General features: G+C 42.9%; 1 protein-coding gene, 1 long non-coding RNA gene and 2 pseudogenes across 3 annotated transcripts; 2 read left to right on the plus strand and 2 right to left on the minus strand.

Moving 5' to 3' along the window:
* The first annotated feature begins 22,214 nt into the window (after positions 1 to 22,214).
* On the plus strand, positions 22,215 to 77,320 carry RPIA (ribose 5-phosphate isomerase A). Of its 2 annotated transcripts, XM_008008465.3 has the most exons (10): positions 22,215 to 22,535; positions 28,952 to 29,012; positions 30,480 to 30,535; positions 58,728 to 58,787; positions 60,963 to 61,027; positions 62,080 to 62,148; positions 62,932 to 63,073; positions 64,358 to 64,457; positions 75,742 to 75,803; positions 76,357 to 77,320. In XM_008008465.3, the coding sequence occupies exons 1-10, from the start codon at positions 22,251 to 22,253 to the stop codon at positions 76,426 to 76,428; spliced, it is 972 nt and encodes a 323-aa protein (XP_008006656.2). In that variant the 5' UTR covers positions 22,215 to 22,250; the 3' UTR covers positions 76,429 to 77,320. The 2 variants fall into 2 exon arrangements, with proteins under 2 accessions (XP_008006656.2, XP_008006657.2); XM_008008466.3 differs by lacking the exon at positions 75,742 to 75,803.
* LOC103241347 (peptidyl-prolyl cis-trans isomerase A pseudogene) lies at positions 47,809 to 48,473 on the minus strand (annotated as a pseudogene).
* Positions 77,321 to 117,074: 39,754 nt separating the features above from the next.
* On the plus strand, positions 117,075 to 122,401 carry LOC103241343 (uncharacterized). Its single transcript, XR_500401.3, has 3 exons — positions 117,075 to 117,365; positions 120,519 to 120,621; positions 121,373 to 122,401. It is a non-coding gene; the product is annotated as an uncharacterized lncRNA (long non-coding RNA).
* Positions 122,402 to 122,933: 532 nt separating this feature from the next.
* On the minus strand, positions 122,934 to 124,062 carry LOC103241344 (casein kinase I pseudogene; annotated as a pseudogene).
* Positions 124,063 to 144,179: the final 20,117 nt, after the last annotated feature.

Here is a 144,179-nt window from a genome sequence, read left to right on the forward strand (position 1 = left end):
AAGACTTCATAATCTAAGTATAGGTGGTTACCATTACCTCTGTTGACCAAATTGATGGGTCAATAGGGAGGATGGTCTGCCACCTAATGGTAACTCACAACATTGCTCCCTGGTAAAGCACGATTCATGTGTTGGGTGAATTAATTGGGCATAGAATTATAAGAAGAACTGGAGGTGCCTTAGGTTTTGACTGTATTTTTAACCACTAAAATGAATAAACTTCACAAAAGATGTTTTAAAATTGTTTGTGAATTACTGTACGTGAAAAATCTCACAATGGCGTGAGGGAAAGAGAAAAGAGAACTAAAATCTGCAGAATATTCATGTGAACTAGACATCTACATAGATTTCTCCCACAACCTTGTAACATGGATAATACTATATAAATTTTACAGATGTTAACATGGATACTCAGAGAGGTTAAGGTGTTTCTCTGAGATTAAGCAAGAAAATAAAGGGCACAGTTGATTCAACCTCAGTTCTTTCTGGCACCAAAGTATGATTTCAGGCTGTTACACTGCATTTTGTCACATATTTAACAGATCACTTTATAAGAAATAACTTTGTTGCAGTATAGTTTATATGCAATATGCCTGTATGTTTTAAACTTGTTATGTTGAGATAATTATACGTTCACAGGAAGTGGCAAAAATGGTTACATCTTATAGAACTAGAGTGTAATACCAAAACCGGGCATTGATATTGGCACAGGATATATGTATAGTTCTATGCTATTTTATCACACGGGTAAATCCATATAACCATCACTGTGATCAAGACACAGAACTGGGTCTGGGAGCTGTGGCTTACATCCATAATCTCAGCACTTCAGGAGGCTGAGGCAGCTGGATTGCTTAAATTCAAGAGTTCGAGACCACACTGGGCAGCATAATGAAAACCCTTCTCAACTAAAAATACAAAAATGAGTGCCTGTACTATGCGCCTATAGTCCCAGCTACCTGGAAGGCTGAGGTAGTAGGATCCCCTGAGCCCAGGAGGTCGAGGTTGCCATGAGCCAAGATGACACCACTGCACTCCAGTCTGGACAACAGAGCAAGACCCTGCCTCATAAATAAATAAATCTGTGGTCCATTTTGAGTTAATTTTTGTTTAAAGTGTGAGGTTTAAGTGGTTTTTAAAATTTTTTTTATTTTTTAAAATTTAAAAAAAAATTTTTTTTTTTGAGACAGAGTTTCGCCCTGTCGCCCAGGCTGGAGTGCAGTGGTGCAGTCACTGCTCACTGAAGCCTTGATCTTGACCTCCTGACCTCAAGTGATCCGCCCATCTCAGCTTCCCAAAGTGCTGGAATTATAGGCATGAGCCACCGCACCCAAACTTTTGTTTTGTTTAGTTTTGCCTATACTTATCAACGGCAAGCTGAATAATGGGTACATCCTAATATCTAGAACCTGAGAATGTTACCTTATATGGCAAAGGGACTTTTGCTGGTGTGATTAACTTTAAGATTCTTGAGATGGGGAAGTGATCCTGGATTATCCACGTGGGCTGGGTGTCATCATAAGGACCCTTGTGAGAGGGAACCAAGAGATCAGAGTGAGTAGAAGTGACCGTGGAACCAAGATGTTGGAGTGATGCAGAGAAAGAGCCATGAGCCAAGAAATGCAGGCAACTTCTACCAGTTTGTGACCAAGAGAGGACTAAAAATTGGTTCTTCTAACTCAGTTCTTTATTTTCCATTATCTACTACTATACCATGCACTTTTATACCATTATACTATACAACAATTAAATCATATTTTAATAAACTGTAAGCAATTATACAATTTCTGGATTGTACTGGGATTTTATTTTATTTATTTGTTATTATTTTTTGAGATAGAATCTCACTCCGTTGCCCAGGTTGGAGTGCAGTGGCACGATCTCGGCTCATTGCAACCTTTGCCTCCTGTATTCAAGTGATTCTCGTGCCCCAGCTTCCTGAGCAGCTGGGATTACAGGTATGTACCACCATACTTGGGTAATTTTTGTATTAATATTAAATTTTTTTAGTGGAGACGGGGGTTTCACCATGTTGGCCAGGCTGGTCTCGAACTTATGGTTTCAAGTGATCCGCCTGCCTCAGCCTCCCAAAGCGTTGGGATTACAGGAGTGACCCCCTACGCTGTACTGGGATTTTAAAATGATGATTTCATCTATTCATCATCTGTCCATCCATGCATTAATCCATCCAGTAACCTCATACTGGTGCCAGTGTAAAGCCCTGAGGATGCAGACGTAAAAACCTATAGATGCAGGCTCTGCACTCAAGGAGCTTGCCCTCTAGTGGGCAGAAACAGGCATAGCACTTATTTTTTCCACCTCGTACCCTGGTATAGCAATTACATACATAGATACATACTTAACTTGTCTGACCTAGAAGATGGCTTAGCCAGATGAAGATGAAGACTAGGAGGATGGGGTGGGGGGGAGGGTATAGTGAGGACATTCTGTGTGGAGGCACTGGTTCTTGCAAAGGCATGAAGACATAATAAAACAAGGTACGCTACAGAAACTTTGAGTGGCTGGCTGTAATTGGAGTTTAGGTGGTAAAAGGGGACTGGTGGAGGAGGATGATGCTGAGGGAAAAAGAGGTCAGCTCATGGAAAAGCCCTGCATGCCTTATTAAGAAGCTTGGACTTTAACCTTAAAACAGATGTATTGTAAGGTTTAAACAAGGATAACATGATCAGATTTTTTTTAAAAAAATCGCTTTGATGGCTGAAGAAGGGAGTTGAAATTGGAGGAAAGGAGAAAAATTATGAAGCTGTTGTAATAATCTAGAATTGATGGCTGGGGGTAGTGGCTCACGCCTGTAATCCCAGCACTTTGGGAGGCTGAGATGGGTGGATCCCTTGAGGTCATGAGTTCAAGACCAGACTGGTCAACATGGTGAAACCCTGTCTCTACTAAAAATACAAAAATTAGCCAGACATGGGGGTTGTGCGTGTCTGTAGTCCCAGCTACTTGGAAGGCTGAGGCAGGAGAATCGCTTGAACCCAGGAGGCAGAGGTTGCAGTGAGCCGAGATGTTGCCACTGCATTCCAGCCTAGGCAAAAGAGTGAGACTTCACCTAAAAAAAAAAAAAAAAAAAAAGAAAAACTAATGGATAAAATGCCTGCACTGAGCAGCTGGAGTTGGACATAAATACAAGGTCTGGGTCTGAGTGTTACAAAGGAGGTAGATCATGTAGGCAGAATGTCATTAATGGAAAATAGTGAAAGAGAGGACTATTCCTAGAACCCTGGCTTGGAATTTGTACATTCATTTACTGCAAACAGTTTTTGCTTGTTCATCACCTAAGCCCATCATCTTCAAATAAATACAGATATTTCCAAGGAACGGATGTAGTTTGGGATAGACTTTAACTATAATAACACCATAAATCAGCTTTCATTTGTTTACTGTAAAATACCAGCAGAGGCAGGAGGATCCCTTCCACCCAGGAGTTTGAGGCCAGTCTGGGCAACACATTGAGACCTTGTCTCAAAAAAAAAAATCTTTTTAGTTAAAAAAAAAAGGATTGTCTTGCCCAAAATGTCCGTACTGCTGAGTTTGTGAAATCCTCTAATAGCTTCCTGCAGCTTTGGAGAGATAGGTACATGGGAATCTTGAAGTTGGCATTGTAGGGAAAACTTCATACTTCAGTGGAAAACTTTGCTTTATCTGAACTGTGCAGGACAGCCTTCCAGGTTACCTGATTCCATGAAAGCTATATTTCAGTTTTGTAAATTAGGAACAAATAACAGCAATACAAAGTAATTTTTATCTAAAGACATGTAAAATCTGCTCTGTATGGCAGAGGTTCAATCAAATTCCTTGTCTTATTGTGGAGTGATATGTTTTGGTTCTCTGTCCCCACCCAAATCTCATCTCAAATTGTCCCCACCCAAATCTCATCTCAAATTGTAATTCCCACATGTCGAGGGAGGGAACCTGATGGGAGGTGATTGGATCATGGGGGTGATTTCCCCCATGCTGTTCTCATGATAGTGAGTGAGTTCTCACGAGAGCTGATGATTTTAAAGTGTGGCACTTCCTTGGTCTTTCTCTCTCCTGCCACCTTGTGAGGAAGGTACTTGCTTCTCCTTTGCCTTCCACGTGATTGTAAGTTTCCTGAGGCCTCCCCAGCCATGTGGAACAGTGAGTCAATTAAATCTCTTTTCTTTATATGTTGCCTAGTCTCAGGTAGTATCTTTATAGCAGTGTGGAAACAGACTAATACATGGAGGAAGTTGCTTTGTTTCCGCCATTGGCACATTCATTTCAACATTCCTTTACTCCATATAATTTGTGATTTTTTGGAACTTCTTTAAAATGGTTGTAACACCTCACCAGATTCCTTATTAATGAGCTCAATAAAGTATTAACATGTGTTTATTTTTTATCTGTATGAGAGTTATATTTTATCTTAAAGAAATTCTCTTTCAACAGCATGATCCACCATTGAGGTAGTGAGGGAACAGAATCATTTCCACTGGAAGGTGCCCGGGCCATGACAGCTGAGGCACAGGACTGAATGTGAGCTTTAAAATGGGCTGCATTTGTCTCTGTGGCTCCCTGCTCTATTCCTGGAAACTGGAGCTGCATCTAGCACGTAGTAAGTGCTCCACAAATGCTTGTTGAATGAATAGATGAGCAACTGAATGAAAACCTTCTGCTTAGGCTGTGTAGATTGAGAAGGAAAAGAGAGAGAGAAGACATTGTTCTCTATGGGAACAAGGAAGGGGAGATTTCCTTAAGGAGAGGGAACAATGGACTTCATAATGGGCAGAAACTTGTGTTCAACTTCCAAGGGCCAGCACACTTGGGGCCCTTCCCCTGTTGGTGGGGAAAATCATTTGTTTTCTAAAAAATCATTTGTTTTCTAGAGCATATCATATGAGCCAGCCTAGGCAGTTGAGCATATTTAGAAGAACAGACATTTTTTAGAAGAAAAATGAGGAGGATTACAGAATTGTTTTGAGATAATTATCCTTGGCTACAAGAATCAATAACAACAATGAGGTGGGACAGACAATTGCTAGGCAAATGTCCTCACAGAAGATTTTTTTTGTGTGTGTAAGGTTGCAATGGCCTTTTTGCAAGATTGTGCTTTTTTCAGAGTTATTTTGTGAGAGTTCTTGTCATCTGGCATTTGTATGTAAGAACCCTCCTTTTGTGGCCTTCCCTGGCTCCATGTCTCAGGGTTTTTTAACACAAGTGACCCTATTTTGATTCTGACAACTTTTACAGTGGCAAAAAATAACTAGAATCGGACTGCTATTGAAGATGGTAGCAGGAGCAATAAAGGACATATAGTACAGCCTTTTTTTTTTTGAGCTGGAGTCTTGCTCTGTTGCCCAGGCTGGAGTGCAGCGGCAAGATCTCAGCTCACTGCAACCTCTGCCTCTTGGGGTCAACCAGTTCTCCTGCCTCAGCCTCTTGAGTAACTGGGACTACCGACATACGCCACCACGCCTGGCTAATAGTAGAGCCTCATTTTAACCAGAGTTTAGGTTCTAATTTCAGTGCAGATAATGAAATTCAACTATCAGGAAACTCAATATTGAAAATTCCCCTGAAAACAGCATGCTGGAGAGCCCTGTTGACTCTCTCCTTAGGTCCACAGCAGCCCGTTTTTCTTCCAGGTACTAACACACTGCCAGCACCAAGTGAAGTTGTTGGTTCATGCATTAGGAATCAGGTTGAACACTAGACTCACATTTGGGGCCTCAAAATGTTCAAACAGTGAGTCTCATGGGAATTGAGGCTGGCTGAGAGTGTTGAAAGAATGATAGTGGGATCTCCTACACTATTTCATTTCTTTTCTTTCTTGCAGTGAATAGTCATTGTTACACTTGTATTAGTCTTTTCAGTTTTTAAAAGTCTACTGTATACATTTTTATTCCTGGGTAATATTCAGCAGAATGGGCTGTGGAACCCCATCTGGAGTCCTGCAGATTTTGCAGAATTATGTCACAGGGAAGGAGTCAGTGATGACTTCTTCTGACTGGGGAAAGCAGGATCCCCTGTAGCTCAGAGTTGGGACTTAGGGGTACACTCTGCCTTTACATCTCACCCTATGCTTTATCCTCTGTAAACATGGGTTAAATGGAATGATCTATCAGAAACAGTTGTGTAAAATGTTAATGTTGGAAGTGACCGTAGAGATAATTTACTTCAACTCTCATTCCCCCATACCCCACTCCCCACCACCTCGAACTCTTTGTTTATATGAGTTCAACTCTCAGTTAATAGGAGGAAGGTGAGGTTTAGAGAGATAAAGGGCTTTTGCAAATGTCACAAAGCCAGTCAGTAGCTGTGCTGAAAATAAAAACATCCAGGTCCTCCCTCTTTCTCAGACTTAATTTGTTATTCCTTTTACAACCTAAACCACACTGAAGTACCTCCACCATGTTCTGTGCTCTAACTAAGTATATTGCAACAATCAACTGAGATGGTTAATAAAATGTTCCTCGACCACCTGGCTTCTTTATTCTCCCTGATATTTCCCAAAAGTTAAAAACAGACTCTCCCGAGGCAATAGCATTTTCAAAGGCTCTATCCTTTGACCAAAACCTCACTGAGGCTCCTGGAGTCCTTTTTAACTAGGTTTGACCTTGAGCTTTTTCCTCTGTCCTTATATAATCCAGTTTGAGCAAGAAACTTTCCAAGTCAGTTTAGCAAAAATATCCGCCCTTGGTATCTGACCACACCCAACATCTTATCACCCTACACTGCCTTCAGCAATAATGCTATCAAGGCAGTTTAGCCAGAAACCTTTATCCTTGATGTTTCCCCTTAGTAATTTTCTATCCACTGGCTCCCACCCTGCTCCTCTTTTTTTTTTTTTTTTTTGAGACAGGGTCTCGCTGTCACCCAGGCTGGAGTGCAGTAGCTTGATCACAGCTCATTGCAGCCTCAACCTCCTGGGCTCAAGTGATCCTCTCACCTCAGCCTCCTGAGAAGCTGGGACTACAGGTATGCACCACCACGCTGGGCTAATTTTTTATTTTTTTGTAGAGACAGCATCTCACTATGTTGCCCAGGCTAGTCTTGAACTCCTGGGTTCAAGGGATCCTCCTGCTTTGGCCTTCCAAACTGCTGGGATTGTAAGCATGAGCCACTATGCCCGGGCCCTGCTCCTTGATTACAAATCCCTGCTTGTCCTTTTTGGAGTTGGAATTGAGTCCAATCTCCCTCTCCCACTGCAAGATCCCTTTGCAGTGGTCCCTACACCTATCAGCATGGCTCCTCTTGGATAAGTCTGCCTCACCATTTTTCACAAGTGGCATGAGTAATTTTTTTTCCTTAACAGCATTAAATGCTTAGACACTTAGCCTTATCTTTAACAAATGTTTGGTCATTAAAAAAATGTACGAAGTCATGATGGGAAATTGACATAAAAATTGAAGGCTGAGAGAGCCTGAACTTTCTAAACAACAAAATAAAAACATCCTAAGAAAGTTAGCCATTTGTTTTGCTTTTATCATCCCTGAAATAATAAAAACAGTTTTCATTTCCTGAATCTTCCTTTTCCATGAATAGTACTTTATGTCAGTCCATATCTAAATGGCAGTCAAGACTTGGCCTGCTTTTCCAGTGAAGAGAACAAAGATAGCTGACCTCAGGTCTGTTCCTCTCTAACTTGAACCTGCCTTTGTGTGATGTTGCCCTAGGCCCAGTGGCCTCAGCAGCTCCTTCCCTATAAGCTCTCTTACCCGGCATGATGTTGGGGAGACCAGCAAGAAAACAGTTGCTGTAAAAGATACCAGAAACACTGTATAGAGCACCCAACAGAGCCAATGGTGTGCTTGATAAATGGCAAACTGTTTCAGAAATGCAGAAGGAAAAACATGCTGGATGGAGTTATCTCGGTCCATTTTAAAAAATCATAGTTTCTTGGTAGGATTGTTAAATGTGAAACTGCTTGTGAGCTAAGACGAGTGAGGAATTCCAGGCTGACTGAGGTAGCATAAGGTGGGGAGTTGGAGGATGAAAGAAAGGTGGTGTTAAGGGCTGGCACCCTGTATTCATTCATTCTGCAAATGCTGGGATCCAGCAGTGAATGAGGAAGGTGACTTTTCTGCTTATATTTTAGAAGGGGGGAGTATAGGCAATAAACAAACAAAAGATTACATAATGTCAGCCAGGCATAGTGGCTCACACCTGTAGTCCCAGCATTTTGGGAGGCTGAGGTGGGTGGATCGCTTCTGGATCAGAAGTTTGAGACCAGCCTGGGCATCATGGTAAAGCTCCATCTCTACAAAGAAAATACAAAAATTAGCCAGGCATGGTGGGACACACCTGTAGTGCCAACTACTAGGGAGGCTGAGGTGGAGGATCACTTGAGCCCAGGAGGTAGAGGCTGCCATGAGCCATGATGGTGCCACCACACTCCAGCCTTGGCAACAGAGTGAGACCCTGTGTCAAAAATAAATAAGTAAATAAGTAAAAATATAATGTTGATTTAAAGCAAGAAGGTGAGGCATAAAGTGTCATTTTAAAGAGCTTACTTGAGTCATGAGGAGGACTCAGTCCCAAGTAACTTTGGATGTGAGCTCCATTCAGCCTTTGTTAACAGGCAGGTGTTTATAGACCAAAAGGAGGGACAAGGAGTAGACTGATACAAAGTTGTTTGTCAAGGATTCTCACTGGTTTACAGAAATAATGTTGATTGGTGATTGCCTATATGTTGTTCTTTGGATGAAAAGTTCCAGGAATATGAAGATAATGGGTGAGGGTTACGTTATGAAACTACAGGAAAGGAAAGGAAAAACAAAATGCCTTTAAACAATTGCCTCTGGGAATGGGTGCAGGAGAGATGGGATGACTGAAGTCCCGTGCTCTCTGGGCCTGATACATTTTACACACCTCACATTCCTCAGACAGCTCTGAGCTATTTTTCTTTCTTGATAACAAGACGATGACAGAGCACAATAGGATAATTTGATGGAAGTGAGGGGGAGATGGGAGGGCTGAGGATTGGGGCAGTGGTACTTCATTAGTAAATCAGGGAAGACCTCTGTGGCTAAACCTGAATGAGGTAAGGGAACCAGCCTTGTGAATGGTTTAAGGGCCCAGAGAAAGCTTCCTTTTCACCCTCTGAACGGTCACTGAAAATCAACAGACACAAGGCAGATTAATGGGAGAAAAGGAGTACAAATGTATTTGATCATCATTTTACACGACATGGGAGCCTTCAGAATGAAGACTCAAAAATACAGAGAAAACTGCCCATTTTTATGCTTAGGTTCAAGAACTATGGATAGCCATGTAGAAATATGATCGTATATAAAGGTTATGATCTAATGCTAACAGACCGAGTGGGGAAACCCAGCAAGGCCTGCCTGCTTAGATGGCTCTTGGCTTCTCTGTGGAGCATTCCTTCCTTCTGGGTATGGGGCAGGAACGTCTCTGGAATGGTTATCCCTACATGGTAGGTCAGGCAATTTCTTTATGGCCAATTTTCACACAGAAAGGTTGGGGAATGTTGGAGTAATATTCTTAGGCATTATGGCTTGCTTTCAGGGCAAGGGGTTCTGGTTTCTGTGACCTGCCTTGGGGAAGAAGGATTCTAGTTTCTATGACTATCCTGGGGGAGAATGAGCGGCCAGAGACTGGAGGGCAGGAGAAGGTCAGAGAAAACTTTTGCTTCTGTGACCTTCATCTTGGTGTATCATTTTCTCAGACTCAACAAGGTCCATGGATGTGTGATCCAGTCTTACAAAGTGCCCCTCTGACTTTCCTAGAGAATTTATATACTCACATGGCAGAATAGTTTGTCTTCCTCCTCTCACCTCCTCCTTGAGGTGGGATGCACATCCATTCCCTCTTTTCAGGGCTTGGTAACTGGTAAGTTAGGCTGATGCTCAAGACTGAACAGAGATGGGGCCCTTTGGCAACAGTGCAGGCATCAGGGCTAGAGGTGATTCCTCTGACGGTGTGGAAAGGAATGATTTTTTTTTTTTAATGAATGTCTGCTCCTCACCCCTACCTCAGCAAACTGGCAAAGCTTGGTTTCCTTCATCCTTCTCCTCTTCCTCCCATATGGATCTGAAATTTCTTCCAGTTCCATCCACACAAAACAAATGGATGGAACTAAATGACAACACTGACAAAGAGGTAAGCTCCAGAGAGTGCCTTGGCAAACAAGGAACAGCCAGTGTGGGTGGGGGTACTGGGAGCTAGGGAGTTCCTTGGGGGTAAGATAGGTCTGGAGAAGGTGATCATGTGGGAGTTCTGGGAATGGATGAAACAGGTGAAACAAGCTGCACAAGATAGATGAGGTGTTATAGTGGGTAGCTAGTCAGGCATGAGCGAGGCAAGAGAGGGCTCCCCATAATCCCCACCAAAAACGTCAGGGGATCATCAGGTGACGGTCAGGCAGCTGCTAACTGTTTCTCTAAAATAACTGGCTGCAGCCCATGCCAGGGAAAGGCAGTCTCTCAACAGATAGAAAAAACCTGAAACTGGTGATCAGCAGCTTCATGATAAAATATCAGGAGTTGGGTGACTGGGCTCAAGCACGCACATTGAGGCAAAATGGTGGAGTTGAACTGGTATATGACCTCCTAGGGACATTCGACTGGTAAGGGAAGAATTCCTTGAGTAAGCATGCCTGCAACTCCAGTAAACACACTGTGCACGCTCCCCTCCCAAGTGCTAGCAGGCCACCATGCATGCAGACAGCCCACCCCAAGGGAAGAATCAGGGGAGAATGAACGCAAGACCCTGGAAGCATGCAAACGTATAAAACCCTCAGTCAAAAGGTCAAACCACACACTGATGTTTCAAGTCACCCACTCGGCCCTCTTCCAAGTGGACTTTACTTCCTTTTGTGACTTCTCTAAGGCTTTTAAACAAACTTTCATTCCTGTTCCAAAACTTGCCTTGATGTCTCCTGCCTTCCATCTCCTCAAATTCTTCCTTCTGAGGAGGCAAGAACTGAGGTTGCTGCAGACCTGTAGGAACTCACCACCACTAACATACTTTGGCGCTGTATGACGCGGATAAGCTCCCTAGTGGTAAGAGACCTATATGCCTTGCCTACTTCAGTTGGAGGCATTCAACCCGTTCATGGTTTCCTTCTCCTTTTTGCTCTCCTGCTTACTAACCAACTCCACAAACAATTCCTCTCAGCTACAGTGGCTCTACTCCCCCCAGCTGATCTCTCAGCTCACCCTGATGGGTAGCTCACAGGAGTGGGAAGGACCTTGGGGTCCACACTGAGTAGAACTAATGGCCCTCCTGGGCAGGAGGCTCATGAAAGTGATAGGGCTAAAGTCTAAAAGTGTGCAATGTCTGGGTTTTCCTCTGCTTTTTCAACTAAAATCAGCTTTCCCCCAAGAACCTGCACTGCCTATTCTCCTGTTTTCTCTGTGTGTTCTGAAATGGCCTTGAATGCCCAGCCAGACTATCTGCCTTGGGGGCAAGTCTGGCTCTTTGCTTTCACTTCACATGCCACGTGACTTCTTAAACACACACTCCCTGTTATTCATGTGTCTGTGGCTCTTGCTGAATTTTCATGGCAGAAAAGACACAGCAGATAGCCCCTGAGATTTATACTTGTTTTTATCCTACCAGCTCAGATGACCTCCAACCCTTCCCCGTCTGCTGGCACACTGCCAGGACAGATACTAATTGGAACTCTAGCTCTGCTAGCTCCTTATAACTTACTATATGCTTTTTGTTCCTGTTACACCACAGGGCCAAGTTTTCCAGTGGTGTTTAAAGCAATTTGTCTGCCTGCATAGGACCTCACTCTGGCCCTTTAAGGATCCCACCTACTTGCTTTTTTTTTTTTTTTTTTTTTTTTTTGAGACGGAGTCTCACTCTGTCGCCCAGGCTGGAGTGCAGTGGCCGGATCTCAGCTCACTGCAAGTTCTGCCTCCCGGGTTTACGTCATTCTCCTGCCTCAGCCTCCTGAGTAGCTGGGACTACAGGCGCCTGCCACCTCGCCCGGCTAGTTTTTTGTATTTTTTAGTAGAGACGGGGTTTCACCGAGTTAGCCAGGATGGTTTCAATCTCCTGACCTCGTGATCTGCCCGTCTCGGCCTCCCAAAGTGCTGGGATTACAGGCTTGAGCCACCGTGCCCGGCATTTTTTTTTTTTTTTTGAGTAAGCTCCCATTGGGAGGAAGACAAATTCTTCCTTTATCATTTGCGAGTTCTTACCCCAAGCTCCAAGTCCTCTGAAGTTTACTCCTTTATGTCAAGAGGGCAAATAAATGTTGCCCTCTTGAATCCAAGGGCTGCTGTTTTTGTGCGCACATGAAGGCTTTCCATGAGTATTCCTCTCACTTCCTCCCACTTTCTCCTGTAGCTTCCATTTCTCTAATCACTTCCATGTGCTTCTTAACATACATCAAGACCTTCAAGGTCATATTTGCAGGGAGGGAAGTCTAGCCCCTTGCAGCAGTTAGCTGAAAAACAGGCTTCTCATCTACTTAAAGAATATGGAAATGGGAATACAAGAAAAGAGATAATCATTTTGTTGCTAAAATGCTGAAGTGAGAGTTACTATAGGGTCATGGAGACAAGGATATAGGCTGGTCCAAGGCAGCAGGTGCAAGAGACCCATAGGACAGAGATGAAGTTTGGCCCTGGGCTAACAGATTACCATTAGAATAGAGAAGAAAGCAAGGTTAGGGGTACACAGTAAGACCAGTTCCTTCCAGAACCTCAGGGATGAACAGAGGGCCCACTCTTCACTCCAGTATCTCCTCTGTTTTCAAGTGGGTAATTGTGATGAGACGGACCGGTTTATTCTGGAACCCTAAGGACAATGGGGGATGTCTCATTCAGAATAATAGGAAAGCAGAGGAAAAACTTTTTCCCCTTTTTCTCCTCTGTTTGCCCTTTGCAGATAGGTAACAGCATCTCCATATTAAAGATCATGCCCCTTGGATGCACCCCCTAAAACGGGGAAAAGTCTGATTCCCCCAAATCTTAAAACAAAAAACTAGTTTTCCTTTGTAATACTATTTGGCTTAAGAATGGACTGGGAGGAAATTGCAAAAGTCAGCCTTACAACTCAGTACCCCTGTGCAGGAGGTCCTCAGATTAGCCACCTCAGTCTTTTATAACTGAGAGCAGAATAAGGATGACAAGGCTAAGTAAAAGGAGAAACACAGAGAAAGGAGGTGGGTTCAAGTATTGGCTCCTCTGCAAGCCTACCAGCCTCCTTCAGGTTGCCCTAAGGGCACTGGCATTCATGTGGGAAGCCAGGCCACTGGAAGACAAAGTGCCCTAATGGGATAAATGGGAAAAAGCATCTAATGGCTTGTCTCTCTGCCACAAGCTTGGCCACTGGAAATGAGACTGCCCCGACGGGCCAAAGGGCCCTTGGGACAGAATCCCAACCCCTGATAAGCTTGAGCTGAAGGTGCTCTCTGCTCTAGCTGCCTTCCAAATCACCAACAGGACAAAGCTGAGGGCAACTCTACAGGTGGCAAGTACAATTATAAATTTCCCTTTTGGGTTCAAGAGCTGCCTACTCTGTGCTAATATCATTCTCTGAGGAACTCTCTTCCAAATCCTGTCAGGCAACGGGGGCAAATGGCACCCCCCTCCAAAAGAAAAGATTCACACCCCTTTACATTACTTAAGGGACCAATTACTATTCTCCCATGATTCCCTGGTAATGTCCTCACACCTCTTTGGGGCAAAAATACACTTTCCAAAATGGGTGCTCACTCAATATTTACCCAGCCTCTGAATTCATCTTTCTGTTTGATAGTCCTATCTCTCCCTGCAAAATTACCTAATTCTTTAACCAATAACTTTAACCTGTACAGTCCTACCTCAGGGGTTTATAAATAGCCCACATTTATTCAGAAAAGTTCTAGTGAAAATCTAACTGAGCAAACTCTTGAGCAGGGGATAACTTCTGCAGTATGTCAATAACCCCCTTATCTGCTCCCCCTCCACAGGACTCACATAGCAACATGCAATACAAACCTTAACTTTTTAGCAGAAGGAAAATGACTTTTGTCTAATTCAAAGGTTATAAAGGTAAAGTGGTATTTATGGTAAGGAAGGATATAAAGAAGAGATATTGTAGGACAAAAAAAATCTTGTATGGTAAATTCTTGTCCTAAAGTAAAATGACTGGTGGTTTAAAAAGAGGGATGTTTAGGACAAGTAAAAAAGTCCAAGCATGTTGTAGGTGGTCTAAGTTGTTAAAAAAGATTTGTGAAAGGGAATTTATGAAAGAAATGCTACAATTTTAAAGATTACTATCCCTTCTAAATGCTTCACAAACTGGTCCTATGGTTCTTAACTCTACAAATTCCCTGCTTTAAAGCTAGGTAAGGCCTGGGAACATACAGAATTAGCTATGCCCCCTAGTTATGCTGAAAACAGTCAAACCTTATCTGTACTTCTGTCTGGTGTCCTAGGCTCCAAACCTAGTACATAATTAAAATCACTTACTTACCAGTTTTTTCACCAAAAGTAAAAATTGCTGAGACCTAACAGTGTAACACGTACTTGAGGCCACTGGAAAAATAGTTTTACATGCAAGGTATGTAAGGAAGGTAGAACGTGCTTTTGGGAAAAAGTTATAAGAAGTCATGGGAATATGGATTTTTTTGCCCACTTTAGAGAGTTAAAGGGTTGTTTTAGAAGGCAGTTTATAATCAGCTATGGGAATCTAAAAGGTGCTTTTAAATGCAGGTTTCTGATAACTTTGGAATTGTGACATTATAATAGAGGAAAAAGCTTTCAGGACTCTCATGGAGAGCTAAAATGTTCATGAATACGAAGCAGAACAGGAATTAAACTGCATGGACTGAACCAATAAAAGACTAAAACAATCTTCTTATTACTTTTTGCTTAAAACATTGCTAATCCTTTGTTTTTCAAAGCCTAGAAAGCTTTTCTTTTGAGTTATTTACAATTTTTAACAAATGAGCAAAGTATACCCTTGTAAATAAAATTTGTAGCATATTTCTCTCTTCCAGATTCCAAAGAATTTGGAAACTATTTGTGAGCATTGTTAACTTATGGCAAGATAGTAATTTGCATAAGTGCAATAAGAATCTGTTTTCTTTTGCAAGGACAAAATTGAAGCCACTGGTTATTTTACCAAGGCTTTACCTGTAATGGTGTGCTTTCCTTTAAGGAATCAAATTTGACTTATACAGCCAATAAAGCCCCCCCTAGGAAAACATACCTTATCTACACGGTCCCTGTACAGGGTTCCTGACCTGTAGTAAGTAAAGAATACCAGTTTCTGACAGGCCCAGGAGTCCCAGGTTATCTGGGGACCTCAAGAGGAAAGGAGTTTATTCAATTCACACAGGTATTTGATGGCACCAACCCATGGCTGGGCAAAAGTCTTATTTGAGATTCCTTATGGAACAAAGTTCCATCAAAACCAATTTAAACAGGAGCCTATATGGGAAATAATTATTCTTGCTGTGCTTTATGCAAATAATTAAGCCAAGTATAATAAGACTAAAGTTTATTTTGCAAACAAATTTGTCCTATCATGATTTGTTTTTAATAAAAATGAGAACTGGAGAAAAAAGTTATGTTTATTTCTTATTATTTTTTCTTCTTTTTTTTGAGATGGAGTCCCTCACTCTATTGCCCAGGCTGGAGTGCAGAAGCATGATCTCAACTCACTGCAACCTCTGCCACCTGGGTTCAAGTGATTCTTCTGCCATGGCCTTCCGAGCAGCTGGGATTACAGGTGCCCATCACCACGCTCAGCTAATTTTTGTATTTTTAGTAGAGACGGGGTTTCTTCATGTTGGCCAGGCGGGTCTCAAACTCCTGAACTCAAGTGATCTGCCCACCTTGGCCTCCCAAAGTGCTGGGATTACAGGCATGAGCCACCATGCCTGGCAAATTATGTTTCAAGTACTATGATATACCTGTTCTTAGATTCTAGTCTCATCAGCTGTTTTTGAGTTTTTCTCTGCAATTTAGACTAACCCTCATTCCTGTGAACCAGCTAGTGATCTCTGGCTGCAGCTCAGAAGAAACAAAAGGGATGGATAACGTACAAATCTGGATGAATATTCTAATTCTGGGCATATACTGAAATTGGCTAGCAACTCAATAAACCCAAGTCTTGGCAGGCATGACTATGGCCACCAGTTACATGGGTGTGCCGGCAGAATTGGCATTTTTTGAAGCTGTCTTCACTTCCTTATTTCATTTTAACATTCTACTAAATCTAATAACCCAATTTGTCTATTTTCATCTTTAGGCCATCAAGCTCCAGATAATCCTCAGAGAGGGATACCATCCTCTCAATATTCAAGAGTCACCCTCTTACAGGGGACCCCTAGATGTCCAGCAGGGATACATGATGGAGATAAAATTCTGCCCCTGCCTCCCTTGGACCTGGCTGGATACTGCTTTCATCAACCCATGGAGCCACTCTCTTTCCCTGACAGCTAGCAACAGGCCAACAGTCACAGAACCACCACCACTGCCCCACCATCAGCAGGAGGGATTTATGGAAGACTGATCATCCATTTTTCCCAAAGAATTGAGATCTTGGAATCTTGAGGGGAGAAATGCTACAGTGGGTAGCTAGTTAATCATGAGCAGGGCAGGAGAGCACTCGCCCGAACCCCTACAAAGAATGTCAGGTGACCATCAGGTGATGGTCAGGCAGCTGTTAACTGCCTCTCTAAAATAATAATTGGTTGCCGCCAGTGCCCGGGAAATTCAGTCTCCCAACAGATAGGAAAAACCTGAAACTGGTAGTCAACAGCTTCCCAATAAGATCTCAGGAGTTGCACGAGTGGGCTCAAGCATGTGCATTAAGAGGAAAAATGGCGGAGGTGAACTGGTATATGGCCTCCTAGGGACATTCAACTGGTAAGGGAAGAACGCCTCAAGTGAGCATGTGTACAGCTCCAGTAAACACACCATGCGTAGTCCCCTCCCAAGGGCTAGCAGGCAACTGCACATGCAGACAGCCCACCCCAAAGGAAGAATTAGGGGAGAAAAAAATGCAAGCCCTGGAAGTTTGTCAACATATAAAATCCCAATTCAAAAGGTCAAACCACTCACTTGTCTTTCAAATCGTGTGCTTGACCCTCTTCCAAGTGGACTTTCCTTCATTTTGTTCTTTCTCTAAAGTTTTTAAACAAATTTTTATTCCTGTTCTAAAACTTGCACTGGTCTTTCCTATGGCCTAATGCCTCCTTGAATTCTTTCTTCTGAGGAGGCAAGAATTGAGGTTGCTGCAGACCTGTATGGATTCGCCACTGCTAACAGAACCTCCCATGTAATCCCACCTGAAGATTCTTTAAGGCAGTTTCTCAACGTCAGCACTATTGACACTTTGGCTGGGAAAATTCTTTGCGTATGTGGCTGTCTGTGCACTGAAGGATGTTTAGCAGTATTCTTGGCCCTGACCTATTAGATGCCAGTAGCATTCTCTCAATTGTGTCAGTAAAAAATGTGTCCATACATTGTCAAATATCCCCATGAGGGGAGGGGCAAAAATCATTCCAAGTTGACAATCACTGGTGTAAAGACATCAAAAGGCAGGTAATCCTTAAGCAAGGAATGGTTTTATACAGCAGTAAGGGATTGTTCTATACACATTTTTTCTCAGGACCACATGGTGTTGGTCAACTAGTAAGAAGATTTGGTTTTGGTAAATGGACTGCACTATGCTGTTTTCCAGTGTTACATGCATAGCAAGGTAGTAACACTGATGTATTAACAATGACTTGCTTTGATCATTAGACCACTGTAAATAAGGTCCAATCCTCTTCCAAGGCCCTAGTCAAGATTGCTAGTAGACAATAAACCTGCCCTTGTGAAAAGGGGATGGAGCAAGGCAGGCCAAAAGTTGAAGTTCCAAAGGGTCATTCTAACGGTGTGAGAGTGGAGGGTGTGAAGTTGGGTTGCTATGTCTAAATGAGTGAAGCTGTTGAATGAAAGCAGGGTGAGCCAAACTCTATTCTGAGATAAATCTGAGCCAGCATCTTCAGTCTCTGGCAGGATCCTCAAATCCATTCCAACATCTAGTTTGTAGCTCTGTACAGTCTTCCATGGAAATCATCTTCAAAATGTACAAACTGTGAAGAAAAGTGAGAAAAATGTACAAACTTGAGAAAAGTGAGAAAATGTACAAACTTTGAGAAAAGTGAGAAAATGTACAAACTTTGAGAAAAGTGAGTGAGAAAGGAGAGGAAATGGAAATGAGGAAGTGGAAAGCAAGAGTTTTTCCTGCTTCACTGAAGCCTGGGCAGGCACACAATGATGGCTATGTATCTTCCTGGTGGTGCCTACATCCCAGCTGATATGGTTTGCTCTGTGTCCCCACCCAAATCTCATCTTGTAGCTCCCATAATTCCCACGTATTGTGGGAGGGACCTGGTGGGAGATAATTTAACTGTGGGAGCAGGTATTTCCTGTGCTGTCCTTGTGATAGTAAGTCTCACGAGATCTGATGGTTTAAAAAATGGGACAAGCTCTCTCTCTTTGCCTGCTGCTATCCATGTAAGATGTGACTTGCTTCTCCTTGTCTTCTGCCATGATTGTGAGGCTTCCCTAGGCATGTGGAACTATACGTCCATTAAAGCTCTTTCTTTAGTAAATTGCCCAGTCTCAGCTATGTCTTTACCAGCAGCATGAAAATGGACTAATACAACAGCATTAAGTGAAGTGCCATGGTGCCCATTGCCTCTGTTTCCTCTCAGACTGGACCACACTGGGACTATCACGGGAGCGAATAACTAAAGCCCACGCAGGCACAGGCCCTACCTCTCACCACTATAAATAGAACGGTGGGCTCTGCCCTCTAGGATCCTTCATTCTGGTACTGATAACTCTTTTCCAGCAGTTCCTTGGAATCTCAGCCCAATTTCATTAGGTTTCTTGAAAGAGGGAAGAATAAATCCCATGCGGTTCTTTCTAGTGCAATCTAGTTTAAAAACAAAAAGATTTTTTAGTGCTCGCTTTGGCACTACATATACTAAAACTGGCAAGATACAGAGATCAGCATGGCCCTTGTAATTAAAAAAAGGCTTTTTAGTGGGTTAAGTTATAAAGTAGATTGATCTTACTTTGTTTATCAGACCCTGAATCTGGTCCATCATCCAAAACCTGTGCACTTGCTTTCATTTAGTACTTCCTCATTCATAGTTTTTTTTCTCTCTTAACCATTTTGTCTTAAGATTTACTGCTATTACTTGTGGCTTTAAAGAGAAAAGGCATTACCTGTGTGGTTTATACAAAGTTCATGGCTATATTGGGGGTGGGGTGGGGCAATCAATAAATCCCCATCTAAGTGATTCTATTAGGTCAGGGTTTGGTCCTATAATCACTAGAGGTTCATATCCCAGCTTCACTTACAAGCAGTGTGACCTTGAGTAAGTGAGGACTTTTTTTTTTTTTGAGATAGTCTCACACCCTGTCACCCAGGCTGGAGTGCAATGGTGCAATCTCAGCTCACTGCAACCTCCACCTCCTGGGTTCAACTGACTCTCCTGCCTCAGCCTCTCGAGTAGCTGGGATTACAGGCACCCACCGCCATGCCTAGCTAGTTTTTGTATTTTCAGAAGAGACAGGGTTTCACCATGTTGGCCAGGCTGGCCTCGAACTCCTGACCTTGTGATCTGCCTGCCTTGGTCTCCCAAAGTGAGGACTTCTTTTATACCAACGAGGATAACAGTATCCACTTTTTTTTTTTTTTGAAATGAAGTCTCACTTTGTCTTGCCCAGGCTAGAGTGCAGTGGTGCCATCTTAGCTCACTGCTGCCTCTACCTCCCAAGTTCAAGTGATTCTCCTGTCTCAGCCCCCTGAGTATCTGGGACTACAGGCGTGTGCCACCACACCTGGCTAATTTTATATTTTTAGTAGAGACAGGGTTTCACTATGTTGGCCAGGCTAGTCTCGAACTCGTGACCTCAGGTGATCCACCCACCTTGGCCACCCAATGTGCTAAGATTACAGGTGAGAGCCACTGTGCCTGGCCAGGAGTTAATGGTATCCACTTCTTGAAGTTAGGATTAAATGTGATAAAGTCTGCAAAGTACTTAGCATCGTACCTGGCACTATTATCAATAATTATGCAAATGAAGTGTCATCAGAATGTGATACTCATATTATTTCAAAGATCGGCATAGTCTTCAGCCCTAAGAACCTGGATTTCAGAATGTCCATGAGAATCACTAGGCATGAATAACAACCTAAGGAAAGGATTAAAAGGGGTACAGAAATGGAAAGATGAGTACAACATGGAGAAAAGAGAGAAGGAAAGAGAACACAAACAGGCACAGACAGACCTTGCCACCCCAAAACAGTAATTGAACAAGGCACTGTCCACTTTAAGAGCAACAGTCTCTGCTATCAAGGGACATGTCTTTTGGGTGAGACAGTCAAATGAATAGAGCGAGATGATTATGACAGAGAGGTTACAGGTGATTGGGAGCACTGAAGAACAGCCAACTCAACTAAGAGTAGGGTTTAGAGTTGCAGAGTAACAAGTAACAGAATGAAGTCTTGAAGAATATCTGAGAGTTAGAAGGGTACAGAGTGTATGAAAACACGGAGGTAAGAGCATGGACGCAGGGACTAAAATTCTGTATGGCCGAAGGTGGAGTGTAGGGTTAAAACATGACATCTATTTGTTATTTAAAGTGTTTTAGATATTTGTTGAGGACCATCTACAGGTCAGGCAGTTTTAGGAATGGAGGATTCTGTAGAAAGACACTCAAAGTCTGTCTTCTCAGAATGTTCTTTTCTACAGAGGATATATGATAAACAAGTACAAAATGAAGGAAATGAATGATGGATGGAAGTTCTGTGATGGAAATACAACCATGGGCAAAGTGATAGAGGAGGGGTGGGTAGGAAACCCAATTTAGATGAGGTGGTCACTTAGACTTCTTTGAGAAGGTGGTATTTCAGCTGAGTCAGAAGGGTAGATGGAGCAAGCAGTGCATAGATGGCCAGGCTGGCAGGTAGAGCATTTAAAATGGTTCAAAGGTCCTCAGGCCAGGGGTGACGGGGTAAAGCAGAGACTAGCTACCATTTGCTTCATCAATCTTTTGGTATGGGTGCTGAGGAGCATGAATAAGGTGAAAGACTGCTCCTAAGGAGATACATTAAAGGTGACACATTTGCCTACAGTAGCCTTCAACTTTGCAGACCAACAGTAGTGGGAGTCCAGTCATACGCTTCTGCATGTTAGCCAGAACCTTCTGCTATGTTCTGAATTTGGCCTAAATTGAAGGATTCAAATATCATCTCAACTTTTCCTCCTATAGACAAAGGTGAAGATTCAGGAGCTCACAGCCTCAGGGGGCAAAGCATAGTTAAGAAAATCTAGGTGATAAGCGGCAGTTAACAGTGGCCTATACCAGGGACTTGAGCTCACAGAAGAGTTTTGCAGGCCTGGAATGCGTTTGAAGATGAGTTCATGAGCAGACAGAAAGGATTCCACTAACAGCCGAGAAACACAAAGGTCATGTGTTTTTGGGGACCTCCAAGTGGTCGGTAAGGTTGGGGTCAGTATTAGTTTCTTTGCCTGTAAAATGGGGGCAATAAGAATTCGTCGTCCCTTAAGTATTCCCAACAGCAAGAAACCTTAAAGGTAGAGAAGAAAAGATAAATCTGTTTTCACAGTAAGTCCTTGTTAGTTACCAAGGATTGCAGTATCGCTGCAGGGCACACTCATCTGTGCAGAACCAGTCTCCAAATGGGCGGAGCAAGGTGCAGCTCCACCTGCTCCACCACTAAGTGCAGAAGAATGTCTACAGCAGGGGGTTCTCAACTTGTGACCTTGGGTCTGCGGGGGTCTAGATGGACTTCAGCTGGCGCCCGTGTCGCAGGTGAGTTTCCTGGGTAGTAGTAACCCCAAAAGGGCCGCGTCGTCTACAGAAGTGCCACTACTTGGAATTCTCGTCCATGGCCACGTTCTCACTGCTGGGAGAAACAACAGGGTCAGGTCTAACACTCCTTTCTCGGATGCATGGGCGAACAGAATTATCCCTGGGCTTCACCTAATCGTGGCCTGAGAACACTTCCCCCGGGTAAGCAGTCACCACACTGATATACCCACAGAGCGAAGTGCCGGAGCCCGTCGCCGGTGATTGCGCATCTCGTCACGGGGAGCATTATGGGGTTGGTAGTCCAGACCGAGGCGCAGATAGCCGTCCTCGAAGCCATAGAACCACACTTCCCAGCAAGGCCCGCGCAGCAGGGCACGCAGAGTGTGTGCGTAAGCGACCAGATTTCCGGGGGAGCCGGGGGCGGGACTTCAGCGGAGGCCGGAGCGAGGTGTCGGGATGCAGCGCCCCGGGCCCTTCAGCACCCTCTACGGGCGGGTCTTGGCCCCGCTGCCCGGGAGGGCCGGGGGCGCGGCCTCTGGCGGAGGAGGGAACAGCTGGGACCTCCCGGGTTCCCACGTGCGGCTGCCGGGGCGTGCACAGTCCGGGACCCGTGGCGGTGCTGGCAACACAAGCACCAGCTGCGGGGACTCCAGCAGCATCTGCCCGGCCCCCTCCACGATGTCCAAGGCCGAGGAGGCCAAGAAGCTGGCGGGCCGCGCGGCCGTGGAGAACCACGTGAGGGTAAGCACCTGGGGACGTGGGGCGCGGGAAGCATGTCCTCGGCGTGTTGGGCTCCTGTTGCGTTTTCTGGGTGCTGCCGAGGCGCGCCTACCTCCTGGCAGGGCGGGGGCTGAGTGAGAGGATGGAGAGTGTGCATTTTACCCGAGTTTAGACCCCTCTTCCTTGCTCCTTAAAGACCTTTTAGATGTGGAATCGGTTGGGGGCGAATCTTCTAATATTTGAGCTTTCTAAAGACTCCTTGTCCAGCTGGAACAGTTTGCAAAGTGGAGCCTGGTGTTGTCTCATGTTTGGAATGGGGGCTAGAGGCACTTGCCTTGTGGTCTCCTTATCGATAAATGGAAAATGGTGGGCTTTGGGACTGCGGAGAGGTTTTCATTTCTCTTTACTGACCCGGAAGCCGGCGGAGAGTTGGTTTGTTAGTGCTTTGAAATTTCAGTCGAAGGAGGTTCTGGGCTTGGTGCGCGCCGGCCCCTGAGTGAACTCCTGGAGGGAAGGGAAGACCCGGGGCTTCAAACTTCCTTCTTTCCATAGGGCGGGGTGGACTAAGTCGGGAGGATGCTGGTTTATTTTTTAAGGCGGGGCTGCAGAGATGTTTAGCTGTTATTCAGTCAGGTCGTGGTCCCTACTTGTTTGTTAAGTGGCATGGTGCTGTTAGTGGAGTTTTTTTTTTTTTTTTTTTTAAATCCAGGTGGTTTTGCTGTCAGCAATCAAGTTAATTATCTTATTTGTAATAAGGAAGCCAAGTGGAGTATGTCTGCCCTGTGGGGTAGTTTCCTTGGTCTTACTGGTTTTTTATTTCTCATTTCTACTTATTAGAAAGTGGTATTAGAGTCTCTTTTCTTCTCCGATAATAGTTCTTTCCATTTGTTAATGCTTTACTCAACAAAATTATTTTGCTTAGATGATGTTTGATGAGCTTCACCACAGCGTGTTTGAGTGGGAGTGGACAGTGTGGTAACCTGTGGCTCAGCCAGTTCTGTGGGAGGGATGTTCCAGTGTTCCCTTCTACCCTTTCCACTGCTACCCTGTTCTCGTGTAGCCTGTTGCAAGTCTGATTGGCAATAGGATTTTCTATGGGGATTAACAGAGATAATGTAAAATGTGTTAATTTGGCCCTACCGTTGGGATTCAGTGCCTCAGTTGTAAAAGTGAGACAATAAGCTGAAATTTCAAAATGTCTGCATAAAGTGAATAGCTAATAGTTAAATGTAATCCGCATAAGAATACAATTAGAAAAGCACCATATCTAAGTTGTTCAGTTAATGAATTTATGTTAATATTTGCTGGTACATCTCCCTGACCTTTGTGTTATAGTTATGTATTTGATTAAATAAAAATCTGCAAGCCCTGACCTTAGGCTAGAGCCCCAAAACACTGGATTCTGACCACATTTCATGAAGTTAGGGGATTTTGGGGAGATCTTTTGGGGGCACCTGTTAAAGTCATATATGCCCTTCAGGGTTTGGCTTAAAGTCCATTTCCTCCTTTCAGTTTTTCCTTAGCGTCCTAAGGAGAGGAAGAATTCATTTCCGCGATTCTGTAGCACTTCATGCCTCTTATGTGCTTTATGTTGTATCTTACGTTTTGGTCATCTGTGTGTTCATTTCTTCCAGCCCCTTAAAGGGTAAGCTCCTGGAGAGCAGTTAACTTTCATTTAGCATTGGTCACAATGGGGTCTGCCCAGTACATGTATGTTCAATTGTGTGCAGTGTGGACACACATATGAAAGTGTTGGGGTTATTGGAGGTTCTTTGTGTAGAATCTCTGGCGAGTAGGGCTTCCTGTTCCCTAGTCCATTGGAGTTCCAATATGTCGACCACTTCCATGTCTGGGTGGATGGAAAACATGGAGAGTTCTCAGGTGAATCCTTTGTATAGCCACCCTGGGCCCAGCTCTGTCTGATTCTGGGGGTGTAGCTACCCAGGATGGGCCGCCATTCAGAACTAAGCTCTTCTGAACGTCTGTAGCCTCATCTCTTTGTTCTCTTTGGAGCCTAGGCTTTGTTTTTTGACTGGCTTGGTTGAGGAAGCTGATGGGCGGTGGTTCTAGTTGGTTAGCAGAAGTAGTATTTCCAGAGTTACTCCATTCGACAAGCTGAGGGAAGTTCTGATGTTGCACATACGTGTGGTTTAATATTGCCCATTAGAATGGGGCCACTCCTCTAGCAGGGCCTGCTTGGCAGTCTTCTGCTGTTGGGCCACCTCATAGGCAGCCTTTGGTCACCTCTGGTTGGCTTTGGCAAGGACACTGATTCCTGGGCCAGTCATTTGATTCCAAGGCAGCAGGGATCACATGGTTGAAGAGCTTTAGGCCTGGCAGGGCCTTGCAATTCCTGGTCTCTTCCAAAAGGCAAAGAAGGAACCTTAAACAGAGCTTGTCTGATTCATCCGAATTCACCTCTGTGCCACCTGCCTGCTGGGGACTGTGAGTGACATGAATGTATGGCTAAGCTTGGTAACCAGGAATCTGGTGATTGAATGACTGTAAAGCTAGAGTTCCTAGCTTCAGGTCAAGTGTGAAGGTCAGGCTAAGTCTATCTAGTGTGATATTTTAAACACACACACATACACACAATGTTTTTATCCATGGCTCCTGGTTCATAACACTCATAACTCTTGCTACAGTCTTTTGTTATATTTGGAGTGCTTTAGGACCCAGAGCAGGCCTCAGAAAACAGAATCTTCCTCTCTTACCTTCTGCCCTCCTTCCGCTTGCTCCTTTCTCTCCCCAATGCTTTTCTGTCTTGGAGCTGGCCATAAAGAAATTCTGTGACCTATGTTGTCTGATTGTAAGTCATTAAGATCCCCATTTCAGAAGGGTTCCTCTTCCATAGCCTGGAGGAAGGAATGCTACAGGTGAAGAATCTGAACAGACAGCCCTTGCAGGGTTTCCCCAGTCAGTCTGCCAGTATTGGATCATGCCATTTTTGTCCAGTCACATTTCTAGGCCCTTGTAATTCCTGGTCTTTTCCAAGATCCAATCATATCTATTCGATAAAGTCTCAAAAAAAAAAAAAAAAAAAAGGCTCAAGAGGACAGGGTTTGGAAGCTTCTGGAGAGCAGAACATATGAAGGTCCCTGGAGGATGGTGTGCCTAGAGAGAGCATGGAAGCTCTGTGCTCCTTCTTACATGCCTTTACCTATGCATCTCTTCATCCGTATCCTTCATCATAACCTTTATAATAAATTGGTAAACATGTTTCCCTGAGTTCTGTGAGCCACTCTAGCAAGTTAATCAAACCCAAAGAGAGGGTTGTGGGAACTCCAACTTGAAGCTGGCAAGTCAGAAGTTCTGGAGGCCTGAACTTGCATTTGGTAGGAAGGAGGAGGCAATCTTGGGAGTTGAGCCCTCAACCAGTGGAACCTTATGGTATCTCCAAGTAGAGAGTGTTGAAATTGATTTGGAGGATACCCAGCTGATGTCTGCTGCAGAGTAGATTGCTTGCTTGGGATATGGGGAGAAATCCCCATACATTTGGTTACAGAAGTCTTCTGTGTTGATAATTGTTGTGATGTGAGAGCAGAGGAAAAAGTTTGAATTTTTCCACACTCAGACATAGGACATTTTCTCATTGCTTGAAGATTTTTATATGTGAGATATTTAGCCATTTTGAATGTTTCTGTGCTGTGATGTATCATTTACTTGTCTTGAAGTCCTTGCCTTTGGAGATTGTCCAGGTAGCTAAACAACTGTATTAGACACATTGCCTTCTTGAGAGCATTGACACAGGTGGAATCCTAACCTAGTGCGAGCCGTGTTCTGATAACCCAAGCCCCTGATGTATTCAGTGACTTTGGAACTGTGAGCTGGTAAAAGCAGTTTCCACCAGGTCAGTAACACAAAAGTTGTTGGGTAAAGTCTTCTGTAGGTAGGAGAGGCTATAGAAGCATTTTTAGTGTACATGTATGTGGTTGTGGGGACATTAGTATTTGATTTTTTTTTTTTTTTTTTGGTAACTCTATTTGTTGGTCATTCTTACTAATCTTTTCTAGTTATAGATGTAGTCTAACTGTGAGAAGGACCGTATCTAACGTGAGGCCTATGGGCTGACTTTAAGTATTCCTATGGCCTTTGTCCTGTGGGGAATGAAGGAATTTAGTTGTGACCTTGTTTGTCCTGAAGGCCCTTCAGGACTTTTCTTCTTCCTAAAAAGAAGGTTTTACTATGGGCTTTCCTTTGTCAGATAAATTAATTGTTAATCAGTTGTTGGAAATCTTAAGAAATTTGAAGTAGATTGATGTTTCAGCAAATTGAACTTCCGGAAGTTGCTTATTCGATTGAAATGGCTCATCCTGTAATCCCAGCACTTTAGGAGGCAGAGTTGAGAGAATCACTTGAGGCCAGGAGTTAGAGACTAGCCTGGTTGACAGTGAGACTGTGTCTCTTAAAACAGTTTAAAAATTAGCTGGGCGTGGTGGCATGTTCCTGTAGTACTAGCTATGTGGGAAGCTGAGGCAGTAGGGTTGTATGAGCCCAGGAGTTTGAGGATGAGTTTATATATATGTGTGTGTGTCGGGGGGGGGCATTGATATTATTTATATGTATTGTAAATATATATACAAGATCTATATCTTGTATGTATATTTAAAACAGGTAAAATCACACATATATAAAATGAATATATGTCAAAGATTTTATTTAACTCACTAAATTAGGGAACTGGAAAAGTTATTAGAACCTGTTCATAGGTGTCTTAGTCCATTTTGTGCTGCTATAATAGAATACCTGAGACTGAGTAATTTATAATGAACAAAAATGTTTTGGCTTATACTTCTGAAGGCTACGAAGTCCAGTATCAAGGTGCTGGCATCTGGTGAGAGAGAACAGATGTTGCGGTGCTATGGGTGGGCACCAATCCCACCCATGAGGGTGGAGCCCTCTGACCCAATCACCTCGTAAAGGTCCCACTTCTTAATATTGTTATAATGGCAGTTAACTTTCAACATGAGTTTTGGTGGAGATGTTCAAAGCAAACAGGAGAAGTCAACCAAAGCTCATAAAATCTTAAAATGAGTTTAGAAGATCAGTTAATAATTGTATCTCATAGAACACTATTAATTTGCTTTTCTGTGAACAAAAATTACTTGCTTTGTTAACAGTTTTCTGCAAGTTAAAGTGTATCTCTATAGAGTCCTCATATATCTTAAAGACAAAGGCACATACCTTCTTCAAGTCAGACAATACAATCAGGTTCCAGCATCCCATTGGAAGGATATCCAGTAGTCTCTTTTGCTCATTTCAAAGTCTGAAGTTTTTCCTTACAATATTGAACTCATCTATAAAGTGTTAATAGTGGGTCTCTGGGTCATAAGTGATTGTTGTGAGATTTGACTTTATATTAACATTTATAAGCCTTCTTGGTAGGTGCTTAATGAATGGTAGCTGCCGCTTTGGTGTTCAGTTGACTTTGCCTTGCACCGGCAGGAGATAGATGTCAGGAAGTTGCTTAGGCACTGAACTCCATATTAGTTCCTGACTGTTAGTACCCTGGCCTCGTTTTGCTCTTTGTGGTCTAGTAGACTCAGCTGAGCTTTTACTCTATCTTTGGTCTGTTTGTAGGTACCTTCTTTGTTTCTTAAGGTGGTAGGCTCGGTATTGTGATGTCTGCTTGTACTTTGTACTCAGGAAGTACTCTGCTCTATTACGATCCTTCCTATTGCAGGTGAAGACTATTTTTCATGTTCTTAACTAAGCCTTTGCCCTCTTCCCGTTTTCTCTGAGGCAGGCTCATGCAAAATGAGCACCCCGTGGTGTCACCTAGGCAGATGCTGACATACTTTATTATTTTGAGGTTACTTCAGGCCCTCCCTTTGTATGCTGACTTTGGGAGAGCTCTAGATGGTGGGCCTGATGTGTCTTGTGGTGCTACCAACTTGAAGGTGCCTGTGGAAGGCACTGAAGCCAGAAGCCTTAGCTTTCCTCAGGCTCCAGGCTCTATTTTTTTTTTTTTTTAAAGTGTTTTTCTAATTACCTCCTTGGGGTTGGCCAGGAATCTTTTTCTTTCTTCTTCTTCTTTCTTTTTATTTTTTTTAAACACACTGTTGCTGGCTTGAAATGTTGGGAATCTTTAAGTGTTTATATGTAGGCCATTTCTGTGAGGGTGACGCAAGTTGCTATTCAGTTGCAAGTAATTGCACCAATTATTTGGTAGAATGGAGGGAGGAAGTGGTGGTGTTGACAGTGTCAGAAACGAACATTTCTGACACTGTTGTTGAACGTTTGTCCACCATGCGTTGGTTAAAGTACAGCATTGAGGTTCAGTGCTTATGTTCCTATAAAATAGGCACGGTACCTGTCTTGCACCTGTGTTGATGAATTGCTGTTCATAATAATTTTATAGCTTTAGGAAGTGGGCTGACAAAGGAGTAAAATATGGTATTAATAAGTTTTGTTTTTTCTTCCCCCCTTTTTGGCAGAATAACCAAGTGCTGGGAATTGGAAGCGGTTCGACAATTGTCCACGCTGTGCAGCGAATAGGTATGCTCTCTCACTGTCTGCTGGATGCTTTGTGGGTGATGATGGGGTAGGGAAGTAGAGGAGAGGGAGGAAGTGGCGCACAGGTTTGGCGTTGCCCGTTTGGCTTCAGCAGTACAGAGCTGGAGAGAGGGACTACCTGAGGTCAGTTGAGTGTTTCTGCTCTTTTGTGGAGAGAGGGAATCTTGGGCCTCTTCATCCAACTTTGAAGGGTGTCCTTGCCTTTGTTTACTCTGCTCAGCTGGAGGAGCTGACTTAGCTCGAGGTCCCAATATAATTTTAATCATGTCAGTGGCATTCTACCATTGAGTTCTTTGCGTGATCTCAGACTTCCTCAGGCAGATAATTGAGGCCACAGTGGGTTTGCCCTGTCCATGACCCTGGAGCGGATGTAGGGCTCCTGCCATTGATGGCTGGTTCCTGCAGGTGCTCATTTCACACTGATTAGGGTGTCTCTATGCTTAGGAAAGGCTCAGGGATTATCAGCCCCTGTGGCTGCTCAACAGGTTTTACTGCCCTGCTCTTTGTTTGTAAGAACAAAGCCCAGAGGAGAGGCCTGCCTGAATGCCGAATTCTTCTAGGTGCCAAGGGGCAGAGCCCAGGAGGGAAAGTCCAGGAACACTTTGTTATGAAGGAGTGGTTGTAGTGCTGGTGTGATGGCTTCTGGAAGCCTTCTCATTGGCCAAATAGGAGCTTTTGTGTTATATACCTTTCAATCTTAACCAAGTATCTGGAGAATACTTTCAGGGCACAGGGGTTACTATGGATTTTGTAATAGTGGCACCCAAACCTCCCAAGATGCACTCAGTGATTAAAAAGGCTTGGAATTTAATAAGAGGTTTTTCCTGAAGTCTTTTTTTTTTTTTTTTTTTTTAAAATCAGACTTTCCTGAAAGGTACAAATCCAAATTGAAAAAATAAATCTCCTTTAGCCACTCTCTGGGGCCTACAAATAAGTATATTTTTTTACTAAAATGCAAAAGTAAAGTTCTGGCTTTTTCCTAGCAGAGGCAATATAGGGGAGTTAAGACTGTATGGCTAGACGGCCTGGGATCATGTCCCAGCTGTGCCCCTTATTAGCGGTATAACTACCAAATTACATTACCTCTCTGAACCTCAGTTGCCTTATCTGCAAAATGGGGAAAATAATTTAACTTACCTTTTGGATTGTTCAGATTAAGAGTTCATATCTACAAAGTTCTCAGAATGTTGTCAGGCACGTAACAATAGCAAACACTGACTCTGCTTTCTGTGGTCAGTGCTTACCTCTCCAGGCTTTCTTGTGTCGCTGTCTTCTAGTGTGTGAAGTACAGTCACCAGCTTTCCCACCAAGGAGGGGGACATGGGGTGAAAGGCAGCTATCCTTGGGAAATAGATCTTCCTTTATCTGTTGGATTTGAGCAAACACATATGACAAGAAAAATAAAGTGAGGAGAGTGAAAAACTGCCAATATGGCTTTTGTTTCCACAGCTGAAAGGGTGAAGCAAGAGAATCTGAACCTCGTCTGTATTCCCACTTCCTTCCAGGTATGTCCTGCTTTCCATCTGCATCGTGACAGCTTCTGCTGTATCTTCTGGTTCCCTGAGGTTGTGGACACATGACCTTGTCTTGTACCTCAAGGTTGTTCTAGGTCAGAGAGTCCAGGAATAGGAGAGTTTATTGACCAAGTATTCCTTCTTGGAATTACAGTTTTATGTGCATTTGTTTATTTACTCAGAGAGTGTTTCAGAGCATATTGAGTTTAGGCACTATGGAGTATGCAGAGATGGCCAGGTAGTCTCTCTCCTCAAGGAATATTATTCCTGTTTATAGGTGAAAATCAGGCTAGGCCAGGTGTGGTGGCTCATGCCTGTAATCCCAAGTACTTTGGGAGGCCAAGGTAGGCAGATCCCTTGAGCCCAGGAGTTTAAGACCAGCCTGGGCAATATGGTGAAAGCCTGCCTCTACAAAAAATACAAAAATTCTCTGGGTGTGGTGGCTTGTACCTGTAGTTCCAACTAGGTGGGAGGCTGAGGCGGGAGGATCTCCCTTGAGCCCAGGGAGGTCCAGGCTGCAGTGAGCTGTGATTGTGCCAGTGCACTCCAGCCTTGGCGACAGAGTGAGACCCTGTCTCAAGAAGAAAAAAAAGAATCAGGCTAAAAGGAATTAAGCAATATGTTAGTAATACAAGTACATCATAAATTAGTAGGAGCTGATAGAGGAAAGCAGTGGAGCCAGTTAAATATAGGGAGAGATAAGGAAAGAGCAGGTTTTGGAAGTAGAAGGGAAGAGAGTTGCTCAGATGGAGCCAACTCTTATCCCTCATCTGGCCATTGCAGGGAGGAGTATGTGTATAATCTCTCATTGGATTAGTCAAGGTGATACTATGCACTGGGGTAGGAGGTGAGATTTATGAGTGACTGATGCTTCCGGGACTTTATGGGCTTAGGCTTGGACAGCTGGGTTTCTTAGGAAACCCTCCCAATCCTGGAGGCACAGAATGCTGGTAGCCTGCAGCCAGCTCTGGTGAAGGGAGAGAGTTTAAGGTTCCTTCTAAACCAGACTGGCCTCAGCTTAACAGTAGGGAGCAAGGCAGAGATTCCAGGTAGACAGGTTAGGGAATTGGATAGTGCATACTGTTGGAGTTTCCTTGATGTTAAATCTCTTGGAGACCTTAAACAAGGTGAATGGCCACCCAGGGGACTGAGGGCAATACCTTAAGTATTTTATATTGCATTTTTTTTTTTTTTTTTAAATTCTGCTGTCTTGAGGAGACACTTTTAAAGCCTCAGTGGCTTGTGGTGGAGTTTTTTAGTCTTTTGGAAAGCTAATTATCTAATTTTTCCAACTGACTTGATCATCAAGAACTTTTATTTCTTAGTTAATAAATTACATTGGTGTTTATTTTTAAAGTTCTATATGCACGTGCATGGAAGAAACAAATAATTGAAGTCTTTTTATTTAAAAGAGATAAAAGCACACTCCCCTCACCTTCCCTGAGATGACCACTACCTAGAAAGCACACTCTTCTCACCTCCCCACCCCTCACCTCCACTATTTCTTGCTCTTTACGTGGACATACTTTCAGCTCTTTTAGGTGATTGGATATTTGCTCCAGTATTTTGAAACTACATGCTTTTCTTGATCTTTTTAAATTTTTCTCAACTAGGTTGACCCAAAATGTTAAAATAACAGCCACTATGGGTTTAAGTCAAAGTTAATTTTATTCTGAGCCAAGTTTGAGGACTATAGACCCAGGGACACAGACTCAGAGCAAACTGGGAGCATGTCCCTTTCTGCTGTAATTCAGTAGGTCAGAATTAGAGGAAAGAGTATGTTGGATAAAACAGACAATAGAAGACCACCTTACATACATTCTGTGGCTGTAGTTCAAATTGATGAGCTAACATAATTTTGGCTGGAGTTTTATTCTTTTGGTAACATTTTTGCAGTATTTATAATATTTGTAACATAGGAATATTAGAAAGACATTTTCCTGTGTTCTGAGCCCTCCAAACTGTTCCCACCTCTGCCTGTTACCCAGTTGCAAAGTCACTTCCATGTTTTCAGGTGTCTTCTCAGCAGCACCCCACTCTGCTGGTACCAATTTATTAGTCCGTTTTCACAATGCTGATAAATACATACATGAGACTGGGCAATTTACAAAAGAAAGAGGTTTAATTGGACTTGCAGTTCCATGTGACTGGGGAAGCCTCACAGTCATGGTGGAAGGCAGGGAGGGGCAAGTCCCATTCTACATGGATGGCAGCAGGCAGAGAGAGAATGAGGAAGACCCAAGAGCAGAAACCCCTGATAAAACCATCAGATCTCATGAGACTTACTACCACGAGAGCAGTATGGAAGAAACAGCTCTCATGATTTAATTATCTCCCACCAGGTCCCTCCCACAACACATGGAAATTATGGGAGTGCAATTTGAGATGAGATTTGGGTGGGGACACAGAGCCAAACCATGTCACCTGTATACCATATATTATTTTCAGCAGGGTATAGAAATTAAGGGTCATCTCTCTCACCACTCCTGTTCAACATAGTATTGGAAACTCTGGCCAGGGCCATCAGGCAAGAGAAAGAAAGGGTATTCACATAGGAAGAGAGGAAGTCAAACTGTCTCTGTTTGTAGGTGACATGATTCTGTATCTAGAAAACCCCATCCTCTCAGCCGAAAAGCTCCTTAAGCTGATGAGCAACTTTAGCAAAGTCTCAGGATACAAAATCAGTGTGCAAAAATCATAAGCATTCCTATACACCAACAATAGACAAACAGAGAGCCACATCATGAATGAACTCTCATTCACAGTTGCTATGAAGAGAATAAAATACCTAGGAACACAGCTAACAAGGGAAGTGAAGACCTCTTCAAGGAGGACTACAAACCACTGCTCAAGGAAATGAGGGCACACAAATGGGAAAACATTGCATACTCATGGATGGGAAGAATCAGTATCATGAAAATGGCCATACTGCCCAAAGTAATTTATAAATTCAATGCTATTTCCCATTAAACTACCATTGACGTTCTTCACATAATTAGAAAAAACTACTCTAAAATTCATATGGAGCCAAAAAAGAACCTGTATAGGCAAGACAATTCTAACCAAAAAGAACAAAGCTGGAGGCATCATGCTACTGGACTTCAAACTATAGTAACCAAATCAGTAACCGAAACAGCATGGTACTGGTACAACAGACACATAGACCAATGGAACAGAATAGAGATCTCAGAAATAAGACTGCACATCTACAACCATCTGATCTTTGGCAAACCTGACAAAAGCAATGGGGAACAAATTCCTTATTTCATAAATGGTGCCAGGAGAACTGGCTAACTATATACAGAAATTGAAACTGTACCTTTTCCTTACAACTTATATGAAAATTAACTCAAGATGGATTAAAGACTTAAATGTAAAACCCTAGAAAATGAAAAACACTATAAAAACCCTAGAAGAAAATACCATTCAGGACATAGGCACTGGCAAACATTTCATGACAACAACATCAAAAGCAATTGCAACAAAAGCCAGTATTGACAAATGGGATCTAATTAAAGAGCTTCTGCACAGCAAAAGAAACTATCATCAGAGTGAACACACAGCCTACAGAATGGGAGAAGATTTTTGCAATCTATTCATCTGACAAAGTTCTAATATCTAGAATCTACAAGGAACTTAAACAAATTTATAAGAAAAAAACCGAACAATCCTATTAAAAAATAGGCAAAGGACATGAACAGACACTTCTCAAAAGAAGACATTTATGTGGCTAGCAAACATGAAAAAAGGCTCAACATCACTAATCATTAGAGACATGCAAATCAAAAGCACAATGAGATACCATCTCATGCTGGTCAGAATGGCAATTATTAATAAGTCAAGAAATGACATGCTGATGAGGCTGTGGAGGCAGGAATGCTTTTATGTTGTTGGTGGGAATGTAAATTAATTCAACCATTGTGGAAGATGGTGTGGCGATTCCTCAGAGACCTAGAGCCAGAAATATCATTTGAATCAGCAATCCCATTACTGAGTATATACCCAAAAGAATATAAATCATTCTGATCTAAAGATACATGCACATGCATATTCATTGCAGCACTATTCATAATGTCAAAGACATAGAATCAACCCAAATGCTGCCAATGATAGACTGGATAAAGAAAATATGGTACATATACACCATAGAATACTATGTAGCCATTAAAAGGAATGAGATCATGTCCTCTGCAGGGACATGGGTAGAGCTGGAAGCCAGTATCCTCAGCAAACTAACATAGGAACAGAAAACCAAACACCACATGTTCTAAGTTGGAGCTGAACAGTGAGAACACATGGACGCAGGGAGGGGAACAACACATACTGGGGCCTGTGTGGGGAGTGCAGGGGGAGGGAGAGCATCAGGATAAATAGCGAATGCGTGCAGAGCTTAATACCTAGGTTATGGATTGATAGATGCAGCAGACCACCGTGGCACACATTTACCTATGTAAAAAACCTGCACATCCTGCACATGTATCCTGGAACTTTAAATTAAATTTAAAAATAAAGAAATTAAGGGTCATATTTATATGATTTCAGGATTCCAAACATTTTGGGGACAGCACAAACTTCCTGAATTTGTTTACAGTGTAGAACTGAAATTGGACTCTTAAGTACTATTTAATATGGCCTATCAGCTCCCCATTGGGAAAATATAAGTATTATTTTTAAAAAATCTCTATTCCTACTAACACTATGTTATATGTCTAGTTATCCATGCGGGGTGCTAATGCTGTAAGAGTACAGTGAATTAAGCTACATATCCTTGGTAGTAATTTTCCAGGAGGAAGAGGGTTCATAATGTTTGTGCATAAATGTATACCTTGTGTTTCTGCATCCAAAATGGTAGGGCACATTTTAGAGGCCACTTCAGTTTCCATTTGGATTAGCATGGTCAGTAAACCTTGTTGAGTTTGGACGCATGCTGTTTTCCATCACTGGGTTTTGACATGGCTCCTTGTTAGTTGAGTAGTTGATTTACCTACTTAACAATAGTGTCATTATCTTTTTGTGTAGCTTCCCAACCCATACCTTCCTTCTGAAAGAATATTTCTTTTAATCTATTTAGACTGGTAAGTATTGACTTTTCTTGTGATTTTTTTTTTTTTTGTCGTTGTTAAATACATTTTTAGCTTGTCCTAATAGCTCAAGTCCTGCCTTTTTTGCACCTAAGGTTCTTTTTGCCTTAGTTGGCTAGTGCTGTTTTATCCACTAAACATGTTGTTGCCATTGAGCATTTATAATGGAAATGCAACGTGAGTACCAGTTACAAACCCAATAATGTTGGGTGCTCCAAGTTAAAGTGAGAGGAGCAGTAGTTAACCCTAGATATATTTTAGTTTGAGTATACTGTAAGGCTTCTTGTATACTTGTAACATTCCCAAGTATCCTCTGGTGGTACTCTTGTCCACCAAGTAACTCTCACTATTTGATTTCCACCTTCATTAGAACGTTGTATAGACCAGTCACAAAAACAAGGTCCCTGACTCCTAGGACAGGAGATACTATGGCGAGGCACATAAACTGCAGCTAAATGTCTTCCGTCGTATCCAGGAGTTTGTATAGTAAGTGATCATCTGTATTCACAGTAACATAGTGATCTATTTGTAAAGTGTTAAAAATTGCCAGACCAGGCGTGGAATTTGGAAGAACTTCCTGGATCTCTTTCCCTAAGTGGGGGCCTCTTGATAGTTTATTACGCCTGAAAAACTGGTGCCATGGGCCATGGGAACATTGGACTGATTCTAAGAAGTTGATGTCAGGGTTCCAGTATCTTTTTGATATTGAAAAAATGTTTGTCCTACTTTCATATCAGTTAAACAATTTCCCAGTAAGAAGAATGGGGATCAAACAAATGAGGGGGTGTTAGTAGAAAGTCATCATGCAGGAAAATACAAAAATAAAAGGTATATGCAGAAGAAATTCATTGTGAGTTCGGGCCTGGCCTGGTAATTTGGGCAATGTTGTCTAGTCAGGTCTTGTCTGCTTCCTGTCCTCAGAGGTGTCAGGAATCTTAGAGATCTTTAATTGGAGGTCTTCAGTGGACTTATAAGTTCATTTAGTTGTTGGAGCTTTCTTTAAATGAGAAATATGGATCCAGGTTCAGCCTTCAAGTTTTGCTGCACAGCAATTAGTTAACAATACCTGATAGAGTCCTTTCCAGTGAGGTTCAAGTGAGTCTTTTAGTTGATGTCGTTTCCAATAAAAAAAGGTCCTTTGGCTAGACATTATGGTATTTAAGATCTTTGTCTCCCAGGAGTACACTGTAAAAAGAATCTTTTATTAATTTCTTTTGGAGAAGGAAGTTTAGTTAAGCCTTGACAATAACTGAGTATAGCACCTTTCAATAAAGTTGGTTCATATATTGTTATCCTGTTTCATAGGTTGACTTGTAATTATCTCGTAATTGATGTTATCCAAGAGAAGTTCCTCTTGGGTTAAGCAAAATCAGTGGAAGAGCCTTTGGCCCAGTATGAAAAGCTTTTGTTAATTTTGCCAGCTGGATCTTTATTATTCCATTTATTTGTTCCACCAATCTAGAAGACTAAGGATGGTATACACAATGAAAATGTTGGAAAATGGACCAGATTTTACAGACTGAGTGGACTATCTTTCTAGTAAAATGAATTCTTCTATCACTATGTAATTTGGAAGGAATTCCCCAAGAAGAAATTATCTGCTTCAATGATATTTTCCTCCTGTGTGTGCCATGACTTCTGCAAGGAAATGTTTCAACTCAGTGAGAGAACATACAAATCATAACCAGGACCTATTTATAATCCTGGGCTGGAGGTAATTGGTTAAAATCCACTTGCTAGATATCAAAAGGTCTGGTGGGCAAAGGAAAATGCCCTTGATATCCATGAAGAGGCTGTCCTGGATTATGTTTAGGACAAACTGCACATTTAACATAAGACTTATGAGTGATTGTGGGTGACTGTTTCCAGTAATACTGTTTTTTCTTAGGCAGTCATTTTCTGAGGTCCCTAGTGAGCGAGCTGACAGAAATGTTGTAATACAGGAAATTGAAATAAATTCCAAAGACAAAACAAGTCTGTTGTTGAGTCCATACTATAATTTGCAAGTGGGGGAAAGGCGTGTCTCCTTTGTTAGCCATATATGCTTTTCCTTCTCTGAACCCTTTTCTTGAGCCACTTGGAGTTCCTTTTCAATGGAGCTCATTAAAAAAAAAATAGCCACCTGTATAGTTTCATCTGCTATTAGTGTTAGAGCAGCCTTTGGCTGCTGCATCAACAAAATACTTTTTCTTGGAAGGGCTGAATTTGGAGTGTCCAAGAATCTTAATAATAGCCTCTTTTTTTTTTTTTTTTCTGGGAATTCCTTAGTAGGGGGCTCTAAGTTCTGCCTTGTCCTGGGGGTCTAAACTACTGAAGGGTCTCCCTTTGGGTCAGGATTTTCTCTAAAAGGTGCTATCAAAACTTCTGTGGGTGGAGGAGGGAATAAGGAACATCTGATCTGGGCAAAGTAGTTCTTTTTTTTTTTTTGAGACAGGGTCTTGCTCTGTCACCCAGGCTGGAGTATAGTGGCATGATCACAGCTCACTGCAGCCTCGGCCTCCTGGGCTCAAGCGATCCTCCTGCCTCAGCTTCCTGAGTAGCTGGGACTACAGGCACATGCCACCATGCCCAGCTTTTAAAAAATTTTTTGTAGAGACGATGTCTCACTATGTTGTGCAGGCTGGTCTCGAACTCCTGGGCTCAAGTGATCCACCCACCTCAGCCTCCCAAAGTGCTGAGATTACAGGTGTGAGCCACTGTGCCCGGCCAAGGCAGTTCTGAAAGCAAAGAAGAGGGCTGAAGGAGCAGTTGGAGGGGAGGAGGTGAGACAGTGGGAACGTGAGACAATTTTTTCAGTCAAGAACAGTTTCCAGGATCTTGTGGTTCACCTCCTGTATGGAAGCAATTTTATCATTACTTCTTTTAGAAGCATTTAAAAACCATTGTAACTATCCCATTCTTTGTGTTTAATTTTTAAGCCACTCCTTCCAGTTGTGCACATAAATAATTCAATTTTGGGGTCTCGAATGAGCCCCATTTTGGCCAAGTTAAGCTAATTTAATTTTCAGTGATGTTGGTTCAATGAGTCAAAAAATTTATAAGATAAGGTGCCATAATTTTTAGTCACAAGCCTGGCTGGTATCTTGGAAGATGGTAACTCTCCTTCAGTAGCTTCAACTTCAGATGTCTTGTTTTAAATGTCTCTCCTCCCTTCTCTCTTGTCTGCACCAGATTAGGAATGTGTTCAGGGTCAAAAATGTGTTGCTTATGAGCTTCACTCCTCAGGCTCTTACCCCTGTGTTGGTCTGTTCTCTTATGTGTCTCAGGAGAAACTTGCCTGCTGTAGCAGTGAGGTACCCTGAACGCTAAGTGACCAGCCCATTATGAGAGTTCCCTGGAGTAGCTATTACAACTTAAGTGTTTTTCTGTTGATTGTGAAGCCCTTTGGAACCACTGCCTGTTAGGAGGAATCTCCTCTGACCCTTCCACGGGATTGTTTGTCACCTAAAAATACCTGAGATTCGGGCTGGTGGGTGCAAGTATCCTTTATATTCGGAGCAATTTTATCTCTATTGCTCTTATATAGAATGTAAAGGATTGGTGCAGGCAAAGGAGCTTTTGAAAAGAAAAACACTCAGCTAGTCAAAGAAACAACCGCAAGGTGGTCAAGCAATAGCTTGGTTTTATACGCCTTAGGGAAACATAAGACATCAATCAGTACGTGTAACATGTGCTTTGGTTCAGTCTGGAAAGGTGGGGCAACTTGAAGCTTGAGGGCAGAGTTGGGGCTTCCAGGTCATAGCTGCATTCAAAGATTTTCTGACTGGCAGTTGGTTGAAATAATTATTATCTAAAGACCTGGAATCAATAGAAGGGAATGTTTGGGTGAAGATAATGGGTTATGGAGACCAAGATTCTTACTTACGCAGATGAAGCTTTTAGGTAGCAGGTGTCAGAATAGATTGTAAATGTTTCGTATCAGACTTAAAAAGTGCCAGACTCTTAATTAATTCTCCCCTGTGTCAAGGAAAAGACCTGGAAAGGGAAGGGGATTCTTTACAGAATGTAGATTTTTTTCCCCTACAGGAGACAGCTTTACTGGGCTATTTCAAAATATGTCAAAGAAATACATTTTAGGGTAAAATACAGTTTCTTTCAGGACCTGCTGTCATGTGATTCTATACTAGAATCAGATTGGAATTTGGTGTCTTATTGCTACAAATAGTTTGTTTTGTTCATCTTAACATCTGTTTTAGCTGGGAGTGGTGAGGTGTGAGGATTGTTTGAGCTCAGTTTGAGACCAGCCTGGGCAACATAGTGAGACTCTATTTCTAAAAAAAGATTAAGAACAAAAATCTGTTTTAATGCTAATGGTTGTCAGTTGTGCCTGAATTCCAAAGGGAAGATGGTATAATGAGGCATATCTGACTCCCCTTTCCCATCATGACCTGAACTTGATTTTCAGGTTTTCTTTGGAACTCCCCTGACTGAGAGTAGGGGTCCATCAGTCAGTTGGGAGGCATAGAATTTTGTTTTTGGTGTTTACAATATATATAGGGTAAAAAGTTACCCAGTATGCAGGTGTCTTAGGATCTGGAGAGAAATGATTGATTCTCTCCTGCATTTATGCTTCATCTGATAGGCAAGAAGGTTACAGTCAGTGAATGTTAGTGAAATGTTTGACAAATTCCAGCCTTGCAAGTGAGAGTTCATCTTTAATTTATAGGCCTGGTTTCTTTTACCTGTGTGTTCAACCTGCAGCCATCTTGAGCTGCTTTTAAAATTCTTTCAGATTTTCTTTTTCTGACAACTTCAGGTAATTGTAATTCTGAATGGATAAATGGAAGATGAACATTTGCTTATTCTTTACCTTGCTCTCACAGTTCATCCTCCCTCTCCTCTCCTAATTGTCCCAGTACAGTTACATTTTAGTTAGATTTTACTTGTTTTTTTACAGAATTGTAACTGTAAGAACCACACAGTGTTTTATGTATGATTACTTTTCCTTGACTGCCCAATATTTTGTTTTCCCCAAAGTGGTGAAATCTGTTTTATCCAGCACAGTGGGCATCCCACTCCAATTTCATCTGCTTTGTGAAGGCTCTCTGTGTAATCCGGGATGGTCAACTGCAAGCTGCTCTACTTGGCTGCACTCTTGGGGTCTCCCTTCACAGTCAGGAAGAGAATTTCCTTCTCTTTTGTCTTGTTTTGGATTGCCCTTGCTGCTGCTGCTGCTGCTGCTACTACTGCTGCTGCTTTTTTTTTTTTTTGAGACGGAGTCTTACTCTGTCGTCAGGCTGGAGTGCAGTGGTGCAATTTCGGCTCACTGCAACCTCCACTTCCCGGGTTTCAAGTGATTCTGTGCCTCAGCCTCCCAAGTAGCTGGAGCTACAGGCGCCCGCCACCATGCCCAGCTAATATTTTATTTTTAGTAGAGACAGGGTTTCACCATGTTGGCCAGGATAGTCTCGATCTCCTGACCTCGTGATCCACCCGCCTCGGCCTCCGAAAGTGCTGGGATTACAGGCGTGAGCCACTGTGCCTAACCCTTCTTTCTTCTTCTTCCTTCTTCTTCTTCCTCCTCCTTCCTCCTTCTCCCTTCTTCTTCTTTCTTCTTTCTTGTTCTTTCTTCTTCTTCTTTCTTCTTTGTTCTTTCTTTTTTTTTTAAGATGGTGTCTTGCTCTTGTCACCCAGGCTGGAGTGCAATGGCGTGATCTCAGTTCACTGCAACCTCCGCCTCCCAGGTTCAAGCGATTCTCCTGCCTTAGCCTCCCTAGTAGCTGGGAGTACAGGTGCCTGCCACAATACCCAGCTGATTTTTTTGTATTTTTAGTAGAGGTGAGGTTTCACTATGTTGGCCATGACATTTTGGATGTCTGAAAATATATATATATAATTTTTTTTTTTTTCAAGCTATGAGTAGGACTTTTTTTTTTTTTTTTCCCCCGAGACAGTGTCTTCTCACTGTCACCTGTGCTGGAGTGCAGTGGTGCAATCTCGGTTCACTGCATCCTTGACCCCTTGGCCTCTAGCCATCCTCCCACCTCAGCCTCCTGAGTAGCTGGAATACAAATGTGTGCCTCCACACCTGGCTAAGAAAATATCTTTATGCGACTTTTCCTCAGTCAGTCATTTGACTCTGTAGAACACTACGTTAAATACTTTCTTAGGAATTTTGTAGGCATTTCTCTGTTGTCTTCTGGTTTTTAATTTGCTGTTGAGGAGGTAGATACCCTTCTGATTTGTGATCCTTTGTGTGAAATCTGTTTTTAATTCTCAAAGGATTCACATAACCTTTTGTTATGTTTTTCTCCACCATGATGTGTGTCTTGGTGTGGATCTATTTTCATCCAGTGTGCTGGGCACTTGGTGGGACAGCTCATCATCTCTGCAGTTTTGGGAATATTTTCCCTATTATTTATTTTATTTTTCTTCCCTCTGTTTTTTTCTGGTTCATCTTTCTGGTATCTTCTTGTGACTTTGGTGTTTGTGGACAGTCTTATTTTGTCCCTTTGCTTCACTTTTAGCTTTGTCTTTTTCTGACCCTTTTACTGAGCTTTCTTTGTTCTCATGTGTTCAGTTTTTAACTGCTTTTTTTTGTTTTCTGAAAATTTTTCTTAGTAGGACCTTGTTTTTGTTTTATGGTTCATTTTTTTTTTTCTTTAATTTCTTCTTTGAGGATGTTAATGATTTTTGTTTAAGGGACTTCTTCTTGTACAAGTTTCCTCAGTTGTTTTTTCCAGTTCATGGGAGGTACACTTCACAGTAAAATTCACTCCTTTTAAATATAATTTTTAGTTTTGACAAGCACAGTCATGTAACAACCAACACAATGAAAATATTGTTGGATTGTTTGGTCTTTTGTTCCCTATCTGCTCATTTCTTGTTTTTGTTTTGGTTTTTTTGTTTTTGTTTTTGTTTTTTTTAGATGGAGTCTCATTCTGACGTCCAGGATGGAGTGCAGTGGTACGATCTGGGCTTACTGCAACCTCCACCTCCTGGATTCAAGTGATTCTCTTGTCTCAGCCTCCAAGTAGATGGGAATACAGGCGCCTGCCACCATACCTGGCTAATTTTTTTGTATTTTTAGTAGAGACAGGGTTTCACCATGTTGGCCAGGCTGGTCCCAAACTCCTGGCCTCATCTGATCTGCCCGCCTTGGCCTCCCAAAGTGCTGGGATTACAGGTGTGAGCCACTGTACCTGGCCCCTGTCTGCTCCTTTGAAGAGTGCTGGGCTACCTGATTGTCAGCCAGCTCTCAGGATGAGGATTGTCTGTCAGGTCATTACCTTGGGGAACTCCTGATATCAGATCATTTGTGTTTCCTCTGGCTGGTCAGATGTCCTAGAGAAGGCTGCCCCATTTCTTTTTGGGAGGGATATGCATGGCTACCCATGGCCTGGGAGTCCAGTAGGTAAAGAGGACGAGAAGATGTCTGTCAGTATTCTGGATGTAAACTTGCTTTTAATTCTCTTGTTTTCAATACAATACCTGTGGTAGATGAGAGAAAGTGCCTGCAACATTTCGCAGCATCTCCTGAACCTGGGCATGAACATGTGACTTGTTTGTCAGCCACCAAGTTCTGGATAGCTGCTGTGCAGCAGTAGCTCACCGATAGGGTACCCTTGTCCTCAAATGTGCTTGGCCACCCAGTCCTAAGACCAACGTTTGACCTTCTCTAGAGAATCAGCATGCTGTTTTGGGAGTATAGAGGGAGGATTAGAGGTATAACAAGTTTTAGATTAGCCTTTCAACCAGTCTTCTCTTTTTTTTACTCCTACTGTAACCACAATAGGTTCGTCACTTAATGCACACAGCAAGTCAATACACAGAGACACTGGGTTGTAGCAGAGAAAGATTTAACCGTAGGGCCACCAATCAGGGAGACAAGAGGAATCCTCAAATCCATCTCCCTGAGTAGTTGGGGGCTGGGGATTTTAAGGGTTTTGGAATGGGTTAAAGTGTGGAGATGATTGGAAAGAGTGCAGGTTGAAGTCAAGGGACAGGAGATGAAGAAACAGTATTCTCATGCTGATTTTGTTCCCCTTAGGGGGGAAGAGGAGCTTCAAACTGGTTGATGTCAACTATTCAGCTGGAATTCAGGATCTGAAAAAATCATAAGCAATTCTTAAAAGCCTTATGATTCTAATTAATGTCAGAGATCCCAGCTATAAGAACACTGGGGGATGCAATTAATTCTTAAAAGCCCATGACTCTAATGTCAGAAATTCTATCTATAGGAACAGTGAAGATACAAGTGATCAGTATCTAGAGCTACATGACTTTTGGTTACAAGGAAGTGGGCCAAAGTGCAGCCTGATTAATGCTTAATTATAACTATATTTTTGTTCAGAATTCATGTTAACCCTGTGAGGTTGGCTTCACATCCTGAAGTTGAAAATATCACTGCTTCCTGAAACTTTTGGGAGGTTCTGTGGTATTTTTAGTTACTTCTTAGCTTTCTTTAGTACTGGCCTCGGTTTTTTGTTTCTTATTCCTGCATTTACCGTTGTCCATCAGTGTTCCAGCTTTTAAAATTTGTTGCTATTTTCTCCTCTTTGGTGAGGTTTATGCCTTTAAGAAAAAATCCTTTATTGTAGTTTCAGAGAGGTTTTGAGAAGGAGCTGTGAAAGAAAAATAAATCTCGGGCCCCCAAATCACTAAGCCAAGGGAAATGTCAAGCTGGGAACTATGTCAGGCAAACCTGCCTCCCATTTGCTTTCTAAATAAGATAGCTACAAAATTAAAAAGGTACATACCTCCCTCAAAATTTGCCTACAAGGAGATTCCTTGTGGACAAAAGACAGAACTCAAAGTAATCCCTCTGAGACTCACCTGAGACAAATCCATATCTGATTGCTTCCTCTACCGTATTGTTTATGTAAAAATGCAGATATTGAGCTAGACTAAATTGTGTATTCAGTGGATGGCGGCTGGAGAACTCAAAAGAATGCAGTCTTTTGTCTATTATCTACTTGTGACCCAGAAGACCCCTTCACCACCTCAAGTTGTCCTGCCTTATCAGACTGAACCTAGGTACATCTGATACATATTGATTGATGTCTCATGTCTCCCTAAAATGTGTAAAAGCAAGCTGTACCCTGACCACCTTGAGGCACATGTTAGGACCTCCTGAGTTTCTGTCATAGGCACATCCTTAACCTTGGCAAAATAAACTTTCTACATTGATTGCGACCTGTCTCAGATACCTTTTGGTTTACAGAGCTGAGCTAAATGCAGGTGTTCAAACTGCCATCTTTACCTGGAAGTTTGATCCTGTGTTTTTAAGACAGCACTCTTCACCCAACTGTGTTTTATGGTGACAATTGATAACAGTGTATACAGACTGGAAAATGCTGGCCCATTCCAGTTAATTGGGTGAAGGAGTCATTGAGAATTCACAGGGCCTTTTAAAATTAACTTGTTCAGGTTACTTTTTGTCCCACTCAAACATAAACTTATTTTTGTGTTAAGTTTAGCCAGATACAGTCTCCGGAAATGGTTGAAAGGAAGTCAGAATATTTTGTGGGGGCCAAGAGAAAACTTCCCCTTTGCCCTCTGAAGATTCACTAAAAATTACTGACAAAAGGCATACAAGTGTGTTTGATCATTGTTTTAATGTGGCACAAGTGCCTTCAGCATGAAGATCCAAAGATCAGAGGAAACTCTTCATTTTTATGCTTAGGTTCATCAAAGTATGAACAGCCGTGTAGAGATACGATTGGACAAAAAGGATATGATTTAATGCTAGTAGATACCAGCTGAGTTGAGAAACCCAGCAAGACCCTCGGTTTAGATCCTTCCCAATCTCTGCAGCACTCCTTCCTTCTTGGTATGGGGCAGGACCGTCTTTGGAATGGGGGTCTTAAGACCTACAGTCATACAAAAATAGGTGAGATAATTTCTTTATGTCCAGTTTTGGCATAGAAAGATGAGGGAGGGAGGAGGTTAGAGTAATATTGTTAAATTTTGTGAACCCCCAAAATGTGAGATAAGTCTCAGATAATTTAGAAGGTTTATATTGCCAAAGTTTAGGACACATGCCTGTGATATACTTCTGGAGGTCCTGATGACATGTGCCCAAGGTGGTCAGAGCACAGTTTGGTTTTATACATTTTAGGGAGACATGAGCCATCAGTCAGCATATGCAAGATGAACATTGGTTTGGTCTGGAAAGGCAGGACAACTCGAAGCAAAGGTGGGAAGACTTGAAGCAGGGAGGGAGCTTCCAGGTCATAGGTAGGTAAGAGACAAATGGTTGCATTCTTTTGAGTTTCTGATTAGCCTCTCCAAAAGAAGCAATCACATATGCATTTATCTCAGTGAGCAGAGGGGTGACTGAATCGAATGAGAGGCAGGTTTGCCCTAAGCAGTTCCCAGCTTGAGTGACTTTGGGGCCCCAGATTTATTTTCCTTTCACATTTCCCCACTTTCTTTTAAAAAATCTTTTGGAGAAAGCATTTTAGAAGAAAATGAGTTTCTAGTTTCAGGTTTCTTCTGATCTCTCTTGGCTGGGATTGTTTATTCCTAGACAGGTAAGTCCTGAGTTTTTAGGAAAGTTCGTTTTTAGCGGGTCGTGAAGTCTCATGTCCTATGAAGAGTAAATACGGGGAGGAAGGGAGAAAAGCAACAACAAACAAAAGAACAATCCTGGAAAACTGATGTAGGCCACATTGCTCTAAAGTCCATACGTTAGTAGACAGATATGAAAGTGGCTTATGTATGTAAATAGGTTGCTGTTGTTTTCTTCTAAAGTTTAAGTTGTCTAGCTTCAGTTTGCAGGGCTTTATGAAAGCACAGTTCAGTTTTCAGTGACTCCAAATTTGGAACAGTGGGGAAAAAAGGGGGAAAAAAAAAAGCCTGAAGACATTATTTTGTAGGGTTGTAGCCAAGAAAAATTAGAATTTGGTTCAAGTTGTAGAAAATAGTAAAATTGACAAAATGTAGGCAAGACTGGAATGTAACAACAGGTGTGCTATAGTTTTTGAAACAATTTTTCTCTAATTTCCCATTTTTACTAAAGACAAATCATGGTAGGACTGATTTGCATTATTTTACTTGGCCTTATTATTTGTATATAGTGCAGCAAGAATGATAATTACTTTTTTTACATAGGCTTTTAAATTGGCTTTAATGGAACTTTGTTCCATAGAAGGAATCTCAGATAAGACTCCTTTTTTTGAGCCGAGCCCATCCATTGTGGATTTGTACCATCAAATACCTATGAGCTGGGTGAATTCCTTTCCTCTTGAGGTTCCAAGATAAACTTGGGCCTCCTGGGCCTGTCAGAAAGTGACATTCTTTACTTACCACAGGTCAGGAACCCTGTACTGGGACTGTGTAGACAAAGGTATAAGGTCAGTTTTTCCAAGGGCCTTTTATTGGCTCCATAAGTCAGTTTGATTTCTTTATGGAAGACACACCATTCAGGTTAAAGTGTTGGTAAAATAACCAGTTTATTTAATCGTGCCCCATTACAAATACAGATTCTTATTGCACTTATGCAAATAACTGTATTGTCATAAGGTAAGAGTAGTCACAAATACTCCCCAAATTTTGTAGAAATCAGGTAGAGAAAAACAGGTATGCCCCAAATTTGGTTCATAACAGTATACTTTACTAAATTGTTAAAAGCTATAAATAGCTTAAAAGAAGTTTTTTTGACTCTGAAAAATAAAAGAAAGGATCGGCAACATCTTAAGCAAAACGTTAAAAAGATTATTTCAGACTTCTATTACTTTAGTCCATGCAGTTAATTCCTGTTCTGCTTGATATTCATGAATATTTCAGCTCTCTGAGTCCTGAAAGTTTTTTCTTTATTCTGATGTTACAATCTCCAAAGTTATGAGAAACTTGTATTCAAGAGCACCTGTTAGAGTTTTACAGCTCATTATAAAACCACCTTCTAAAGAGGACTAAACAAGACAACAGTTGTCATAGATGACAAAAAGTTTTAGGGCAGCCATAGTCAAAGACACAATTGAGAAGGAAATTTGTTACCTCTGTGGCACATAGTAATTTAACATAACAATTATAATTATTACTGATAACATACATTAAGTCATATCAGAATTATAGGAGTTTCCCATAATTTTGGAACACATACTAATAACATTTATACAAATACAGCCCAGAGAAAAGCAAACACTATTTCATAAATGACCATGCTTCCTGTATAATTTTTTGTTGTTGTTATTTAGTTTTTATTTCATAATCGTAAACTTAACTCTGCAATCCAGCTGGGCATGGGAGAGAACAAGGAAAACATGGAACCCAAAGGGAACTGCAGCGAGAGCACAAAGATTCTAGGATACTGCGAGCAAATGGGGTGGAGGGGTGCTCTCCTGAGCTGCAGAAGGAATGGTCTGGTGGTTAAGATAAAACACAAGTCAAACTTATTCGAGTTGTCCACAGTCAGCAATGGTGATCTTCTTGCTGGTCTTGCCATTCCTGGACCCAAAGTGCTCCATGGCCTCCACAATATTCATGCCTTCTTTCACTTTGCCAAAGACCACATGCTTGCCATCCAGCCACTCAGTCTTGGCAGTGCAGATGAAAAACTGGGAACCATTTGTGTTGGGTCCAGCATTTGCCATGGACAAGATGCCAGGACCTGTATGCTTTAGGATGAAGTTCTCATCTTCAAATTTCTCCCCATAGATGGACTTGCCACCAGTGCCATTATGGCGTGTGAAGTCACCACCCTGACACATAAACCCTGGAATAATTCTGTGAAAGCAGGAACCCTTATAACCAAATCCTTTCTCTCCAGTGCTCAGAGCATGAAAATTTTCTGCTGTCTTTGGAACCTTGTCTGCAAACAGCTCGAAGGAGACGCGGCCCAAGGGCTCGCCGTCGACGGCAATGTTGAAGAACATGGTAGGGTTGACCATGGCTAGTAGTACAGGACTTTCCTCGGCAGCAGCGTCTGCAAAGCGGCCGCTTCCTGTATAATTTTTATACCAAATAAGCCAAATTATGTCATTGGATTTTAGGGAACCTGGTATCTTAAAGATTTAATTAGGTCAGAAAAAGACATAATTTATAATTTGATTTTGGAAATATTGTCAAATATCAAAGGTTTAAAACACTTGATATCACAAAAGAGGATCACAGGTCATTGTAAAATAAGTCATTCATTTAACCAAAGTGATAACCTAAGGATTTAAAAAAAAAAAAAAAAGTCAAAAACCTTTGTTTTTTGAGAGAGGAAACTTAATTTTCCAAACAATAAGCCCTAATAAAAACATGAAGCTAAGTAAATTTGTTTTGTAAAATTTATAAACAATTTATAACATTTTAATCGTGAACATAAGATATAACTTCCATAAGCCTTTTATAAACTTTATAACCTTTATTAAGGAGTCAGTTAATGCCTCAAGATAACCTTGCTAATCTGACACAGCTGCCCATATGCTGGTCTTGCATCAGTGTGCTTTTGACATTAATGATTTATTTATAGTGAAACTGAACTTATTTTATCTCTCAAAATTGGCCCTGACAATCTCACACACCTACCTATTCCATGATAGTCCCTTGGCCTTGAGGAGTTGAATAGCTTTAATTTCTGGCCTGTGTCTCAGTAATGCAGTTTATTTTGATTGACATCTTATATGGGATCTGATGATGAGGCTTTAATTGCTGTCAGTATTTAAGATTTCACAAGACTTGGTATCCTTTTCAGATTGAAGAGTCAAAGCCCTGTAACTTACTGTTACAAGAACTTTAAAAGCACATACAAAAAGATACATGAATGGAATAACGTTAATTAAAAAAAAATTCAGTCTCAGTTTTTTTCCTAAGCAAACCAAAACTTAATGCCATAGAAATTATTTCCATAAAACGTAAAATCTGTTAGGCCAGTTACAGAATATTATGTTGGAAGAAAACATTTCCTTTAGACCTTTAAGAAATTATTGTTAGCATCAGGCCACAACAAATAGAACTTGAGGGGAAAAAAACTTATATGAGCTGAAAATGAGTTGGAGAGCATTACTTTGCTCCTTTTAAAAGGGGAGAGAAAACTGAAAATGGTGAGATGCCATAAATGTCAAACTTCTAAAACAAAATTTAAAAAATTGAAATTATTTTAAAATACATTATTAAATATATTTTAAATATATTATTTAAATATATAGAAATATATTTAATAGTTATGAGATACCATCTCACACTGGTTAGAATGGCTATCATTAAAAAGTCAGGAAACAACAGATGCTGGAGAGGATGTGGAGAAATAGGAATGCTTTTACATTGTTGGTGGGAGTGTGAATTAGTTCAACCATTGTGGAAGACAGTGTGGCAATTCCTCAAGGATCTAGAACCAGAAATACCATTTCACCCAGCAATCCCATTACTGGGAATATACCCCAAGGATTATAAATCATTGTACTATAAAGACACATGCATATGTATGTTTATTGCAGCACTATTCACAGTAGCAAAGATTTGGAACCAACCCAAATGCCCATCAATGATAGACTGGATGAAGAAAATGTGGCACATATACACCATGGAATACTATGCAGCCATAAAAAAGGATGAGTTCATGTCCTTTGCACGGACATGAATGAAGCTGGAAACCATCATTCTTAGCAAACTAACACAAGAACAGAAAACCAAACACTGCTTGTTCTCACTTGTCAGTGGGAGTTGAACAATGAAAACACATGGACACAGGGAGGAGAACATCACACACTGGGGCCTGTCAGCGGGTGAGGGGCTAGGAGAGGAATAGCATTAGGAGAAATAGCCGATGTAGATGATGGGTTGATGGGTGCAGCAAACCACCATGCCATGTATATACCTATGTAACAAACCTGCATGTTCTGCACATGTATTCCAGAGCTTTAAGTATAATACAAAAAGAAAAACATTTAATAATTATACTTTAATATACATAAATAATTATATTAATGTAATTATATTTTATAAATATGTTAATTATATTAATATAATTGTATTTTAATATAATTAGTATAACATATATAATACAACATTAGTATATTTTATTACTATAATTAATATGTTAATATATAATAGATATATTTTTTATATTGTAAAAAATAAGTTCAGTTTCACTGTACTTATTTTATTTTATCATTTTATTTTCACAAAATAAAATAAGTTCACTTTCACTATAAATAAATCATTAATGTCAAAAGCACACTGATGCAAGACCAGCATATGGGCACCTGTGTCAGATTAGCAAGGTTATCTTGAGGCATTAACCGACTCCTTAATAAAGGTTATAAAGTTTATAAAAGGCTTATGGAAGTTATATCTTATGTTCAAGATTAATATATTAATTTGTATAAAAGATTATATATTAAAAATATATAAAATATATATTTTTATAATAAAAAAATATATCTATTATATACACACACACACACACACACACATATGCACATGTATGTTTATTGCAGCACTATTCACAATAGCAAAGACTTGGAACCAGCCCATCGGTGATAGACTGGATAAAGGAAATGTGGCGCATATACACCATGGGATGCAGCCATAAGAAAGGATGAGTTCATATAATATATATTATGTAATTATAATTATGTATTGAAACATGATTATGTATTAATAACATTAAATATATCTTTACATATATTTATTTTAAAGCATAATTAAAATCTCTAATTATTAAGAAATCAATTCCTTACTGTTCTAATAAATTCTTTAGTATATAAATGGCTTTTTTAAATAGCAAACTCAATCTCCAGAAAGACCATTATCATTTCCCTTTAATTATAGACAGCTTGATCATGTAAAAATTTTTTTTTAAATCCTTTTATTGTGCCTTAGACTCCTCATGACATGCTTGGACTTTCTGGTTTGTCCTGAACATACCTCTTTCTTAAACAACCAATCATTTTATTCTAGGTCCAAATTAACCATACAAGATTTTTTCTCATATAAAATTATTTCTCTTTAAGCTTTTTCACCAAAAAAAAATCCTTTATTTCTATAGCTTTCTTTACATCTCTCTTATTTTGCAGTTCCTTTTACCTTGTTTTGTACATAACCTTTAAAAAAGCTTTGAATCAGACAAAAAGTGTTCACCTTTTTAAGGACACTTTTTTTTAGAAAGAATGTTTTCCTACAATATATTTTTATTGGAAAATATCCAAATAATGAAATATCTATAATATAACTTTTGATTCTAAATTATGACAAGTTTGTCTACAAGTATTTGTTGCATTACATTGACTTAATTGTTTATCTAGATTATGAAAAGTTTGGTAGTCATTATTTAAAGTTATGAAACTCTCCATTGCAAAATTCTGAGACAGTGAAGAAGATAGGACCTAACTGACTATCTTGCTTCTACCTTTATGCTGTCCTTGTTCATTACTGGTCTTTGGGAGGAATTTAGTTTGTAATTTAGCTTTGAAACAAAGACGATAACAGTCCTTTGTCTCGTCTGCCATTATACAAGCCATGGTCAAATCCTCTCTGAACTGTACAAGGTAATCTCTGGTACCCCACAGCCAGAGTTCAGGTCACGCAATACGGGAAAACAGAGCTTTAGACCTAAGAAGAATCTGCTCATGACTCTTGAAATTCCACAGAGAAAACAGAACACCCTAACTGTGGTGAGTGGCACCTTTGTTCTGAATTCTTTAAAGGGGTTCAAGTCATTATAAACATCTAGACTTTTTTTGGTACTGCAGATGGCAAAGGGGGAAGGAGAAGTATAGGGTGGAAGAAAAGTCAACGAAAGAACCTTTTATTATTATTATTTTTTTAAAGACAGGAAGCAAACACAGAAACCAAGTGCATAGTTTTTTTGTTTGTTTGTTTTTCCCTCTTTTGCAGCTGCAAGGAACTTTAGCCAAAGTAGAAAGGGTTTGTTACTCATAATTTGGAATTCTTACTTGGATTTGATCAAGTCAGGTAGAGTTGGTCAAATCTGTTGGGAGAAAGACTGCAACAAACAACAAAAACGCTGGCAGTATGAACACTGAGTGCTCTAATGGTAAGGAGAAATTAAAACCAACTGGTTGTTAAACTTTAGACAAGATAAAACTTCAACTACTTACCTAGGGATGGGTTTCAGGCTAAAGACTGCCTTCTACCGCCCTAGAAGCAGGAGGAAAAAAACCAAAAAAACTTGCACTCATATTCCCTGCTGGGAGCGAGGTCAAACTCCATAAAGGAGTCACCTGCCTTCCATCATCATGGAAACAGGAAATCTTGCCTGCCTTGCCTTCCTTGCTGGAAGCAAGTAAAACTCCAAAAGAAAAAAAAAAAAAATGGTGAGTTGTACAGCAAAATAAACTTCAGATTTTGACCAGATTTGGGGAGATCAGGGATTCTCAGGAGGGTGTACTCCCAGACCTCAGCAAATTGTCCTGTTGGTTTGAGCCATAAAATTAGCTCATGCTGGTCCCAGGCACTGATAGGAGATTCGTCAAAGGTCAGGGGCACCTCTACTCAGAATCCTCTGTAGTTACCAAAATGTCAACCCTGAAAATCTGAGACAGGTTTCAGTTAATTTTAGAAAGTTTATATTGCCAAAGTTGAGGGCACGTGGTTGTGACACGCCTCAGGAGGTCCTGATGATATGTGCCCAAGGTGGTCAGAGCACAGTTTGGTTTTGTATATTTTAGGGAGACATGAGGTGTTAATCAGTATATGCAAGATGAACATTGGTTTGGTCTGGAAAGGTGGGACAACTCAAGCAAAGGCGGGAAGACTTGAAGCTGGAAGGGGGCTTCCAGGTCATACGTATGTAAGAGACAAATGGTTGCATTCTTTTGAGCATCTAATTAGCCTTTCCAAAGGAGGCAATCAGATATGCATTTATCACAGTGAGCAGAGGGATGACTTTGAATAGAATGGGAGGCAGGTTTGCCCTAAGCAGTTCCCAGCTGGAGTGGTTATGGGGCCTCAAGATTTATTTTCCTTTCAGTTTTATGTCTGGCTTTGGGGAAAGGGAAAAGGAAGATGGTTGTGGTTTCTGTGACCTGCCTTGGGGAGGAGGAATTCTAGTTTCTATGGCTATCCTCAGGGGAGCATGAGGGGCCAGAGTCAGGAGGGCAGAATAAATTGAAAGGAACTTTTGCTTCTGAAGATATTTATTTCTTTTTTTTTTTTTTTTTTCCTTTTCTTTCTTTTTTTGAAACAGAGTTTCACTCTGTCACCCAGGCTGGAGTGCAGTGGTGTGATCTTGGCTCACTTCAACCTCCACCTCCCAGGTTCAAGTGATTCTTATGCTTCAGCCTCCCTAGTAGATGAGATTACAAACATACGGCACTACACCCAGCTAATTTTTTTGTATTTTTAGTAGAGATGGGGTTTCACCATGTTGGCCAGGCTGATCTCGAACTCCCAACCTCAGGTGATCCACCCACCTGGGCCTCCCAAAGTGCTGGGATTATAGGAGTGAACCACCATGCCCAGCAGCTCCTGAGGATGTTTCTGAGGCTTTTATTTTGGGGTATCCTGAGCCCCAACAGTTTCATGCCCTACTTTTTAAATAAGTAAACCTGTAGGGATTTAAATGATTTTGGTGGATTTGGTGGGTTAAAATTAAAGGCCTTTAATTTTAAAGATAGAAGGTAAAGAAGAAGGTAAAGCACTTGAAAGCCAGAACTGCTTTAAACCAAAAACAGCATTTATTGCTCACTCTGCCTTCAGTTCTACCTTGATTGGGTAGTAGAAGGGAAAATGTTTACGCTTCTACTATGTAAGCGCCACAAAACCTGAAAACCACATTTTGTGAAATAATAGAACTACATTTTCAGGTTTTATTGTCAAATTAAGGGAAAACAGAAGTACTGTTAGCCTACCAAGTGCCACTGTCCCTAATCACAAGAGACATTTAGAGGTACCAGCTGTGGGGTTTGCTTCTTGCCTTTCTCCAGAATCACAAGCTAATCATTAGCTTTCCTGCTCCTTGCACTTTCCAGAACTCTGGCCAGAAGATGCAGGCAGAGGTGTTTACTCTACATACTCTGGAGACCCTTTTGCTTCCTCTTAGAAGCTTCTGGTGTCTAGCAGCTGCAGGTTTCAGTGGAGCACCAGAGGCTGCATATGCTCACTGAGCCAGTGGTGGGTCAAAACCCTCATGCTGTTTGTTGAACTCCATGCATCAGTTTGCCAAGGCTTCCATAACAGGGTTCCACAGACTGAGTAGCTTAAAAAAAACCGGAAATGTATTGTCTCAGAGTTCTGGAGGCTAGAACTCCCAGATAAAGGTGTTGGCAGAATTGGTTCTCTGAGACTGTGAAGGAGAATCTGTTCTGTGCCTTCTTCCTAACTCTCTCGGTGGGTTGTTGATATCCTTTGGTGTTCCTTGGCTTGTAGGTCCATCCCCCTGATCTCTGCCTGCATGTTCACATGTTCTCCCTGTGGGCCTATTTGTTTCTGTGTCAAAATTTCCGCTTTTAATAAGGACACCAGTTACAATGATTTAGAGCTTACTCTAATGGCCTCATTTGAATTTGATTACCTCTCTAAAGACCTTGTCTCCATAAAACGTCCCATTCTGAAGTACTGAGGCTTAGAACTCCAATAGATCTTTTTTTGGGGGGAACACAATTCAACCTAACATTCAGGAAAGATGAGGCTCACACTTTTTATAATCAACTTCTCTGTAGAGCTGCTGGACCATTCCTGCAGGGAGGCAAATCACAGATGGGGAGAAGGGAGAGTTGGAGAGCTTGCTGATGGGAACAGGCTTAACGTGTTCTGTCTTAGTGCGATCTTTAAGTCATTGCACAGGGGCCCAGACTTCAATTGTCCATTTTAACAAACTGGCAGAATTTCTGAGACCCATGTTGTGAATTGGGGCACAGAACTGTTTTAAGGGAGTACAGATGTTCCTCTTGTGTTGTTGCTTATTGTCTGTTGGGGAAAATGGGAGAGTCTCAGGGCTTGCAGAGGTTGAGGGTGGAGTGTGGGGGTAGGCAGGGGAATCATAGAGGGCCTCCCAGCTGCAGAAACAGACAGTGCTTACCGACCAGGCCGTTTTCATGTGCCAGGCTTTGGTCAGGTACTAGACTGGGTGGCCAGTGGTTGTGGTGAGGAGGTGTAGCTCAGTTGTTTGTGGTGATCATTTAAGGCAAGCTTGTCCAACCTGTGGCCCAAGATGGCTTTGAATGTGGTCCAACACAAGTTTATAAACTTTCTTAAACATTGAGTTTTTTTTTTAAGCTCACCAGCTATTGGTAGTGTTAGTGTATTTTATGTGTGGCCCAAGACAATTCTTCCAATGTGATCCAGGGAAACCAAAAGGCTGGACACTCCTGATTTAAGGTATATACATTTATATAAGAATATAGAGGCCCTTGTGCATGGAGAGTGTGTGTTACTATCTTCAGTGTCTGGTGTGGTGCCTGGCACTCCACAAATGTTCAAAGAATTAATGCTACATTCACGTATGCAATATTTTATAAGTATATGGTAGAGAAGAAGTGGAGATAATGTGCCTTTTAGGGGAAGAGAGCCAACTCCTTGTCTAGGACACGACACCTATTTTTAAAATGTCCTTATCAGTTAGCAGTGTGGTTTTTGTTTGTTTTGTTTTTGAGACAGAGTATTGCTCTGTCGCCCAGGCTGGAGTGCAGTGGCACTATCTCGGCTCACTGCCACCCTCCACCTCCTGGTCTCAGGTGATGCTCCTGCCTCAGCCTCCTGAGTAGCTGGGATTACAGGTACACACCATGATGCCCAGCTAATTTTTGTATTTTTAGTAGAGACATGGTTTCACCATGTTGGTCAGGCTGGTCTTGAACTCCTGGCCTCAACTGATCCACCTACCTTGGCCTCCGAAGGTGCTGGGATTACGGGCATGAGCCACCGTGCATGGCTGTTAGTGAAGCGATGTGTTAATGATTGGTTTAATACCCCGTGTGTGTGTGTGTGTGTGTGTGTGCACGCACATGTGCATGCGTGTGTGTGTGTATGTATGCGCGCTTGCGTGCATGTGTGTGTGTGTGAGAGAGAGAGAGGAGCATGCCACTCTGCAGCCTTACCCCTGCCCTCCTGCTACATTCTTTATAAACCAATTTCAGAGGTGTCATGTCATCACCTCCGCTTTGTGCCATTGGTCACTCACACAGACCAGTTCTGGGACAGTGGGAAGTGATGACCCAAAGGGATGAATATCAGGAGGTGAGGATTATTGGGGCCATGTAAGAGGTCACTTTCCAATGTTTTTATAGTCTGAGATCTGAAGTTAGGATGGTTTCCCTAATACTACTTTTACTTTTTTAAACTTTGAAGTTCAGGGGTACATGTGCAGGTTTGTTATATAGGTAAACTCTTGTCGTGGGGGTTTGTTGTACAGATTATTTTGTCACCGAGGTATTAAGCCTAGTACCCATTAGTTATTTTCCCTGATCCTCTCCTTCCTCCCACCCTCCACCCTCTTCCTTCAGTCAGCCCCAGTGTGTATTGTTGCCCTCTATTAGCTCCCACTTACAAGTGAGAACATGTGGTATTTGGTTTTCTGTTCCTGTGCTAGTTTGCTAAGGATAATGCCCTCTGGCTTTTATTGGCTCCATCTATGTTCCTGAAAAGGACATGATCTCTCTTTGTTTTTGTTTTTAATGACTGCATAGTTCTAATAGTACTTTTGGAGAGATCTAAGAATTAAGAAATAATCTAGCAATACTATTTTTGCTGTTTCCCTTTACAGTATATATTTCTCTTTAATAAGTACAAAATCATAAGTTTTTTTTGAACTTGCTTATTCAGCCGGTGTTTTATTTTAGCTTTTCATTATGGAAAGTTTCAAAGTTTAGAAAGGAGAGAGAACTATAAAATTAACTTCCATGTACTCAGCACCCAGTTTCAATAATTATCAATTCACAGCCAATCCTGTTTCATCCATACCTAAATATCCCCCTGACTCTTGTTATTTAGAAACAAATTCCAGGCATAATATCATTTCATTGTATATATTTCATATGTCTCTCTGAAAAATAGGGAGTCTTTTAAACATCACAATACTAAAAAAAAAAAGCAATAATTTCTAATAACATCAGTACTTTTTAATAACATCATATCTGGGGTTCAGAGTTTTTTTATTGTCTTATCCTTTAAAAATATATTTTTTAGTTTGTTTGAATTTGGCTCCAACATTACAATTTTCAAGATCTTTATGTTTTAGTCTTAGAGTCTTAGGATTTTAGATTAGAAAGTTGACTTTGGTCATTTCATGTGTCCCTACCTTTTTATAGATGAGAAAAATTGCCAAGGGTCACAGAGCTGGCTCATTTAAGATTAGAACCTGGACCTTCTGATTCTTAATCTCAGGTGCTTTTTGTTTTAAGAAACGTTTGGTTTCTGTGCATTATAAACAATGACATGAACATAAACCCACATCGCTAGGACTTGGGTGTTCAAACATGAAGGTTTGAGGTTCCTTTATTCCAGCTACGAATCCTGCTCAGAGCCATGTGTTGGCTGTAACCAGTGTTCTCCCCTTTTGTCACCTTTTTAAAAAGATTAGCTCTGAAGCATGACTATAAAGTCGATGGTGCTGATTTTTTCACAAACATCCTAAATCTCTCCCAGTCTAGTGTGCTAAATTTGCTGACTTCCTCACTTAGTCTTTTTGGTTTCTGGCATTTTTAAGTGTATATATTCTGTTCCTCATATTTACTTAACAGTGTGGGCTGGAAATCACTCCGTGTCCATTCATAGTGATCTTCCTCAGTCTGTTTTTATACCATTGGATTGTTTTAAAAGCTCTTCTAAAATGTTATGGATTTGGTTCTATGTTAGGAACTTTTTATCGCACTTGTTTTGCCAGAAGCTTTAGGATGCCATGGCATTCTCTTTCGTCACAAGTCACTGATGAGGAGCTCTTAGCTTCGCATTGGAACAGGGTCTTTGCTGCACTGAGGAGGAGCTCTTAGTTTCACATTGGAACAGGGTCTTTGCTGTGCCAAGGAGGAGCTCTTAGCTTCGCATTGGAACAGGGTCTTTGCTGCGCTGTTTGCCTTTGTCCAGCTCCCAGGTTGGATCAGCAGTTAGTTTTGCCATTCATGGGGCTAGATTTCCTACTTCTTGGAGGGCCATGCTGGGCTTTGGGAGCGAGCTTGGGCAGGACTTGGGACACTTAAATCCAGAAGAATTCTGAGAATCCTTGCCATGAACTCAGGTAAATGTTCGTGGTTGCTCTTCCCTGTCCCCCGCAGGCCCGCCAGCTCATCCTGCAGTATGGCTTGACCCTCAGTGACCTGGATCGACACCCAGAGGTAAGATCGCCACTCAGAGGCAAGATCGCCACTCAGAGGCAGACCACTGAGTATTTCTCTCTGCTTTTTTGTGGCTGTCACTTGTTCGTGTGCTCCAGATATCTTGTCAAATGTAGGGAAGATGTCAGTTAGTTTTACCAAGTTTTCTCCTGGGACCTTGAGTATTAATTTTGGCTGAGGTCACAAGTGCCGAGGTGGTTCCTTTCCACCACATTCCTTGTGGTTTAACCCCGAGGGCTTGGTGTGAATGTAGTGAAGGGAAGTGGGCAAGCCCAGGGCTGCATCCAGGGCTTCCTGAGGTCTTTGAGCAGAGATATAAGAATGAGTCAGCTCATGGAGCTTGCCACTAAGTGGAAATAAGGAAGAATCATCTGAGGCAGCCATGGACATTTGAAAACATTAAAATTCAGTTTTGTGGTAAAGACTAACACGGGGCAGTCCAGGGGAGACTGACGTTGATGAGGGTGAGCAGCATCACACACCCTAGCTGGCATTTTTTGAGTCATTATTATGTACCAGCTTTTGTGCTGAGTGCTGTACCTGTATTAAACTGTCATCTCCAGTGTTCGTGAAGATAGGATACCATAATTTTCCCATTTTATAGATGTGAAAAAGGCACAGAGAGGGTAAGTCATATGGCTAATGCCACAGTTTTAAGTGGCAGAATCAGAATTTGAACTCAGGCACATCTATTCTCGACTAATGCTAGTTTGAGTTTTTTGGGAAGAGGTAAAGTTTGAATTGGGCTGTAAAGGCCAGGTGGCAAGGGCAGGAGAGAACATTCCAGAGTATGGTAGATGGGAACCACAGGAACAGCTCCACATGGGCAAATGGACACTGCTCAGACTGGCTGGGGTGATAGAACAGAGTGAGTGTACTGCGTTGGTGCATAGTGGGGAGAGGGAAAGCAAAGCTGGATAGGAAAAGTGGGGTGGTTTTAAGGCACCTGGAAAACCAGGTGGGGGGTTGAGACTTGATGATGATCTAGTAGCCCATGTTTCTGTCATACACATGGGCCTCACAGGGGTTTGTAAGAACTATGGGAAGGACTTGGAGATTTCTGTGGGCAGAGCCAGGGGCACAGGCTGATCATGTGTTCAGCAGCTGTGAAGAGAGTGGTTTGGGCTGAAGGTGGGCCTGGAGCCCAGACAGAAAAAGTTGCCACTTTCCATACCCCTGAGAATTGCCACAGTGCAGCCTGACTCGGGTTAATGCAGGCTTGCGGAGAGCAGTGCTGACTAACTTCAGACAAAGGCTAGAGTCTGTAAAAGCCTGGAAGCAAACATGACCCATATGGAACTATATTTTTTATACCCGTTCCATGCCAGCCATGCCAGGTAACTTAATAACTGCACCGTGAATAGAATTTGTACCCTGCATATTGCTTGCTGTCTTGAAAAATATACTTGGGGTTCCTACATTGTCCATGCGGATACCGTGAGTGATGAGAAATGTGTAACTTTCTTGATTTTGATTTTTGAAAGCTGGATGAACCCATTTGCCCCTCAACCGCTTTAGGGGCTTGTTGTGGAGCTTCCTAATAGAGGGAGCGGGCAAGCCCAGACCAGTGGGGTCTTAGTGGCAATGCCCCAGATAATTTCTAGTTCGGGAACACGTCAACTTTCTTATGTATCTCTTCATTTGATCTTCTTGTCCACTTGAACTTGCCTGTGAGGTTGCTCACAGTACAGAGACTTCTGAATCCATTTTTTTTTTTTTTTTTTGCACTTTCCCACCCCCCGATGGAATTTAGTAGCAGATATTACTGTATTGACCCTTTGGTTAGACAAGACTCATTGTAATGTCTAATATTTTTTATTCCTCCACCAAAAACCAATTTTTGCCTCTTGGGGGAGGTGATAGCACCCACACTGAGAACACATGTTCTAAATAGTGCCAGCTTGTCCACAGAGAAGCCCATCAACCAGAAAAGGGAACATAGTCTTGTGAGTAAGAACTGTACCCCGGTTAGAGTCCCATGTCCTGTGCTGTTTCCCTTTGATCCTAGTGGAGCACCTTAATCTCTTGTAGCTCAATTTCTTGGTTTGTTAAATGGGAGTACTAGAATTAGCTAATAGGGCTGCTGAGTATCTGAGGAGCTATTGCACGCTCGGGCAATTAGCACAGAGCCTCCCCTCAAGTGCTTTTTGTATCTTTACTTTCCCCCCGATACAGATCGACCTTGCCATCGATGGTGCTGATGAAGTAGATGCTGATCTCAATCTCATCAAGGGCGGCGGGTGAGTGTGGTGAGGGCTTCTGTGCTAAAGAGTATCTGCCAGTTAATCCTTAGCAAAGCAAGATGGATACAGAATAAACAAATTGCCACTGTGACGTATGCAAGTTTGGCTTTCTCCTAGGATATTAATAGCATCTGGCCTTGGACCCAACTCAGCATTTCTGGTCATTAGCAGCAATTTAGTGACGAGTAACCTGGGCCTCTTTAGTGAGATCATTCATCGTAATGGATTCCCTGTGGATCTGTGTTCTTTTGTTGATTCAGACTTTAAAAACGTAAGGCCAAATCAAAATAATATTGGCTAGATTATTAAGTCTGTGAGCACCAGTGTGTGACTTTTGCTTTAAAGCTATGCTTACCTCTGTGAGCAGTTAGGGATATTATTTGTTCCTTTGGAAAACATTAATTGGGTATTTCTTAAGTGCTGATTTGGGGAGTGGTAGGAATGGTGAGTTGAAAAAGGTGAAATCCTGTTCTGCTGGCTCTTATAATCAAGCAGCCTATTGAGTGATGCGCCATTGTTTAAAATCACACTTTACTGTTTATTAGATTTCCTTATGTGTTATTTAATCATGTCAACTGCAGATGTGAGATAATTTAGCTGCTAAACCATAGAGGTAGACCTGGACCCAAATCTGCTGATTCAGTGCTCTGGGCTGTCTCCACTTCATCATCCTCGTTGGCAGATAGTCAATTGGGCAGGTTGTTCAAAGCATGCCCTCAGCTTCTAGACCCTCCCATTCATGCCATGTCCAGATGACGTCTCCCTGTACACAATGCTTCCTCTCAGATGCATTTGGATGGAATTACGCCTGGCCTGAATGGGAACCTTGTCTGCTTTCTAGGTTTCTTCCAGACACAGGGTAATGTTTCTAGAGTCCATTTACTAGGAGCAGCATGATGGGACTGGGGATGTCCCTTTGAAAATTAAAAGTTAAGTTCCTCTTTAAGTGCCAGGATTGAGTGGATTTGGGATTCCTGTATGTGACCTTAGTTCCCAAACTGAGATTTTTGTCTTACTCCTGTGTTCCTTTGCTTCCTTCCTATCTGCAGAGGCTGCCTGACCCAGGAGAAGATTGTGGCTGGCTATGCTAGTCGCTTCATCGTGATCGCTGATTTCAGGTAGTTTCTGGTGTCTGAACTGCCAACTGAGGAGGTAGATTGGAGCCCCAAGCCTGATCCTCATTTTTGTGAAGGAGGAAATGGAGAGCTGCAGGGAATCTCTGACTTTCTGAGACTGATTGCTAGGACTTAGTACAGTGTCTAGGAGACCTTATGTTCTGCTTCTAGGCTGAAGGTAGATGTTGCTAATCACACCACTGTTATCTGCAGCCAGGATCTCTGGCATTGTTTCACGGGTTCAGTGGAACGGGGAAACAGCTTTTCACCCTGTTAGCAGAGCATGCTCTCATGTGTCATGTCACTCACTGGATCCTCCCAGGGAGCCTCAGGGTGTGCCCTGCCCATGGGCAGTGACTCAGCATGCCCTGCTTCTTCTCAGGTCAGGGTTTGCCGCAGGTGACTGGTGTCATTGATAGTCTTTGGGCAGGCTCTCAGATGAGCATCTGAGAGGAATCTGGTCAAGAGCACTGTGCTGAGCATGTTAATTTTAAATATGTGTATGTGTGTATTTGTGAAATATAGCCACAGGATGACCATAAATATTAAACACCTACATACCTACAAGCCAGCAATATCAGATTTTAACATTTTTGTCATATGTATTTCAAATAGCTCTTTTCCTATATAGTGAAACAGCTAATTCATTTGAAGCCCTGTGTATACTGCCTCTGATCACTTTCCTTGCCTTCCTACCATCTAATTAACCCCATTCCTGAATTTGGTGTTTGCCTGTACTGTTGAGCTTATTTACTTTTATTGCACTTTTTGACTCCTGCTTTCCAGGAAAGATTCGAAGAATCTCGGGGATCAGTGGCACAAGGGAATCCCCATCGAGGTCATCCCAATGGCCTATGTCCCAGTGAGCCGAGCTGTGAGCCAGAAGTTTGGGGGCGTGGTTGAACTTCGAATGGCTGTCAGCAAGGCTGTGAGTGGCCTGGTTGGGCCGGGGGTGTCCTGGGTGCACTCAGGTTTTCAGTGTGGTGTATTCCCTTCTGTTCCAGTTAGGTCCCCTGTGCTTCCACCAGGCAATTGGCTTTTATTTATTTTTAATTGATGTATTTGTTTAATTTCAGAGAGTTGGCTCTGTTAGTTTCTGCATTCAAACTCTTGTAGACAAGACCACACTTAATACAGTGCATCTCCTTTGTACAGATAGGGGAATGATTCTTTCTCTGTGCCTCACGTTCTGACATCCCACAGATGATCTGACCTTTGTGCCTGAGGCCTGGAACACCCTGATTGGCAGCTGTGAAACACTGGCTTTGGGAACCCGTTTGAAGCAGAAAGTTTTTTAGGTTCCATGATGTAACTTCTTTTCTCCCTCTTCTTTCCTCTCATTCTGTAGTTAAATGTGACAAGAAGTAGAATTTCCTGGGTTGTGTGAACTCTTCCCCAGGAACACACTCCAGATGGTCCAGATTTTTCATGTTTCTCTTTAGCTTCTAAAGTGGATTGCACAGAACTTTTCCCTCTTTTTTTACTTAAATAAGCAAGCAAAGAGCAATCCAGAAGCTAACCACAGTTACATGTGTAACTACATAAACAGTTTGGAGGATAGCGAAAAGATCTGTCACCCTACCCTGATACATTTTTATTTTAATATACTTTGTCCCCGGTGTTTCTGTGACTTTTAAAAAAAACCGTAGTTCTATTTCTAGTGGTTGTACAGTGCTCTGACTGACGTTCATATTGTCGGCGCATGAAAGAAATGCAGCACGAAATGGAGAAGTCGTTCGACCTTGACCCTGTCAGAGTTCTTATTTGAAAGCCACGTTGCTGCTAGTGTTCTTATTGTCTTTTGGACTCTGTTTCTTGCCCTTTTTCTTATTAGCCCAGTAGTAACTTAAGGAAGCAGATAAGAACAATAAATTTTGGACTAAGGGAAATAAGAACAATGAACCAGAAATCAGATAGGAATGTGGTGATAATTGTGACATGTTCACATAGTCATAGTGGGAGCTCATGTGAGTAAAAATAGCTTGATACATTTGTTAAGAGGCTTATATTCTCTCTCTACAAAGACTACAATCTAAGTCTTTCTGATTTCAAAGCTCCTGCTTATTACCACTTCACAGCGCACCTTCTAAGAAAGCATAAAGTGGGAGCTGGTTAAAATGCATACTTGTCTTTTGTTGTCCCCTCTACTTTCCTGTCCTTCTCTGCCTACCTGTATCTGTATCCTTGGTCATTGTGGAAAATTATCTTCTAGGGTCCTGTGGTGACAGATAATGGGAATTTTATCTTGGACTGGAAGTTTGACCGGGTACACAAATGGAGTGAAGTGAACACAGCTATCAAAATGATCCCAGGTAACATGAGTGGCATTCAACAGGCATGTACACACCCATGCCCTTCATAACTGGCCCCTACATCTGGCTAAGGAAGGCACAATGGACATGGGCTTTGTAAGGCTTGGTTGGAAAGAAGAATTCCCTTTATACCATGTTTGGGTTTTTAACTTCACCTCCTTTGCCGTATTCCCTTCCCCCAACAATTGTTGCTTACCTAGCAGCTTTGTTGCTTGTGCATTTCACAGCCTGTTTGAGTTGGGATAGTCCTGAAGGTGATGGAAGTTCAGAGGGGACTTGCCTTGAAATAAGGCCATCATCTCTGGGTAGAACCTTTCCTTCCAGGAGCTGGACTGCAGCCTCTTTTTGTGGACTCTCTTAAGCAGGGGGAAAATGACTCAGTTAATCCACATTCATTGGATGCATGCCAAAGGCAAGATGTTGTGCTGTGCATTACAGGGGATACTTCAATTTGGAGGACTTGTAATCTGTCCTTAAGGAGAATTGATGTAAACCTGCGGAAATCTGTGTGTATGTGTAGAAGCCATGCCTACAAATAAGATAGAATGTGCTAAATTCTACTAGAGGAATACCAAGAGTCTAGAGTGCACAAAAAGGTTCCTTTTGGCAGAATGCGAGGATGTTTTAAGGTGTAGAGGTGGTTTTTCAGCCGTGCCTTGGCATAGCATAAGTTAGACATGGTGCTAAGTGTCTCAAAATGTTTCCTTTGGTTCCTACTTTGATGAGGTAGTTATAGAGGAGGACACTGGCTGAGGAAGGTTAAGCTGAGGAAGGTTAAGGTTAAGCTGTTTGCCCAAAGACAAGGATGGGCACCCTAAGTTGTCTGCCACTAGACCCCGAATGTTTAATGCTTGCTGAAGCACCAGGTGAGGAGAGTCTATGTGAAATGAACATTTAGAGCCTTGGGGAGCCTCTAATGCAGCTGTGCCAAGGAATGATGGAACAAGAGCCAGGATGGGGCCCTGCGTGAAGGATGGGTGGTCAGTGTAGAGATGAGTTATGAGGCTGGAGCCCTAGTCCAGGCTAGAGGAGGTATCAAGGACTCGTACAAGGGGATTAAAAGGAAGAGGCAGTCTTGAGAGGTATCAGCTTCTTAGGATATTGCGAGACTAAGAGGCTAACAGGGAATATTTCCTATCATGGAATATTCTTGGGCCGAAACTGGCTGACAGGACCTTTCAGACCAGTTTAGTGGAGCAGACTCTTCTGGATAAGGATCCTAACCCGGCTGTGCTCTGGCGTGTTACCTTTTAGCAGTTAGTTAACATCTCTGTGCCTGAGTTTCTTCCTATGTAGAAGGGGCTAGTTAATTCTAGTACCTACCTTATAAGGTTATTGGGTGGATTAAATGAGTTAAAACAGTGCCCATTGCAGAAGGGAAAGTGTTTGTTGAATGAATAAATTCCTTGAAAGAAAGGTACTATTGTTATTATTAATTAAATATACTAAGATTCTAAGATACACCTGTGTTAGTTGGGATTTAAAATAGTGTGAATATAAGGTGTGTAATGAAAAGCTAGTTCTTCCAGTTCTACTTTATTTATTTATTGTTTGAGACAGGGTCTCGCTTTGTCACCCAGAAAGGAGTGCAGTGGTGTGATCATGGCTTACTGCAGCATTGACCTGGGCTCAAACAATTGTCCTGTTTCAGCGTCCCCAGTAGGTGGGACTACAGACGCACACCACCACGACTGGCTAAGTTTTGAATTTTTTACAGAAACAGGATTTCACAATGTTGCCTAGGCTGGTCTTGAACTGGGCTCAGTGTCTGCCTTAGCCTCCCAAAGTGCCAGGATCACAGGTGTGAGCTGCTGTGCCTGATGCCAATTCTACTTTAGTCTGTTACTTTATTTTAGTTTTTTATTGACAGTCTTTTACCACGTTAAGTCAAAAAGATGAGTTGGCTTATACTCATTTTCTTGGTTAGTGTTCTCTTTTTAATGGAAGAACTAAACAGCCAAGAAGGTAGGAGGAAGAGAAGATTTGCAGATCACTGTTAGTAAAGTGGGAGAACTTGCCCTTGGTGATAATGCAGACAAACCCAGGGCCCCAGGAGGAAAGGGCTCACCCATGTGGGTGCCGTGTAGGTGGATTTCTTGCAGTGCCCACTAGATGTCACTCTTGCTCCTGGTTAGACCTTTCTTGGCTTCTTAAGATTCTGAGATGACCTTTGTAAGGAAATTTCCCTCATGTGTGATTCTTCAAACAAAAATATGTAGAAATTGCATCCTAAAGACGTTCAGAGTTTTGTTAGGAACTTAGAGTGAGGCAAATGATAAAAGAAGCTAGCTATTAAATCATATAATGCGGTATCTACAGGACAATCAGAGTGGTTTGCTGTATCTTTTCTCATTTTTTCTTTTCCTGATTGAGTCTATTAGATTCATGGCTCAACCAATATCAGGAGAAGAGAAGCGGGGCGAGTTTCCCTGTTTATCTCTGTTACCATGTGTATTCATACGCAGTATGTGAGGACGCTTGGAGAACAGCTCCCTTTGATGTTTGTTGTGTTCCACCCAGAGCAGAGTGACTCTGAATGGAAGGACCGGGCTACTGGAGTTCTTTCCCCTAGGTTCACATTTAGCATCCTGTGCTCTTTCCACTATATTTGATCGGGGAGTTGGGGGAGGTCAGTCACACCCAGCATCTCAGTAATTGAAAGAGAAGTTGCTCTAAAGTCTTACCTTAGACTGCTGCCCATTCATCTCTGCTGTTTCTTTAAAGTCTTTTCTGAACCTGGTTTAACTGTCTTTTGGATCAGTGGAAGCTTTCTCCTTATATTGCAGACATTTTGAAAAGAACGGATCTTGAGTGGCTCCTTTGCTCATCTTTGGAAGGATCCAGTTGCACAGGCACAGTTTGGTGCCAGGGACCTTTATTTGTGTTCAGCACCTCTTTGCTCTGCCTGTTGGCTTTTCGTCACTGGATCATTGCTCCATTGTATTTGTTTATTGGGAGCTGTCTTTGGGAGTTTTTTTTTTTTTAAATTTTTAAAATTATTTCAGTAGTTGTTGGGAAGCATGTGATGTTTGGCTACATGGATAAGTTCTTTAGTGGTGATTTCTGAGATTTTGTTGTACCCATTACCCGAGCAACATACACTGTACCCAATGCGTAGTCTTTTCTCCCTCATCCCACTCCCACCCTTTCTCCCGAGTCCCCAGAGTCCATTGTATCATTCTTACACCTTTGTGTCCTCATAGCTTAAGCTCCCAGTTTTAAGTAAGAACATACGATGTTTGGGTTTCCATCTCTGAGTTACTTCACTTAGAATAATAGTCTCCAACTCCATCCAGGTTGCTGTGAATGCCATTATTTCATTCCTTTTTATGGCTGAGTAATATTCCATGCTGTGTGTGTGTGTGTGTGTGTGTGTGTGTGTGTGTGTGTATCTATGTCACATTTTCTTTATCCACTTGTTGGTTGATAGACATTTAGGCTGGTTCCATATTGTTGCAATTGCAAGTTGTGCTGTTATCAACATGTGTGTACAAATGTCCTTTTCATATAATGACTTCTTTTCCCCTGGGTAGATACCCAGTAGTGGGATTGCTGGATCAGATGGTAGTTCTACTTTTGAGTTTTTTAAGGAATCTTCACACTGTTTTCCATAGTGGTTGTACTAGTTTACAGTCCCACCAGCAGTGTGGAAGTATTCCCTTTTCACTGCATCCACGCCAACATCTATTATTTTTTGATTCTTGCGGGAGTAAGGTGGTATCACATCGTGGTTTTGATTTGCATTTCCCTGATCATTAGTAATGTTGAGCATTTTTTCATATGTTTGTTGGCCATTTGTATATCTTCTTTTGAGAATTGTCTGTTCATGTCCTTGGCCCACTTTTTGATGGGATTTTTTTTCTTGCTAATTTGAGTTCCTTATACTAGATATTAGTCCTTTTTCAGATGTATAGATTGTGGAAATTTTCTCCCACTCTGTGGATTGTCTGTTTACTCTGCTTGACTGTTCCTTTTGCTGTGCAGAAGCTCCCTATTTTAATTAAGTCCCACCTATTTATCTTTGTTTTTGTTCCATTTGCTTTTGGGTTCTTCGTCATGAAATCTTTGCCTAAGCCAGTATCTAGAAGGGTTTTGTCAATGTTGTCCTCTGGAGTTTTTATAGTTTCAAGTCTTCAATTTAAGTCTTTGATCCATTTTGATTTGATTTTTTGTGTAAGAGATGACAATCCAGTTTCATTCTTCTACATGTGGCTTGCCAGTTATCCCAGCACCATTTGTTGAATGGGAAAGGGTGTCCTTTCCCCCTTGATGTTTTTGTTTGCTTTGTTGAAGAACAGTTGGCTGTAAGTATTTGGCTTTATTTCTGGCTTCTCTATTCTATTCCATTGGTCTATATGCCTGTTTTTATACCAGTACCATGCTGTTTGGTGACTATGACCTTCTCGTGTAGTTTGAAGTCAGGTAATCTAATGCCTCCAGATGTGTTCTTTTTGCTTAGTCTTGCTTTGGCTATGTGGGCTCTTTGTTGTTTCCATATGAATTTTAGGATTGTTTTTTCTAGTTCTGTGTGGAATGATGGTGGTATTTTGATGGGAATGGCACTGAATTTGTAGATTGCTTTTGGCAGTATATGGTCATTTTCACAATGTTGATTCTACCCATCCATGAGTATGGGATGTGTCCCATTTGTTTGTGTTGTCTGTGGTTTTTTTCAGCAGTGTTTTGTAGTTTTCCTTGTAGAGATTTTTCACCTCCTTGATTGGGTATACTCCTAAGTATTTTATTTTTTTTTTGCAGCTGTCATAAAAGGGGTTGAGTTCTTGATTTGATTCTCTACTTGGTTGCTGTTGGTGTATAGCAGTGCCACTGATTTGTGCACATTGAGTTTGTATCCTGAAACTTTACTGAATTCATTTATCAGTTCTAAGAGCTTTTTGGATGAGTCCTGAGGGTTTTCTAGGTATATGATCTTATTATTAGTGAAGAGCAACCTTTTGACTTCCTCTTTACTGATTTGGATGCCCTTTCTTCATCTTATCCGATTGCTCAGGCTAGGACTTCAGTAGTGTGTTGAATGGAAGTGATGAAAGTGGATATCCTTGTCTTGTTCCAGTTCTCAGGGGGAATGCTTTCGACTTTTCCCCTTTCAGTATAATACTGGCTGTAGGTTTGTCATAGGTGGCTTTTATTTCCTTTAGGTATGTCCCCTCTATGTTGATTTTGCTGAGGGTTTTAATAATAAAGGGATGCTAGATTTTAACAGATGCTTTTTCTGCATCTATTGAGACGATCATATGATTTTTGTTTTTAATTGTTTATGTGTTGTATCACATTTGTTGACTTGCATATGTTAAACCATCCCTGCATCCCTGGTATGAAACCCACTCGATTATGGTGTATTATCTTTTTGATATGCTGTTAGATTTGGTTAGCTAGTATTTTGTTGAGAATTTTTGCATCTATGTCCATCAGGGATATTGGTCTGTAGTTTTCTTTTTTTGTTATGATCTTTCCTGGTTTTGGTATTAGGGTAATACTGGCTTCATAGAATGATTTAGAGAGGATTCCCTTTTTTTTCCATCTTTTGAAATAGTTTCAATAGGATTGCTATCAATTCTTTGAATGTCTGATAGAATTCAGCTGTGAATCCATTTGGTTCTGGACTGATTTTTTGTTGGCGGTTTTTAAAATTACTGTTTCAGTGTCGCCGCTTGTTATTGATTTGTTCGTAGTTTCTGTTTCTTCCTGCTTTAATCTAAGAGGCTTGTATTTTTCCAGATTTTCTAGTTCATGCACATACAGGTGTTCATAGTAGCCTTGAATGCTCTTTTGTATTTCTGTGGTATTGGTTGTAATATCTCCCATTTCATTTGTAATTGAGCTTATTTGGATGTTCTCTCTTCTTTTCTTGGTTAATCTCACTATTGGTCTATCAATGTTATCTTTTCAAAGAACCAGCTTTTTGTTTTATTTATCTTTTTTGTATTTTTTGTTTCAATGTCCTTTAGTTCTGCTCTTAGTTATTTCTTTTCTTCTGCTGGATTTGAGTGTGGTCTGTTCTTGTTTCTCTAGTTCCTTGAAGTGTGACCTCAGATTATCTATTTGTACTCTTTCAGAGTTTTTGGTTTAGGCATTTAAGGCTATGAGCTTTCCTCTTAGCACTGCTTTTGCTGTATCCCAGAGGTTTTGATAGGTTGTATCTATATTATTATTCAGTTCAAATAATTTTTAAATTTCCATCTTGATTGCATTGTTGACCCAGAGATCATTCAGGAGCAGATTATTTAATTTCCATGTATTTTTGTAGTTTTGAGGGTTCCTTTTGGAGTTGATTTCCAGTTTTATTCCACTGTGGTCTGCGAGAGTACTTGATATAATTTAGATTTTTAAAAAATTTATTGAGACTTGTTTTGTAGCCTGTCATGTTGGAGAATGTTCATGCTGATGAAAAGAACATACATTCTGTACTTGTTAGGTGGAATGTTCTGTAGATATCTGTTAAGTCCATTTGCTCCAGGGTATAGTTTAAGTCCATTGTTTCTTTGTTGACTTTCTGTCTTGATGACCTGTCTAGTGCTGTCAGTGGAGTACTGAAGTCCCCCACTATTATTGTATTGCCATCTATCTCATTTTTTAGGTCTAGTAGTAACAGTTTTATAAATTTGCAAGCTCTAGTGTTAGATGCATATATATTTAGGATTGTGATATTTTCCTGTTGGACTAATCTTTGTATCATTATATAATGTTCCTCTTTGTTTTTTCTAACTTGTGTTTTAAAGTCTGTTTTGTCTGATAGAAGAATAGCTCCTCCTGCTTGCTTTTGGTTTCTATTTGCATGGAATATTTTTTCCCACCCCTTTACAGTAAGTTTATGTGAATCCTTAGGTGAGTCTCTTGAAGACAACAAATGCTTGGTTGGTAGATTTTTATGCATTCTGCCATTGTGTATCTTTTTATTTTTTTGAGGCAGAGTTTCACTCTTGTTGCCCAGGCTGGAGTGCGATGGCATATTCTTGACTCGCTGCAACCTTTGCCTCTCAGGTTCAAGCGATTCTCCTGCCTCACCCTCCCCAGTAGCTGGGATTACAGGCGCCCGCCACCAAGCCTGGCTAATTTTTTTGTATTTTTAGTAGAGACAGGGTTTCACCATGTTGGCCAGGCTGGTCTCAAACTCCTGACTTCAGGTGATCCACCTGCCTTGGCCTCCCACCGAGCCCGGCCCATTGTGTACCTTTTAAGTAGAGCATTTAGGCAGTTTACATTCAGCATTAATATTGAGATGTGAGGTACTGTTTTATTCATCATGGTAGTTGTCTCCTGGATACTTTGTTTGTTTTGCACTGTGCTATTGTTTCATAGGCCCTGTGAAATTTATGCTTTAAGGAGGTTCTATTTAGGTTTATTGTGAGTTTTGTATCAAGATTTAGAACTCATTTTAGCATTTCTTGTAGGGCTAGCTTGGTAGTGACGAATTCTCTCAGCATTTGTTTGTCTGAAAATGACTGTATCTCTCCTTCATTTATGAAATGTAGTTTTGCTGGATATTGGCTGATAATTAGTTTAAGGAGACTAAAGATAAGAACCCAATCCCTTCTGGCTTGTAGGGCTTCTGCTGAGAAATCTGCTGTTAATTTGATAGGCTTTCTTTTATAGGTTACCTAATGCTTTTGCCTGACAGCTTTTGAGATTCTTTCCTTTGTCTTACTTTAGATGACCCGATGACTATATGCCTAGGTGGTGATCTTTTTGCAGTGAATTTCCTGAGTGTTCTTCAGGCTTCTTTATTTGGATATCTAGATTTCTAGCAACACCAGGAAAGTTTTCCTCAGTTATTCCCTCAAATAAGCTTTCCAAACTTTTTGATTTCTCTCCTTCCTCAGGAACATCAGTTATTCTTACGTTTGGTTGTTTAACATAATCCCAAATTTCTTGGAGGCTTTGTTCATTTTTTTGATTTTTTTTTCTTTGTTTTTCTTGAATTAGGTTAATTTGAAAGCCTTGTCTTCGAGCTCTGAAGTTCTTTTTTTCTACTCATTCTAGTCTGTTGAAATTTCCTAGTGTATTTTGCATTTCTCAAGTGTGTCTTTCATTTCCAGAAGTTTGATTGTCTTTTCTTTATGACATCTGTTTCTCTGGAGTCTTTTAAAATTTTCTTTAAGTTGGTTTTCACCTTTCTCTGGTACCTCCTTGAGTAGCTTAATAACTTCTGAATTCTTTATCTGGCAATTTAGAGATTTCTTCTTGGTATGGATCTGTTGCTGGAGAGCTAGTGTGATCTTTTGGAGGTGCTGTAGAGCCTTGTTTTGTCATATTACCAGAATTTGTTTTCTAGTTCCTTCTCATTTGAGTAGACTGTTTCATTGGAAAGATCTGGAACCCAAGGGCTACTGTTCAGATTCTTTTGTCCAATGGGGTGATCTCTTGATGGGGTGCTCTTCGCCTTCCCCTAAGGATGAGGATTCTTGAGAGCTGGACTGCAGTGGTTGTGCCCTTCTGGGTGTAGCCACCCAGTGGGGTTACCAGGCTCCAGGCTGGTACTGGGGAATGTCTGCAGAAAGTCCTGTGATGTGATCTGTCTTTAGGTCTCCGAGCTGTGGATACCAGCACCTGCTTTGGTGGAGGTAGCAGGAGAGTGAAGTGGACTCTGTGGGAGTCCCTGGTTGTATTTTTGTTTAGTACACTGATTTTCTTGAATGCTGATTTATACTAGCAATGAAGTCATGTGGACAGACTCAGGATTTCTGGTTAGCCAGGATGTTGCAGGCAGTGGAATGGGCTGTTGTTTTCCCATTTTTGGAGCAGGGTTGTTCTGTTACGAGTTTCTGTAGTGGCTTGAGTTGGTTGGCCTTCAGCCAGGAGGTGGTGCTTTCAAGAAAGCATCAGCTGCGGTAGTATGGGGGGATACAAGCTTGTCTGTGTTGGCCAGGATAAATATTTTGGTTTCTTAGGTAATGGGCAGGGCCATAGAACTCCCAAGAGTTGATGTCTTTTGTCTTTGGCTACCACGGCAGGTAGAGAAAAACCATCAGGTTAGGGCAGAGTTAGGTGGGTCTGAGTCAGACTTCCCTTGGGCGGAGCTTGCTGTGGCCACTGGGGAGGGGGTTGGAGGGTAGTTCTCAGGTCAATGGAGTTATGTTCCCAGGGGGATTATGGCTGCCTCTTCTGCGTCATACAGGCTGCCAGGGAAGTAGGAGAAAGGCAGCAGTGACAGACCCCACCCAGCTGCCACACAGCCAGCAAGGCCAGTTTCACTCCCGCCATGCCCCACCATGGTGAGCAGGGCTGAGATCTTGCCCAGGCTACAGGCCTCCCTACTGAGAAAGCAAGCAGGCCTCTCAGGCCTCGCCCATCCCTGCCTGCCTGCACCTTCGGCTGTGGCTTCTTCATTTGTATCTGCACTTCCCATTTGTCCCCTACCGGATTCTTCTCGGGAAAATTTGTGCTCAGTTGAAATTATTACAAAGTTCAGCTAGAAGCTTCCTTCACCCTGTGGCCGCTCCCCAGTTCCGCTGGCTGCGTTTTCTTCCCCAAGGACCCCTGTGAGATAAAGCCAGGGATGGCTTCCCTGGGCTCAAGCTGGGAACTGGGAGTGTCTACATGGCTCTTCCTGCTGCTGTTTCTACTTTTATAGCTTGCTCAGCTCTCTAAATCCATTTCAGCTCTAGGTAGGGTTAAATCCGGCTTCTGTGATCTAGATTTTTCAGGTTCCCCAGTGGGGATGTATGTTCAGAGGCTGACTTTAACCCCCCGTCACACTTTGGGATCTCACAGTTTTTTGGCTGTCTTGTGGAGTTTACAGCAGCAAGCCACTTCTTTCAAAGGGTCTGTGAATTATTTTGGTTTTCCTGGTATGTTCCTATGGCGGTTGTTGGAGCACAAGTTAACAACGTGCATCCCCACGCACTGTTTTGTCTGTCCAAGTGGGCGCTGCACATTAGTCCTGTCTCCTGTCCGCCATTTTCCTGCAAGCTTTCATTGTGTTTATCATTTTGAATTTGTGTAGCTTAAAATTATGAGTTAAAGAATGGCAAGTGCTCTTTGCCACTTTTCCAACCAACTAGTTACCCTACCTGGAGGCAGCCAGTGTTACCAAAATTGGGTGGCCTTTGAGATAGACTTTCATAAACACACAAATTGAAACTCCTCCTGCGCCACCCCTTTTTACACTAGTGGTAGCCTGCTTTATACATGTTCTGTTTCCTGCTTTGCCTCTCTTGGAGATTATTACACATTGGCTTATAAAAGAGCTTCTTTGTTCCTTTTTTTTTTTTTTCTTAATAACTGAATGTATTCCACTTTAGCTATGTAACATTATTACTGAACTCTATCACCACTAGTGATCATTTACGTTTGCAGATTTTTGCTAGCAGGGAATCACTGGATGAAAGGATTAATGTGTCTGTGATTTTTGTTAGATGGTACCAAATTGCTGTCTGTAGCTTGTATTCACTTACTCTTCTACCAGCAGTGTATGCAGGTGTCTGTTTCCATGCATACCTGCTTCATTATACCTTTTCTCTTACAGTTAAAGTGTTATATCATTGAAGTATGTGTGTGTATATGTGAATATTCTTGGTAAAGGTTGTGTGTAGTTGTTAATTTTCACTGCTGAATCATATTCCATCATCTGTATGTGTGTGAAAAAAAGTTTATATCTATTCTACTCTTTTAGTTTTTTCTCTTTCTTTATTTTGGAGACAGGATCTTGCTCTGTCACCCAGGCTGGAGTATGGTGTCATAATCATGGCTCACTGCACCCTCTGCTCCTGGGCTCAGACGATCCTCCCACCTCAGCCTCCCGAGTAGCTGGGACTACAGGCGTGTGCCAGCATGCTTGGGTAATTTTTGTATTTTTTTTGTAGAGCTGCCATCTCTATGTTATGTTGCCCAGACTGGTCTCAAACTCCTGGGCTCCATCAGCTCCATCTGGAGCTCCACTGAACTCCTGGGCTTCATTCTCAAAGTGCTGGGATTATAGGCATGAGCCACCATACCCAGCCTCTATTCTACTCTTGATGGACATTTGGGTATTATCAGTTTTTAGCTAACAGGAAAAGCGCCACTATGAACATCTTACACATGTCTTTTGATGACCATATGTATGCCTAACAGTGGTATACCTAGGAGTAGAATTGCTGAGTGGTTAGGTATGAATACGTTCAGCTTTGGAAGATGTATTCACAACATTTCCAAAGTGCTTTTGCCAGCTCAGCTTTCACCATCAATGTGTATGAGTGTCTTTGCATCCCAGCAAAATTTCATTACACTCACTCCAGTGTGTGTGTAGTGATATCTTGTAATATTAATTTGTATTTCCTTTCAGTGAATGAATTTGAGCATCTTTTAAAATGTTTATTGGCCATTTTGGATAGCTGCTTTTATGAGGTACTTGTTCAGTCTTTTGCCCATTTTTCTACGGGGATTCTGTCTTTTTCTTGATGATTTGTAAATTGTTTATATTTTTGATATGAGTCCTTCGTCAGGTATGTGCTTTGCCAATATCTCCTCCCATTCCGAGGAAATCTTTCAGGGCTGGTGGTGTGATTGAAAATAACTAGAAGTGGGGCTCCTTGGTTGGAGTAGTCGTGGAGGGTCTCTAGAGGATGACTTGCCATCTGATACGTCTGAAGGACAGAGACGAGCCAGCCCCTTGAAGTGCTTGACAATGACTGGCCCAGGCAGAGGGAACAGCATGAACAAAGGCCTCAGGGCAGGACAAAGCTTAGAAAGAAGGCCAAAGTGGGAGGGGAGAAAGAGGTGGCAAGAAAAAATGAAGATAATCAGAATCTCTTTTTCATTGCTGTGTGGGAGAGAAAAGCTTTAGATTTGTCATTCGTCCAATGCTGTGTATGACAGTTGCTTCTAGTGGCCCTGCAGTCTTTGATTTTGCTTTGGGAGACTGAAACGTTAATGTTTCTTTCTGTCCTTTGTCCTGCAGGTGTGGTGGACACAGGCCTATTCATCAACATGGCTGAGAGAGTCTACTTTGGGATGCAGGATGGCTCAGTGAACATGAGGGAGAAGCCTTTCTGTTGACCCTGCAAGGAGTAGAGTGTGTTCACCTTGAGTCTCCAGCCCACAGCCAAGGTGAACGTACTTCTCCAGGAGCCTTTGCCTTAATGTATCTCTGCCAGGGTGGACAACTGGTAGCAGGGGGGTGGGGAGGGAGAGTGGGAGGGGGAGTTAAATCGGTCTTATGAAGTATTGTTATTAAATGTCTTTTTAAAAAGAGAAATATAAACATATATTTTTACTATTAAAATATTCAGTTTTTTTAAATAAAGTAGAACTTGATTTCATGTTTTATATGAAATATTTACCAAAAAAAAAAAAAAAAAGGGAGAGCTGAACTGTATTTAAAACCTTTGACTTGAGTCTGCTGGTAAAGCTTCTGAATATTGGGTTTGCTGAGAAATAAAAATCAAAACTTCTTTAAGCTGGTAAAGTGAGGGGCCCAGCCAGCAGTGATCTCCTGATGCCTTACTGGAAACTTTGTTTACTTGTCTGCTACCCTCTGTTTTGTTTTTAGTTAGTGTTCATTGTGAGCACACATAATACCTAGTTACATCTTAAGATCAGGTTTATAAAACTGTGGAGTGGAGCTATATGGTATGGAATGACTTGGAATGTAAGCTATCAGGGAGAAAATGTGGTTATACTTTTGCTAAGATCTGGGGGCTTCTTCATATCCCTGCTGTTGGAAGCAGTTGACCAGAAATGTTTGCCAGTACTGCCAAAGCACTGCTGTGAAATGTGAAGTACTTTGTTTTTTTATTTTTAATGATTTTCTTTTTGTTGTTAATATTTTTTTCTGTTCTTTTGTTATTACTTGCATGGTTTGGCGTCAGAAGTCCTTACCTCTTTATATTGTTTGCAGGTTTAAATAAAACAGTGTGGTGCCATTTTGACTCTTTTGTCTTTATTGTAGAATTTAAATGTAAATGGCCACAGAAGGAAAGCCAAGATGGGAGGGGAATCAGTTTTGCCCACCCAGCGTACATCAGATCTGTGATAAGGGATGGAATTCACTTAAGAAATCTTGAACCAAAGAATAGGTAACTACTTTCATTATTTCTGGGAGAACTGTCTTCCAGATATGTCAGTTATCTAAGGAAATACGCTGTAGCCTTTTGTCAGGCAAGGTATTAATTTTCTTCGTGCATGAAGGGTAACACAGATGAACAAAAGTCACAAATTATCTCCACATTTTATATTAGTCAAACCTTCTTTAGTCATGGAAGCTGATATGCAGCAAAACAGGTAACCTGAATTTCCTCATTAGCTCCCCCAACTCTGTAATCTACAGACAGTCTGCTTAATAAACAGCTCTCCAGAAAAGAGCCTCATAGACAGGGAAAGGAAAGGCCTGACCAGCTCAGTGAGCATTCTAGACAAGGCTCAAAGGAATCCATCCCGCTGTTAAAGGGTGTTGATGCTGAGAGCCCTGATTTCCCCTTGCTAACTTTGCACGATACTTGAAACAGTCATTTCCCTCATTTTACCCTCTATTTTGATGCTTGGGTAATAATGATTAGACATGTTAGCATCTAAATTCTTGCTAAATCAAGTTGTAAAATAGAAGTTAATCAGGAGAGAAGGCATTAAAGATGCTTATTTCAGAATTCCCTCTTCACTTGCAAGATGCTCTTTAAAAATAGTTGCCTCACATATTGTTAGGAAACGTATTGTCAGAAGTGCTTTATTTTCTTTTAATTTGGGTTATAATTTTTGCACAAAACGGGCACTACAACTTAGCTGAGATTTTGATAGAACTAATTTTTGAAATAATCCTTTAAAGCTCTTGTGGCATGGATTAAATTTAGGAATAAAGATAAACAACAAAGTTAAGCCGAATTTCTGAAAAACACCTGCATGCACCACATCACATGTAAATGTTCTGTGGGTTTCACAGGCGTTTGCACCTGTGATGGATCTGAAGTTCCTTTGAATGTTGATGTTAGGTTTTCTTCTCTTGAAGAAAACAAAACACTTGCTCTGCCTTACACATGCAGCAAGGTACATTTTGACTAAAGATTCTTCATTAAAACTCATTAAATGCAATCTTTCTGGGGAGTTAGATGGAATAAGTTAGATGGAAAAAACAATTTTTTTCATGTGACCCACATGCCAGTACATGTGATTAATGATGAATCTCATTGACAAGGGTGAGCTGCAAGTTTGGTTTTTGAGAAATGGTTATAACCAAGGTAAGCAGTCACACTTCTGGAAGGTATTAAAGGAGCAAAATCACTCTGATTTGAGTAAAATCTATTCAATTTGGTTTCAGCTACAACCTCTCATTAAGTTTTTATATTCTTCATTGATCAGACTGTTTGAACTCCCATCATGGGCCAATTCCTAGTGGGCACTAGTGGGAGGGAGAGGATGGGACACAGATGAGCACAGATCCTCCTGTGCTCCAGGGGCTTCCAGCCTGGTGAGCCTCACAGGCACCTTGACAGAGGAATGATGTAGTGGAGGAACACAGTGGGCAGGTGGGCAGGAGGTGAGTCATGTATGGGGAAAGTGGCTGACAGATGACTCTGGTGACAGCTTCCTACGTGGAGTCTTTGCCGGCTTTGACTCCATTAAAGCACTTCTAATTAAATAAGCCATCAGTTGACGGCAGAGAAAGAGGCCTGAATAGGATAAGTCACTTGTCACAGACAGAGCTAGTTAGTGACTGAGCCAGCCCTGGAACCCCTGGTCTTCAGGTTGAGGGTTTTGTAGTGTCTGGGAGGATACTCTTATGTTGATCTCAAGAAGTACCAGGGATGGTGTGTTGCAACTTTTTATGGGAAAATTCTAATGGAGACAGGCAAGTTCCACAGAAAAGCTAAGTTTGGAGTAATCATTCCAAGAAGCTATCTTTTATTTCAGGGACAGGGCTTTGCTTTGATGTACTATTTTAATTGAACTGTTACATTTCAGTAGTTTCAAATTTTATCCTAAAGTGGTAAGGAGGGGAAGCAGGGAGCTATCATATTTGAACTTGAATGTGTGCCAGGCACTATTTGGGGTTTTGCCCTGTTAGTTCACAACATCTTTATGGTGTTTTTGTTCTTATAATCTGCTGAGTGAGAAACTGATGCTTAGTTTAAGTAACTTGTTCAGGTCACCCACTGGAAAGCAGAGCAGACTTCTCTGGCTCTAGGCCTTATTCCTACTTCAAGGTAGTTATAGGGCTTGGAATAGTTTGTGTTCCTTAATTGTGTCCATAAGTTGTAACTTGAGTGACAAGTAATTTGTTAAAGCACTGGAGTTAGTGAATGGTTGGGTCGTGTGTGTAGCTCATGGTTAATCCTATAATAATCCATTTCTGTCTTCTGATGTGCTTTCTTTGGTAGGAGGAAGGAGGAGAACATTGCACATAGCGTTGCGTGGGCCACAGGAAAGTGCCCTTTGTAGAAGTCGCCTTTCTTTGTCACTCTGGAATGGAACTTGACAACCATTGGTTTCTCTCTCTCGTCTGTTTCCTTTCTTCCTCCTTTCTCCCTGTGATGTAGGCACAGTGGCTACCAGAGGCATTGCTAGCCTGCGAAGGGGCATTTATGGCTGAGGACTGTTAATTCCTTTTAGCCAAAGACCATTCAGGAAGACACACACAGCTGAACAAAGCTGGAGTCATTTACCCATTGAATAAGGGAAATCACACGCCATGGGAAGCTGCAGTTGTCTCACCGTTAGGGTTTAGGCCCAAGGAAGCAGAGCTTAGCTCTGGATTGGATACCTTCAGGAAGCAGGGCTACTTCTATAACTGGGTATCTTAACAATTCTTACCTAGAAAGTAAGAAGAATGGGGTGAACCTAAAGCTACCATTGGTAAAGAAGGGGCAGTTACTCATTAATGATGGTGGCCAGTTTTTGTGATGTGGACAGTAGGTTTTTGTTTTGTCTTCATCATGGTCACAGAGTGGCCTTGTCTGATGTTGATATTGGTGAAACTGTTCCACACGAGAACATCATGGCCTGGCTGTGGGTGCCAGGCCAGCTTGTAGCAACACTGAGGCCTGACTGATAGAGCCAGGCCAGCTCCCAGCCATCTCGGGCAACATCTCTGTCTCTGAAGATATGGCAGAAGCCCCTAGGATCCAGAGGGCCTGAGCATTCTCTAATCAACTCTTCCATCCTTTGACTAACTGATACTGAGTTTGTCAGTTCCTTTGACTAACTGATATTGAGCAGTTGTGTGTACCTGGCACTGGGGTGCAGGAGTCAGGTCCCACATACCCAGGATGTCACTCCAGCCCTCAGGCTTCTCTGGTGCCATGACAACCATTTTTTGTGACTTGCTTCTCAGATGCCTGACTTTGCTCACTTCCTGTTGCACCTGGTAGCTGAAGCTGCCAGATTTAGGATTGCATCAGCCTTCACTCTCCACTAACCCAGTAATCAGATGAGCTGAGGTTTTAAACATAGGTTCCATGCCTTTGCTTTTTTAGTAACCGTGTTGTATTGCAGGGCAGCAAAACACTCCAATATAACCTAGTATTCAAATGTACCCAAGTTGGCCTCAGCAGATAAACATCTGTAATGGTGTTTGGAGAGGGATGGAAGTGTGACAGTGCACGTGGCCAGTGCAGTGGAGGCAGAATCCAAAGAGGGAAGGAAAAGACTTCCCAGGAAAGGAAAGCCTGGTGTCTGCAGACAATGCATTACGTAGACAGATGAATAAATTCGGTGCTGAAACCCCCTTCTATGATGTCTGATCACTGAGAACCATCTGCTCGGCAGCAAGGTGGGAGAGGAAGCAGCTCGGAACTGAAGTCCTGGCCGGTTGCATCTCTGTCAGCCTCAATGCAGTGGCAATAACATCTCTGAATGCTCCCTGATGGCAGAGAGAACACATTTTGAGAGTTCCCAGGTTTGGGGGTTTTCCAACTTGAGTTTCGAATAGGAGAAGGGCTGCATCCTCATTTATTCCCGAAGCTGTTCTTAGTGGATGGTGAGACCAGTTTCCAGTCACCGATGAGTTCATATGGTTCCAGGGCTTGATTCTCTGGGCTTAGCTGCATCTGGCCTCTTCCTCTGTGCCAGTGATACTGCCGCTGGTCTCCTTGTGAACCCAGGAGAAGCACTCACAAGGCGAGAGCCCACAAGGTGCTAGACCCAGAGCAGCACAGGTGTGAACAGGAACAGCACTGCCTGAGAGAAATGCCAGCCACATAATCTTAAATGTTCTAGTCTCCACACTGGAAAAGTGAAGAGAAACAGGTAAAATTAAGTTTAGTAAAAAATTTTATTTAACACAAAATATCTAAAATACTACTATTTTAACACATGAGGAGTATTTCATATTTTTTCTTTGTATGAAATCTCCAAAATGCCATGTGTACTTAACTTTGGCACATCTCATTGTGAACTGACCGCTTTCCCAGTGCTCCATGGTCACTTGTGAGTGGCTACGGCATCAGAGAGCACAGAGCTACAATTCAAGGGGTACACGCATAGCCCCTGTTCTGGCTTATTTAAGGCTCTGATTTCTTGGAGCAAGTCTGGAGTTCTATAGCCTTAAGATGTTTCTAGAACCCACAGAGTTGAGTCTAGTGGAAAGCTACCCCAGGGAGGTCCACTCAGTACCCTCAGTTTGAACTGAAACCTTCATCTGTGCTTCCAACAGATAAGCCCTTCATTAGGCACCAGGTCTCTTAGTTCTGGTTGATTGCCTGCCTGCTTGGCTCTCCCCAGCGGACCCCCAGTCTATCTATGACCAGACCCTGAAAGGCAGGGACCAGCCCATGTCACCTCCTCTAGGAAGCCACACTTGACTACCAAGCCCCCCAGCCTACCTCCCTTAGGGTCACTCTCCACTTTCATTGTCTCTCTTTGTCTCTTCCCTGCCTCCTGCCGGGACTCTGAGCTCCTGGAGGCAGGACTGTGCCCTGAGGTCTCTGTCCCTGGAGTACAGCATAGAGCCTGGCATAAAGCAAGCGCTTGGTACATGTCACTGATTCATTTGAAAAAGGAGATTGGGGCTGCTGGACACACCACTCACTAGCTGCTCACAGCCTCAGCTTCCTGGGACAGATGCCCATGAAGATGGCACCGCCTGCTGCCTTCTGGGCCTTCCAGTGTGGCCCGGCCACAGACTGGCATTCCTGCCAAGAGCCTGAACCAAATGGGGACAGACGTGTATTTGTTTCATCCTCACCTATTTCCTGCTCCATCACCTCCCAGGCCCCAGAAATTCTCCCAGTAGGGTAGGGAGCAACGTTCCCTCAGGATTCCCCGGGAAGGCTTTTCCCACCACCCTGCCTCCTCCCTCACCCCACCGGCACCCCTCGTCATCCTGAGATGCCCCACCGCCCTGGTACATAGGACAGACCACTAACAATTGTGCTGTCAGAGAGGACGGTGCTCAAATAAATACACCTCCCCCTCCACACCTCCCCCAACGTCCTGGGGCAGAGAGAGAGTCCAGATGGGCAGTGTTGCAGAGAGGTTGGTTGGGGGGATCTGTGAATAGTGCCAAGGTGAAAAAGCAAAGCTCAAAGAATCCAGCCTTCTTTGAAAGAGGTCTGAAGACTGGAGTCCCAGACCCATGATATTTGGTCCCTCTGGATGGGGAACCCACTGAGGCTGTACTCTGGGACCCCACTGTTATCTTCTAGGGACAACTTGTGGCCAGGGGACAGGAAGTGGTGCCACGGGGAGCTAGTGCTGTGGAATGTGGTACAAGGACTGGCCCTGTCCAATGAGGTGGGCCCTGTGTGGGGCCTGAGCAGCCATCCATTCTGGCTGAGATGGGGGAGTCTGACCAGGTAGTGACTGAGGGACAGGCTGGCCTCTTCAGGAGGCAAAGAGGGACCGAGGCTAGGGGCTGGGATGGGAGAGGCAGGGGAGGGGCTGCAGAGGATGGGCGAGGCAGGGGAGGGGCTGGAAAGAGATGAGGGGGCAAAGGCCAGGGTCCTCGAGCTCCTCCCCACTAGGGCCCTTTGCCCTGAATGTTGCCAATCTGGACAACACTCTAGGAGCCTCTCCTGACTCCCACAGGTCTGCCCTGCCTAGGGGAAGGCTCTCCGGGAAGAAAGCTCCTGGGAATGGCGGAGAGAGCCAGCACTTCTACTGGCAAGGCTCCTTATCTGGGGCTCGCCCTGGGTCCAGTGGGTCAGACTACCTGGGCCTCTCTGTTAGGCTCCATGCCAGCAGCCGGTGGCTCCTTCAGGGCAGCCGTCAATTCTGTGGACCCCTCTGGGTGGGCTGGCCTTCTGACAGTGTGCTTGGTTGTCTTGGCCGAGCAGAGAGAGGCCACTGGCTCATGGTCCTGCTGGATGGCCAGGGAAAGACCAGGGCTGGAAGTTCAGACAGGGGCCAGAGTGGCCAGGGATGCGGGGCCCGGCCAGGTGGTTCCCCGCGTCTCTCTGCTGTGTGGTGTGGGCTCCCTCGGTGACTGGGTGTTTGCTAGGTTCTGGCAGGGGAGGACTTAGAGGGAGGCTGGGATGTTAGGAGAGAAGTGGGGGAAAACTTCCTGCTGCCTTTTCCAGGTCTTGCCATTGTCTTTCCAGAATCAGCAGCAGCAGCTGGAGATGAGGGTCCCAATGCCCTTTCTTTCGGGTGAACACTGTCTCCCAGCACCCCCACACTGGTCTGAGCGCTGGCAAGGCAGAGACAGCTTCATCTACAGGTTTGAGCATCGGTGTCACTGCCCTTCTGTCCCTGATTCTGGGGGTGGGCGGCAGCTGCTGTGAGCGCTTATTATTCTCTGGATTGTTCAGTGGCCTCTTTCTGTTCATCCAGCCTTCCAACAACTGTGTCAACAAGTCCCTGTATTGAATACCCTCCATGTGAAGCACCTGTTATGGTTTCTGTTTCTTACTGGATCGTGACAGGCACAGCACCGTTACAGATTTGCTTGGCTGTTCTCCATCGCCCTCATTACGCATCAGGCTCCATAGGCAGGGGCCATGTCTGTCTTGTTTATTTTTGTATCGCCAGTGCTTGGCAGAGAGACAGTAGGTGCTCAGCTTGAATGAGTACTTGGGATTTAATTTTTTGAAATGTTTTCTAGAGATAGGATCTCAGTTTATGGCCTAGGTGGGCCTTAAATGCCTAGCCTCAAGCAGTCCTCCCATCCAAAGTGCTGGGATTACAGGTGTGAGCCACTATGGCTTCAGTTCTTAATGCTGGTTAATAATCCACTAAATGGAGTCACAGTCCATGAAGGAGTCTCACTTACAGTTTGCTAGTCCCAGGGCTGGGACTTTTCATGGTGAAAATGGCCAACATGGTAAAACCCCATCTCTACTAAAAATACAAAAAATTAGCTGGGTGTGGTAGCGGGCACCTGTAATCCCAGCTACTTGAGAGGGTGAAGCCGGAGAATTGCTTGAACACAGGAGACAGAGGTTGCAGTAAGCCAAGATCATGCCATTGCACTCCAGCCTGGGTGACAAGGGCAAAACTCAGTCTCAAAAAAAAAAAAAAAAAAAAAAAAAAATTGCTCAAGTGACACACAGAAAGTGGTATGGTTTGGCTGTGTCCCCACCCAAATCTCATCTTTAATTGTAACTACCACCATTGTCATAGGTCGTGGAGGAACCTGGTGGGAGGTGATTGAATTATGAGGGCAGGTCTTTCCTGCACTGGTCTTGTGATAGTGAATGAGTCTCACGAGATCTGACAGTTTTAAAAATGGGAGTTTGGTTTTCTGTGGACAGTGTGGGGTGGGGAGATGGGGTGACGGTTCAATGGGATAGAGGACTGGGTGTGGAGGTGAATGGGGTGGGGGACAGGGGTGCAGGGGTAAGGGGGGCGAATCCTGTCACCAAAGGGGCTGGACTTTCTTCCCTGGCAGGCTCAGCCGCACTTGGGATGTGGAAACCTTGGTGGGGGCAAGCAGCAAAACAAAAACAAAACTTTAGCTGGTTTCCAATCACTCACCATGCTGCTTCTTTATAAATCATTTTAAAGTGATTTCACTAATAAAATTCAGCATGTACAATGTTTTATTTTTAATGTATACATTTTAAAGCATAATGTTACATACAGTATGGAAAGGTGCATAGTGAAAGAAATCATTTCCATAATATATCAACCTCCTGGCTAAAAATTCTTTGGATAAAATCCAATATTTATTTTATATCAATGGACACCTGTGGTTTTCACTGAGGGACCTTAGAGGGAAACTTTGAAGTGGGAAGGTGGTCTGTGTTCTTGAACAGAAGAACATATTTTTCTGAAGTTCTGAGCTCTTTCTGTGTTTGTAAATTTTACATAATCCAAATAAAGTTATCAGAGTGTTAAAATTACTCTGGCATTAAGAAAACTTTTGAAATGGAGTCAGAAAGACTTGCCTTTCTACATATGAAAATGTGCTTAATTTCCACAAGTTATTTACTAACAGCTGAAACAATGAATCAGTGAATGGAACTGGTTAGAAAATCCAGGAACACCCCAATATGTGTAAGAATTTATTAGGTTGCTGCAAAAGCAATTGCAGTTTTTGCCGCAATTAAAAGTAATGGCAAAACCGCAACTGCTTTTGCACCAATATAATAGAATTCAATAATGGTGACATTTCATATTAGTAGGAAAAGATGAATTACTCATAAATGAAGTGCCTGCTGACTATTTGGAGAAAACTGGCTAGATTTTTATGTCACAGAAATAAGTTCATTATGGAATACAGATTAAAATTTTTAAATGCACAAAATAAGAAAGATAACAGAAAAAACACAAATGCCTACTTATATTGATACATGTTTATATTCCTACAAATATCATAAGCACACATTCTGAAGGTCGATTTAGCAAAATAAAAAATTAAAACCTCCTGTTTATAAGAAAAAAATTAACAAAAGACAGTATGTATATACGCATATTAGATAAAAAAGTGATTTTCATTTTACGGAGAATTGTTCAAATCAACATGAACTCATTTAAAATAGAGCAAACCATTTTTTTTTCAGATATTCAAGCAACCTATGCACATATGAAAAAATATCTAGTGTTCCTGGGAGGAGAAAGTATTTAAGTTAAAAAAGGAGGCCGGGCGTGGTGGCTCACGCCTGTAATCCCAGCACTTTGGGAGGCCGAGGCGGGTGGATCACGAGGTCAGGAGATCAAGACCATCCTGGCTAACACGGTGAAACCCCATCTCTACTAAAAATACAAAAAATTAAAGATCACACCACTGCACTCCAGCCTGGGCAATAGAGCAAGACTTCATCTAAAAAAAAAAAAAAAAAAAAAAAAAGGAAGGAAATACTGAAATACTGTTTCTATCCACAAGTTTGTGAGGGTAAAGAGTAGCAGTACATATACTGCTGTTTAAAGTTTACATTTCTGATGACTTTTCAAATAGAAAATTTGTTGGTAAGTATTACACTTTAAAATAATGTATGTGCCCTTCACCCATCAATTCCATTTTACTAAAATATCCTGGGAAATAGAGATACATGCAATTTGTTTTTCTCAGCACTGCTTAAAATAGCAATGTATTTGGAAAACCTCTTATAATGGATTTTATAAATTTTATAAATTTACCAATAAATTTCAGTGCATCCATAGGATGGGACAATAGTGGACCTTTGCAGGTGTCAGTAGATACAGATGTATGATGAGGTGTGAAGATGTACTTTGATTATACATATACACAGTCTATGGTGTTTGTAAGCCAAATATGTGTACAAAATATAGCATTTCTTCTTTTCTGGAAGGTGTATTGTGATATTTTTTCATCTCTCTGATGTATAAATGATCAGTATGTTTAAAACTTCTAGTAAATGTTTTTTATTAATGAAATTATCCTTGGGAAAAGAAGAAATGTAAATCTTGCACAGAAAAAATAATTGTCACTTTCTATTTTATTTTATTGTTTATTTGTTTGTTTGTTTATTTTTGAGACGGCGTCTCGCCCTGTTGCCAGCCTGGAGTTCAGTGGCATGATCTCAGCTCAGTGCAACCTCTGCCTCCCAGGTTCAAGTGATTCTCCCACCTCAGCCTCCTGAGTAGCTGGGATTACAGGTGTGTGCCACCATGCCTGGCTAATTCTTGTATATTTTAGTGGAGACGGGGTTTCACCATGTTGGCCAGGCTGGTCTCAAACTCCTGACCTCAGGTGATCCCCCTGCCTCTGCCTCCCAAAGTGCTGGGATTACAGGTGTGAGCCACTGTGCCTGGCCTTATTTTTAATTTTTTGTTTATTGGTATCTTCTGTGAACTTTTAGCCTCTTCAAAAGTAGAGGGAATATTTTTATTTGTGTTTGATTATTTTATTATGCATAGATTTTAGTGTACAAATATGTTTTTATTATAGTTTTATTACGTATATGCAAACAATTTTAAATTAATCATTTTAGTTTACCGGTGTCCTCATGAAAATGAAAACGAGCAAATACAAGTGATTATCACTATTCCAAAAGCACCGCTTTAATTTATAGTTTTTTTCATAATAAACATCCCAATTGTATGTATGCATTCTTTCAATCCAGTTACTCATCAAGTATAATCTGAATATCTATTGTGTAGCAGACACATTCTACCATCTCTCAGGACTCTTCCACCCTTAACAACTTCATGTTTAGCTGCCCAGCCTGAGCAAGCTGAGAGATTTAAAATGGAAGCATTAGGACTGAATCCCAATTGGATCCTTTATTCCTTTTTTTTTTTTTTTTTGAAACAAAAGCAATTCTGAAGTTAGAAAATAGTAAAAGATAACCTTTAACTGACCTTTCAAAAACTTACAACAGTCTCAAATACTACTATTAATCATTGCAAATACCTAAGTTACATAACATTCTATAAGTATTGAAAAAAATGAGCCATACCCATTCATTTGAATACTGAGTTTTCTTTGGGTTTTTTTTTTTTTTTTTTTTTAATTGAAGTAAGAATTACTTTGCTTTAAAAATTTGTTGTTTTTATTTTTGCCTTCTTTTTCCACAGTACTTTATTTAGGTGCCACTTATATGAGTAGAACTGCCTGTTCTATGTACTTAATGTAAGGCATCATGGATTGGGTGATGCCACATTATATATCAATCAGATAATGTTTAAAATGTTGCCAGTTATAATTGTAATAAATAATGAATCGTACACAGTATCCCAATGTCAGGAGATGCTACTATATAGGAGAATAGTGAGAAAATGAGCATCTGAGAATGATTGAAATACAATGATACATCTAATCTTTAATAGATACCTCAATGTAGATATGATTGTATCATTTTACTTAATTAAAATGTCTTGGCCGGGCGCGGTGGCTCAAGCTTGTAATCCCAGCACTTTGGGAGGCCGAGACGGGCGGATCTTGAGGTCAGGAGATCGAGACCATCCTGGCTAACACGGTGAAACCCCCTCTCTACTAAAAAATACAAAAAACTAGCCGGGCGAGGTGGCGGGTGCCTGTCGTCCCAGCTACTCGGGAAGCTGAGGCAGGAGAATGGCGTGAACCCGGGAGGCGGAGCTTGCAGTGAGCTGAGATCCAGCCACTGCACCCCAGCCTGGGCGACAGAGCAAGACTCCGTCTAAAAAAAAAAAAAAAAAAAGTCTTTATAAGAAGTAATATCTAAAAATTATTGAGCTGTTATTTGTGTTAGAAAGTATTCTAAATGCTGTACATAGATTCTCATGTAAGCATCACAGCAGTGTTCTGTGGGATAGCTACTATTCTCTTATATATTTTATTGATAAGGAAATTGAAGCAAAGAAAGGCTAAATAATAGCTAAGTGACATTAAACTGAATCCAAAAGTCAAGCTTTTTCTATTAAATAGCCTGCTCTTTCATTAATATGGTGAGTAATAAGCGCTAACAAAGGTTGTACTTTCTTCACAAGAAAATTAAATATTTGTTGTGAAGACAGAGAAATAACATGCTAATTAATGCTTACAGTTACCTGTTTTAAAAAGTCCTGTCACTCTCACAGGACTGCCCTACATTTGGCCTGTGCCACTGGCCAACTGGAAGTCATATCTCTCCGGGTGTCCAGAAGATGTGAGCTTAACCTCTACGACCGTGAATGCAGGACACCTCTGATCAAGGTATACAGTAGCCGACTCTTTGAGCATGAGATGGATTTGGTTTAAGAATAAAATGAACTTATCTCATTGGATACCACTATATAACTAGTTAGTAAATCCTATGGAGTGTTTGTTTTGATTTTTCACTATTTGCATGTTTCTTGGTCTAATACTGACAGGCTGTACAACTGAGGCAGGAGGCTTGTGCAACTATTCTGCTGAAAAATGGTGCCGATCCAAATATTATAGATTTCTATGGAAGGAGTGCTCTACACTATACGGTGTATAATGAAGATACATCCATGATAGAAGAACTTCTTTTACATGGTACAGATATTGAAGAATGCAGCAAGGTATAGATCAACCAACGTTATTTTCAAACTATCTGAAATGCATTTATTTTAACATTGACACATGTAAGAGTCAATTTTTCATATTTGGAAGCTCAAACATTCCTTGAATGAAAATATTTTGAAATGCCTTAACTGTCTAAGATTTTACTTTAAATACTGGAACTTTTAAAGAAGCATTATAGAGTACAACTTTTCTTCATGCACTTATGGTAAATAATTATAAAAACAAATGAATTACAATAAATTTATAATTCATGACAACTGAATTTGGGAAAGGGAATAGTTAAGTGTTTTTCCACTAAATTACTTTTTTTCTAATCAGTGTGAAGTGACACAAGAAAGTAAAATTTGCCCTTCTAAATAGACTTTATTTTAAATTTCAAAGAAAATTAAAGCATTTCACAATAAATGTCCTTCTTGCTGCTGTTGACAAGTATTGTATGTGAAGGTGATTTCATTTGAAAGTGATTCCTCTGTGGAAAGGCTTAAGAGGGAAAAATGAAGAAAAGGAGAGCAATCAGAAATGCACAAGCTAATTTGGAAATCAGGTAATGAGGGAAAATACTGTGGAGAAGATTTTTGTGTGTTTTGTGGTTTGTTTTCTATTTTTATGTTGAGACAAGGATCTCTCCAGTTTTGGGGATAATTATTCTTACTTTGGGCAAGAGTTTGTGAGTTATAAAATTGCCTAGGGATCAGTTTTGGTAGGACTCTGAGGAAACCAGGTTGGCAGTGAATACAGGCGATGAAGTGGCACACAGTTCAGCAGAGAGAAGAACACAGAATTAATGGACATTACTCAATTCTGGCAGAAACAGTCACTTAGATAAGCATCTAAACCTACTCTCAAGTCCAGAATGTCTTGATGGGCAGGTGGGAGATAAGGAGCTTATAAATAGTAAAATCAAGTTGGATTTTGAGTTTACTAGTCTCTTCTCTACCCCTATCCAGGAAAAGTAAATGGAGTTTTCAGTGAACGGCTCTATCTTTTGCTCTTTCCTCTTTTCGGCCAAATCCCAAATGATAAAGGGCATTTGCCATGCGGGTGAGAGATGAGACTGAAGTGATTATCCACTGTGCTAGTCCGCAGTTAGAATTGTGCATGATAGTAACCTGGAGAAATTAAAAGCAAATCTCTAATCTAGGATATCCCCTGATGATTTTAATATAGTAAATCTAATATTTACTATTAAATATTACTGGACATGTATGTTGTAAAATATTTCCTTGAAGCTGGGCATGGTGGTGCCTCTAGCCAGAGCAACAGAATAAGACACTGTCTCTAACAACAACAACAACAACGACAACAACAACAACAACAAATTTCTTGAGACACTGATAGGCTGCTTGTTAAGAACCACTGAATAGATAAGTATATTGTAAATTCCCATATCTCAAAAACATAAAAAATCTCTAGAAGAGTTGGATGATAGGTGCTGCTTCCTTTAAATTTCTCCTTTCCAATGATATTAGCCTGACTTTTATCTGTCTCTACTTCTGTGGTTGGGAAGTTAAAAGGACTATTATTTGCAGTATCCATCAGCTGAAGAATAACATCTTTTCTTTGCCACCATCACTTATTCACTGCCATTCATAGGGTCGTTAGAAATTTACTATTGGGTACTCTTTCAATAAGTAGAGACTGATTCTTTCAGGACTTTGAGTCTCTTTGTTATCATTCTGGTGATTAGGTCAATACATCATTATTAAAAGCAGGGTTCTCTCAATTCCAATATAAAAAATTCTAAACCTTTTTTAAAAGCTGAAGCTCTATTATGGACTGCCTCAGTATGTCAGTTAAGTACACAGAACTACGGCATAATCAGGATAGCAGTTTTAAACACTGAAAACCATGAAGTTAGTAAGAATACGGAGAATACATGTAGGGCATTATTAGAGCTTTAATTGATAAGCCATTGTATTTTTGTTTCTGATTTATATTTTACCTAAAATAAAAAAATTAGGTAACAATATGGAAACTAGAATAGTAATTTAATATTATTTTAATAATATAGTTGCAGCAGTCCTATGAACTAATTATCCATTTGATGAACAGTCTGGGAAAATTAAACATAAATTATAAATGCATGCATGTTGTAAAAGTGCTTAAAGTGGGTATTATGACTCTTAGTAACAATTTTTATTGCATTCTTGGGCCTGTTATGGAAAAAAAAATCTGAAACTAAAGAAAGGAAGTATTTTACATGAAAATACTTGCTTTACATACAATCACTTGGAGACATATCCATAGCAAATATAAAAGTACAAGGTCTATAGTCTAAATGTGTCCCATAGATGTGTTTAGTTTGCCCCTATAAATTGTCTCAACATGGAAGGTTTAGGAGAGTCACGCACAGATCTGGATTCCAGGCTTCTCTTCAAGAATCCTTTCTGGTGTCCCTTGAGCCTATCTCACGTTTAGGATGCTGTGCAGAGGCTGCCCCTTTCTATGAGGCGTGTGGTCTCCATTCTGCTACTGTGCCCACCTAGGTACTTCATGTCCTCAGGTCATCTCTCTTGCCTCTGTAGGGATGACTTTGCAAGCCCTGTTTTATAGTATATTTTAGCAAATATTTCAAGGTTTTCAAGACATTTTATATTTATTTAAATGTAGAGTCTATATTTTACATAAATCCCTTAGTAATGTGGTTGAACTTTTGAATTTAGATGGTGGTGTTTTTATAAACTATTTTTCTTTATATATACCATAAATAATCATCTTCCCATTAGAATGCATGTAAGCTTTTTAAGGTGAATAATGGTATAGTTGCATAGGTTATGCATATTGTAGACAACATTGTATTTTTCTCTTCAGCATTGGCTCCTAAACATGCCAGTAATTGGCCCGGCCCAGTGACTCACGCCTGTAATCCCAGCACTTTAGGAGGCTGAAGCGGGCGGATCACGAGGTCAGGAGATTGAGACCATCCTGGCTAACACGGTGAAACCCTCTCTCTACTAAAAATACAAAAAAATCGGCTGGGTATGGTGGCACATGCCTGTAGTTCCAGCTACTCGGGAGGCTGAGGCAGGAGAATGGCGTGAACCCGGGGGGCAGATTTCTCAGTGAGCAGAGACCCTGCCACTGCACTGCAGCCTGGGCGACAGAGTGAGACTCCATCTCAAAAAATAAATAAATAATAAATAAATAAATAAATAAATAAATAAAAAATAAATACACGATGCAAGTAATTTAGCGGCTTTCATTATGCTATAAATAATTCATATAGGTCATTATTAGAGCTTTAATTGATAAGCCATTGTATTTTTATTTCTGATTTATATTTTACCTAAAATAAAATTTAAGTAAGAATTAATATGGAAACTAGAATACAAATTTTTAAAGGAGTTATGTACCAGGATCCTAAGATTATAATTACATAAATATTTTCACCAGGGTCCTAAGATTGTAATCAAGAATAATATTTCATACAGAGCTTTCTGACAGCTAAGATAAAAATATTGCTAGAAAAAACCCCATGGACTATTTAATAACAAGCAGTGAAAGTTCATTTGAAGCCTATCTCTATTAATTCAGAGCCCAGCTCTCCGAATTGAAAAGAGATAGGCTTCAAATGAACTGTCAATCGTGTCAGATTCTCGGATGACAATGTCAGGTGCTCCTGTTCCAAATGGATCAGGAGGACCTGACATTGTCATCCGAGATTCTGACACCATCGATGGAAGAGAATCAGGCAAGTGTGTGTCACCCAGAGGAAACCTCCACCTTTACTGGTAAGTTCGCACAACTGTATCCCTGAAACTCTCATTTCTCAGATGTTAATCTTCTCCATAATAAGTATTTACAATAGGGGTTAGGTGAAGTTCAAAAGATTTCTCAAATACTGGACACGTAATGCACAGTTTTGTAACATTTTTCAAACATGGGTGATCATGGAGTCTTTCTTTTGGGGTATAGTGTGCAACTTCTGGTAAAGTAAATATCCTTTGGAATATATTAATAGTTTAAGAAACCCTGCTCTATAGGTAATAATTTAGAACATTAATAAAAATACCTGAAACATTTCTTACTATGTCTTAGAGTTTCAGGACATAGAGAAAAAAATACAGCTCCTGCCCTAAAGAAGCTCCTGGCTCAGGTGGGAAACAATGAAATCCTTGAAATGTGCTGTGCTAAATGCTGTGACAGAAGCAAAGATTCTTGGAACTGGTAAATGTTTGAAGTGAGCTTTGGAGATGACCAGAGTTCTTGTGGTGAGGCTGAGAAGATTGTTTCCAGGGGAAGGAGCAGAACCTAGAAAAGCATCGAGGAGTCAAAAGAAAAGGACCACCTCTTATGTCCTTTCATTTGTATATATTCAAGCTCATAGGATCTTACGTAAGGTTTTCAGTTCAGTTGGTAAATATGTAATTTTGTGATTATAAATTGTTGCTGTTGTTTTACAGTATGAATATCAACCACTTTTACTTGCTATGAGTCGAGCAAAACTGAGCATGGTGGAATTTTTATTAAAGAACAATGCAAATGTAAATGCAATTGATTTTCTTAACAGGTACAGACCACAGTCCTTATTATGTTGTTTTTAAACCTGAGTGTCATTTTAGAGTGGTGGCAGTCACTCAAGTCAGAAATATTACATTAATAAGAAGACTAACTTTTAATTATTGGGATATAGTGAGAAATATCAACACGGATTATCACTTAGGTAGAAAAACAATTATTTGAACTGAGTAACATAAAGAACAGTGCATAGCAGGATTCATCTCTCTCTATAGACATCATACACATAAAAGGCTTCTATATATAGAAATCTCTGTATATTAATAGATGTTTGTTATTTGTAATATGATGTGGTGTTATTTATAATGTAATAATGTGATGCTTTTGATTGTGTGATCTTATGTTAGCTAAAGGGGTTTCATGTTAGCTTTTCATTTCTACTGTGTTTTGATGTTGTTTTTAATTGATATGGGGAGAGGGAGGAAAGATAGCTTTAAATGGATAAAACTTTAATGAAGACAAGCTTTAGGTTCACACAGGACTGGGTTTAATCCCCAGCTTTCCCACTTGCTAGATGTGTGACCTTGGTAACATTACTTATCACCAAGCATGTTTTCTTCTGTGAAAAGGAGGGTAATAATATATCCTTCAAGGGTGGTTGTGTGTAAGTAACATTATATATATATAATGTTAGAATGTCCCGCTAACAGAGCAAGGTGCTGATGTTTTGGAAACAATGGCTGAGCATATAAGTATGTGCTCATATATATATACACACACACATTGTAATGTGTATGTAAGTCTATAATGTAAGTAACATCATATATATTATATATTATATACAATATATAATATATTTATAGATAATATATAATATACATATGAATTATATATTTTATAGATAATATATAATATACTATATATTATATATATGTTACTTATACACAACCACCCTTGAAGGATACATTATTATCCTCCATATATATATATATGGTGTTTAATGCCTAGCACATGCTTATAAGCATCATTAACTGAAGCCACGACTACTACTATTAGCATTTCTATTAATATTATTGTTTCAAGCCTGCAGATAGCTCTTACCTGACCCCTTAGCTGATTTTGCATTATAATATATAATATCAGACTAGGGAAGAAATGAATAATTTTTCACTTAAATTTGCCTACTGTAGATAGGTGGCCTGAGCATAGTTTCTTGCCCATCAAAGGACTTTCAGTTAGCAACTTGATGTCACACCACAGTGGGACAAGAGGCTTCCTTTTTGTTCCTTGCTTTTAACCTTTGTGGTAATTTACAAAGATAAACCCTTGAGCACCCAAGATGCTTGTTTCTTAGTACATGTAATTGGGTTAATTCTATATGGACAGGCAACATATTAAGTTGATAAAGTATTTAAACTTAGCTTTTAAAATGTCATTAAAGTTTTTAATTACTTCTCTTATTTTAGATCCCTCATACTTGCTGTTGCTCTTGGAGAAAAAGATATAGTCATTCTTCTTCTGCAGCACAATATTGATGTGTTTTCTTGAGATGCGTATGGAAAGACTGCAGAAGATTATGCAATCGAGACTCAGAATAAAGTGTAAGTCTTTACATAAAAAGGCTAATGAACACTAAATTGAAGCTTAAAATTGCATCTTATATATCGGGTGAGATTTCATAGTTTGGTTTAAGTAGTTTTCAAGTGACAAATTTTCAGGTTTTTAAGTTTTCAAGAGTTGTGTAACTTCGTCAGCCAGAAATCAAGCAGAAGGCTAGATAAGTAGCAGTAGGTGTGGGATTCTTGATATTGAAACTTTTAGGACTCCCATTATTATTGTATGGGAGTCTAAGTCTCTTTATAAGTCTCCAAGGACTTGCTTTATGAATCTGGGTGCTTCTGTATTGGGTGCATATATATTTAGGATAGTTAGCTCTTTCTGATGGATTGATCCCTTTACCATTATGTAATGGCCTTCTTTGTCTCTTTTGATCTTTGATGGTTTAAAGCCTGTTTATCAGAGACTAAGATTGCAACCCCTGCTTTTTTTTGTTTTCCATTTGCTTAGTAGATCTTCCTCCATCCCTTTATTTTGAGCCTGTGTGTATCTCTGCCTGTGAGATGGGTCTCCTGAATACAGCAGACTGATGGGTCTTGACTCTTTATCCAATTTGCCAGTCTTTGTCTTTTAATTGGATCATTTAGTCCATTTACATTTAAGGTTAATATTGTTGTGTGTGAACTTGATCCTATCATTATGATATTAGCTGGTTATTTTGCTCACTAGTTGATGCAGTTTCTTCCTAGCATCAATGGACTTTAGATTTTGGCATGTTTTTGCAATGGCTGGTACCTGTTGTTCCTTTCCATGTTTAGTGCTTCCTTCAGGATCTCTTGTAGGGCAGGCCTGGTGGTGACAAAATCTCTAAGCATTTGCTTGTCTGTAAGGGATTTTATTTCTGCTTCACTTATGAAACTTAGTTTGGCTGGATATGAAATTCTGGGTTGAAAATTCTTTTCTTTAAGAATGCTGAATATTGGCTCCCACTCTCTTCTAGCTTGGAGAGTTTCTGCTGAGAGATCTGTTAGTCTGATGGGCTTCCCTTTGTGTGTAACCCAACCTTTCTCTCTGGCTGCCCTTAACATTTTTTCCTTCATTTCAACTTTGGTGAATCTGACAATTATGTGTCTTGGAGTTGCTCTTCTCGAGGAGTATCTTTGTGGCATTCTCTGTATTTCCTGAATTTGAATGTTGGTCTGCCTTACTAGGTTGGGGAAGTTCTCCTGGATAATATCCTGCAGAGTGTTTTCCAACTTGGTTCCATTTTCCCCCTCACTTTCAGGCACACCAATCAGACGTAGATTTGTTCTTTTCACATAATCCCATATTTCTTGGAGGCTTTGTTCATTTCTTTTTATTCTTTTTTCTCTACACTTCTCACTTCATTTCATTCATTTGATCTTCAATCGATGATACTCTTTCTTCCAGATGATTGAGTCAGTTACTGAAGCTTATGCATTTGTCAAGTAGTTCTCACGTTATGGTTTTCATTTCTATCAGTTCTTTTAAGGACTTCTCTACATTGGTTATTCTAGTTAGCCATTCGTCAAATCTTTTTTCAAGGTTTTTAGTTTCTTTGCGCTGGTTACATAGTTCCTCCTTTAGCTCTGAGAAGTTTGATTGACTGAAGCCTCTCTCGACTCATCAAAGTCATTCTCCGTCCAGCTTTGTTCTGTTGCTGGCAATGAGCTGTGTTCCTTTGGAGGGGGAGATGTGCTCTGATGTTTTGAATTTCCAGGTTTTCTGCACTGCTTTTTCCCCATCTCTGTGGTTTTATCTACCTTTAGTCTTTGATGATGGTGACGTACTGATGGGGTTTTGGTGTGGGTGTCCTTTCTGTTAGTTTTCCTTCTAACAATCAGGACCCTCAGCTGTAGGTCTGTTGGAGTTTGCTTGAGGTCCACTCCAGACCCTGTTTGCCTGGGTATCAGCAGCGGAGGCTGCAGAAGATAGACTATTGCTGAACAGTGAGTGTTGCTGTCTGATTCTTGCTCTGGAAGCTTCATCACAGGGGTGTACCCCGCCGTGTGAGGTGTCAGTCTGCACCTAGTGGGGGATATCTTCCAGTTAGGCTACTCAGGGGTCAGGGACCCACTTGAACAGGCAGTCTGTCCGTTCTCAGATCTCAACCTCCGTGCTGGGAGATCCACTGCTCTCTTCAAAGCTGTCAGATGGGGGCATTTACCTCTGCTGAGGTTTCTGCTGCTTTTTGTTTAGCTATGACCTGTCCCCAGAGGAGGAGTCTACAGAGGCAGGCCAGCCTTCTTGAGCTGTGGTGGACTCTACCCAATTCAAGCTTCCTGGTGGCTTTGTTTACCTACTTAAGCCTCAGCAATGGCAGGCGCCCCTCCCCCAGCCTCACTGCTGCCTTGCAGTTAGATCTTAGACTGCTGTGCTAGCAATGAGGGAGGCTCCGTGGGCATGGGACCCTCTGGGCCAGGTGTGGGATATAATCTCCTGGTGTGCCGTTTGCTAAGACCCTTGGTAAAGTGCAGTATTAGGGTGGGAGTTACCTGATTTTCCAGGTGTTGTGTGTCTCAATTTCCTTTGACTAGGAAAAGGAATTCCCTTCCCCCTTGTGCTTCCCAGGTGAGGCGATGCCTCGCCCTGCTTCAGCTCTCACTGGTCGGGCTGCACCCACGGACCAGCACCAATTGTCCGACACAACCCAGTGAGATGAACCCGGTACCTCAGTTGAAAATGCAGAAATCACCCATCTTCTCTATTGCTCACGCTGGAAGCTGGAGGCTGGATCTGTTCCTATTCGGCCATCTTGGGCACGCCCCGGCATACCCTTTCTCAGTTGGCTGGTGGCCAATCTCAGAATGGTGTGTCCATATGTTATGGATACCCATTTATGAATGGCCTATACCTATAGACAACTGGCCTGATCTTTCCAGGCCCCTTACTAAGAGTATTGTGGAAAACCTTAGAGCTTTTGGAAAATAACTGGACTTTTAGCTAGAAGAAATGAAGAAATTGACCAAAATATCATCAGTTAGAGGTAGTTCTCTGTGCCTAGATTTTCTGACATAATAGCCAGTATGGCTGATCCCAACCCCAAATTTTATGCTCTTGACAGCTTCTGTTCTTCTTCTTCTTCTTCTTCTTTTTTAAATCAATTGTTGCTCTCTGGAATTCCAATGATGAGTTCAACTTCATCTCCTTTCTAAATGTGAGGGTTAAGGAGTTGGCAGTAATTCATATAATAATTCGTTTGAATCAAATTACTTTCCTCTGGAATAAAATAAGTCAGGTCAGCCACTCTGAAAGAAGGTGAGTTTTGGGTTGGAGTCAGAAAGTCCATGCTTTTGGAGGATGAATCCTTTGGGAAAGGGGATAGAGTAAAACCAGTCAAGAGAGATAAGGTGAAGGGTTCAGGCAGCTCCATATGGAGGACAGGGTAGGGACAAGAGATAGTAAGAGGAGAAAGATGAACTTCTGCTTTTTCAAAATATTCCTAGGCACTATCCTAATATTGATACCAATGATACATTCATACCATGGGATATTCTGCAGCCATTAAAGAAGTAAGGTAGATTTATGGGTAAAAAGAAAGTATACCAAGACAAGGATGCCTTCTCTCACCACTCCTATTCAACATAGTATTGGAAGTTCTAGCCAGGACAATCAGGCAAGAGAAATAGATAAAGAGTATTCAAATAGGAAGAGAGGAAGTCAAACTATTCCTGTTTGCAGATGACATGTCCTATATTTAGAAAACCCCATCATCTCAGCCCAAAAGCTTCTTAAGCTGATAAGCAACTTCAGCAAAGTCTCAACTTACAAAATCAATGCGCAAAAATCACTGGCATTCCTTTATGCCAACAACAGGCAAGCAGAGAACCAAACCATAAATGAAGTCCCATTCACAATTGACACACAAAGAATAAAATACCTAGGAATACAGATAACAAGGGAAGTGAAGGGCCTCCTTGAGGAGAACTACAAACCACTGCTCAAAGAAATCAGAGAGGAAACAAATAAATGGAAAAACATTTTATGCTTATAGATAAGAAGAATCAATATCATGAAAATGACCATACTGCACAAAGTAATTTATAGATTCAATGCTATTCCCATTAAATTACCATTGACATTCTTCAAAGAATTATAAAAGACTATTTAAAAATTCATAGAGAACCATAAAAAACAAAAACAAAAAACAAACAAACAAAAAAAACCAGCCCAAATAGTGAAGACAATCCTAACAAAAGTAATAAAGCTGGAGGCATCATGTTACCCAACTCCAAACTATACTACAGAGCCACAGTAACCAAAACAGCATGGTACTGGTATAAAAACAAACACATAGACCAATGAACAGAATAGAGAACTCAGAAATAAGACTGCACACCTACAACCATCTGATCTTCAACAATCCTGACACAAACAAGCAATGGGAAAAGGACTCCCTATTTCATAAATGGTGCTGGGAGAACTGGCTAGCCATATGTGGAAAATTGTAACCCCCTTCCTTAAACCTTATACAAAAATCAACTCAAGATGAATTAAAGACTTAAATGTAAAATCCAAAATTGTAAAAACCCTAGAAGAAAATCTAGGCAATCCCATTTAGGACATAGGCACAGGCAAAGATTTCATGACAAAAATACCAAAAACAATTGCAACAAAAGAAAAAATGGACAAATGGGATCTCATTAAACTTAAGAGCTTCTACACAGCAATAGAAACTATCACCAGAGTGAACAGACAACCTACAGAATGGGGAAACATTTTTGCAATCTTTCTACCTGATGAAGGTCTAATATCCAAGGTCTACAAGGAACCTAAACAAATTTACAAGGAAAAAAAAACATTAAAAATGGGCAAAGGACATGAACAGATACTTCTCAAAAGAAGACATTTTTGCAGCCAACAAATATATGAAGAAAAGCTCAACGTCACTGATCATTTGAGAAATGCAAATAAAAAACCCCAATGAGATACCATCTCATGCCAGTCAGAATGGCAATTATTAAAATGTCCAGAAACAACAGATGTGGGAGAAGTTTCAGAGAAAAAGGAATGCTTTTATATGTGTTAGTGGGAGTATAAATTAGTTTAACCATTGTGGAAGACAGTGTGGCGATTCCTCAAAGATCTGGAAGCAGAACTATCATTTTACCCAGCAATTCCATTACTGGGTATATACCCAAAGCAGCATAAATCATTACAAAGATACGTGCATGTGTACGTTCATTGCAGCACTATTCACAATAGCAAAGACATGGAATCAATCCAAATGCCCATCAATAATAGACTGGATAAAGAAGATGTGGTACATATACTCCATGGAATACTATGCAGCCATAAAAAGGAACAAGATCATGACGTTTGCAGGGACATGGTTGGAGCTGGAACCCATTATCCTCAACAAACTAATTCAGGAACAGAAAACCAAATACCTCATGTTCTCATTTACAAGTGGGAGCTGAACGATGAGAACACAAGGACATATGGGCAGGAAACAACACACAATGGGGCCTGTCACCGGGATAGGGAGGGAGAGCATCAGGAAGAACAACTAATAGATGCTGGGCTTAATGCCTAGGTAATGGGTTGATCTATACAGCAAACCACCATGACACACGTTTACCTATGTAACAAACCTGCACATTCTGCACGTGTACCTCTGAACTTAAAATAAGTTGGAAAAAAAGTGCACAACAGACTTCATGCTTCCATTTCTGCCTGTAGTTTGAAACGTGATATATGCATGCATACGTTTGAGTATATGAAGAGAGTATTTCTGGAAGAAATGTAATAAACAGTGACTTTGTCTCTTTGAATAGAACCTGGGGATATGGGTCTGAGGTGGGATTTTCTTTTCCAGGACCAGATTTTTAATTTGTATGTACTTTACTTATAAATTAAAACAAAAAAACTAGTTAAAGGTGTTCTAGGATTACTCTTACCTCTGAGAGAGATGGTGTAGAGCAGGGGACTTAGAGAGTCTGAGGAGAGAAGAAACAGATAATCTCTTTGTCCTTCTTTCTTCCAAGGAAGCTCAGGGCTTGTGTATCCCCAGACTCCTGTGTTTTTGGCACCTCAGCTGGACTATGGTTCAGTAAGCTCTTCTGGGCCTACCTGGAACTGAACTACCATTTGTAAAGTCTTTCTATGGGGAAAACGCAACAGTGTTCCAGAGAACATACTAAACCAAACTGCCTCCACCCATTCTTTTTCAATTTTTTGTCTATTAGCTTCCCTAAAAAAAGAAAAAAAAAAAAGACTTCAGATTGAACCCAGGAGACCTGAGCCATCCATAATTCTAACTCATTTCCTCAGAAATGACAGAAACACTATGTGCATTTCTGTGCTTGGCTACCTTCTGGATTTTTTGTTTGCTTTATTTCTTTGAGAAGATACTCTCTGTTTTGCACTTTCTTTTCTAACTACTTCTATTTTGAGGTTTTATTTTGAGGAAAGTTATTGCTTTTTCCTTGTTTGCATGCCTGGTAGAGAGCGACAGGCATTTGGTACATCTGTTGTACGGAATTTGGTGGATCTGTTGACTTGGTAAATTAAGGTGTGGACACCAAAGCAGATAGGTTACTATAAGTTGTCACAGGTAAGACTTTGGTCTGAGAAGACACTGTAGAAGAGATTTGAATCTAGCACAGTGCTTCTTAATTGTGGCATTATTGACATGATTCTTTGCTGAGATATTGAGATGATTCTTTGTTGTGGGCCACTGTCCTGTGTATTACAGGCACTTTAGCAGCATCCCTGGCCCCTACCCACTAAGTGCCAATAAGAACCGCCAGTTGTGACAATTTTAAAAAATGTCTCTAGGTGGTGCCAAATGTCCCCTAGGAGCAAAACCATCCTGATTGACAATCACCAGTTTAGAGTGATTTCGGATTTGCTATTCAGGGTCCAGAAATTGGTCTCTATATTGACATAACTCTTCAAATCCTGGAAATGTAGAGGTGTAGCCCAGCTAAATCTTCTGAAAACTTACATAGTGTCTTTGTGAAGAATTGGAAAAGGTACCTGGATGAATTAGAAAAGGGCTAGATAAGGAAGGTTAGGCTGATTTTCTTTCCTATTTCTCCTCTCCTTTTATTCCTGCTGTGGATATGAGGTGCTCTAAGTCTGTTAGCTTCCCTAAAAAAAGAAAAAATAAAGACTTCAGATTGAACCCAGGAGACCTGAGCCATCCATAATTCTAACTTGTTGTGTTGATAGAGACAAGGGTCTTGCTGTGTTGATAGAGAACAGATTCTTGGAGCCAGTAACCCGGTAGAAGGATGAAATGCAGACTTGATGGCTTTACCATTAAATCAGCTGTAGTATGGTCACTTCCAAATAGTGTATCAAGAAAACATTTCTCATTAATATGGATAAGGAAATTGTCCTTGCTAAGAATGCATTCATTTAACAAATGTTTATTGAGGACCTACTATGTACTAGGAGGAAAAATGCTTCCCTCTACCTCTTCATCCCCTTCTTTCTGCCTATTCTATTTCTGTGAGCTTGGTATTATTTATTTTACATTCTTCAGAATGTCTTACTAGCACAAATTCTTCTTTTCCCTCCCCCTTAATGTACTTGATTTCTGAAGGGTCAATTGCAATTAAAAGGAAGAGGACTGATGAGAGGGATGGCTGGAGTTTTCACAATGTCCCTTAGCCACATGTCAGGGCTCCATGAGTGCACACCATGCTGGACTGCATTCTGGAGGCCCTCCTTGGCTCTGACTGTATAAGTTAGCTTACATTGTGCTAGCACATCAGCTGCAAGGCAGTTTGTAGAGTCTGCCTCCCCAGAGGCCTTCAGAAATAGAAAAAGATGCCAATCTCCATGATGGTTTCAGTGCAGTCCTGATGATTAGAAGGAACAGGTTAGATTTTTCTGTAAAGGTTTCATACAGTCTTGAGTGCTCTTAGATGGATGAGTTTGCTTTTTGGTGCAGGAGGGAGGGATGAAAAATGATACCCTATGAACTTACTGGCATATCACTACACACATCCTGGGTATTTATATTTATATAAATACATATTATTAAATTATATTAATTTAATTTATTAAATACATATTATATTTATTATATTTTATATATACACAATTATATATATAACTTATATATATAATTACTTAAATACATATTATATATATGTATTTATTTTGAGATGGAGTCTTTCTCTGTCACTCAGGCTGGAGTGCAGTGGTGCGATCTCAGCTCACTGCAACCTCTGCCTTCCAGGTTCAAGCAATTCTCCTGCCTCAGCCTCCCAAGGAGCTGAAATTATAGAAGCCTGCCACGACACCCAGCTAATTTTTGTATTTTTAGTACAAACAGGGTTTGCCATATTCGCCAGGCTGGTCTTGAACTCCTGACCTCAAGTGATCTGCCCACCTCGGTCTCCCAAAGTGCTGGGATTACAGTTGTGAGCCACTGCTCCTGGCCCATCCTGGATAAATAGAGAGTAAAACATACTGTTTTCATGCTTTTAATGTTTTCAAAGTACTTAGTTGTGCCATGTGAGGGAGGTAGGGCCTTTCTTTAGGTCCCTATGGCACAGAGGAGTCAGCAAGGCACAGCATCATTTAATTATCAGAGTGGCAGCCTGGCTTACACAGAGCAGAGATGGTGTTCCTGGACGTCTGCTCTCCAAGTGCATGCTCTTTTCTCTTGACCCTATTACTTCTTTGTGTTTGTGGGTTTTGCTCTGTTTCATAGAGTTCAGACATTTGATTTGGAGCCATAATATTTTATAGCTATAACAATTTGGGGAACATATTTAGTATAAGTATGTCCCATATAACTTTTATACCAGGCATTCTATATGTTATCTGGCAACCCTGGCCCCAGGGCAACCCTATGTGAGAAACGTATAGGTCCATGTTACATGTGAGGGAACTGAGGCTCAAAGAGGTTAAACAACTTTCCCACGGTAACATCTGAGATGGAACGGCAGGCAGCTGAGTCCAAAGCCCCCCAACATGGCCTTTGCGTGTCTGGGAGATTGCAGCCCTTGTAGGAAAGCAGAAGGAAGAAGGATGATGTTGGAGAAGATCCCTGCCATTTGATTTACTACGACAGTCTGAGGCCTCAGACAGCTCAGAGCAAAGAGACCCTGGAATGCAGCCCCAGATCCCTGGAAGAGACTTTACGGGTGTCACGTTGGAGAGTGGAGAGTGAGGGAGATTATCTCAAAGAACAGGAGCAGAGATTATTAGAGACACTGCAAACTTGAAAATTCAGGATGGGTAGGACTTGGGGAGAAAAAAAAAATCTTACCTTTACAATAGCTTCAAGGACCACAAATTTAAGGGCTCTTTACCCAGTATTTCCTTGCCTCTTGTCTGTATCACCATGATAACACACTGCAAACGTGGGAAAGGAGCTTGGAAAGAACCATGGGAAGAAACATGATGTGATCAGAACCTCCCCCAACCCCTGCCACTGAGGGCAGGCACTCAGCAGGGCACCTCTCTCTGAGTTAGCAGCATCAGGAAGCCTCCCCTGGAAGCCACTGGCTGCAGGATGAGGCTACCAGCCTCCACCAGGGACATCTGAAAGCCACTCTTGCTGGCTTCTGTGGAGGCCAAGGGCAGCCTTCCCAGCAGGCTGCCAGCTCTCTGAAGGCCGTTAGGGCCCATCCTACTCTCAGGGGACCTGGGCAGGAAGCATCAGCTGATTGTGCTCCTGGGTCACTCACGGATGGCCATTTTCATGCCCCAAAATGAATGCAAAGAGAAGAAATCCTAGCCTCTGCCAAACACTATCACCCAGCCTTGCGGCATGAGCACGTCCAAGGGGCCTGATGAGCAGCACCTGGTCTCCCACTGGCTCAGACACTTGAAGCTACCGAATTTACATGTAATTAAAGACTCGAGTGCAGACCGCGTTTGAAAATAGACACTTGGTTAGAGATAGGAGGCCCTCCTCATCAGATGGTTTTGTTTTGCTTTTCCTCTGCATATGGGCCTTACAATTTGCCAAAGGAAAGGTTACAGGGGCCACAGTTTTGTTTGGAGATGAGAAAGCTCAAGAATGACCTAACTACTGTCTTCAAATATGCAGAGACATTTATTACAAGGAGGGAACAGCTGGCTGTTTTCTTCTTAAACTGCAAGAAAAGGCGGCTCAGCTGAAATCCTAAAGACCTTCACACGCGGCCCTCCACACTCAGCCCTTCCCCAGAGCACCTTGCACATAGGAAGCACTTCTTGCCATAAAACCCAGGACTGCCTGCCTTTGAGAAGGAAGCTTAGGCCTTGACCATGATTGAGGAAGGAGGCCCCTGTATCTATTTTAGAGAAGTCTAGTAGGTTCTGCCGGGTGGCTGGCAGCCAGGACACTGACTTTATGGCAAAGGTGTAATTATTTTAAAAAATTAAGGATCCTCAGTGAGAGAGGCCTTATTCATGTCAGGGCCCTTTGTGTGGCTGATAGGTGGGGCGTCAAAGCTCTGGCACAGACGTGGCTGAGCTGAACTCCTCTGAATAATAGAGGTTGGGAACATGGAAGCCTACAGCTATGAGAAAGTCCAGGAGGAGATGGGAGAAGCTTTTACCTGTCCAGAAGGAGGGGCAGCCGAAGGAAGGAGGAAGAAGGGAAGAGGGTGGTCCGGTACAGGCACAGAAGGTTCCAAACAGGCTGCGCCTGCGCTGGACCACCCTCTTCCCTCCTTCTTTCAGCTGCCTCTCCTTCTGGACAGGTAAAAGCACTTCCGTGTTTTCAGTGGCATGGAGGGAGCCCGAGAAGAGCAAACATTGACATCACCACTGCTGCTCACAGCAGTGAGACCACGGGCACGGTTTAAAAGGGTCATATCCTGGTACATGATTTCAGACACCCCAGGGGGAGGTGCCTCTACTGCACAGCTCCTGGCTTGGTCTCAGACTAGACCATAAGCTCCCTCATTTTTGTATCCCCAGTGCCAAAAACTATGCCTGGCACTTGAAGGCACTTAATACGTATTTTTGGCTTTGTTGACTAGTTTAATTAACTCATTAGTGATGCAAAGCTCTAACTGCATATTTACAGATATTTATGTGTGCACCACATTATGGGTGGTGAGAAGTAGGAATTCAAAGAGACAAAATCATACTTTCCCTCCCCAAAATGCTTATAAAGCCACCAAGAAGACAAGACATAGACACATCGAATATAAATAAAATAAAAAAGGGTGTACCCCGACATGCCAAATACGTGTTCACAGAAACAAAGTTCCTCTTGCCAAACTCCTATTGTCTAAAGCAGTTTTTCCTAAAACATACTCTTCAGAATACCAGTTTCTCAGGGTGTCAATGTGAGGAAAAGCTTTGATGGTCAGATGAGTTCAGGGCTGGGTTAGGCTGATTTCTTTACCAGAGGGTTTCTTGAAGACTTAAAGAAATCTGTATTGAGATATAATTTGTATAGCATAAAGTTCACCCACTTTAAGTAAACAGTTTGTGGCTTTTAGTATAGAGTTGTGCAGCCATCCCCACAATGTCACTGCAGAACGTTTCCATCACCACCGAAAACACCTCATGCTATTTGCAGCCATTTCCCATCCCCTTCCTTCCTGGCCCCTGACAACCAATAATTTACCTCCTGCCTCTATAGATTTGCCTATTCTGGACATTTCACATAGATGGAATCATTTACTGTGTGACCTTTTGCGACCGGCTTCTTTCTTTTAACTTAATGTTTTCGAGGTTCATCCACATTATTGCATGTATGCACTGATGGACATTCGGGTTGTTTCCACTTTTTGGCTATCATAAATAACATTCTTATAAACACTCATGAGCAAGTTTTATTTGACCATATGTTTTCAGTTCTCTTGGGTCTATACAGAGGAGTGGAATTGCTGGGTCATATAGTAATTCTGCATTTAGCTTTCAGAGGAACTGCCAGACTCTTTTCCAAAGCAACTGCATGATTTTACATTTCCACCAGCAATGTACATGAGTTCCAATTTCCCTACACTCTTGCCATCCCCTATTATTGTCTGTCTTTTTTACTACAACCATCCCAGTGGGTGTAAAGTATTATCTATTGTGGTTTTGATTTGTGTTTCCCTAATGACTAATTGTTTTGAACATCTTTTCATGGGTTTCACGAATCTTCAAAAGAGGACACAGTGGGCAGCAGTTCCTAAATGCACTGAACCATGGAACCAAACTTGCAAAAGGCAGCTCCTGGAATGCAAGTCCACACCCCAAAGCTGGGAAGCATTGGCCTGAAGCCAGCCTGTGCCTGGAAATGTGAGTTTGGTGAATATCCTTAGGTCATTACTTCTGCAAGTTTTGCTCAAAGGAAACAAATCTTAACTCTCCACTGTTTTACCTTTAAAAACAAAACAAATTAATTTTACCCCAAGATATGGCACTTTAGTATGATGAATATTTTGGAGACAAGCAGATGCTGGATGAAGCTTTTCACTTCTCTGCCTAAAGACTGGATCCACCACAGACAGCAATTGCTTTCCATTCATTCCCTGAAATCCCATACCTGGTTAGACCTTTTCACAAGATAATGTCTGTCTCTCAGGCTCATTCAAATTCCAAAGAGAATCATTTACAACTTAGTTTTTGTCCCCCAGGTCCATTCATTCTCCCTAATACTCATTCATTGCCCCTAAAAAGAATTACCTACATTCCCCACCTCCTCCCTCTCTTATGAAGAAAGTTAGATAAGCGTCTAGACCCCACTGCGTTATTGAGTAGTTCTTCTGCAATTCCCCCATGCTATGCACTTTAAAATAAATTTGTATGCCTTTTTCTCCTATTAATCTGCCTTTTCTCAAATGGTTTTTCAGCAAACCTCAGAGGATATAAGAGTTTTCCCTTGATCCTTAAAACATCAAACTTTATCAAGGGTGATTTTAGCTAAAACAAAAAGAGAAAAGGAGACAAAAAATCTATCTCTTTACACAGCAGGACTTAACTGAGTAAAAAAAAAAAAAAAAAGAAAAGAAAAGAAAAGAAAGAAAAAATGTCTACCTCCTTGAAAAACTTTGAAAATTCTGTAGTTCGACAGGGGAGAGTTGAGGAAGTTGGACCCAATATGTTCCATCTTGTGGCTGCCCATGGCCAAGTGCTACAGGATTGTCCTGATGTTTCTTGCCTCTGAAATGGTACAGCCACAGCCTGAGACATGGAGTGGGTGTCTTCGACATGCTGAGTGGCCTCAGCTTGATTGGAGACTCCAGGTTTGGAGGTGGCTGCACTGGGAACTGGGACACTGGGACATTCTAGTCCCAGCTCTGTTCCAACACATGCAGTAATGAGGCCACCACCACAAACATCATCACCATCATCAGCACCACCACCACCACCATTATCACCACCACCACCACCATCACCATTATCACCACCACCACCACCATTATCTTCACCATCACCATCACCACCACCACCACCACCATTATCATCACCATCACCATCACCACCACCACCACCACCATCACCATCACCACCATTATCACCACCACCACCACCATCATCATCACCACCACCACCACCATTACCATCACCATCACCACCACCACCACCATCATCACCACCACCACCACCACCATCACCATCACCACCATTATCACCACCACCACCACCATCATCATCACCACCACCACCATTATCACCACCACCACCACCATCACCATTATCACCACCACCACCACCGCCACCACCACCATTATCATCACCACCACCATCACCATCACCACCATTATCACCACCACCATTACCATCACCATCACCACCACCACCACCATCATCATCACCACCACCACCACTACCACCATTACCACCACCACCACCACCACCACCATTATCATCACCATCACCATCACCACCACCACCACCACCATCACCACCACCACCACCATCATCACCACCACCATTACCATCACCATCACCACCACCACCATCACCACCACCACCGCTACCACCATTACCACCACCACCACCACCACCACCACCATTATCATCACCACCACCACCACCATCACCATCACCATTACCACCACCACCACCACCACCATTATCATCACCATCACCATCACCACCACCACCATCACCATCACCATCACCACCATTATCACCACCACCACCACCATCATCACCACCACCACCACCATCACCATTACCACCACCACCACCACCACCACCACCACCATTATCATCACCATCACCATCACCACCACCACCATCACCATCACCATCACCACCATTATCACCACCACCACCACCATCATCATCACCACCACCACCACCATTACAATCACCATCACCACCACCACCACCACCATTATCATCACCACCACCACCACCATCACCATTACCATCACCATCACCACCACCATCACCACCATTATCATCACCATCACCACCACCACCATCACCATCACCATCACCACCATTATCATCACCACCACCACCATCATCATCACCACCACCACCACCATCACCATTACCACCACCACCACCACCACCACCACCATTATCATTACCATCACCATCACCACCATCACCATCACCATTACCACCACCACCACCACCACCATTATCATCACCATCACCATCACCACCACCACCATCACCATCACCATCACCACCATTATCACCACCACCACCACCATCATCATCACCACCACCACCATCACCATTACCACCACCACCACCACCACCACCACCACCATTATCACCATCACCATCACCACCACCACCATCACCATCACCATCACCACCATTATCACCACCACCACCACCATCATCATCACCACCACCACCACCATTACCATCACCATCACCACCACCACCATCATCATCACCACCACCACCACCACCATTACCATCACCATCACCACCACCACCACCATCACCATCACCATCACCACCATTATCACCACCACCATTACCATCACCATCACCACCATCATCATCACCACCACCACCACCATCATTACCATCACCATCACCACCACCACCACCACCATTATCATCACTATCACCACCACCACCATTATCACCACCATCATCATCACCACTACCACCATTACCACCACCACCACCACCATTATCACCACCACTACCACCATCATCACCACCACTACCACCACCACCATTATCACCACCACCACCACCACCATTATCACCACCACCACCACCACCATTATCACCACCACCACCACCATCACCATTATCACCACCACCACCACCATTATCTTCACCACCACCACCACCATCACTACCACCACCACCACCACCACCATCACCATTATCACCACCACCACCACCACCATCACCATCATCACCACCATCACCATCACCATCATCACCACCACCACCACCATTATCACCACCACCACCACCATTATCACCATCATCACCACCACCACCACCATCACCATCACCATTATCACCACCACCACCATCACCATCATCACCACCATCACCATCACCATCATCACCACCACCGCCACCACCATTATCACCACCACCACCACCATCACCATCATCACCACCATCGCCACCACCATTATCACCACCACCACCAGCATCACCACCACCACCACCACCACCATCATCACCATCACCACTACCGCCGCCATCACCATCACTGCCACCACTATCATCACCACCACCACCATCACCATTATCACCACCACCACCACCATCACCATTATCACCATCACCATCATCACCACTACTACCGCCATCACCATCACCATCACCATCATCGTCATCACCACCACCACCACCATCATCACCATCACCATCACCATCATCGTCATCACCACCACCACCACCATCACCACCATCATCGTCATCACCACCACCACCATCACCACCATCATCATTACCATCATCACCACCACCGCCATCACCATCACCACCACCACCACCATCACCACCATCATCAGCACCACCACCACCATCATCATCACCATCATCACCATCACCACCGCCATCACCATGACTACCACCACCATCATCACCACCATCACCCTTACCACCATCACCATTTATTGAGTTTTCATCTTGTGTCAGGCAAAGCAATCCACATTTACGAATATTATTTAAATGATCTTGTGAAATGGGTAGTATAATTATTTTCACTCTTTTCCAGAGTTAAATTGAAGACTAAAATTTCAGATGCTTTTAGTGCTGCACAGTCATCTATGAACAGGGCCTCTTTTAGATTAACGTTGTATCCGCATGTATTAATGTGCTGTATTAGGCAGGCCCACTTAAATCTCTTTTGTCCCCCAGTTGGTGTTTTCTGCCTCCACTGATACAAAATGGCTCTCCCAGGACAGGGACACCCTCAAAGTTCAACTTCTTACAGGGGCCTTTGCCTCTCTCAGGGGAGCTTGGAGAATGGGGGAATTAACCCTCATGGGACAGAGTGGAAAAAGGGTCTATCTTGTGCTGAAAACAGACACCTCTATGACTATATGGGGAATGGGTGCTGTACAATAGGCCAAACTCTTGGATTGATTTTTCTAGAACCAAGGAGTAGAGGTGGGGTACCAACCCTATTCCAGCTGGGACTCCAAATTCCTGTCTGCAGGATGGCCTCTGCCCAAGGTCAGAAAGGAGGAGAACCGTAAGGTTCAGGACCATCTTCTGCACACCGGCTACCAGGACCAGGAGGCTCTTCTATGCTGTGTCCATCCTTATTGTTTAACCAGAAAGGGCGTGCCCAAGCCTACAGCAGGGGCTGACGGCACCTACAGGTTAGAAAGAGATGGGGTCCATGAGGGTCCTATGTCCAGGGACTGAAAACAATCCCATGGCCCCAGAGACAAAATTACAGCTCAAGTCACCATGTTCCAACTCTAACGTCAACACAAGGGTCCCCCAATCGCCTCGCTGTAAAATAGGTGAATAGTTGTGGTTGGAGATTAAGTGGCCAAGCATGAGTCCCAGGTAAGGTGATCAACCATCCCAGTTTGCCTGAACAGAGAGGCTTCCCAGGATGCAAGACTTTGGGTTTTAAAGCCAGGAAAGTCCCAGGCAAGCCAGGCTAAGTTGATCACCCTTGCGGGGACCTAGTTCATTCAAGGGTTCAAGCAACATTATGAATAATCAAAAGGTTTTAAAATCATATGGCCCTATTGGATGTTTATTTTATTTTATTATTTTATTTTTGGTACAAATTCTCACTCTGTTGCCCAGGCTGTAATGCAGTGATGTGATCATAGCTCACTGCAGCCTCAAACTCCTGGACTCAAGCAATTCCCCAGCCTCAGCCTCCCAAGGTGTGGGCGTTACAAGCTTGAGCTAGTTCCTGGCCAGATGCATGCTGTTAATAGGGTGTCAGATTGTTTATCAATTAAAATATCTGTGGCTGAGATGGGAGCTGCAGCATTAGCCTGTAGGCAAGCCTTCCAATTTAGCCAATCTCTATGACCCTTTCCTCAGTTGTCAGTTTGGTTGGTGATGGGCAAGCCAGCAAGACCTTTGGGTTGCAGGGCTTGTATTAGCTAAACTCACTGGAATGGCACGTGGGCCTCGGCACTTGCCATGTTTAGTTGCAACCATGCCACATCAGGAGGGTTTGAACCTCTGGATTGCAAAACTGTGAAAATAGACCAGTTGTAGCAAGGCCAACAATCAACACAAATGGTGTGTAGCTGCCCTTGATGGGCTTTTGTTGTCCAGTGTTGACATATATTATTACCAAGGTGGGGTTGTCTGGTTTAATCATCTTGGGATATGGTATTAGCTCAGAATGTGATTTTTATTTACTAAGGAGAGTTTTAAAAATCTCTGTTTTTGGCAGTCTACTTGTCTATGGGAAGGGTTCTGGGGAACTAATTAAAATTCCCTAAAGGGAGTTAGAGGGAGAGTCTGGATTAATTATCCATCCTTTATAAAACAAGTATGAAGGAAGGCGTTTTGAGTGGTAGAAATATAAGCTGAAATGGGTCCTGTTCCAGACGGGCAGTTGTCTGACCCATGAGACAATCTGTGGTTAGTGGTTCCCAGAACAGTATGTGCCATCTATCAGGCCTTCAGCCCTTATTAGATGGGGCAGGATAAAAAATCCATAAAGATGGAGGAGACATTATTAAGGGGCCTCATTATATAATAAGTCCTCAGATACATGGAGGCCTTTAGAGTATATTCCTTTAAACACAGGCAAGGGCAATAGGAAGGTTCTAAAAGTCAGTGTGAGTAGTGAGTTGATCAAGGGGCCTTGAATTAAGAGAGATTAAGACCTGGGGCAAGATAGAGACCCATTTTGGAGTTTATTTTCATTTTGTTTCTGGAAAAAAGAGTCCTTTGAGGCATCTGTTAGGCCTTTCCATTAAACTGGCTACCTGGAGCCTATTGTTTAAATGAAGGTTTAATTGAATATCTTTTAAAAAGCCTAGCCTTGTGTATTATGAGAGGTGAAATGTGTGTCTTGGTCACTATCAGTAATGTGTGAAATTTGGAAGGGGTGGGCCTTCTGGTGAGGCCTTGTATTGCGGCCTTAGTATATATGAAGACTGTGTGACCTTGATTTATATTTCGGCCGTGAGGCAAGAGAGTCCCAGAGTTTTATCCTGTAGGGGCAACTTCTACGCAATAGCCCAACAGTTTATAAAAATGTGCAGTTGGGGCCGTTTGCTGACCATCTCATGCTGAGATGACCACCTGAAGCTTGGCCAATTGTGCTGGCTCTTGGGCCCCATTAGGCATCCCTTAGGGACATGCTGGCTAAGGGGTGGAAAGCAGCAACGTTCCATTTAATGCCCTCATTTTTATGAGGGTTGGAAGTGCCATCTATACAGTCTACAAACTCTTACTGCTGTTCACTCAGTTAATCCAAGAGACTTCCGGATAGCCAAGGGGTCTGAGGTGGGTGATCTTACAAGGGACTGAGGACAGGGGAGGCCACCTTTCTGCAGGTAAAGTAGACCAGAAGGTGCAGACTTGGCTCCATATAATATCAATGAGACCTTATTAGCTGTGCCAAGATGTTTGGGATGCTGCTTTCATGACCCAAAGAATAGTGGGCAGCTGGGCATGGAGTCCCACAGGCTCAGGGTCTCTGAGAGCCTCTATTTTCAGAAGAGCCCAGTATGTGGCCAGCAATTTTTTCTTTAAGGTGTACAACATGGAGCCAAGAAGGGCAGTTTTTTTGCATCAGAAGCCCCTGGGCAACTCATGGCCAGCACAGGTGGTCCAGACACTCTGGGAGGTTGGAGGAGGCTGCCAAAGTGTCTGCAGGGAAGGAGTCTCCAGGGGTACTAAAAGGAGTAGTGGCAGGGATCAAGAGAGCATGAAGTTTGCTGGTGACAGCAGCAAGGTGTGCAGCAAAGGAGACAAGTAGGCTGCAACCCCCACCTGAGCAACATCGACAATGAGGCCGGGGTTTCATTTCTCTACTGCGGAGAAACCCAGACAACACCTTCCTCCATCGGGGTTGCTCGAAAGGCACAGACAAGCCAGGATTCTACTCCAAATAATGATAAACACTGTAGAAGTGACGGGCTCCTAGGACAGGCCTCCACCATACACACCAGAATGCCTCACCCCGGGAAGAGCGGCTCCAGTAGCCCATCACTGTCCTTGCCCTAGGGTAAGCCCCAGTCTGGGCTACTGTTTAGTCTTGGAGTTTAGCCAGTTAGCTCTGTTCACTGTGAATGAATGTTGAGGAAATTTGGGTAGGGAGAGACTTGATCATTGACAGCAGGCATAGCAGGAGGCAACAGGGCTGAGCTTGAGCCCTGTGCAAGCTTGAGTTCTGTCCCAAGCCCTCTCAAGGTGGCCTGGAACCAAGTGACAAGCCAAGAGCAGTCCCCAACAAAGCTGCCCATGAGTCGGTGCCATGGCCATGCCCTCCTGCTCAACAATGCCAATTGTTTTATAAGATGTAAAAGTTCTTTTGGCAGTGGACACAACACAAAGACTCTGAAATAGATGAAAGGCAGAGCTTTTTGTTACTCACAGTTCCAAAGGAGAGCAGGCTGCCAGGCAGGGCCATGCAGGGGTGTACCCAGGGGTGGTTGTACCAGCACAATGGAGGTTTCAGGGCAGCTTGTGTATGGCAAGTAGGGTGGGCTTAGCTAGGTTTCATGGGGTCCCTGGGAATTGATTTATTTACACAAAATTGCAGTCTCAGGAGGATAGGAGCTGTCCCTAGTTGTCTAATACTTGACCCCAGGCAATTAGGACTGGTGCATAGTGGTCTGGAGAGACTGCCATAGTGGGAGCCTCCAAAGGGAAGTGGTTGAAATGTAGGCTTAACTGCTCAAGAAAGTCAACTAACTGGCCTCTAATCAGGGCCTTAAAACCGAGTCAAGACAGTATTTTTTTTTTTTAATTACATTACAACTGGTACAGGTGGCAGGGGCCTCTTCTAGGCCCAGGGAAGCAGCACCTCAGGCTGCCCACCCCTGCACACCAGAGGAGGAGCCCAGGTCTAGGCCAGTCACCAGTCATTGTAATGAGAGTCCCTGTGCCAGTTTTTAGCTCGGGCTTGGGCATGCGACACAGCCCTAGGCAGTGACAGAGTTGATTCATTCTATTTCCATTCGCACATTTATTCCGCTTGCTTCAAGCACCTACTGTTTACAAGGCACTATGCAATTCGCAGGGATAGAACAAAGTCCCTTCCTCATGGAGCTTTTGCCTAGGGAGAAAGCTGCTGCAATGGGCCAGGGTATTTTAATCACCTTACACTCACCCTGTTGGTGAGGGAGGGATTCTCATCCCAGAGATAGGGGGATGGCCCCGTACACAACAGTGACGTGCCAGACAGACAAGATGGACAAGAGTTTATGGGTCACATATGTTCACAGCTTGGGAAAGGAGGATGCAGGGGGCTACACCTGGGAACAGAGGGAACCAGCAGGTGTTAGGAGAGGCAGACTTTGCAGTATTAAGAGGATGGGGTGACCCTAGTTCCCATGTGATGATGTGATTGGCTTGTTTGAATAATTCTGTGGGCAGGCAGGGAATGGAAATGCAGGGACAAGCAGGAACCGTGCCTGGTCCCCTTGAGAAGGAGGGTGGAGGTGTGCATAGGGGACCTTGCAGTTAGCCCATTCAAGGCCCTCCTGGTTTCACCAGATGTCAAAGCAGCACCTAATATCATTGATATTAGTTTTAAGCCTTATGCCCCAGAGGACTGCTTCTGGGATGTGGCTTTTTTATGTCCTTGAAGCTTATAGTGTAAAGATATGCTTGGAGCTGCAGCAGCCTCTGTGAGAAGATGAGTGAAAAACCATAGAAATGACAGAGAGGCTGACTTGGGCCCTGAACAGGGTTGAGCTACTGAATTACTCAGTCCTGGAGGTGCTCTGCCTCCAGCGTTTCCATTAAATGGAATGTGGCACTCAGTTCCTCTCTGGGTTGGGATTCTGTTCCTTCCACTCAGAAGTAGCCTGGTCCTGTGCTCATACTGCATAATCCTGTGTGTATCAGTGGCCCTAGCTTCACAGTGCAAAGGAGCACAGAACAGATGTGGGTTCCTTCTGTGTCCGTGCATGTCTCTGTGCAGGTGTGATGATGTCTGGTGTGCATTCTTTTTGTTTTGTTTTGTTTTTTCTTTTTAGAGACAGGGTCCCGCTCTACTGCCCAGGCTGGAATGCAGTGGCACAATCATGGCTGACTGCAGTCTCAAACTCCTGAGTCCAAGCGATCTTTCCATCTCAGCCTTCCAAGTAGGTAGGACAATGGGTACACACCACTATGCCTGGATAATTCTATTTTTAGTTTTTTGCAGAGACAGGATCTCACTATGTTGCCAAAGCTGGTTTTGAACTCCTGACCTCAAGTGATCTCTCACCTTGGCCTCATCCTCCCAAAGTGCCAGATGACAGACATGAGCCACTGCGCCTGGCCTGATGTGCATTTTACACAAAAAATACGACAAGCCCCAATGTCTCATTGGAGGGTACTGGGAGGAGGAGTCCACCAGGGGGCTGGCCAGTCCTGGAGAACCAGAGTGTTGGCCTCTTAGGAGGGATGTCATGGGCCACTCTAGTAGCAGGAGAGGTCAGAGTCAGTGACCCACACTTGGCCAGATCAAAGGAAGCTTTAGAACAGGGGAGTGTCTCCTCTGTTGTCACTGATGACCTGAAGACCCAGGAAGAGTCTAAGTGCTGATGACCAAGAGGCCAAGGTGCTGGTACCAGTGACCTGGGCCACCATGAGCCACTGCACCTGGAGATAGGGGAGTTCCTACAACGGATGGCAGCCTTTCCCATGGCCAATGATAACTCTCCTGTGGGCTGGTTGGAGCTTGGGGGCTCTTCTTTACAGCCCATAACCTACATGCAAGGTCTTTTGTGTGAGGAGATCTTTGCCAGGTTTGTGGTTGGTGGTTGGAGCCATCTGATGGCCACTTCTGTCCTCCAAGCCCCACCTGCCCTTCTGAGGATTAGGGGATAGATGTGGCCATTTATTGAGCATATATTAAGTGTCAAAGGCGTTTTACTTACGATCTCTAAATCTTACAACCATCCTTATAATCAAAGAAAGTGATGCTCAGAGAGACTTAGTAACTTTCAGAAGCCCACGGAGCAAGGAAATGGTGGAGCCTGATTTGAGCCCAGATTCGTTCTGGAATGCAGAGTCTCCACTTTCCTCTGGCCACCATTCTGGGTATCCAATGCTTTGAGGAGTTGCCTTGGTGGCAGATTGAGCTGTTACCTCCTTCCTAAGCCTCAGTCCCCTCATCTGTAAATTGGGGTCACAAGAGTTCAGAAGGAGGCATCTGGTGCCCGGCACAGAGCAGCTCTTGACCACAGATGCCAGCCTCTCTGGATGATCCATCTCCTGGTCAGACTTTCTGTTTAAAAATCCACCTCCATAGACTGGCGGCAAATGAGAGGATGGAGCTCATGATAGCGGCAGGGAATCAAGCCCGAGGTCTTAGAGAAAGTGACAGATGACCCCATAGTTTCATCTCTTCCATCCCAGAGCCCAGGGTGCAGAAGGCCTCTCCCCCTCATAGCTCCCAAGTGCTGGAGCGGGAGGCACACAGGCAGCAGCGTGTGTGGGCTGGGCTGCCGATGGGCTGCAGGCTTTATGACCTGATGAGAGACCCTGGAATGTAATCTGGGCTTTCATCACTCTGCAGCCAGAGCAAGGCAGGCCACTAGACCTCTAGACCTCTAGAGACCTGTAGACTTCTGTCTGCAGCAGACTGCCAGGCTCAGAGCCCAGGGAGCCCAAGGCAGGACTGATGGGCTGGGGAGTGGGGAGGGGTGAGGCCCTGGCTCCTGCAGCTAAGCAGGCTCCAACAGCACTAGATGGGAAGCCTGTTCTAATGGCCTCCTGGAGGTAGAGGAAATGCTGTTTAGGGGCAGGAACAACAGAGGCCTAAGGAATGGGCCCGTGATGAGTCCTGTGAAGCCTGCTGACTGTTAGGTCACATGCATGAGCTCTAGTCCCCCTCTACCGCCTGAAAGCTGTCACACGTTATTTCCCGCCCTAAAGCCCAGGCTGCTCACATGGGGAGCAGGCATCCTGGTGGTACCTCCCCATGGGGTTGTTGAGAGGTTAAAAGCCTCTTTCCTATTCTGAGCCCATCCTATATAAGTGGCTAATAAAGGACAGCCTCAGCATTCGTTAACCCCCGGAAGGGCCTACCGTCTCTCCTCTCTCTGCATAAACTGCTCCAGTTGCATTCCCACCCAGTCTCCAGACTTCTAGCCTCCAGAACTGGGAGAAATTAATGTCTGTTGTTTAAACCACCCAACCCCTGGTATTTGGTTATGGCAGACTGAGCTGACTAAGACGCAAGGAGAGAGCCCACATCCTCTGATCTCCTTTGTGAGGTGGTGACAACAATGCTAAGAGCTACCCTGTTTTCGTGCAGTAGTCACTGGGCGAAGTCTTGATTAAGATGAGCTCACATCAGCTCTACCAGGGAAGCAATGCTGGCATGCCCACTGTAAGGAAAAGGAAACAGAGACACAGAGAGATGAAATACAACTTGCCCAGAATCACATAACTTGCCCAGAATCACAACGGTTAGAAAATGGCAGAGTTGGGATTTGTACTTTTGGGCTCCAAAAGTGCAAATCTTTTTTTTTTTTTATTTTTTTATTTTTATTTTTTATTATGGTGAGGTAGGGGAGGATCTCACTCTGTTGCCCAGGCTGGAGGGCAGTGGTGATCATGACTCAGGACAGCCTTAACCTCCCTGGGCTCCGGTTATTCTCCCATCTCAGCCTCCAGAGTAGCTGGGACTACAGGCACGTGTGACCGTGCCTGGATAATTTCTTCGTATTTTTTGTAGAGATAAGGTTTTGCTATGTTGCCAAATCTGGCCTTGAACTCCGAGCACAAGTGATCTTCCTGCTTCTGCCCCACAAAGTGCTGGGATTACAGGTGTGAGTGATAGTGTCCAGCCCAGAGTCCAGGGACTTAACTGCAGTGTTCTACTTTGCCCCAAACCAGCTCAGTTGCCTCTGGGTCTCAGTAATTCAAGTTTTACAATTATTATTTATATACTCACAGTCTGTGAAATTTATACAACACAAAATTATGTGAACACACTGCCAGTTCCCCTCACAGGGCCAGCGAGGGACCCGGCCAGCGAGGGCCCAGCTGCTGAGACTGCACAGCTCCACAGCAAACCCTCCCCTGCCTCGGGGAGGCCATCAAACGTTACAAAGAATTGAAGAGTAGATTTATTAAATAATAGGATACATGATGGATTAGAAAATTATTGACTAGATAATGCAAATTTGAGCCATATATAAAAATTGTGGCCCCGTAGGGATAAGTAGGCCTTATCCTGACTGGACTTTCCCTGTGTTACTCATGCTTATTCTTTTTATTATTTTATTCTACTCTGCCCACAGTGCTCTGTGCTTTGGGGTCATTCTGATTCCCTCTGACCAGTCCCCAAAAGGAAGCCTCCTTCACGGCACCTTTTGTTGTCCTTGAAGAAAGTTTTTGGTACAGGTAAGGTTAACCAGAGGTTACTCTGCCTTATAGAGTTAATATGTTGCTCATGAAACTCACAAATTCAAAAACCCAGTTTTTGCCTCAGCATTTAATTTCAGCCAACAAATTTTAAAATCATATATATGTATATATATACACACACAGATTTTAAATCTTATATCTTTTACATTTTTAGCAATCATTTTAAGGGCAACTTTATTTCTTAAGAATTTCTTAAGAATTAAATTCCCTTATGCCTTTAAAATTGTATTTATAAATGTAATAGTTTTTATTTTTCTTTTAAGTATTCCAATCATTTGACTTATTAAAAATCTTCCTGAATATTTAAATAATTCTTACGAATCTAATACATGAAATCTAGAAATATGATGTGTTTTAAGTTCTTTCAGGCCTTCTAATACTGTTTATATATTTAGGACATTTTAATTGAAAATCATAAATCTTAGCTGATGACATATTTTAAACTAGAATATAAAAGGTGAATTTTTACTCCATTAGGGCCAATTTCTTTTTTTTTTTTTTTTTGAAGGAATAAGTAACAATTTTATAAATGAAAGATGAATATGAGATTTGTTCAAAATAATTATCTTTCTAGCCAGTCTTTTTGTTTGAACCCTTCTTGAAAATTCTGGCTAGTAAAGAATGTGACAAAATTACATGTGTGTCTTTATGGCTTAAAACAAAGCATACTTGAAAAGTGGAATGGGCTTCCTTTTTTACAGAGTTTTTTTTTGTTGTTCATATGCAGGCACTTCAAAAGACTATGGAGGCAAAGCACCTGACCCATCCTTTCCAAAATATTTTTTAATCATCAGAATTACACTAAAGAGTAGGAAAATTCCAGAGAATCAGCAAAGTTGAATACAAGAGACTAATGTACACAGAGGGCATAGAGTGACCCACTTTTTATTGCTGGGTATCTTTTTTTTTTAATCAAAGAGCAAAGTAATCACACAGACACCATTGCATGGCACATCCATAGTTTTCTGCTTAAGGGAGAATGTACTCATTCAGCAGTAGGTTTCAGTGAGATTTCTTTAGGCTTCCACCTTACACATTGCAACAAGATTCACAATCACTACTTCTCCTTAGTGTATTTCTTTATAACTCCAACATATGTCATTTCTCAAAGTATTCATTTCTTGCTGTCTAACATACATTCTTATTTGGAAGCATAAAGTTATATTACACGAATATTTTGCATTTTTAAAAATAAGCACTTTTGCCACTTCTGCAACACAGTGCTTCACATAGTGGTGCAATAAAAGCAGAGCACATATTTACCACACTACTTAAGATTCATTTTACCACTACCATCTGCCAAACCCATATTGCTTTTTCCTCCATACCTCTGGGCAGTGACTGTACCATGATTTCACAGAGAGAATGTTAGTATGACTTACGAATAACAGTACCATCAGTAATACTGAAATCAATGAAGATGACCCAAAATATGAACTTCTCAAGGAGTAACTTCTTTTAAATATTTGGGCAACTCTGTTTTCTCTGTTGTATTGTCCACTGAGAAAAAAAAATCCTGTTCGATTATGCTTTTACAGAAGTTATAAAAAACCAGATTAGGTATATAACTGGTTGACACTTAAGATACTGTACTGCTTTCTACAACAGAAGAACTTCCGAAAAATGTTCTATAGAACTATATTCATCAATACCACCTCGTTGGTCCATTCCATTCATTGATGGGCAAAGCACTCATGTTTTGACAAAACTTTAAAGCTTCCATAAAAGTTAAATTAGAAAAAAAAAATGAAAATGAGCCAACCACAGAATGAAGTATGAAAGTATGACATTTTTGTTTCTAAAAGTGAGTCCTTGAAAATATATTTGGTCACTATGCTGCAGGATAATTAAGGAATCAGAGAGACCAAGGGGTTGAGGAGGAATTGTTTAATTATTTAGGTGCACTGACCCAGTAGGATTAACGTCCAAAGGACTGAGCCCTGAACAAAGAGTCAAGCTACCTTTTAAGCATTTCGTGGGGTGGGGGGAGATCTGTGCAGGGGGAGGCACATTACAAAAGTGAGAAACAAAGCCAGTTATTCAATTAAGACATGCATTACATTATTTCTTACTTTTCAAGGAACAACATGTTTTACAACTGGAGATGATCTGTCTGGTGACCTTGCAGCTGCACAGCTAGAGAAACAGGGTCTTCACAATGCCTGGGAAAGGGAGAGATAAGGCTCACTAGCCACAGAAGGAAAAACAGGCAGTTTATTTTAAAGGACTCCAGCTCTTTCTCTTCCTCAAGGGGAACTGGGTTTTCCTACATACAACTGAGTTTTTTGCTTACACATTCTTTGATTTCTTTTAATTCCTGTTCCACCTACAGAGATGATTTTAATTACAAGACAGCAGATGAACATGTAAGTAACTCCCCAGGATCTGTCTGTGTCCAGAATCATTTGTGGCGCTGTATGGTTTTCCTTTTCCTTCATTTGAAAAAACAGCAGCACTTGGTTTCATCCATTACTTCTACTTCAGTAGGGGCTGTGATGGGTGCATTTGAACGTCCTGCGGTGGGGGTCATCTGTGTTCAACTCTCCATTTGTAGAACTTACAACCTTGTTTTTGGATTGTTGCATCTTATCTCTGTGTTGATGTGCTTCCCTGTTTGATGACAGAGTAGGATCTTGCTGAACCGCACCCACTGGAGTAGGCAACTGTTCACCAATCCAGTCATATTCATAATCAAACATATATCCTTTTCAATCAAACAAGTCAATAAAAAGCTCTTGTAAGCAGTCGCAGTCTGGTTTTTTTTTTTTTTTTTTTAAATCTAACCTTCTTACATAACGAAGATACGTTGCCATTTCTGGAAAATTTTCACCTAACACTTCTATTGGTGTAGCCCATTTTGTATCTCCAATTTTCTGATACCTCTCTTTTAATGTGTCAGCCTTTAAGCCTTGCCAAGGAAGACTGCCTCTCAGAAAATACATGAACATGTGACCTAAAGCTTCTAAATCTTCTCTTCTACTTTGTCCTTTTCCTAAATGTGTGTTTACGCTTGTATATCTATCTGTTCCCATAGGGACCCTATGTTCACTGTATGGTATGTGTTTCTTTGTCTCTGGATCAATATATTTCTTTGCCAAACCAAAATCTATAATATGAATAACTTGCTGGGCTTTGTTTCCTGGTCGTCCTATTAAGAAATTCTCAGGTTTTAATCTCTGTATATCAAGTTCTTTGAAGGGACATATTCCATGAGAGAAATCAGTTGTAGAGGTATCACGAGAAGTATTTTAAAAGAAAATGTGCTGTCACACAAGTCAAACAAATATTCCAAACTAGGTCCCAGCAGTTCCAGCACCATAGCATTGTATTTACCACAAGGCCAGAAATAGTAAACTTGAGGTATACGATCTCCAGGTCCTAACCGCTTATAGAATCTGTTTTCCAAATGTACCTGTGGTGCTTTGATTTCATGGGCTCCAGCTTCATTGCCGCATATTTATTTGCGTATAATTTTTTCCCTCAGAGGCGCGGCCACGAGCAGCGGGGTCGGTACCCGGCGCGGGCTGAGCCCCTAGCCTGTCCGTAAGCTCCCGAGGGGGCAGTGGCGGCCGCACATCTCACCCGCGGGCGGCGGACGAGGAAAGAGAACCACGCAGGGAGCCGGCGAGCGAGGTAGAGGGGAACGAGCGAGAGAGGGAGGTAACGCAGCGCGGCTCGGATTCAGTCCCTACACTGCCGCCGGTGCTTCCTACCGCCGCCGCTGGCCCGAGAGTCGCCGCCGGAGTCGCTGCGGTCGCCACAGATGCAGCCGGGAATGAATGTAAAGGGCGCCTCGCTTATCCGGAGGTCAAGCATGCCATTGCCTCGGGCATCTGGATCGACGCCGGACCGGGAAGTGAACACAAGGAAAAAAAATTTAAAAGGCACTACGGCGCCGGGTGAGGTGGCTCACACCTGTAATCCCAGCACTTTGGGAGGCCGAGGAGGGCGGATCATGAGGTCAGGAGATCGAGACCATCCTGGCTAACACGGTGAAACCCCGTCTCCACGGAAAATACAAAAAATTAGCCTGGCGTGGTGGTGGGCACCTGTAGTCCCAGCTACTCAGGAGGCTGAGGCAGGAGAATGGCGTAAACCCAGGAGGCAGAGGTTGCAGTGAGCCGAGATCACACCACTGCACTCCAGCCTGGGCGAGAGAGCGAGACTCCGTCTCAAAAAAAAAAAAAAAAAAAAAAAAAAAGAAAGAAAGAAAAGCCACTAGGATCAATTTCTTTTAAACGTGACGACACCTAGAATTTGTGAATTATGTGCGAACTTACATGAAGAATTAGTATTATTTGGGGTTTGGCTAGTTCTCAAATAATTCTGTACTTTATTCTAAACCTTCCTGGGCCATAGTGACTCAGAGACAGGGAGGAGAGGGATGGGCAGTGCAGAGGGGAAGCTGGTGGTGGTGACCCTGGGGGACTGGCAGCCCTCGGTCAGGCGGACGGTCAGGGCACAGGCTGGGCACAGAGCAAGACATCCAGGGCTTATTGAAGGCTACTGGCCAGAGCTTGCTTCGCTCGCTGCTTTTTAAACGACTGTAATAGAAACAGGTTGCCTTAAGCCAGGCTGGGAGGGGGTTTCATTACACCTGCCTTGTAGGGATTCTGGGATCCGTTATGAGGAAACACTACAATGTGTACACTATACTACAGTCACATGGAAAGATGTTCAGATACACTCTATAAATATATACATATGAAAGGGAGTGAGTCCTTTTTGCTTTGCATGTGTGCAGTAGATGCTTAAACGGAAAGTTCAGGGGAGGCAGCCAGAGATAACGACGCCACGTTTCAGGAGGTGTCAAGGGAGGAGGGCCAAGTACAATCTATTAGAAGCTGAGGACCGGGTTCTCGACTTGACCATCTGAAAGCACAGAGGGTGTTACCGCGCAGGTGCACAGCTGTGCCGAACGAAATTGTTCTGTAACAGAGACTGGCGCCCCTGCCGAGAGCGGAGCCGTCTCCATGTGCTGGATCACAGCCCCGTGACGTCAGGTGTGTCACGCGCTTGCTGGTTGATGAGGCCCACAAAGGGGAGATTGGAGATGGCCGCGGAGCAGCTCTGCTTTAGGATACACTTATAAGGGAGATTTTGGCAGAACTGGGCGGGCGGTTGTCATGGGAACCCCCACATCCACTGTGCTTCTGACTTTCCTCAACATTAGCGTCTCCTTTCCTGTCAAATATCCCGAGAGGGCTTTGCGATTAATTGTGTTTTTCTTCTGGGGCAACCACCTGCAAAATCTCCCTGGAGGGACTGGGGAAAACGCTTCGCAGGGCTCCTCAAAGCTCACTCTCATTAAAGGAGGGAAGGCTGAGAGGTGGGCCTCAGAAAGAACTTTTTGGGAGCCAGGATCCATCCCGAGGGGAGGGAGACGGGTGCGGCTGGTCTACTTCATCTGAAGTAAAGGCATTAAGGAGCTTGCTTGAAGAGTTTAACTGGGACCCGCGCAGCTTGAGGGACATAGGACTGGCCTCAGATCCAAGCTTGGACAAGCCAGAGAATGAACAAGCTATTCATGGTGGCCAGCTCTCACGTTGGAGCCCAAGTGGATCATGGGAAAGAAGAACCAAAATGTTCACATCAAGGAGAGGCCAGGTAAGAGAGTGAGCTGGTCCGAGGTGGTGGCAGCTCCTGTGGAAAGGGACCATCTGAGGGGCTGGAGGTGAGGCTGGCTGCCCAGGGGCTGAGGGAGTAAGCGACCAAGCTGATCAGAGCGCCTGCTCCCTCCCCAGTGTCTGCACCCAAAGGTCGCAGTGCAGCACCTGGAGGGCAAGGGTGGTGGGATGAGGGTGAGGGAGAATCTCCACAGAAGTCAGAACACCTGTCTGAGAAAGAGGCCACCTCCACCTCTGCCAGGGCCAGACCACACCGCAGACCCCACCAAGTGAAACCGTGCCTACCGCCGTTCCCTCCTCCCTTTCCCGTTTCCACACTGGGAGGGTTAGAATTGCTTTGACAAGAAGACCTGAAGAAGACTGATGCAGCCTACCACGCCGGCCCTTGGCTGCAGCAGGCTGGAGCTGGGGTTGGGGACTGGCAGAAGAAGAGAAGGAGACTCAACGTTGGATCCAGTTTTTATCACCCAAGAATTACCAGACCACCTGCCCATGCTTTCATCCAGAACAGTAACTGATCCAAACAGTAAAGAGTTGGTGGGAAATTTACAGGCAGCTGGTTCTGATGGCCCCTGTCATCAATGCATGGTATAGTCTGTTGGGAAAATGGGAAAGTAACTTTCCTTCTCCTCTCCCACCCCCTTAAATGCCAAGCAGAGCCCTCCTTCCAGCCCTGGGAGAAATCTCGGCTCTCTCCTCATGGCAGCAGTGTCCAAGAGAAAGATGACCTGAGCCACAGTGGCTGCCTACTTAAGTTTACGTGCTCTAGTGGCTCATTAGGAAAATAGAACAGGTAGAATAAACTTGAATAAGTATTTTATTTAACCCCAAGATATCTAAGACATTATCATTTAAACATATACATTAATAGAAGAATTTTTTAGATATGTTACATTCTTTCTTTCTGTGCCATTTCTTTGGTATTCAGTGTATATTTTACACTCATAGCACATCTCTATGTGAAATGAGATCAGCCTCATTTCGAGGGCTCAGTAGCCACACGTGGCTCTCAGGTATTAAGAAATGTTTTTGTTGTTCAGGTCTTAGAAAATCCAGTGCGGTCTGAAACCAAAGCTGCAATCTTCCAATCCAAACATCCCCCTCCCCAACCCAGGCTTAGAAACCTTCGTAGAAAGGGCAGCCAGTGGAGGGCTTTTCTCTCGTCCTCATTTTACCTTTTCTTCTATTTAATAACTGTTCTTTTGGCCCCACCATCTCTCTCCACCCCTTCTCCTCCGCCCAGGGCCAGTGAGCAGGGGAAAAGGCTGAACCCCGGGCCTCGGGGGCTCTCTGGAGTTCTCTCTGCCAGATTGTGCCCTGAGCAGTCACATTCTCTCATGCCGTGGTGCTTTTGTGATGGGGACCCCATCCGTGGTTCCTTGATGGGACTCTCCCTTTGCTGGCTCTTTGCACTCAGCTCTGGCCTGCTGGCTGTCCACACACCCAGGATTCCCCTGGTGGGGGGACTCACCTTGCCTGTCGAGGCCTTCCAGGCCCTTGGAGATGCCAGTTTGTGCTGCTGACCCTGCTGCCCACTCTTGGCTTATTTTTTTTTGTGTTTTTAGTAGAGACAGGGTTTCACCATGTTGGCCAGGCTGGTCTCAAACTCCTGACCTCAAGTTATCTGCCAGCCTCAGCCTCCCAAAGTTCTGGGATTACAGGTGTGAGCCACTGTGCCTGGCCTCAGTGTTATTTCTATAAACAAATGAGAATTCCTGACGCATTTATATCAGCCCACTTCTTATCCCCCCTTTTTGCCTTTAAAAAACTGCTTGTAACAAAGACCCAATGAAGCTCATTTCCAAGCTTACTTGGGTCTGAGTCTTCCAGGCAACTGTCCTCACTTTGGCTCAAGTAAACTCTTTATATTTTCTGCCTCAAACTCTTCCTTTTAAGTCAACACGTACTAGTGCTGGGCCCAGAGCCAGAGGTGGCCTGGAATCAAGCTGGGCCCTTCCTCAGCTGGCCAGCCTTCCCTACAGCCTGGATAGCCTTGGCTGTGCATGGTGCATGGCCCTGAAGGGCCACCAAAGCTGGACCGGGTCCTGGCGGTGGCAGGCCAGTCTCTTCCTCTTTGTACAGATGGGAAGCTAGAGTGAAAGGAACTAATCCCCCATAGTGCAGGCCAAGGAGAAAAGGAAAGAAGCAGAGAACACCCCTTTTCCCCTGAGATGTAGACCATGGGTTGGGGGTAAGGACTGGGAGGGCTTAAGAGCCAGCCATGTCATCCATCCCTGTAGCCTGGCTATGGCTTTTGCAAGTCCCCATTCCTGTCAACAGTGTGAGTAGAGCACTCAGAGCTGAGGTTGGTGGGGTCAGGGGAGGATGCTGGGCATAGGGAAGGGCAAAGATGATAAAAACATCCAAGAACCAAACCTCTGCTCATGGAATCTCATAGTCTTGTGGGGGAGACCAGCACTGCATGAGTGGGTAATGCAGCACAGCACAACATGCACCCCGGGTGCAAAGGTGCCCAAGGAGGCAAAGATTAACTGCATGAAAGGGCTGGGGGGTTGAGAAAGACTTTGAGATAAAAAGATAACAAGAGTTTTTCATGTAGAAAAGAAGAGAAAAGAAGAGGGCTTCATGTTCCCAAGGAGAGGGAATAGAATGTCCACCACGTGCATGGATGCAGCAGCAGCGCTGAGCTGGCCACAGCTGCTGTGCTGATACTGAACCATCATGGCTGGGCGATGTGGGTAGCAGGAGCTGCAGCTGGACATACGGCAAGGTCATACCTGCAATTAAGGCCTGGGAGGTCACTTTCCAAAAGGTTTGTACTTTATCCTGAGGGCAGCGAAGGATTTGGGGCCAGAGATGGGCTGAATCTGACCATGGCTGAGAGACTGGCCCAAGTCCTTGGAGATGCTGCCTGACTCTGGGATGCAGGTTCCGCAGTACCCAGTGGTGAGGGCGTGGGCAGGGCCTGGGAGGTAGGAGGAAGAAGACCAATTCCAGGTCCATTCTGGATGTCGAGTCTCTGAATCAGGCCTGAGGGAGGACCAGGCTTTGGAGGGATGACTCTGGTGAACCTTCGGAGGAAGTGGAAGGTGGGAAAGCTCACTTCTACCAGGCTGCAGTGCATTCAGCTGCATGTATTGTGAGCTGAGCACAGTGGGGAACGGATTTTGTCATCTTGGACTTCTTACGAAGTTCAAAGAGGTGGCTGGTGTTGGTCGAACAGCTGCCAGCATCTGGGCTTCTATTTTTGCCATCTCTTTGGCTGTGAAGTCCTTGTCCCAGGCAGGAAGAGGAGGTGGCAGTGTAGTGGATGTGGTGGCACCCTGCCCAGGTCACTTGTTCAAGCCAAGCCATTCTCTACAGCTGCTGGGGAGAGCAGCTGCTACAGATGCCTTCACCCCTGCCTGGGAACTACTGGCTAAAGTGAGAGACGAAAGCTCTGCCCACTTGACTCAAGGCAGGGCAGCTGCAGGGCCAACCAGCTCCAGAGCTCCCTGCAATGTCAGCCACAGCCTCACTTGCAAACCTCATTGCCAGCCAACTTTTCCCACTGCCCCATCTTGCCTCCCTCATCTGTCCCAGGTGCATCTCCCAAAAACCTCCCCAGTAAACGCATGCACAGGGCTCTCTGTCTCAGAGTCTGTCCCCGGAAAGTCAGTCTAAGACAGCAGTTGTATCTGACCACAGTATCAGGAAAGCAACCCCAGCCCTGGAGCATTCCTTGGCTTCTCTCTCAGTGGCCAGAATTGAGCCCTGGCTGCAAGGGAGGCCAGGCACAGTACAATCTCAGGAGTGTGCTAGCAAAGGAGAAGGCAGGAATAGGTGTCAGGGGCACTGACTGTCACAGAAGTTTCAGACACTTAAAACTGCACATTTAATTTATCACAGCCCAGAGAATGAGAAAGTGAGAAGACAGAATGCCCCGGGACAGTTAATGTTCCTGGGATGATGTTTTGCATGTTCTGATGAACTGGGTCTGTCCTTTGAAAACTGCTTATGGCTAAGGGCTGAGATGAGGAAGAAAAGGTTGGGAAATACAGAGGCTGACATTTAAGAAGCCTTGATCTAAGTGTTGACTGCAATGTGTTCTGGATGTGAAATCTGGGCTGTTTCATCATCTGTCCGATGAGGATGTGATGCCTCTGAGGAGTGGCTGTGACCCAGCAAGGGAAACCGCATTGTCATTGTGCTGAGCAGGGCTGACGATGGCCAGGCAGGAATGAGGCCGGGAGGAGAGGACTGGGGAGCAGGGTGGAGTTCCTCAGGGGCTGTGTCAGGCGAGGCAGGGCAGGGAGGAGGCAAGCCAGAGATACTCCACCTGGCTAGAATCTTCCACAGGTGTGACCCAAGGCACAGAAACTGGGGTGGAATGAGGGTGGACTCTGGTCAGTGGGATGCAGTAAAGTGGGTTGGAACCAGTGAGCTGGATGTGTGGCCCTTCAGGGGATAGAGATCCTAGATGTGGACTCAGAAATCAGTGTGTTTCCTGGACCCTGCTGGCAAGTAAGTTAGAACAGAAGAGGCATCTATGTGGGGCCTTGACTCACCCCAGATATTTTGCCACTAATTCCAACATTCTTTCTCTGAGAACACAAACATACATGGGAGGTAGAGGGCTTTACGATCCCATTTTACTCCTATACACAGAGTCCTGGGCCACTGAATCAGTAAAAGTTCATGGTGATTAAGCTTCTGCACGGGGGTGGTCCAGCATCACCATGGAAACATCACACCCTTCTCCCAGCCCAGGAAATGATGGAGGGTGACGGGTAGCCACAGTGCCAGGAATCAGGCTTGGGCAGAGGTACGTGCAGCACTGGAGATGACTGATGGAGGGAGAGAGAGGCTCTGGAGCTAGGGAGCTCATCACCTGCTGGTGTCCCAAGGAGGACCAGATCTAAATGAGTGAATCTAGCGGCACAAATTGGGATCTGAGCTCTGAAGATTTGGGGGAGGAACTGGTAATGCTCCCTCACAGTCCCTCCCTTTGAACAGGAGCTCGCCTTTGACTCTCAAGTCCAGCATCTAGTTATTACTGAGACGTGCTTCCCTGCACCTGGCTGTGAAGCAGGCTCGCCTCCACCCCGGCCCTGGGCCCACGTCCCACGCTGACCTCCTGCCCGAGGCCCACTCTCCTTTGCCCACCTCCAGAAAACCTATGCTCTGACCGCCCCTACAGCTCCACTTGCTGGCCCAGAACTCTGCTCTGAGCAGCTCATCAGCTCCTTGTGAATGTTCAGACCTCCTCCAGCTCTTCCTGGCTAACACTGAGCCTCTGATGTTTCTTCAAAAGCCTCACAAGCTCAGTGGGCCCCAGCATCCTCTTCTTACCCTGCTCTCTGAGCCTGATGCCTGTGGCCCCCGACTTCTTCTGCCTCCCTTGCCAGTCATGTGCAAAGCCACCCCAAAGGCTACTGATTTCCCTGCCTAGCTCATGGGACATGCATTTCTCCCTTGTCTCAGCCACTGGCATCCCAGGCCAGGACTCCTCATGGCTTCACTTTTCCACTTCTGCCTGCCCTGCCCCTCGAATCTGCTCCACAATTTGGGCAGGGCAGGCAGAAGTGGACAAGTGAGGACACTTCTCACTCATGGGGAGAACACGACCGTGTTGTCCCACGTTGAAGCTATGTGATGGCTCTGCTCTTTTCTCAGGGTAGGGCCATCACCTTCAATACCTTTTGGGCCCTGCCAACCATCCCAGCCCCACTCTGCCCCACTGTCCACTTACAGGCTACTCATTCAGTCAGTCAGTAAACAAATATTTTTTATGCATCTGCTTTCCTTCAAGAACAACTGTGGGTATAACAGTGAAGAAAATATTCAAACATTCCTGCCCTCATGGAGCTTACATTTGAGAGATAAGAAGCAGATAGCAGCAAGATAGATGAGTAACACATACATGGGTTAGATGGAGGTAAATGCCCGGGAGAAAATGAAGCAGGGAAGGGGAAAGTGGAATACCAAGGTCTCAGGGGAGGGGACATCAGGGAAGGCCCTGTCAAGAGGACAGAAGGAGGCAGGAGCCACCAGACTGTTATCCCTGCCAAGGTCCCACATGATTGCATGTCTGTGTGCTCACGGGCAGCCAGGAGGGTGGTCTAGCTGGGGCAGCTGACCATGGGTGAACAGCAGGGGGCCTTGCTGGGGACAGGCTGGGTCATGGAGGCCCCAGGGGTCATTGCTAGGCTTGCAAATTTAGGAAGTTAAACTCACCTGATGAGGAAGGAAGGGAGGCAGACAGGCTGGAAGGCAGCTCTAATATCTTGTGGCCACCCAAGAGGGTCACAGTGCTCCCTGGAACCCAAAACTTACTCTGAAGACACCCCACCATGAACCCCTTCCTCCTGCCATGGCCACATGAGACTGCAAGAGCCGCCAAGCTGACATGGGGCCTTCTGGCCACAGTGACTGATCCAGGGATGGGAACAGATGTAGTCTTGCTGTTGGAGTCCTTCCTTGGAAGTTTTCAAGGTAGGATTCAGGATGGTCAGGCCACTCTGATACAGTTTGGCTCCATGTCCCCACCCAAATCTCATGCTGTAGCTCCCATAATTCCCACATGTTGTGGGAGGGACCCAGTGGGAGATGATTGAATCATGGAGGTGGGTCTTTCCCATGCTGTTCTTGTGATAGTGAATGGGCCTCATGAGATCTGATGGTTTTAAAAATGAGAGTGTCTCTGCACAAGCTCTCTCTTTGCCTGCTGCCATCCATGTAAGATGTGTCTTGCTCTTCCTTGCCTTCTGCCATGATTGTGAGGCCTCCCCAGCCACGTGGAACTGTGAGTCCAATAAACCTCTTGCTTTTGTAAATTGCTCAGTCTTGGGTATGTCTTTATTGGCAGCGTGAAAGTGGACTAATACACACTTCAAAGAAGGAATGTGTCACTGTGAGCTCTGCCATGTGAGGGTGCCATCCCACAAGGGAACGAGAGGAGAGCTGGCTGGTAAATGGCAGACTCAGGAGGCCCCAGGGGACCTGAAGCCTGGGGGTCCTGCTCTCTCTCCACCCTGTGGCTGGACCATCTCGCCTGTGGTCCCGCAACCAGTACATTATGCCTCTAGTGTTCTGCTATTGACACAAAGGACACTAGAATAGTTCAGTCATACTGAGGGATGTGGGCCCCATTCCAAAGGCAGTAGGAGCCATTGACGGATTTTCAGTAGGAGAGAGACACCTGTTCCAATTTGTGTTTTGGAAAAAAAATTCTGCAGACAATGTGGGCGTGTCTAAGAGAGAGGAAAACGGGGGTGGGAACGATAGAAGGTAAAAGAGGATCCCTGAATGTGGGTGCACATGTTTACAGGGACAAGCATCCCTCTCCCCTGCCCCCATGGCTCCTTCTACTTGAGGTCTCAGGGTCTATACAGCACAAGCAGTTAGGCCTCCTACATTAAACATCCTCCAGCCAAGACTTGTGGTCTGCTTCCAGCTCACTCACCAAGGCTCCCATGTTAATGTAGTAGTTTCTCAGGTCCTGGGCCTCAGACACAATCGTGACGTGTACTTGTAGGACAGCAGCACTCATGTACAGAATGCCAGTGGTTCCATGGTACAGGCTGTCCTGGAAATGCAGAGCAGAGCCACGCATGGCCACATCACTCAGGTGAGCACTTTCCTTTTTGGCTACATAGCTGTAAAGAATGAGCAAACGAGGCAGACCAGCCCCACAGACTCCTGCTTTTCTTGTTTGCAGTGTGATTTGGTTTGGCTCTGTGTCCCCACCCAAATCTCACCTCAAATTGTAATCCCCACGTGTTGAGGGAGGGACCTGGTGGAAGATGATTGGATCATGGGGGCAGTTTCCTCATACTGTTCTCATGATAATGAGGGAGTTCTCATAGGATCTGATTGTTTAAAAGTGTGATACTTCCCCATTCTCTTTCGCTGCCATGTAAGGATGCCTTGTTTCCCCTTCACCTTCCACCATGATTGGAAGTCTCCTGAGACCTCCCCAGCCATGCAGAACCGTGAGCCAATTAAACCTCTTTATAAGGTTTATAAAGAGTTTATAAATTACCTAGTCTCCGATACTTCTTTATAGCAGTGTGAGAACAGACTAACACAGAAAATTGATGCTTAAATCAGGCACTACTATAAAGATACCTGAAAAGTGGAAGTGACTTTGGAACTGGGTAATGGACAGAGTTTGGAACAGTTTGGAGTACTCAGAAGAAGACAGGAAGATGTGGGAAAGTTTGGAACTACCTAGAGACTTGTTAAATGATTTTGACCAAAATGCTGATAGCGATATGGACAATGAAATCCAGGCTGAGGTAGTCTCAGATGGAGATGAGGAAATTATTGGGAACTGGAATAAAGGTCACTTTTGCTACACTTTAGCAAAGAGACTGTTGGCATTTCACTCCTGCCCTAGAGATCTGTGGCACTTTGAACTTAAGGGAGATGATTTGGGGTATCTGGCAAAAGAAATTTCAAAGCAGTAGAGCATTCAAGATGTGACCTGACTTTTCCTGAAAGTGTACAATCATATGCATTCACAAAGAGATGATCCAAAATTGGAACTTATGTTCAAAAGGGAAGCAGACCAAAAGTTTGGAAAATTTGCAGCCTGACCATGTGGTAGAAAAGAAAAACACATTTTCTGGGGAGAAATTCAAGCTGTCAGCTGCAGAAATTTGCATTAGTAACGAGAGGCCCCAAGACAATGGGGAAGATATCTCCAGGGCATTTCAGAGATCATCACAGCAGCGCCTCCCATCACAGGCTCAGAGACCTAGGAGAGAAAAATGGTTTTGTGGACCAGGCTCAGGGCCTTGTTGCTCCGTGCAGTCCAGGGACACAGCACCCTGTATCCCAGCTGCTCCAGCTCCAGCAGTGGAGGCCAACGTACAGCTCAGGCCATTGCTTCAGAGGGTGTAAGCCCCAAGCCTTGGCAGTTTACACATAGTGTTGGGTCTACAGGCATGCAAAAGGCAAGAATTGAGGTTTAAGGACGTCTGCCAAGATTTCAGAGGATGTATGGAGATGCTTGGATGTCCAGGCAGAAGACTGCTGCAGGGGTGGAACCCTTATGAAGAACCTCTACTAGGGAAATGCAGAAGGAAAGTGTGGGTTTGGAGCACCCACACAGAGTCCCCACTGTGGCACTACCTAGTAGAGCTGTGAGGAGAGGGCCACCATCCTTTAGACCCCAAAATGGTAGGTCTACTGACAGCTTGCACCAGGCACCTGAAAAAGCCATAGGCACTCAACGCCAGTTTGTGAAAGCAGCTGCAGGGGCTCTACTCTGCAGAGCCACAGGGGTGGAACTGCCCAAAGCCTTGGGTGCCTACTCTTTGCAACAGTGTGACTTTAATGTGAGACATAAAGTCGAAGGAGATTTTGGAGCGTTGACATTTAATGGCTGCCCTGCTGGGTTTTAGACTTGCATGGGGCCTGTAGCCCCTTTGTTTTGACCAATTTCTTCCATTTGGAATGAGAGGATTTACCCAATGCCTGTACCCTCATTGTGTCTTGGAAGTAACTAACTTGCTTTTGATTTTACAGGCTCATAGGCAGAAGAGACTTCCCTTGTCTCAGATGAGACTTTAGACTTGGACTTTTGGGTTAATACTAGAATAAGTTAAAACTTTGGGGAGACTGTTGGGAAGGCATGACTGTGTTTTTAAATGTGAGAAGGACATGAGATTTGGGAGGGACTGGGGTTGTAATGATATGGTTTGGCCCTTTGTCCCCACCCAAATCTCATCTCCAGTTATAATCCACATGTTTCAAGAGAGGGACCTGGTAGGAGGTGATTAGATCATGGGGGCAATTTCCCCTATGTTGTTCTCATGATAGTGAACGAATTCTCATGGGATCTGATTGTTTAAAAGTATGGCACTTTCACCTCCCACCTCTCTCCTGTTGCCATGTAAGGTGTGCCTTGCTTCCCCTTCACCTTCCACCATGATTGTAAGTTTCCTGAGGCCTCCCTAACCATGAGGAACTATGAGTCAATTAAACCTCTTTTATTTATAATTTACACAGTCTCAGGTTCTTTATAGCAGAGTGAGAATAGACTAATACACAGTGTTTTAAACATAATGTCTATGTCATAAGTAATGGCAGATTAATAAAGATCAGTATGTTTCAGTTATCCAAAGTCAATCTTGGTCTGACATATTAAATGAAAAATTCCAGAAATTAAAAATTAAATGTGTGCCTTTCTGAGTATCATGATGAAATCTTGCACTGTCCCACCCTGTGCCACCTGGAAGGTGAATCATCCCTTTGTTCAGCATATCTACACTGTCTGTGCCACCCATGTTAGTCACTTTGTACCTGTCTGGGCTATCAGATTGACTGTGGTGGTACTGTAAATAAAAATAAGTAAAAAATAAATCAGTAAAAATAAATAAATAAATACATAAATAATAAGTAAAAATCCTTATCTTTACTTCATAATGGCCCCAAATTGCAAGAGTAGTGATGCTGGCAATTTGGATATGCCAAAGAGAAGTCATAGGGTGCTTTCTTTAAGTGAAAAGGTGAAAGCTTTCATCATAATAAGGAAAGAAAAAAATATGCTGAGGTTGTTAAGATCTATAGTAAGAATGAATTGTCTGTCTGTGAAATTGTGAAGAAGAAAAAAGAAGTGCATGCATAGCATCATTGGGGTTCAATACTATCTGAAGATTCAGGCATCCCCTGGAGGGTCCTGGGACTTATCTTCCAGAGATAGGGGGGAATCACTGTATACTATCTTAGGTATGCTGAGGAATTGTTAACTTTTTATACATGTGATAATGTGAGAAAGCTTGCGGGTTTTTTTGGAAACATACTGAAGTGTGTGGAAAAGAATGACATGATGTATGGAGTTTGCCTTAAAATTCCTTAGTGGGGACAAAGGCTAGATGAAACAAATGTGGTAAGATCTTGACAAATGCTGGAATCTTGGTTATGGCTACATGAGGGCTTACAATACAATATTTTGTACTTTTAAATATGTCTTTCATTGTTCAATATGGAACACTTCTAAATGATTTTTTGAGATGATGAAACAACATAAAAATTAATGATGTAATATTAAATGAAAGCATCTACATCCAAAACTATTTGTAGAGTGATATATATATATATATATATATATATATATATATATATATTTGCATAAAATTTATGTGAGATATGGAAGAAATAACTTGTCACAGGGATTGTGATAGGGCCTTGAGAATGGAGTGATTTGTTTCCTGCTAGCCTTTTCTTCAATATTGCTCCAAGGATTTTACCAGGAACAAAATTTAGGGGAAACACATGAGAATATGCTTGATCACAGGGCATTGTGTATTCTCCTAACAGAGAAGGCAGTGAAGGGGAATACAAGGAATGATTTACTCTTGCAGATAAATGTCTTCATTTTGGCCTGCTAGTAAACATACTAAGATAAAATGTCTTGGTTCCATAGGAGCCTAGCCCAAGATACCTCCCTGCCCAGAAAGGCCAGTTGTCCTCACCCAACCCAGGACACCCACCCAGGAGGAGCCATGCTGCTGGTTCTTACCAGAACTCCCCAGGATTCAAATCTTTTGTAAAATCCGAACAAGGAAGACAACAGGAACATCAGGGAGATGAGAAATGAGGTGAGTGAGACATACATCACCCATCCTTGCAACAATCAGTTTGCTACTTGGGTGGTGGTTACCAGGATCCAGACCTAGAACCCAAATATCTGGAAGATAAAAGCATTAAAGGAGGGGCTTCATTAGCTAGTGTGGAGCATGTTTCCCTTTGCAGGGCATCTCTTTTCTGTCTCTAGTTAAAAGCTCAGGTGGTTAGGAGGGAGCCAAGTGGGAAATGGGGAAGGACGGTTGGCCCCTCTGAGTTATGGTAAAGTCAGATCCTGTTGTTAGGAAATTCAAGGGGTTAATGCAGAGGTTGCAAACAGAGGGACTCTCAACCAACTCTGGCCTGTGAATGTGTCTTCTTGGCTCAAGTAGTTTTGGCATATACACTTTTAAACAATTTTGAATAAGTTGCCAACATTTGAAACAGGATATTTCACATGGAAAATCCACATTTGGGTCATTTCTTTAGAAATCCATGGGTCCTGGCCACAGTGTACCCATTTCTCAGGTCAGTAGGCTGGAATAAGTTGTGACTGTCTCTTTAAAAAGGACCTGGAGTCCTCAGTGGACCACATCCCCTCACCCAGTTAACCTCACAGCACGCTGTGACACATTCCCTGTTGCTCACTGACAATGTGGAATTGTTTACTAATGAGATAGAGCTTATTTTTGCATATTTGTTAGCCATTAATATTTCCTCCTCTGTAAAGTCTTTTTAATTTTTTTATCAGTTAAGTATTTTAAAATAGATTTTTCTTTTTCTTATTGATTCATAGGAATTCTTGATAACAGTGCAAATTTCATGGGCTGTCATAAACATTGCAAATATATTCTGCTAGCACTTACATACTTTATGGCTTCCTTTGGTTAACTAAGCCTATAATTTTAATGCAGTTGAATATGTCAATCTTTTCCTTTATTGACTATGTTTTTTATAAAGTTTAAGAAATTCTTCTCTATTTTGAGTCATGAAGATATTGTTGCATTCCAGATTTTCCTCCTGACACAATTTTCTTTTTTCCTGGAGTGCACCCTTTAGTAATCTCTTTAGTGAAGGTCAGTGGGTAGCAGTCAGTTTGATTTATTAGAAAACGTCCTGAAATTTCCCCTGACAATTATTTTCTCTCCGCACTTCCGAGATGTATTTCCACCGTGCTGTATATGTTCCGTACGCTTCTGTTGTGTTTTGGCTTCCACGGTTGCTGCCGAAAGGTAAGCTGTCAGTTGAACTCTTGCTTTGTAGGAATCTGTCTTCCTTATTTGGCTGTATTTAGTCTTTACTCTGTCTTTGGCATTCTGCAGTTTGTGAAACAGTGATACCGTATGTCGAGATGTGGATTTTTTAAATTATTACTCCTGGTTGGTATTCATTCTATATTCAATATCTGAAAATTCCATTCACTTGGCCTTAACAGCTTGATTCTGCAGTTTGTGGCTTCCATTAACTTCTATTCTTGTTCACTTGTTTCCTCTTATGTTCAGTGAATTTTGTTTGGAAGCTCATGTCTGTGGAGGTAACTCAGTTCTGAATGATATATTAGAAACTTTCTAGACCAAATCACTTCACTCACTTTTTTTTTTTTTTTTCTTGAGAGAGTCTCTCTCTGTCACTCAGGCTGGAAGGCAGAGGTTCAATCATAGCTCACTGCAGCCTCCAACTCCTGAGATCAAATGATCGTCCCACCTCAGCCTCCTAAGTAGCTAGGACTACAGGCACACAGTACAACACCTGGCCAATTTTTATTTTATTTTTTGTAGAAACAGGGTCTTGCTGTGTTGCCCAGGCTGGGTTAAACTCCCAGCCTCAAGCAATCTTCCTGCCTTGGCCTCCCAAAGTGCTGAGATTACAGGCATGAACCAATGTGCCCTGCCTTCACTCTTTTCTGCGTAGCTCAGTCAAAAGATATACAACTTCAGTTCTGCTTTCCAAACTACGTCCCTGGCTTTCTGGGACCAGCAGTTCTTATCTTACAACTGGCCAATACATAGACATAGATATGTCACTCTTTCCCTTCTGAGGCTTCCACTTGCGTTGTCTGGCTGTTGTCTTTGAATTTATGGAGTATTCATGGTCTCTTAAGGAGAAAAAAGAAAAGGGAGATTAGAAGCCAGAATAGAACAGGAAGTTGACCACAAGGCAGAGACTCCTCAGCAAAGAGTACAATCACAGCTTTACAGGGCTGGAAAAGAGCTCCAGCAGCGTGGTCGCCTCTTAAAGCACCAGTTCTGGGAGCAAATTCCCGTTTAACAATCAATATCCAATCAATATCCAAGTGAATTTTGGAAGTCCTAGGCTGGTCTGAGACTGCCAAAGAATGAGTCAAGGCCGGCTTGTCCTAGGGAGGGGTGGGAGGGATGGGAGCCGCTGTCCTTTGGCTGCCCCTCAACTGTGCTGTTGCGTGTCAATCCCAGTGGCAAGGGCTGCTGATGCTTCAGAAAGGTACCAGGGCTCATCTTTAAGGCACTTGCCAAGCGACCTCTCTGCCAAGCCATGAGAAGTGCATTAAAATGTTGGCATGTGAACAGCACCCAAATAATGCTGGTTATTAGTGGTTCACCAGGTACTTTACAGTTAATAAAATGCATTCACTCAGACTGCCTCGTTTAGTCCACACAACAATTCTAACTCCCTTGGAAAGACCAGAGAACTACCATTTGATACCTTCCACTGCTTACTGCCAGCTCACCTGTGCCAGACATGGGGACAGCAAGGGAACCTCAGTTGCATCTTGCCAGTCAGTGCCTGCAGAGAGGTCCTAGTCCCCATCTTGCCATCAGAAGCTTCCTTGGCCAGACACAGCCATATGCATGTTACTTACATTGGCACATTTAATCTTTGCCACAGTCCATGAGGTAATACTGTACTGGAGGGGACTGGGGCCTGAGGTCACACAGGCAGTGCATGGTGGGGGACTTGGACATGGTGTAGGACACTTGTGGTTCTTGCCCCAAAACCAGATTTCACGGCCAAGGGCAGGGCCAGATAGAGGCTCCTAGAATATGCCGTAGGGTGGCCTGCTAGAGCCTCAGCCAAGTTCTGCCTGGGGCATTAGGGGCCTTGATGGGGATATCATACCTGCAGTCTCAGGGAGCCCATCAGCGGCCTCCTCTCTCTGGGTTCCAGCTACGGCTTAGGGATCCTTGTACTGCCTTTCACAACAGGCCAGGGGCCTCTGAGCATTTGGGAATCTACTCAAACGTCGTGGGAACCTTCCTGCAATGGCTTCAATGTTGCAGAATCAATGTTCTGCAGAAGAAGGTCACTCACTTCTTATTTCCACACCCCTCTACCTTCTGAACAGTAGGAGGGACCAGATCCAAGGGCTACAGGTAGATTTAAACCCGATGGAGTTCGTGATCTCATTTCTGTCTCAAGTAGTGTAGTTTGGATTCCTTATAGTTGTGAAAACTGAGTATTTGTTTTTACTTTTTCTTAAAGCTCATATGGTGGCCTGAACTGCTTTCCCATTTTAATGTTTATTTTTGTATTTCATCAGAGCTGAAGACATTTTTCAATGGTTGGGGCTGGCCCTCAAAGTGGAGAAATATTTGATTACAGTGAGCCCTTTAGAGCAAGTAGATTTCAAGCACAACACTGGCAAAATCCTTTTCTATAAGAAACACACACAGTCTTAAATAAATTTTCCAAAAGGCTGAACTGACACTTGAAAGGACGTTTTAAGGAAAGATGGATATTAACAATAGGTTTTTTAAAACCTATTCTTCTCTAGAACATGAAGAAGAACTCCTTCATGGTTAGAAGTTGGTTAAGAACCAGAATATAATAACTGGGGTAACAACACCCAGATTGGAGTCCAGGAAGAAAGGGCTGACGCCAGGTTTGGAGAGGGAGGTTGAGCCTGGATGTTCCAACACCAGATAGTGAGAAAATTTCCAAAGGCTCCTGAGGTCCGGTCAAAAGGAATCAGCAGGCTCCTGCTGGCCAAAGATGGGACCGCTTGGGCTTCTTCTTACAGCTACAATGGATTGGAATGCACCAACTAAGGTGAAATTCACGAGTTCAAAATGATACTTAAAACAAAAACTTCTTTGGTCACTTTTGGAGGATGCTTATTATTTTGAAAACTGCTTTAAAAGAAAAAGAAACCGGCAAAAAATGTGGTGTGGGGGCAAAGAGCTTCTCAAATACACGCATAACTGAGCACTACCCTCCGGGCAGCACTCCAAGTCCTGCTACTCCTAGAACCCTTTGGGGACTTCAAGAAAGTCCCAGGGTCTGGGTCCTGCCCCAGAGAGTCTGCTTGAACAGGCAAGGGAGGCTGCGTTGTTGAGAGTTCCCCAGGCGGGGTGGCCAGGGCTCGGAAAACCTGAGGCCAGCTCTCTACTTCTACTCTCACCTCCACTCCATGCATCATGCAGCGCCATTCCTTCTGGGTTTGAATCCCAGCTCTGCCTGGTGGGTAGGTTATTTAGCTTGTCTGTGCCTCTGTGTCCCTGTCTATCAAATAGAGGAAGCAGGGGTCTCACTGGCACCTCTATCATCTGGGCCTTGTGAGGGTTTGGTGAGTCTGTCTGGCACATGGTGAATGTTGGCTGTAGTAGCCATAACCATTTGGAATGGCACAGAGGGCAGGAAGGGACGTTCCATGAGAAGGATACAGAGGAAGGAACGTCCAAGAGGGGCCTCTCTAAAGGATGGGAAGTTCACTTTTGGAAAGGAGGGATGAGAGATCAATTAGCTGGGTGGGCAAGGTAACATTTAGAGGGCACAGACCCTTCTTATGAGTTGATGATAGCTTTAGCTACCAAGAAAAATGTACCTATACACACACACAACTTTTGCCTACAAATCTAAGGACTCACAGACCCCCCAATGTCCGTCTGCAACCCTCCAGTTGAAGTCCATTGCCACCTCCAGGTTAAATAATTGTGTCATCAACGACTCTATTATTTTGGCATTATTGATCAAAACATTAAATGCCCATACTCTTCAACTAAGTAATTTCGCTTAATGGAATTTGTCCTACAAATGATGCATGTGAGCAAAATGACAAATACAAAAGTTGTTTATTGCAGCCTGTTGATTACAGGAAAGCTAGGAAATGACCACTTCATTCAGAGGGAACCAGTTAAATCAATTATGTCTGCAAAGTGAAACACTCAGCAATCTTCAAAAAAAAAAAAAGAGAGAGAGAAAATTCTGTATTCCAAAATGGAACAAGCTCCAAGAATTTGTAAAGGCACAGACCAGTGTACCCAGTGTGCTATGATTTGTGCAAAAAAATAAGAAGATGCATGTGTGAGTGTCTGTGCATATGTGCATTTGTTGCAGGTGAACAGAATGTTTCCAGAATGAGACCCAATAAGCCAGTCCGTGCCTTGGTGTCAGGGGAGCAGGACCTCTTGGCTTGGAGACAGTTTTTAATGTAGTACTATGTTCATGTTTAAATTAATCCAAAACAAATAATACGTACATTTTAAAAAGAAAAGAAAGCTGCGTGGGCATTGGAGGCTCACTGGAGAATTCTGAATGGGAAGAGATAAGGAGGATGGCCGTCGGGGAGAGTGGATCTGCTCACCTGCACAGAGCGGCTGGAAGCCCCTCATGGGCAGGAGAGGGGCTGCTACAGGGGCCGGGCTCACCCACTGAGAGGTTCTGAGACAGACACTGCCTGAGTAATGACGCCCTGGGAATGGTGAAGGATACGTCAAAAAGATGCATGGTCTCAGGTCTGTGTGGCCAGGGCTCTGGGCTGTGGCTGGGAGGTGTGGGTTTGGGGTGGGGCAGACAAGGAGCTGAGAAGCAGGGAGGAGTGCCAGGGGTGGGTACCTGGTGGCAGGCTTTTCTGCATAGCTGGGCGTTGCTTCAGCATGGCAGGTTTCATGTACTGCCAACCTCAAATTCCTTTTCTTACTGCGCCTCTTAATTTTCATGACAGCTTTGCCTCTCCTTCTCTTCCCTGGTCCTCAGGTGACCACAGGCTTCATAAAGCCTCAAAACTTCAGGCCGAGAGGAAGAAACCCCAGTCACGATGGGTGCGGCTGATGTCATCAGCACACAAGTGAGCCGGGGTCTCCTGATCCCACCACGGGCCAGGCAGGCATGGGCTCTGTAAAGGACACGCGCGGGCGTTGCCCACAGTGGGAACCTGGATGCCCCGAAGGCTCCCTCTGCCACTGTGATGTTTCAGGATGAAGGAAACGATTGTCCCTCGGATTCAGGTGCGCAGAGTGCCTGCTGTTTAAGTCCAGGCTCTCTTGTTACTGTATACCTCTCTCTCTTTTTAAAAATTGTGGTTAAACACATATAACAAAATCAACCATCTTAACCATTTGTCAGCGTACAGTTCAGTGGCATTCACGTTCATTCACAGTGTCATCACCATCACCACCGTCCAGCGCCAGACTGCTT

Source organism: Chlorocebus sabaeus, chromosome 14 (genome assembly GCF_047675955.1).
Source record: "Chlorocebus sabaeus isolate Y175 chromosome 14, mChlSab1.0.hap1, whole genome shotgun sequence".
Classification (NCBI taxonomy): domain Eukaryota; kingdom Metazoa; phylum Chordata; class Mammalia; order Primates; family Cercopithecidae; genus Chlorocebus; species Chlorocebus sabaeus.

What these genes read in the sequence shown, in the direction of transcription:
- RPIA (XM_008008465.3), top strand. Translation starts at nt 22,251, where the DNA reads ATGCAGCGCCCCGGGCCCTTCAGCACCCTCTACGGGCGGGTCTTGGCC. An exon ending in CCACGCTGTGCAGCGAATAG is followed by an intron (nt 29,013 to 30,479) that starts GTATGCTCTCTC and finishes TTGTTTCCACAG; the next exon opens with CTGAAAGGGTGAAGCAAGAG. An exon ending in ATCGTGATCGCTGATTTCAG is followed by an intron (nt 62,149 to 62,931) that starts GTAGTTTCTGGT and finishes CCTGCTTTCCAG; the next exon opens with GAAAGATTCGAAGAATCTCG.